At 45.6% G+C, this 144,179-nt stretch overlaps 1 protein-coding gene and 2 long non-coding RNA genes across 5 annotated transcripts; 2 read left to right on the forward strand and 1 right to left on the reverse strand.

Moving 5' to 3' along the window:
- Positions 1-19,837: 19,837 nt before the first annotated feature.
- Positions 19,838-93,837, forward strand: LOC141171615 (uncharacterized). Of its 3 annotated transcripts, XM_073655286.1 has the most exons (13): positions 19,838-20,034; positions 22,209-22,255; positions 24,085-24,141; positions 27,015-27,149; positions 31,745-31,825; positions 36,345-36,429; positions 39,188-39,322; positions 41,370-41,437; positions 42,185-42,383; positions 44,534-44,677; positions 54,317-54,437; positions 56,229-56,341; positions 93,332-93,837. In XM_073655286.1, the coding sequence occupies exons 3-13, from the start codon at positions 24,095-24,097 to the stop codon at positions 93,422-93,424; spliced, it is 1,221 nt and encodes a 406-aa protein (XP_073511387.1). In that variant the 5' UTR covers positions 19,838-20,034; positions 22,209-22,255; positions 24,085-24,094; the 3' UTR covers positions 93,425-93,837. The 3 variants fall into 3 exon arrangements, with proteins under 3 accessions (XP_073511387.1, XP_073511386.1, XP_073511388.1); XM_073655285.1 differs by lacking the exon at positions 22,209-22,255 and having other exon boundaries at positions 19,839-20,034; XM_073655287.1 differs by lacking the exons at positions 19,838-20,034; positions 22,209-22,255 and adding an exon at positions 20,264-20,335.
- Positions 93,838-98,629: 4,792 nt separating this feature from the next.
- On the reverse strand, positions 98,630-99,615 carry LOC141171616 (uncharacterized). Its single transcript, XR_012252361.1, has 5 exons — positions 99,562-99,615; positions 99,256-99,392; positions 99,075-99,184; positions 98,896-98,998; positions 98,630-98,818 (listed from the first exon to the last, which is right to left on the reverse strand). It is a non-coding gene; the product is annotated as an uncharacterized lncRNA (long non-coding RNA).
- Positions 99,616-104,589: 4,974 nt separating this feature from the next.
- Positions 104,590-105,720, forward strand: LOC141171617 (uncharacterized). Its single transcript, XR_012252362.1, has 5 exons — positions 104,590-104,794; positions 104,960-105,096; positions 105,168-105,277; positions 105,354-105,456; positions 105,534-105,720. It is a non-coding gene; the product is annotated as an uncharacterized lncRNA (long non-coding RNA).
- The last annotated feature ends 38,459 nt before the right edge of the window (positions 105,721-144,179 follow it).

Raw genomic sequence — 144,179 nt, forward strand, 5'->3', positions numbered from 1 at the left:
TCTATCCTTCAATGCTAAAGCATGATGTTCTTTCCACAATTAATTTTATGTGACTAACAACATGGAGCAAGGTATCTTGGATCTAGATTAATGAACACATTTCTCAGCTTTCTCCTCTTAAAGATACAGGTCTAACGTGTTATTTTTGAATTCCTAATATTTTTTATAGTAATAATATTTTAAATGTATCATTACATTACTAAATAATTGAAGAAATTGCCAAACTGAAACATTGTATCTCGCAGATACTGTAAATCCATTTTGGTAAAGAGGTGGCCTCTGAAAAGCTGCAAGAATATGCAATCTAATTGAATCATTATTACATGGTGCCTCAAGCACATTTTAACAAATAGATTAGGTTGCATTGTAGTCTTCGGCAGAGCTTCATACTAGTTTGCGCGGCTTTGAATTACAATTATATACAGAGAGAGAATCTTCTTTATTTAGAGACAAAATCCCCCTTCTGCTTTGATGCCAGGCAGACTTCAAAGCCAGGAAGAAGGTCTTAGATCTTAATTCAGGAGCGCCCTCTGCAGGTAAGGTTGGGGTTATGGTACCATCAAAATTTTTCAATTTTTTTTGTTGATTTTTCTTGGACTTGGTCCACGAGAAAATAAATAAAAAAAATACTTTCATGAGAAAAATAAAGTTTAAAGCATTTCTGTCCAATGAGTCACACTGTGACAATGCTTCCATAATAAAGTCTTGTAAACTTGTATTCCAACAATTGATAGCATTTTCCAAAAATGTTCCAAAATAGTAAATACAGTACACTTTCATCAAAATAATGTAAGTATTATTCAGTTCCTTTGAACTAAGCATAAAGGTGCACAGGAACCCTGGTTAAGTATCTCCGAAGTTAAAGATGAAAACGTTAAAAAAAAAAGATTAAATTCTTTAAAATCTGCTACAATTATATCAAAATGATGTGAAAAATATAAGATTTAGTGGCAAAATAAGTTGAAGTCAAAATCACTGGTTGTAAAATCTGATGATCCTTCCATATGATATCTCGAGGTGATACGTTTCATACTTGACTAAGATCTGATGGTACCTGACAATAATATCTACAATACAAGAGTAAAATCTGATGGAACGTCCAGATAATATCTACAATCACTGATTAAACTCTCAAGATGATGGCTACAACTACTTATTGAGGTCTGGTGGAGCTTTCAGTTGATTTCAACAATCGCTGATGATCCTATAATATTAGTTAATATATAGAATCACTGATTATAGGGAATGCATCATCAGAAAATGATTTTTTGCTTAAATAAGGTTTATGTGATAAATGTATTTTTTTTTATTAAATAGTAATGTTTTATTCTGATCTGAATAAAAAAAAGAATAAGATATTTTGCAGTTTTCACACTGGCCATAGGGGCTACTTTCGGCTCAGGATCACAGGATCCATCATTCATAATAGGTGATGTCACAGCTCACCTCCTCCTCCTGTACAATGATTAATAACACCTCTATATGCAATAGATAACACAGGATCCACCATTCACAATAGGTGACGTCACAGCTCACCTCCTCCTCCTGTAAAATGACTAACACCTCTATATACAGCAGATAACACAGGATCCACCATTCACAATAGGTGATGTCACAGCTCCCCTCCTCCTCCTGGATACTGACTGATAACATCTCTATATACAGTAGATTACACAGGATCCATCATTCACAATAGGTGATGTCACAGCTCACCTCCTCCTCCTGTACAATGACTGATAACACCTCTATATACAGTAGATAACACTGAAGCCACCATTCACAATAGGTGGTGTCACAGCTCAGCTCCTCCTCCTCCTGGACAATGACTGAAAACACCCCTATATACAGTAGATAACACAGGATCCACCATTCACAATAGATGATGTCACAGCTCACCTCCTCCTCCTCCTGGATAATGATTGATAACACCTCTATATACAATAGATAACACAGGATCCACCATTCACAATAGGTGATGTCACAGCTCACCTCCTCCTCCTGTACAATGACTGATAACACCTCGATATACAGTAGGTAACACAGGATCCACCATTCACAATAGGTGATGCCAGAGCTCACCTCCTCCTCCTGCTGTACAATGACTGATAACACCTTTATATACAGTAGATAACACAGGATCCACCATTCACAATAGGTGATGTCACAACTCACCTCCTCCTACTGTACAATGACTGATAACACCTCTATATACAGTAAATAACACAGGATCCACCACTCACAATAGGTGATGTCACAGCTCACCTCCTCCTCCTGTACAATGACTGATAACACCTCTATATACAGTAGATAGCACAGGATCCACCATTCCCAGGAGGTGATGTCACAACTCACCTCCTCCTCGTTCTGTACAATGACTGATAACACCTCTATCTACAGTAGATAACACCCAATCCACCATTCACAATAGGTGGTGTCACAGCTCACCTCCTTCTCCTCCTGGACAATGACTGAAAACACCCCTATATACAGTAGATAACACAGGATCCACCACTCACAAAAGGTGATGTCAGAGCTCACCTCCTCCTCCTGGAAAATGACTGATAACACCTCTATATACAGTAGATAACACAGAATCCACCATTCTCAATAGATGATGTCACAGCTCACCTCTTCCTCCTCCTGGATAATGACTGATAACACCTCTATATACAGTAGATAACACAGGATCCACCATTCTCAATAGATGATGTCACAGCTCACCTCTTCCTCCTCCTGTACAATGACTGATAACACCTCGATATACAATAGATAACACAGGATCCACCATTCACAATAGGTGATGCCAGAGCTCACCTCCTCCTCCTCCTGTACTATGACTGATAACACCTCTATATACAGTAGATAACACAGGATCCACCATTCACAATAGGTGATGTCACAGCTCACCTCCTCCTCCTGTACAATGACTGATAACACCTCTATATACAGTAAATAACACAGGATCCACCATTCACAATAGGTGATGTCACAGCTCACCTCCTCCTCCTGTACAATGACTGATAACACCTCTATATACAGTAGATAACACAGGACCCACCATTCACAATAGGTGATGTCACAGCTCACCTCCTCCTCCTCCTGTACAATGACTGATAGCACCTCTATATACAGTAGGTAACACCGAATCCACCATTCACAATAGGTAATGTCACAGCTCACCTCCTCCTCCTCTTGGACAATGACTGATAACACCTCTATATACAGTAGATGACACCGAATCCACCATTCAAAATAGGTGATGTCACAGCTCACCTCCTCCTGTACAATGACTGATAACTCCTCTATATACAATAGATAACACCGAATCCACCATTCACAATAGGTGATGTCACAGCTCACCTCCTCCTCCTGTACAATGACTGATAACACTTCTTTATACAGTAGATAACACAGGATCCACCATTCACAATAGGTGATGTCATAGCTCACCTCCTTCTCCTCCTATAAAATGACTGGTAACACCTCTATATACAGTAGATAACACAGGATCTACCACTCACAACAGGTGATATCATAGCTCACCTCCTCCTCCTGTACAATGACTGATAACACCTCTATATCCAGTAGATAACACAGGATTCACCATCCACAAAAGGTGATGTCACAGCTCACCTCCTCCTGTACAATGACTGATGACACCGCTATATACAGTAGATAACACAGGATCCACGATTCACAATAGGTGATGTCACAGCTTACCTACTCCTCCTCCTGTACAATGACTGATTACACCTCTATATACAAGACCCTCAATGTACTGACAGCAACCTATAAGACCTGTCGTACACCGGTAACACCCCACAAGACAGTCCATATACTGGCGACAACCCATAAGTCCTGCCGTATTCTGGGAACACTCCTCAAGACCCTCCGTATACCGTGAACAACCCTTAAGACCTGCCATATACCGGGACACCCGACAAGACCTGCCGTATACCGGGAACACCCCACAATACCTGCCGTATACTGGGAACACTCTACAAGACCTGCCATATACCGGAAACACCCCACAAGACCTGCAGTATATCGAGAACACTCTACAAGATCTGCTTTATACCGGGAACACCACACAAGACCTGCCGTATACCGAGAACACTCTACAAGATCTGCTTTATACAGGGAACACCCCACAAGACCTGCCGTATACCGGATACACCCGACAAGACCTGCCGTATACCGGGAACACCCTACAAGATCCGATGTATACCGGGAACACCCCACAATACCTGCCGTATACTGGGAACACTCTACAAGTGCTGTATACCGGGAACACCCCACAAGACCTGCCGTATACCGAGAACACTCTACGAGATCTGCTGTACACCCGGAGCACCCCACAAGACCGGCCGTATACCGGGAACACCCCACAAGATCTGCCGCACACTGGGAACACCCCACAAGACCTGCTATATACCAGGTACACCACAAAAGACCTGCCGTATACCGGGAACACCCCACAAGACCTGCCGTATACCGGGAACACCCCACAATACCTGCCGTATACTGGGAACACTCTACAAGTGCTGTATACCGGGAACACCCCACAAGACCTGCCGTATACCGAGAACACTCTACGAGATCTGCTGTACACCGGGAGCACCCCACAAGACCGGCCGTATACCGGGAACACCCCACAAGATCTGCCGTACACTGGGAACACCCCACAAGACCTGCTATATACCAGGTACACCTGCCGTATACCAAAAAACACTCTACAAGACCCGCTGTATACAGGGAACACCTTACAAAACTTACTGTAAGAGGGTGTATAGAGATATGTATGTTGGTGATGACTGTGAGTGGAGGCCACACCTGTAACGATGACATCTGATCACTAGATGTCAGTGACACTCACTGTTAATCTAAATTTTATTAAGTGTTAGCAAAACAATACTTGAATAATTTTATGAATGCTGCGATGCAAATAATAGACGAACTGTGCAGTGAAAATGCAATTTTGCAGCTTGAGTTATAAAATACTTTCATTGCATCATTGCTCTGCCACTCAAGCTGAGGATGGATAAAGTTTGTTTGGTGGAGAGGGGTTGGGTTGCCAGGGAGACGAAGCTGGGACATGACACATGTGGTCTAAGAGCTCCTGGTGGATGAGAAAAAAAGGAAGGTCCGGAGTAGGCGAACCTGGTTCCCCCTTGGAGTGCAGCGGTTTCGTGCTCCTGTGATTGGTGACGTCTGGGACAATAATCCTTTATTTCTGTTCGGTGAAGAGCGCGGGGAAGTGCAACAGTGGGATAACATTGAAAAGAGCCGGCCATCTTGTGAAGTGTGACACGGCGCCCGTGGAGGGTAAAGCACCCTATGTTTTAAACAAGGATGAGGTACCTCATGTTCTTCTTCTTATTTTAAATTCTCCCTGACCGGTCCAATGAGTTAGTTAGGGTCAGCTAGGTCTTGAGATCAATCTAAATGACTAGTCTATATGGGACGGTGTCAGTGAGGCACGAACTGTGTTCATCTTGTCAACCACGGTTGATAGCACGGTGCGAAGTTCAGAAAGGCCACAGTCCGTGGTGAAGCTCCCAAGGCACCCACCTGTCTGGATTGAATTTCCCGCAGAGCATGTGTGGCACCCCAGGGGTCCGGTTGCCAAAGTGGCATGGCCTCCCTCACAAGAGGTGATGCCATGCCTGGAAGCAAGCAGGGGTCCCCTAATCAGGTTTTACTAAGCATGCATCACAGTCCTGGCTCCAGACCAGCAAGGGGAGTCCCTCCCCTTGGCAACTGGTATCTGGGGGCGGGGTTAGTTAGTCTTAATGTGAGGAGTTGAAGTGAGGACATCAACGAGAGAGGAGCTGGGGACTGGAGCTGCGCGGCAGCTCACCCCAGAAGGAACCAACACAGAAGAACAGGACATCGGAGTCGGAGGCTGTGGGGCACTGAAGGCCCAGCCGCAGAAACCGGAGGGTAGGAGACAGCAGGTCTCCTGGCCCCATCAGACGCCCGGAGGCTCAGCAGCACCGCAGGGTACAGCACCGCCACGAGGGAGTGACGCACAAAAAGGCCCGAGCTGCCTGCCATACGGGTGAGCACAGAAACGCCGCACTCAGGGACGAGGGCCACTGCACAGCTACAAGCAGCAGGGCCAAAGAGTTTAGTGGAAAGAGAAGGCCTCCAACTTCACCTGGCAAGGAGGATTCTTTACTTGCTTCCAGGCTGCCCGGATTTCCACTTCTAGCCAGTACCCTAGTCCCGGCTTGTCTAATCACCACCAGTAAAGATAAGAGGAAACCGCCATTAAGTTGTGGACTGATTATTGCTGCGCCATCACCCCCTGCACTACAATGCCCAGCATAACCCATAACATCTACACTGCCCTGGAGCTAAGCTCTACCTGTGGAGAGCCACACCATCCCTGCTGCAGTAACACCAGCTCCAGAGGACCTGCTCCGCAGCGGTGGCTCCCTGTAGCCGCATATCACAGGTGGCGTCACGAACTGTATACAAACACTATAAATCCACTATAAATAACCCATTTTTATTGACCGCCCTAGGTCACCGCCACTGTGACATCCCCCAGCATCTACCGGCCCCGCACCGGGTACCCCACAACCCAGGGGGCGCGTCGCATGCTAATCAAATGAATTTGCTATCATCTGTGTTCTTGTAAATGGGAATTGAATATGGTTGTTTATTGTATATGTTATTCTTGTTAGGTGAACTTGGGCTGTAATCTGCCTAGCTGTACAGCTGAGTTTGGTCATATTGGGATCCCAGAAAGTTTATTGATTGGGAATAGTATTAAGATTGTGAACCAGGAGAAAAGACACATATTACGGCTTACACCCCATAGGAACTAGTCCTGTTTAAGTCCGCACACATTTAGGGGAGAGGGGTGGCATTATTGGCCCAAGGGAAGACATCCCCTTACTGTGACCAGGGATATGTGGCTGTTCTCCTGGTAAGAAAAATAAAACACAATTCTTTTGTACGAGTTGTTGCATTAAAAATGTTACTGTTTATTTTATTCACTTTTCTTCCCCATACAAACAGGGGCGAGTTTTGTTACAATAAATCTTGCTATTGTTTTACCACCGTTTTTCTTTTGAAGCTCATCTGTCCTGTCAGTGGCATCACTGTATCAAAATGCTGTTAGTAGTCGGGGCCCTTTACACTACCGTATACGGGAAACACCCTACAAAACCCGCTGTATACCGGAAACACCCTACAAGACCCGCTGTATACCGGGAACACCCTACAAGATCCGATGTATACCGGGAAAACCTTACAAGACCTGCCGTATACCGAGAACACTCTGCAAGACCCGCTGTATACCGAGAACACCCCACAAGACCTGCCATATACCAGGGACACCCACAAGACCTGCTGTATGCCAGGAACACTCCACGAGACCCACTGTATACAGGGAACACCCCACAAGACCAACTGTAAACCGGGAACACACCGCAATACCTGCCGTATACCGGGAACACTCTACAAGATCTGCTGTATACCAGGAACACCCTACAAGACCCACTGTATACCGGGAACACCCCATAAGACTTGCCGTATACCGAGAACACTCTACAATATTTGTCGTATACCGGAAATGTGGCGCCCTGCTGAGCATGGTGCCACAGAACCCTGAAGGGTGCATAGATGGATTTCTCCACAAGAGGCCCTCACTACATGCAAACACCTCCACCGTCCACCTCATACCAGCAGAGGGAGCCCTGATAGGGATATATAAAGGGAAGGTGGAGCCAGGCAGCTCAGTCAGTCTACAGAGAGTTTAGAGTGTGCTCAGAATGTAGCAGCACGCTGGCTGCTGTGTGAGGCAAGCTAGGCCTCCAGCAGCCCTGAAGCCTAGTGAGGGCCCTGAGCGTGGCCGACGGCGAGAAGAGAAGGAGAGTGGAACCAAGGGGGCAGAGGAGCATAGGATGCTCGCCCCGTTATATTTAACGGACACCGGGTCCGCGCCTACAGGGATTCATTATACCCAGTAGGAACAACCGGAACCCCTGGAGAACTACAGGTCCCAGGTCGACCAGGCTGAACTCATATACAGGACTAGGAATCACGAAGGCCCCAGCGTCAAGGGAGAGTGATTGCCAAGAGAAAGTCCTACTACCAAGTCAGCAGGCCCAAGAGGAAGAGGCAGTAGTCAAGCCAGGCCTAGCTTCAGGCAGGTCAGAGCTTAGCAAGTGGAGGCAGACGATCAGGAGGACCTATACCCGCTCACTGGGGAGAGGTCCAAAAGTGCGCCCTTCACATGGAGTACCCTGGACCGTGCCTGCATCATCATCAGTAAAGGTACTGAAGCGCACCCCCGTGTGAGTGTCTGTCCTTTCCTCCGGAACCGTCCTGCCGTCTCTCCTCTGCACCACCACCCAGTACATCCCCTACACTGCCCTGAGGCCCGCTCCACCTGTGGGGAGCTGTACCATCTTTAGCTGCCTCGACACCTGCCTCAGAGGACTGTTGCAGGGCTGGTGATCCTCACCAGACACCACAGGTGGCGTCACGACAATTTCCCCTATAAACATTCCCCTCTTTTCAGTTGTCCACCCTGGGCCACGGACCGGGCCAGCCACCATGATATCCCCCAAGTGTCTAAGAGGCCCATGCTGCCGAGTACCCCATGGCCCCGGGGGCGCGACAGAAACACCCCACAAGACCTGCCGTATACCGGGAACACCCCACAAGACCTGCCATATACCAGGAACATCTTCCAAGACCCGCTGTATACCGGGAACACCCCACAAGACCTGCCGTATGCCAGGCACACTCTACAAGACTCGCTGCATACCGGGAACACCCCACAAGACCTGCTGTATACCGGGAACACCCCACAAGACCTGCCATATACCGGGAACACCCCACAAGACCTGCCGTGTACCAGGAACACCCCACAAGACCTGCCGCATACCAGGAACATCACTCAGACCTGTACACCACATGTAATAATCAATATTATTCACTTCACCTGTCAGTGTCAATGGATAGATAGATAATAGATAGATAATAGATAGATAGATAATAGATAGATAGATAGATAATAGATAAAAAGATAGATAATAGATAGATAGATGATAGATAACAGATAGATAGATAATAGATAGATAGATAGATAATAGATAGAAAGATAGATAATAGATAGATAATAAATAGATAGATGATAGATAATAGATAATAGATAGATAGATAGATAATAGATAGATAATAGACAGATAATAGATAATAGATAGATAGATAGATAGATAATAGATAGATAGATAGATAATAGATAGATGATAGATAATAGATAGATAATAGATAGATAATAGATATATAATAGATAATAGATAGATAATAGATAGGTAATAGATAGATAATAAACAGATGATAGATAATAGATAGATAATATATAGATAATAGATAATAGATAGATAGATCATAGATAATAGATAGATAATTGATAGATAATAGATAGATAGATAATAGATAGATAATAAATAGATAATAGATGGATAATAGATAGATAATAGATAGATATAAATAGATGATAGATAATAGATAGATAATAAATAGATGATAGATAATAGATAGATCATAGATAGATCATAGATAGATAATAGATAGATCATAGATAGATAGATAGATAATAGATAGATAGATAGATAGATAGATAGATAGATAGATATATAGATAGATAGATAGATAGATTTAGTAAATTAAGAATAAAAAAAGTGGATAATATGTTTTATCAGAGGAGGATCCTGGTGCTAAAACCATTTGAAAGTTTCTGTTGTCTATTACTTACAGAATGTATCCCATTACATACAGTACAGACCAAAAGTTTGGACACACCTTCTCATTTAAAGATTTTTCTGTATTTTCATGACTATGAAAATTGTACATTCACACTGAAGGCATCAAAACTATGAATTAACACATGTGGAATTATAACAAAAAAGTGTGAAACAACTGAAAATAGGTCTTATATTCTAGGTTCTTCAAAGTAGCCACCTTTTGCTTTGATGACTGCTTTGCACACTCTTGGCATTCTCTTGATGAGCTTCAAGAGGTAGTCACCGAAAATGGTTTTCACTTCACAGGTGTGCCCTATCAGGTTTAATAAGTGGGATTTCTTGCCATATAAATGGGGTTGGGACCATCACTTGTGTTGTGTAGTAGTCTGGTGGGTACACAGCTGATAGTCCTACTGAGTAGACTGTTAGAATTTGTATTATGGCAAGAAAAAATCAGCTAAGTAAAGAAAAACGAGTGGCCATCATTACTTTAAGAAATGAAGGTCAGTCAGTGCGAAAAATTGGGCAAACTTTGAATGTGTCCCCAAGTGCAGTTGCAAAAACCATCAAGCGCTACAAAGAAACTGGCTCACATGCGGACCACCCCAGGAAAGGAAGACCAAGAGTCACCTCTGCTTCTGAGGTATAAGTTTATCTGAATCACCAGCCTCAGAAATCGCAGGTTAACAGCAGCTCAGATTAGAGATCAGGTCAATGCCACACAGAGTTCTAGCAGCAGACACATCTCTTCAACAACTGTTAAGAGGAGACTTTGTGCAGGAGGCCTTCATGGTAAAATAGCTTCTAGGAAACCACTGCTAAGGACAGGCAACAAGCAGAAGAGACTTGTTTGGGCTAAAGAACACAAGGGATGGACATTAGACCAGTGGAAATCTGCGCTTTGGTCTGATGAGTCCAAATTTGAGATCTTTGGTTCCAACCACCGTGTCTTTGTGCGACGCAGAAAAGGGGAACGGATGGACTCTACGTGCCTGGTTCCCACCGTGAAGCATGGAGGAGGAGGTGTGATGGTGTGGGGGTGCTTTGCTGGTGACACTGTTGGGGATTTATTCAAAATTGAAGGCATACAGAACCAGCATGGCTACCACAGCATCTTGCAGCGGCATGCTATTCCATCCTGTTTGCGTATTGTTGGACCATCATTTATTTTTCAACAGGACAATGACCCCAAACACACCTCCAGGCTGTGTAAGGGCTATTTGACCAAGAAGGAGAGTGATGGGGTGCTACGCCAGATGACCTGGCCTCCACAGTCACCAGACCTGAACCCAATTGAGATGGTTTGGGGTGAGCTGGACCGCAGAGTGAAGGCAAAAGGGCCAAAAAGTGCTAAGCATGTCTGGGAACTCCTTCAAGATTGTTGGAAGACCATTTCTGGTGACTACCTCTTGAAGCTCATCAAGAAAATGCCAAGAGTGTGCAAAGCAGTCATCAAAGCAAAAGGTGGCTACTTTGAAGAACCTAGAATATAAGACATATTTTCAGTTGTTTCACACTTTTTTGTTAAGTATATAACTCCACGTGTGTTAATTCATAGTTTTGATGCCTTCAGTGTGAATGTACAATTTTCATAGTCATGAAAATACAGAAAAATCTTTAAATGAGAAGGTGTGTCCAAACTTTTGGTCTATACTGTACATGAAACATTTGGAAGCCTCTGGAAGTATTTACTTGCTGTGCTGAGATGAAGTGATCCGTCTGAGTGACCTCACATAATACTCTCTGTCTGGGTGAACTTTTCCACTCAGTAGATCTGTGATCTTCTCATATATTTCTCAGCAACAAAAATTGAGATTGGTTTACAATGAAAGCAACCAAATCTGTCCGGTTTGGGGATGCAAATGGGAAATGGAACAGTGACATATTTATTCATGAGTATGGAAAACAATTCACATCTTACATCATAAAATCATATTCAATCTTAGATATTTCTAAGTGTTCTCATAACAAGAAATATCCTCACTGCTTGTAACACTTCTAGAATGTGATATGATAGGAGGATATTTCTTGTTTTCACTACAATCCACGATTTTTACAATATTTCATATATAAAATGACAAGAATACATAACCCATGGTTCGTGATGAAGTCATGGATGTTTTCCTGGTCTCATTTTCAAAAAACTTTATGGAAAAATCAAAATTGTGATCTCACAAAAACCCACTCCATATACAGAATATATATAAATATACTGTATATATACACTGTATATATTTTGTAGTTTTAAAGAGAATGTCACTTGTTTATTTGCTAGTGCGTGTATGTATACCTGTATACGGTAATAATATAAACAGACCATAAGAATTTGATCTTTCTACAGTCCACCCAATGGTTAAATCCTCATCAAGCCTGGTGGGCACCCCCTTCTCTCGTTATGACTTTGAGTTGCACTTCCGTCCTGCTTAGAAGAATGTCAAAGTGGATGCCCTGTCTCGATCCTCTGATGTGACTGCTTCCGTGGAGGAGTCACAACACATCATTGACTCGGCCAGGATTATTGAAGTGGCCCTTGTCCTCCTGAAACACTTTCCTCTGGGTAAGACCTTTGATCCTACTGCTAGGAGGAGAATTCTGTCCTTGAAACACAAATCCAAGCTAGTTGGCCATGTGGACATATGCAAATCTACCGAGCTGATTGCTTGTCGCTTCTGGTGACCGCCGCTGGCCAAGGATGTTTGGGACTTTGTACCCACTTGTTCATAGCGCATCAGAAACAAGTCCCCTAGGAAGAAGCCTGTTGGTCTTCTTCAGCCTCTGCCGGTTCCTTCCACTCGCTGGCAACATATCGCTAGGACTTCATCATGGACCTGCCCATCTCTGAGGGTTACGACATCATCTGGATCGTGGTGAATTGGTTCTCTAAGATGGCTCACTTCATTCCTCTGGCCAGTCTTCCCTCCGCACTCAAGCTCGCCACACAGTGTTACCAGCATGTGTTTCATTTCCATAGTCTTCCTCTCCACATTGTCTCTGATCGTGAAGTCCAGTTCACTTCGAAATTTTGGAGAGGTGTTTGCAAGCTGCTGAATGTCCAGTTGGATTTTTCCTCCACATACCATCCGCAGATTAATGGTCAAGTAGAACGGGTCAATCAAATTCTCGAGAACTACCTTCGGTACTTTTTCTCTGACAGTCAGGATGATTGGGTACAACTACTCCCCTCGGTGGAGCTTTACTACAACATCCCCGTTGGGGAGTTTTCCAGAGCATCTCCATTTTTCGTTGTATACTTTTAACATCCTCAAGTGCCATCTCCCATGTCTGCTTCCTCTGGGAACTGCAGCTGATTCCTCTTATTCCTCTTATAACAACTTCCTCCAGATCTGGCAGCAAACTAGCAAACTCAGGCCTCCCTTCTTAAGGCCGTGTCTCGAATGAAGACTTATGCAGACAAGAAGAGAGGTTCGCCGCCTCAGTATCACCCTGGAGATAAAGTCTGGCTGTCTTCTGGAACGTTCGCCTAAAGGTGTCATACTGCAAGTTCGCCCCCTGGTACCTCGGACCACAGAAAATCCTCAGGCAACTCAATCAAGTGACCTGCCGTCTTCAGCTTCAGGCAAATCTTTGGATTCCAAATTCCTTTCATGTCACGCTCGTGAAGCTGGTGGACCTGAATCGCTTCTCAAAACCCCACTCTTCTACCACTACTGCTGTGCCCGAGGGTCCCTTGGATGTCTTTGAGATTAAGGACATCCTCGATTCTAATAAGGTTTGGGGGAGCACCTTTTATCTGGTGGCTTGGGAGGGCTTTGGTCCTGAAGAGAGTTCCTGGGAGCCTGCGGAGCACATCTGATCCCCTATCATCTCGGAAATACATAGTAACATAGTTTTTAAGGTTGAAGGAAGACTAAGTTCATCTAGTTCAACCCATAGCCTAACATGTTGATCCAGAGGAAGGCAAAAATAAAACATGTGGCAAACACTAAGCTCCGCATTGGGGAAAAAATTCCTTCCCGACTCCATACAACAATCAGACTAGTTCCCTGGATCAACGCCCTATCAAGGAATCTAGTATATATAACCTGTAATATTATACTTTTCAAGAAAGGCATCCATGCCCTTCTTAAATTTTAATAGTGAATCACTCATTACAACATCATGCGGCAGAGAGTTCCATAGTAATAAGATCACCCCTAAGCCTTCTTTTTTCCACAGTAAATAACCCCAAGTGTAATAACCTGTCTTGGTTTTGCAGATCTCCCAGTCCTCTAATAACCTTGGTCGCTTTTCTCTGTACCCGCTCTAGTTCAGCTATGTCATTCTTATACTCCGGAGACCAGAACTGTACACAGTATTCTAAGTGTACAGTTTATCTCTATACAAGCACTAGTGACTTGTATAGAGATAAAATGATGTTCTCCTTATGAGCATCTATGCCTCTTTTAATGCATCCCATTATTTTATTTGCCTTTGCAGCAGCTGCCTGACACTGGCCACTAAACGTGATCTTGTCGTCCACCAATACACCCAGGTCTTTTTCAGTCACAGTTTTGCCCAGTGCTTTACAATTAAGCATATAATTATACATTTTATTTCCTCTGCCCAAGTGCATTACCTTACATTTATCCCCATTAAAGCTCATCTGCCATTTATCAGCCCAAGCTTCTAGTTTACATAAATCCTCCTGTAATATAAAATTGTCCTCCTCTGTATTGATTAAACTGCAGAGTTTAGTGTCATCTGCAAATATTGAAATATTACTCTGTATGCCCCCTACAAGGTCATTAATAAATATGTTAAAAAGAAGGGGGCCCAATACTGACCCCTGTGGTACCCCACTGTTAACCGAGACACAGTCTGAGTGTTTTCCATTAATAACCACCCTTTGTTTCCTATCACAGAGCCAATTCTTAACCCACATACATATATTTTCCCCTATCCCCATTGTTCTCATTTTATGTATCAATCTTTTGTGTGGAACCGTATCAAAAGCTTTTGAAAAGTCCATATACACAACATCCACTGCATTTCCTTGGTCCAGTCCAGAACTTGCCTCCTCATAAAAACTGATCAGATTAGTTTGACAGGAAAGGTCCCTCGTAAACCCATGTTGATATTGGGTCATGAGGTTATTCTTTTTCAGATACTTTATTATAGCATCTCTTAGGAAACCCTCCAGGATTTTACCCACAGTAGAGGTTAAGCTTACTGGCCTATAATTTCCAAGTTCGGTTTTTGTCCCCTTTTTGAATATTGGCACCACATTTGCTATACGCCAGTCCTGTGGTACAGACCCTGTTATTATGGAATCTTTAAAGATTAAAAATAATGGTCTATCTATGACGTTACTTAATTCCTGCAGTACTCGCGGGTGTATCCCATCCGGGCCGGGGATTTGTCAACTTTAGTGATTTTTAGACGCCGCCGTACTTCCTGCTTGGTTAAGTAAGTGACATTTAATGGAGAATTTTTGTTATCACTAATCATGTTTTCTGTCATGCGATTTTCTTGTGTAAATACTGTTGAAAAAAAATCATTTAGCATATTGGCTTTTTCCTCATCCTCATCCACCATTTCACCCAGACTATTTTAAGGGGGCCAACACTATCATTTTTTAGTTTCTTACTATTTATGTAGTTAAAGAATATTTTGGGGTTATTTTTACTTTCTCTGGCAATGATTCTCTCTGCCTCAATCTTTGCTGCCTTGATTTGGTTTTTACAGAATTTATTTAATTTTCTGTATTTATTTAATGCCTCATCACTACCTACTTGCTTTAGCTCTCTAAATGCTTTCTTTTTGTCACTTATTGCGCCCCTTACAGCTCTATTTAGCCATAGTGGTTTCCTCCTATTTCTAGCATGTTTATTCCCAAAGGGTATATATTGTGCACAGGTCCTATTCAGGATGCTAATAAATATCTCCCATTTGCTTTGTGTAGCTTTATGTCTCAGGATATCATCCCAGTTTATTGCACTAAGATCCTCTCTCAACCGTTGGAAATTTGCCTTCCTGAAGTTTAGTGTCCTTGTAACCCCTCTACTACACACCTTATTAAAGGTTACATGAAAACCTATTATTTTGTGATCACTATTACCCAAGTGACCCCCAACTCGTATATTTGATATGCGGTCTGGCCTATTGGTTAATATTAGGTCTAGCAGTGCCCCCCTTCTTGTTGGGTCCGGAACCAGTTGTGAAAGGTAATTGTCTCTCATAATTGTCAAAAACCTATTACCTTTGCTTGAACTACAGGTTTCTGTCCCCCAATGTATTTCATGGTAGTTGAAGTCCCCCATAATAATGACTTCTCCTTGAGTCCCTGCTTTATCTATTTGCTTTATGAGGATATTCTCCACTGCTTCTATTATTTTTGGAGACTAATAACAAACCCCTATCAGTAATTTATTATTTTTCCCCCTCCCCTTATCTCCACCCACAGGGACTCTACATTTTCATTAGATTCACATATATCCTCCCGCAAGACAGGTTTTAAGGATGATTTTACATATACACACCCCCCCCCCTCGCTTGTTTGTACGGTCATTTCTGAACAGACTATAGCCCTGTAAATTAACTGCCCAGTCATGGCTCTCGTCCAGCCACGTCTCAGATATCCCTACCATGTCATAATTATTTTCCAACAAAATTAATTCTAATTCCTCCATTTTGTTGGTGAGGCTTCTGGCCTGATGGATGTTTCTCCATCAGTCTGGCCAAGAAAAGGATGGGCATAAAGGGGGGCACTGTCACGGCGGTAACTCACACACATTCTTTGCACCATGCTACTCATTGCATTCACAGCTCTGCCCCTCTCTGTGTCAGGCTGCCTCACTGAGTTACCTCATGCTGTTCTCACAGCTCTGCTGCATCTTCCTGCTGTCTCCACCTGGCTATAGGTAGACACAGCAAGAACCTACAGGAATTTAACCCTGCTGTGTCCTACAGGGTTTTGCTTCCCTAGCCTATCCCCTGCTAGCAGAGGATATATTAGGCAGTGCCTACCCTTATTCCTTCACTGAACTTAGGTTCCTGTTTTCTGTCTGTCTCCAGTAATCAGTTTAAGTGCAATTTTATCTTGTCACTCCTGTTACCTCTCCGCTCCTGATCTCGGCTTAGTATTGTGAACCCGTTCTGCCTGCCCTGACTTCGGGGCTTCGGGCCATCTGACAACGCCTCTGTTTTCGCCCTCCTGTGCTGTGAACTCCTGCTTTGATCCTTGGGTCAGCTGCTGCATGTCTGGGCACTGCCCTGGAGTGGCACCTGGTAACTACCTGCAGCCCAAGCCTATCCTCACCATCAGAGGCTCTAGTGAAAACCAAGTAGCCACTCAGTCACACCCCTCCAGGGTAAGCCCGGCCCGTAGCACAGTGGGTCCACACCCACCGTCATCACAAAGTGTTTGTGTGTTTTTTTATGTGAGCGTATATGAATACCTGCATAGTATGTAAGTGTATGTATATATACCTGTACATGCGTGAGTGTTTTGTTTGAATGTGTACATATGTATACCTGTGTATGTACATGTGTATGTAAACATGTACTGTATAAGTATGTGTGAGTTTGTGTGTTTTTTTGTGCGTGTGAGTGTATACCTGCACATGTAAGAGTGTGTGTGTTTTTATGTGTAGGTATGTGTATATGTATACCTGCATAATGGGTATGTGTATGTATATATATGAGTGTGTGTTTTTATGTGTATGTATGTGACGCACCCCCTGGGACATATTCCTTTTTGAGGGGAATACCCGGCACCGGATCAGATGGGGGGTTGTAGTCTCCGAGCGGCTGTGACCCGGCCCGTGCCCAGGGCGTCAAACTCAGTGTTATGTGGCAGTCCTACAGATGTTATTAAGAGTTCTTTTGTGTCGACTACGCCACCCGTTGTGATGCGGTCACTGTGGCCGCCGCTGCAGCAGGATCCGCTGAGGCTGATGGTGGGTGCGCAGCTTGATGGGATAACCCCCAACGGGAGGGGTATAGCCTCAGGGGGGACAGGTGCAGAGGATGGGGGTTGTGGTGGTGCAGTGCAGACGGCAGTGAAGACAGAGTCGGGTTGTGCAGTTAAGGGTGTTTACTTACTGCAGATGTTGTACTGGTCACTCCAGCTTCGAGTGACCACCCGAGCCGTGCTGCGTCCACCAGGTCCTGGATCCAGCCAACCCCCAAACAAGTCCGGAGCGTGGCCCTGAGCTCTCCTTCTGTCCCGTTCTCTGGCCGTCCCCACCAGTGATCCACCTAGGTCCAGCTCCCTCGGGCCTTCTGTTGGGACACCCTTGGCCTTGGGTTCCCTGACCCTTCATGTGGTGTGCCTTCGGGGTGGATGTGGTGGGTGACCGTGGCAAACGCTGCCCACGGTCTCCGGTCTCTGGCTGGGGAATGTTTTTACCCCCACCAGCTTGGGTTCCGGTACCCTGATGCCGACTCTTCACCCGGGGTTTTAATTTGGGATCTTAGAGTCCTTTTCTTCTGTGCCTCTGAGTCTCTCTCTTCTCCTCTCTCACTCTGGGTCTTTCCTTCTCCTCTGCTCGCTGACTTGTTCTCTGCATCTGACCCTGTTCTTAGTTGGTGCCCACCTTATATACACCCTCTATGTGTGAGCTCAGGTGACCAGCACCCAATGAGCTCCTAACTTTACCCAGGCTGCTCCCCCTATCTGCCCCTACACTACTTGGGATGTACCACCCCCCTCCCACTCCAGCCAGGAACAGACTCGGTCGTACCTGCACATTTCTAAGTGGGAGTACCGTCGGTCTGCTCCTCGGAAATGGGATGTGTGTAGTGCATGCAGCCTACCGAGCTCAGTTCCACGCTCCATCCTTACCCGGGAGTGGAATATCACACCTCTGGGTTGAGGTGCAATACCCCTGTAGCAGCCGAATCCTCAGGGTGCTACATATGTATATATGTGTATACAGTATGTACTTTTATGCGTTTGTGTGTTTTTATGCGTTTGTGTGTATGTATGCCTGCATAGTGTGTATGTACTGTATATGTATGTTTGTGAGTTTTGTGTGTGTATACCTTTATGGTGTGTATGTGTATGCATACCTGTATATGTATTTTTATGCGTTTGTGTGTGTTTTTATGTGTGTATGTATATGTATACCTGCATAGTGTGTATGTATATGTATACTTGTATGTGTACGTGTATGAGTATGTGTGTTTTTATGTGTCTGTACGTATATATGTATGTTTATGTGTTTGTGTGTATTTTTATGTGTGTAAGCATATGTATAACTGTATATGTACTGTATGTTTATGCTTTTGTTTGTTTGTGTGTGTATGTGTATATGTATACCTGCACAGTGTGTATGTGTATGTATATGTGTGTTTTTATGGATGTGTGTATATATATGTGTGTGTTTTTGTGTATGTATGTGTGTGTCTGTATGTGTGTGTGTTTTTGTATATGTGTATGTATGTTTTTGTATATGTGTGTGTTTGTTTTTATGTATGTGTATGTTTTTATGTATGTGTGTGTTTTTGTGTATGTGTATATGTATGTGTGTGTCTTTATGTATGTATGCCTGTATCTGTGTGTGTTTTTATGTATGTGTATGCGTGTGTTTTTGTGTATGTGTATGTATGTGTGTGTTTTTGTGTATGTATGTGTGTGCCTTTATGAATGTGTATATGTATGTGTGTGTCTTTATGAATGTGTATATGTATGTGTGTGCCTTTATGAATGTGTATATGTATGTGTGTGTCTTTATGAATGTGTATATGTATGTGTGTGCCTTTATGAATGTGTATATGTATGTGTGTGCCTTTATGAATGTGTATATGTATGTGTGTGTCTTTATGAATGTGTATATGTATGTGTGTGCCTTTATGAATGTGTATATGTATGTGTGTGTCTTTATGTACGTATGCCTGTATCGGTGTGTGTTTTCATGTGTGTGTTTTTGTGTATGTGTATGTATGTGTGTGCCTTTATGAATGTTTATATGTGTGTTTTTATGTATGTGCATGTGTGTATTTTGTATATGTGTATGTATGTGTGTATTTTTGTATATGTGTATGTATGTATGTGTGTGTCTTTATGTATGTGTGTGTGTGCCTGTATCTGCTGGTCTCCATGTGTCTATACACCACTCCTCCCCTTGGCATTTGCTGCTGGTGTCACTCATGTGAAGCGCTGACTGTACGTTTGTGTAGGGTGGGGTGTTACCAAGCAGCACTGCCTGTGTCTCTTATATCTATTGGATTCTTCTCTCCTATTCCCTGCATTAAATAACTACTACTCCTATGGTCTTCACCCAGTGAACACGGAGAGCTATTCCAGCCCCTGATACGACAAATGGTGTGTAAACGCATTTTAATGATTTGTGCCGCCGTCGGTTCTTGCATGCTTCTGTGCGTGGCATTGTGCCCCAGTGCTGCAGTGTGTGGGCTGTGGGAGCTGCCAGCAATCATTATCCCGTCTCATCATTTCTGCAGCTTTACTGTAGGATCACGAGTCACTGTACGTTGCATTTACAGATATTGTCAGTGTTGCATCACATGGAGCATTCATCAGTACAGTGACCCCCCCCCCCATTACATGATCCTGCAGCAGATTCCTCCTAACATGAGCTGGGCACAGACCCCACTCCCAGCTCCAGGTAATTGTTCTAAGGAGGTGCTCAGGGTGGAGAACGCCTGCTTTAGGAAGCTCCTGGGGGGAAAAGGTTTTCAATTTTGGATCTAATTTCCGTGTAATATTTTGGTTATTGATTGATTTTTATAGATTTTTCTATATATTATTATACACTGGTATACGGCTTTCATGCTTCACTTGTGGTCTTTTTACATAGTGACGTTTCGCCCTGGTGAAGATTTCACAAGGTTTATGTAAATTTGAAACATCAATGAAGCTGCCTTAGATCTTAAATCGGGGTGTCTACTATGTAAATGGGGGACACTGACAAGTAATGTGCCTCCTGGAGAATAGTAAGGATGGGGCGCATGAGTAATTTTTCATTTATAGTAAATGCTGGTTTTATGGTTTTGTGCTCTTGCAGCCGCTATGGTCTTTTTCATGGTGACGTTTCACCCTGAGGGAGACTACACAGGGTTATGTAAACATGAAAAATCCAGCTCCCCACCCTTGAAGTTGCCTTAGATCTTATATCAGGGTGTCTACTATGTAAATGGGGGACACTGACAAGTAATGTGCCTCCTGGAGAATAGTAAGGATGGGGCGCATGAGTAATTTTTCATTTATAGTAAATGCTGGTTTTATGGTTTTGTGCTCTTGCAGCCGCTGTGGTCTTTTTCATGGTGACGTTTCACCCTGAGGGAGACTACACAGGGTTATGTAAACATGAAACATCCTGCTCCCCACCCTTGAAGTTGCCTTAGATCTTATATCGGGGTGTCTACTATGTAATTGGGGGACACTGACAAGTAATGTGCTACCGGAGAAATGTAAGCATGGGGCGCATGAGCAATTTTTGTTTATGGTAAATGTTAGTTTTATGGTTTTCTGCTCTTGCAGCCACTGCGGGACAAATGCACAAACACCCATAAATTTGAAGGGATATTCCCAACGGTTAGTATAGTGGTGGATGGGTGATAACTTGTGGATCAGTGGGGGTCTGACGGCTGTGACCACCACCACTGATCCCAAGAAGGTGGCTCTTAAATCGCCATCAGGCTGCTCCATTCATTGTCTACTGAACTGCCGGATTACATTGAGCGCTCTACTCTATTATCTCCATCAGTCCCGTACACGGCCAGCGCTCTAATGTTGTTTTTGGGATTGGAATGGGACCCAGCAATTAGACCCCCACCATCCCTAAGTTATGACCTATCCTGCAGACCTTTTAAAAATGGATCAACAGTAAAGTCGGCCATGTTCTTTCCCATACATATGCATGCACAATCGTAGCAAGTGTGCATGCATGGGTTCTCCATGGGCATAGAGGAGTAAGCCGCGTCTTGAAACCTCTGATGTTGGCACATCTCTCTTGAAATAAATGGAAGGCAATATAACCCTTCTTTCCGCTGACATCCTCTATTAGGAGAGCGATAGGAGACCCCTCCATCAGCTGGTCTTGCCAATATTGATGGGTTCGTCTGACTTTTCTCCTATGTGTATATGTACATTAGATGCTCAAATACAGAATTTGTGACTATGATCTGACAGATTTGGGGATGCCTGATCCTGTACAATTTAGCTAGGGGGACCACCAATGTGTTCATTTGACCTCCATTTCTCCACAGTATTTTATTTGGTTATCCCGGCGTCATTGACTTCTTAAGTGAAATTTTCTTGCCCACAATATACAGAAAGTTTGCAGAAAATCTGATAATAAGAGAATGGAGAATAATTTTGCAGACAATTTCCTGTAAATGCTGCTAAAATACCATCGCTATTTTATTTTCTGTCACCCATAGACAGAGCAGTCAGCAAGCAAAAATGAGAAATGTAACTTTTCCTGATATTTATAACAGTTTCGGTGGTTACATTGTGTACTGTTTTCCCTCTGACAGATGCTGATGGAAGCCGCTGTTTTTCTGATGGCTATGTGACAGAAGTGGTAATGCTGATTTCATGTCGCATAGACCGCCGGGCTAGGGCTTGTCTGTCTCTTTTTGCTTTTTAAGTAATGACCAATAGTAAAGTAATAGAAAAGCATTTTGATCTGTGAAGGTTATAAGATGAATTAATACAATAAACTAATATTTATAGTCACAGCAATAACACACAACAATTACAGTGGATGAAGTACCAGACTTGGACTGGTTGCACACCAGGTGTGTTTCTGTGACGGCAACAAATCCACGGATTCATGTGATGCTTTTGGGGCAGTTTAGGATTTTCTTCTATATGGGTGAAAAAAAATAGCATCTGGATTGTGCTTGAGAACGGCGTGCATCATGCAGTTTGGGATGGCACAGAATAAGGATAACCGAATCTGCAAAAATGTGAATTTGCAGATTTTGCTTGAATTTGTCCAGGAAATTTGATTCTGATAAAAAGCATTTCATACTAAAAGAAGAATATACAAAGGGTAAAAAAACAAATGATCAAGTAATCCTAGGAATTAACCCTTCGTTCATGTCTATGAGCTCTTTCCGTGCCGCAGTCCAGTCTTCAGTCACAATAGTTTTTCAGTTTGCTTCACAAGTCCCATCCAGCACAGACTAGGCCTTCCATCATCAGGAGGTCCATCGCCCTGCAAGAAATAGCACTGGAGGTGCTGAAGAACAGATGGGACCTGTGAAGAAGACCGAAGACCTGTTGTGACTGAAGATCGGACTAGAACCGTGAGGACCGGGCGGAAAGCTGCATAAAGAAGGTGAAAGGGACTGGGCAGAAGTGAGCAGAATTCCTTTTTTTTTCAAAATAGTTAATTGTAAGAGAATCAGTACCGGCAAATACCTGGAGATATTAGCCCTGTACACTTCAGGGGTTCAGGGGTGCTTAGCGATAGTATAAGAAAAGTCCAGCGACCAAGTGTAAGTGTAAGATAAATTGTGGTACTTACGGTTTATAAAGTACACATAAAAAAGTACACAAAAACATAAAAATACAGCATGGAAGCATGTGGAATACGGAGAGCATGGACAACAGCAGTTTCGTCCTTGATCTGCGCTTCTTCCTGGTCCCAATGAAAAGCACGAATCATAAATAATTTTAGCATTTTACCACTGATAGTGAGAATAAACGGGTAACATCAATTCATCTTCTAATTTTTCCTTGCACAACTGCTCTCCCACTGTGGATTTACTTTGATGGGGCCGTCACAAAGAGTCATCAAGGAGCCAATGTGCAGGAAAAAAAGAGTGTGCAACGCCAGTGCTCTGGCTTCTTTATATTCAGCATCAGTAGTGGACCCGCTCCGATCATAAAGTGATGACAACCAGTGATATGCCGTCACTCTATAAAATGTGATAACTTCTCTAAGATTATATTCACATGTCCAGTAATCATCCATTAGAAAGGATCCAGCAGCAATCAGTTGTGTAGACACAAATTTTTGTCTGTTTTTAAAAAACTGATTTCAGCTGGATCCATTTTTTTAACATTGAAGTCTATGGAAAACGGATCTGTTAATTTGCCATTCGTTTTTCATTCGTTTGAAAAGGATCTGTTTTTTGATGAATGGATCAGTTTCAAATGGAAGAAAACATATGGCTAATTAACGGATCCTTTATCCATTGTCTTCGATGGTAAAAAAGATTTAATCAGTTTTTTTAAAAATGGACAATTAATTTGTAACTGCACAACTTTTTTGCCAACGAATCCGTTCTAGTGGATGATTACTGGACATGAACGTAGCCTAAAGAGAAACATACTTTATATTGTTGTTTTCTCTTTGATTTTTTATAGAAAATAATGGTGCCAATGTTCTTATTATTGCAGAAATTAGACGATGGCATCAATAAAATCCGGCAGAACTTGGGCGGACATCCAGGAAAGGTAACGGATTATATCATGTAGATATCATACTGATATGTACATACGATTTACGCCATTCTTTCTTTTTTTTCTACCTGGTGAAAGTAAGAAAATTGCAGTATCATCATTTCTCAGTGCATTGATGTTTATACTCCATCCTTCATCCAATTTCTGACTACAAGGAGGTCATGGATCAGAAACTTTTCATAAGATATCATCAATTACTATATCATGAATTATGCCTGGTGGTTTTATAACCAAGTAAAATCTACAAGTTGTAGAAATCCATAATAATGACATCCATGGAAGTCTTTTGGGTCCGACTGGAGCTCTTTTTTGCCTCTGGATATATGGAATTATTTCTGTAGGATACATATGAAACACAAATTGAGCTTTATTCCATGGGATTCTGTAATATGGAGATATTGTCCCTTGTTTCTAGAAAGAATACGTCAATATTACGCCACCATATGGAAACACCATATGGCAGAACACGGAGGACTTATGTCTCAATAGTATGAAACCATAGTGACTCCGTGTGCTGCCAATCAGGCTGTGCTGTGTGCATGAGGCATCATCTTTTCTCCAGTGCATAAATTATTAGCATGCAATATTAATGGACGACGAAGCTACACGAAGAGCATAAGTGCTACACCAATGCTCGTTAGTGCAGAAGAAACTTCCCTACATCTGTATATACTGGAAATGTTTTTTTTTTTTAGGAGTCTTTTTGGAGTAGATTCTCTCCAATATACAGTACTCTTCAAAAACTGCTTCAAAAACTCTTCCAATTCATTTCTATGGGAAATCCACTTTTAGGTTCATATAAGGTGTTTTTTGAGCTTTATTTTCCTGACGAGATTTTTGTGAATATCACATGAATAAAATGAATAAAAGCTCCTCCAAAACATCCACAAAACAGCAGTTTGATGAAATTTTGGATGAGAGAGATAAGAGAGAGGAGAGAGAGAGGAGAGATGAGAGAGGAGAGATGAGAGAGAGAGATGAGAGAGAGAGATGAGAGAGGAGAGAGAAAGGAGAGAGAGAAAGAAGAGAGAGAGGAGAGAGAAGGAAGAGAGAGATGAGAGAGAGGTGATTGAGAGGAGAGAGAGAGGAACCGAAGAGAGGAGAAAGAGAAGAGAGAGAGGAGAAAGAGGAGAGAGATAAGAGAGAGGAGAGAGAGAGGAGAGAAAGGAGAGAGAGGAGAGGAGAGAGGAACAAAAGAGAAAGAGGAGAGAGAGGAGAGGAGAGAGGAACAAAAGAGAAAGAGGAGAGAGAGGAGAGGAGAGAGGAACAAAAGAGAAAGAGGAGAGAGAGGAACAGAAGAGAAGAGAGAGGAGAGAAAAGATAAAGCGTCCGGAGGAAAAACATTAACAAATAACAGAAACTAATGATATACCAGAACCTACAGAGGGAATACAAACTGGCCCCATATCTAGAGAAACTCGCAAACTCCAAAGTGCGACAGATCCTGAGCCGGTACAGACTGAGCGCCCACAGCCTACTCATCGAATCCGGACGGTACCGATAGAACTACATGCCCCGAGAGCGCAAACTCTGCCAGCAGCGCCCCCAGGAGGCCGTGGAGGATGAGGCCCACTTCTTGCTGAGGTGCCCCAAATACTCCACAGTGAGGGATACTCACTTCATGAGACTGTCCGATCTCTCCCCAGACTTCACCTCCATGGAGGAGGAAGACAAACTGCCTATACTACTGTGGGAAGAGAAAAGTGCAGCGGTCATAGCAGCGCAATATGTCAGTGCCTGCCACAGACTTAGAGGGGCCTGATATGTCATGGACCCCGATACCCCACCCTGGATGTGTCCGTATCCCCATCCCCCCATTATTTTACCACTTGCTTTGGCAATGCTAACATGTACTTAATCCTGTCAATAAAGCCCATTTGATATGATTTCATTTGATAAAGAGAAGAGAGAGAGGAGAGAGAAGAGAGAGAGGAGAAAGACCAGAGAGGAGAAAGATAGGAGAGAAAATAGAGAAAGGAGAGAGAGGAGAGAGAGAGGAGAGAGAGGAACAGAAGAGAAGAGAGGAGAGAGGAACAAAAGAGAGAGAGAGGAGAGAGAGGAAGAGAAGAGAGATGAGAGAGAAGATGAAGAGAGAGAGGAGAGATAAGAGAGAGGAGAAAGACAAGAGAGAGGAGAAAGAGAGGAGAGATAGAGGAGAGAGGAACAGAAGAGAGAGAGAGGAGAGAGAGGAGAAAGACGAGAGAGTGGAGAAAGAGAAGAGAAAGAGAGGAGAGATAGAGGAGAGAGAGGAACAGAGGAGGAGAGAGAGTTTTTTCCCTTTCCTACCAGTTTGGGTCTCCATTATTTTCAATAGAGTTTGGCTTCTGGTCGAAGTTCGGCTACTGTTCTGGTACCCGAACCAAACTTTCTCAAAAGGTACCAGAACCTGGTACCTGGTTTGTTTTTTAATATGTGCACATTCTCCTTATAAAGTTAAGTTTTTATTACTTCCCTTTAGGGCTGGAGAACATCGATTGCAAAATATATGTCAACCGGGCTCAGTAGATGATGTTAAGAAAAATTCAGTAAATAAGAGAAAATAAAGAGAAAAGGAGTCATTTACGTCCCCCGTAGCAGGGACTCATTTGTGTCCTTCCAACAGACTCACCAACAATAGGGGGTTCTGCATTCACACGTTACATTGTCAGCTTCTCGTGATGCGGTGGAATGGTATATGATGATGATGATTATTATTATTGTTACTATTACTAATGATAAATATTACTATTATTATTATTATTATTGATTGTTTTTAAACAACTTTTCTACTTCCATCATTTCGGGATGCCCATTTCCCAGGATGGCCTCTTACTCTTATCTTACCTTGAAGTAATGAATACACATAACGGCCTTTTTGTGTTTCGCAGCTTAAGCCGCGTTCGACAACAATACGGCCTTTTACCGCGAGCAGAATGGGATGACCTCATCGCCGTGACCTCGTATGAAAAAGCCATGTCGGCAAAACAGAAAAACAAGAGTCTGCCAAGACCGTTCCTGCCGAGGTAGGGCTAAATTACTAATATACATCCTTCATTGGGATTACAGCTCTGTTCACACAGATCAATGATTCACCAAGGAAAAAACAATTGCAAAAAAAAGCATCTTATTTGTGTAAACATTTTGTATTTTACTCGAGGAACAGCTCAGTCTTATTAACACTTAGAGGGTGCCTGTCCTTTCACTTTCACACAACACCTATAGACCCTGATAGTCTTGCGTCTTCACCCGCATGACAACTTAAGTTAAAACTGCTTTTAGTACACTTACCAGTCTAAGGTGGCCAGCATCTTTTCCTTTCTTTAGTGGGAAGTTTTTCTTCATTAGCTTTCTCTCAGCACTATAGGTGCTGGAACTTCCTATCGCTTTTTGTTTCCACTCCCCAGCATGCATAGCTTCTTCTGTTGTCCAATCGCTTGCCTCCCTTGAACTGAAAGTCGCCTCTTTGTTATGCCTCTATAGAGTTACAGGCATGGGATTAGGAACTGAGAGACAGATTTATAGACCACTGGGGGTCCGAACAAAAGCAAAAGGGGCAGTTTTATCCCATTAGAATTAGCAGCAATGCGCATGTATGACCTTTGCTCCATTTATACTCTATGTCACTGCCGGAAAAAAGCCAACCGCAGCCTTTGGCAATTCAAAAGGGAATGAATGGAGTGGCGATTGGAAATGTGTATGGCCACTTCATTCTAAATGGAGATAAAGGAGATAAGACTTCCCCCTTTTGCAGATCGGTGGAAGTCCCAGTGGTCGGACCATCACCGGTCTACAAGTTTTTAAATATTTCGTGGATAGGTAATAACTTATCTTCACTGGAGAACCCCTTTATCTTCAGTTTTCAATGTAGTTAATACATGTACTAGAATGATAAACTCTGAATTAGTAAAGTTTATTTGTGTTGCGTCAATAACAAGGTATTTCTTGGAATGACTATAATTGCAAAGAGCAACCACTCCATAACTCTGCATGTAGTGAGGCCAAGCAGCATAATTAACACATGCACAGGAGCACACTATTAAAAGGAAATTAAATCTGAGAGCAGCATAATATAGGGGCAGGGACCCTGATTCCAGTGATGTATCAGTTACTAGGCTGCTTGGTGCAGTTTTGATAGAATCCCTGTTTTCTCTGCCGTAGATGTAGAAGTGCTCGGAATGCTGAGCTCTGTATAACTCCACCCACACCTCTGATTGGTAGCTATCTGTGTACACTTTACATTGTCAGCCAATCAGTGGTGGGGGTGGGGTTTTACAGATTAGCTGGGCTGGCCTGCACTAATCCTTTAGTGATAATTTCCTGCTAAAACACTGATTGTATTGAAACTACAGCACACAGCATAATAAGTGATACATCCCTAGAATGAAGTTCTCTACCCCTACTTTATGTTACTCTAGCTGTTGACAGATTCCTTTTAAAGTGATGTTGTGTGCCATCTGTATCTGAGTCTAAGGTGGCCATACACGTTTAAAGGGTTATTCCAAACATTGAAAGTTATTAGCTCTCCACTGTGACCCCCGCAGATCCTGCCAGTGGGGGCTCTGAAATTCCCCATCGGAATGGATCTTTTGGCATACAGTAATTTTCTATGGGACTTCTAGAAATAGTCAAGCAAAGTGTTTGGCATTTTTCTGCACTCACTGAGAGAATGAATGGAGCAGTGGAAGCATGCACAGATCTGATCTTCACCAATCTAAAAAGCTATAACTTTCAATGTAGGGAATAGCCCTTTAAACGCTGCTGGGCAAATGCTCTTCAGGCTGATGGTTATTTGTCCCCACTTGCCCATACACGTGCATGCTTCTGTCATGCGTCTGGGTTCGAAACCTTGAGCCTGTGCTTTATGATTGGTTTCTCTGTCCACTGAGCCACAACAGATACACATTTTCTCCAGGTGTTTAGTTTCTGTTATCCTTGCTTCAGTCTTTTTTAGGGTAACAGGCGTTTTAATTTACTCATTTGTCTGCCCTATCACCTTTTGGGTGTGGTTTTATAAACTTTCTCCCTGCTGGTATTTCCTGCTGGCGATGTCCAAGCCATACTGCTGTAATTGAAGCCAGTCAGTGAAAGACCAGCTAGGGTTTATCTCTTTGATGTATGTTCCTTACTCTGCACCTATCTTCTGCTTGTTGTTTAGGAAGTAGGTGGCATATTCTCTAACAGTACTTAACTTATCTTTTGATTTTGTATTTCGTGGCTTGTCTTCTTAACTCACTCTGGGATCTTTCTATTTCAGCACATTTTCCCTTCTGTAGGTAATTTACATTCTGCTCTGCTCTCCGGTTCCTTAGGAGGAACGTGAAGTGCTTGACGGCCTTTTAGGCAGCGTAGGTCTGAGTTGCCATAGTTTCGTCTGTTAATAGGGCTGTTCCAGCTCATGTAGGATCACCTACCATGCTGGTTCAGAATGTCTAGTCTGTACAGGAACCGGCAGGGGTCAGTTGCATTTTTTTTAGTGTTTTACCTATTTTTCCCGTGTGAGTTGTTACAGTATCATAACAGCTTCATTTGGCTAAGCGAGCATGTATCTTCAAGGAGAAGAGAGGAATCAGTTGTAGCAGCTTATCTCCCTTGAAAAAAAATGATCAAAACTATTTTTTGACCCATATTTTCCAAATAAACATCAGCCAAACACCCTACATATAGTGGATAGTCTGCGGGTTACACCAAAGTCGGTGGTTTTTACTGACACAAGTCACTGTTTGACAACCTACAGCGACAGTATAATCAAAAGCACAAAAAAGAAATACAGTATAATTACATGCAACCAAAGATATGTACCCAAAGCAAAATCTCTCCATGTTTCGGAAGCTGAGCAAGATCTTACATCTTCGAATGGCACATTTAGCTTTGACTGGAAGGTGGTGCAGTCGGCTTCCTATATCCTATGCAAAAATAAAGAAATATAAGCAACTGAAGAGTTAAATCCCAGCGGACTGTTATACTTCACTATATCCTAATATTCAGTTTTGCTCATATTTTGATGTCAAACCCTTTAAACATTTATCACAGAGTCGGGATGGTGAGCACACGGTGGTCTAAGGCTGAATCTATCCTTTAAATCTGTATCTGGGTTTGATATTTTGCAAAGTTTCCTCCTGCTGTTTTTTATATGCCGTAGTGAACTTTGAAGAGAAAATGTATTTTATTTGTATTGCTAAGCCGTCTGAGTACGTCTTGTCTGCACACTGACATCTGCGGAGAGGCACACTCCCTCCTTTGTCTGACATTTTCATTATAGGGTCTTTCATATTGTGTAATTCTTTTACACAGCAACTTGTTGTTCTGCCTTTGTTAACTTCTCGGGAAACTGTATTTATTTTGCTGAAATTATATATCACAAGACAAAAAGCATGAAAGAAGCGTACAATAAATCAAGTGCACTTGCATAGTAACTATATCAGCAGGGTAATAATAACAGCAATATTGGCAGACTGATCACTCTCATGTGTGCGCATGTACAATGAATCCTTCCTGCAAGCTCTTGTTACAAATTACTTGTTTCCAGAAGTATTACTGGCTAGACACGAGTCAGGCAGATTTTGCTCATTTACAATTATTCTCTAAATGAAGAAGTTTGCAAAAACCGTGAAAGTTGAGGGGAATGAGTCTACCGAAATACAAAGTAATTTTCACCCTAAATCCTTATCTATCTATTTTCTAATATACTTTTATTAAAAATTCCCTATCCTTCCCTAGCTACACTATCCTTTTTGATGACGCTTTGTTTAAGAATCCCAGTGCATGCTGGGATACTCAAACAAAGCGTCATCAGGGGCACTGACGCAGCCTCTGCCCCCTCTCTGAAACAAAGTGTCATCAGTGACCTTCATTTCAGGTGATGGGCTAGTCCCTGTGTGATGTGCACTGTGCAATATGCACAATGACAGTGCGCTCTTTTGCTGACTCAGTCAGCAACAGAGCACACTGTCAATTAAACTAAACTGTATTCTAATATACTTGCATTAAAAATTCTTTATCCTTCCCTAACTGCTTTTCTTTTTTTTTTTTCCACTTCCTTTTTGATGACATTTTGTTTGAGAATCCCAGTGCATACTGGGTTACTCAAACAAAGCACCATCAGGGGGTAGAGGCTCCGGTCACTTCTACAGACTGTGCCCCCTCCCTGAAATGAAGAGTAATCAGTGACCGTCATATCAGGGAATGGGCTAGTCCCTGCGTGATGTGCAATGAGCCGGTAACAGAGTGCACCGTCAGTGGACCTTGTAACATGAATATCTGGCAAAGACTTACAGGGGCGACTCTGATCTCTGCACTCCAGGTATACTGACAACAAACACTGACAGAGGGCTTTGTTGTACACTGACAAAGGGCTTTGTCGTTGGCTCATTACTCCTAATCTGAACTGGCGAGAGAGTGCACTGTCATTGTGCACATCGCACAGTGACAGAGCAGGGACTAGCCCAGCCAAAGGTCACTGATGACGTTTTGTTTCAGGGAGTAGGCAGGGGCTATTCCCACTATTCTAACTTCTGTTCAAAGTTAGGATAGTTGGATTATGTCTATTGTAACATTGCAAAATTGTTTCACATCACATATGAATTTGTGGATTATCACATTTCGTGATTTTACGTTCCAGCCTCACATCCAAATCTAATTGGGATCTCGGAAACGTAGACTTGGACTATGCTGACACAAAACGACAAAAGCAGCACGAGGGGTAAGTCCTGGCAAAAATGTTATAAGCGGGTTAGTATTTAGATGGTATGAATGGCTATGCACCATCTCAGGTGTTTAGGATATACAGAAAATGAGTTTGATCCAATGGATCTGTCAGTGATGGGAGAAGACACCTTGTATCGTAATCTGTGACACTGGGGCATGGAGAATTAGTTTATCGCTCACAATTAGAGCCGAGTCTGATCCTGAGCTCTCGCCTCCTCGTATTCAGTGCGGCAGCCTCGCAGCAGCTGTTGTACCTTTTCTGTATTACTTTTCTGCAATATGTACTGTAATAGAAGCACATCTCATGCCTCTTGAACTGATTACAGGCATTGCAATTTCAGAAAATGGAGTCAACCCAGGGCACCATCTCCAAATACAATGTAACATCTTTTGTTTAGAGCGCGGAGCCAAAAGCATACATAATACTGCATAATTCTGAGATCGGGATAAGCCGCTACAACATCTGCTCAGACAAGATGCCGGAAAGCCTAGTGGAGCAGCAAAGAACCATTAGCTGCGATATAGTGCTGCATGGGAAGGATGAAGCGGGGGCTTGCAGTATTTCTGCAGAGGAACACATAATGTGGTCTCTTGTGTAAAGAGCTTTGATGTAACGGAAACTGCTAATGTAAAAAAATGCAATGTATAAGTTGTAGGGATTCACACTAAGCAGTAGGCAGCGTTCACACAGGCACTGGATTCTTGTGTCAAAACAATGTGACGTTTATTTCACAGGTTGCACAGCACCGAAAAATAAAACCATGAACACAAAATCCCTAGCCTTGTAGAGGCTCTAACGAAACAAAATAGACTCTGGCTACTCACACAAGGCTGAGCTAGTCCCAGGTCGTTCAAACAAAACGGCTATTGTCCATAGCAACCAGTGATACCTACAGTTTGGTGCATACGGTCCTATGCAGACTCCTTTCAGAGACTCTGGCTTGTCTCTCAATAGCTCCAATACAACCCACACTTCTCAGCTTCCCCAGCTGACTGAGAGAAAGAAAGGTGAACACATGTCCTGGTTCTTAGTCAAAGCTAGCCAGGTGCATCTAACCAAAACCTGCAGTGCTAGGATTTAACCTAATCCTGCCTGGTTTTCTTACAAGTTTATATATTTATAATATATATATTTATCCCTTTGGGGTAACACTGAAAAATTAAGGTAAAGAGTCCAACGGGTCTGAGATACCTACTGCACACTTTGCCTTAAAGAGTTTTTCTCTAAATGCAATTTATCACTTTCTGATTGTTAGTGGTCCAAGTAGGACCCTGAGCAATCCCAGAAGCTGGGACTAAAATGAAAGTTGACACGCTCACCATCTGTTCCATTGACTGTCAGAAATGGCAGAACAATGAGATTAACTATTTCCAACAGTTCCATAGATGATGGACGGAGCAGAGGCCGAGCATGCGCATCTCCACTCCATTACTCGTTCTCAGAATCACTTGGGTCCCATAGCGAACAGCATGTTTTGGGGAAAACACCTTTGTTGGATTGTTTCCACCATTAAAATGTAAGCAGCAGTTAATGGATAGATTCCAGATAGATGTGGATTTCGCTACTGGGATCTGTTTCTATCTTGAGAGCAGGGTCCTATAACATATGGTCTGGAATGAAGAAGTGGCTGCGCACAATGACGGACACAGACAGGAGAGGGCCCCCCTGTGGAAGAACAATACTGTATATGGTCCCTTTGTAGTTCTGCTTTGGATCTTGTGCCAAACATAGCTCTGTCACATCACTGGCTAACTGCGCTGTGCATATGGCATTGGACTCTGTGACAAACATAGCTCTGCTATATCGCAGAGGCAACTCTGACATACTGCTGTCAGTTTTGCATTGGACTCCGTGAGAAACTCAGCTCTGTGGTAGTGCCAAGTCAACCCTTCTGTAATGCTGCCAGCTCTGCATTTGACTCTGTGACAAACACGGCTCTGAAATATCACAGTCTACTTTGCCATATCGTCGTGCAATTCAGCTCTGCTCTACTGGTGCCTCATCGTAAATTATCCTCAACGGATTACAACTCTATTTTGCCCTTTCCTTTTCTCAGTGGTGAACACAGTACATGGGCCCTTAGCAGTCCAATATCTCCTCATAATATACAATTCCACCTGCTTTGGAGGTGGTAGTGGCCCCCTGACCTTTTGGGCCCTTGTGCGGCTTCACCGGCTGCACCAATGATATGTCTGCCCCTGGCTGCACATGGAGAGTTCCCTTCATTTATTTGCATGGGAATTTAAAAAATAATGAGAGACATGCACGTCGTGCACAGATGCTTCTCAATTCCAAACCACTCACAGAGGGGCCCCATTATCAAGAGAGCTGCGAATTCAGCACCTATCTTGAAAACGGGTCCTGACGCACGCTCTCCACAAAGGAGGGGTGGGTGCAGAAGAGAGAAGTGCATTCTAAGATAGAAGAGCATGTGCGGCCACCTCTCCATTCTAAACCGTGCACCACACGACCCTGATCTTAAGACAGATGCAGATCCCAGAGGTGGGACTAACATCTACGAGAGATTGATAGCCTATCCTTGGAGTTGGAGATGGATATGCTTTGACCGCTCACATTAGGAAGACACTGCAGCCACTTTGGGCAATAATTTCACTATTAAAAGAATGGGATTCGATCAAAGGTACAATAATGCTTACACTGTGTTCCAAATTATTATGCAAATAATATTTTCTCAGATTTTCCCAAATTACCTATATGAATTACAGTCATTGTCATTTTCCAGTCAAATAACTATTAGAGTACAATTGAAAGGTTTTTGTACAAACTGCCTATGATAACAGTATATTTTTTTAAAAATAAAAAACTCAAACTGCACTCAAAATGCATGTTCCAAATTATTATGCACAGCAGAGTTTTCAACCTTTTCATTTTAATAAAGAACAAAAAAATGGTCATTTTTGAAATTATAAGCATTAGCAGGTTATTACAAACTGAAATCAAACAGTTTTCAACTCAAAACTTTATTCTAGGTGATGTTACATTTTCACATAGGACCCCTTGTTCGAAAGGAGCTTCTGAACTCCCTCGTCCATTGAATTTGTCAGGTTTTGGATGGTTTCTGCTTCAATTGTTTTGCATGAGGACAGAATACCCTCCCAGAGCTGTTGCTTAGATGTGAACTGCCTCCCGCCATCATAGACACTCCTTTTGATGATGCTCCAGAGGTTCTCAATGGGGTTGAGGTCAGGGGAGCATGGGGGTCACACCATAAGTTTGTCCCCTTTTATGCCCATAGCAGCCAGAGATGCAGATGTGTTATGTGCAGCATGAGACGGGGCATTATCATGCATGAAATGATCTCGATGGTCCAGATGGATGGAGTGGAGGATGGCTGGTTGATGGACACCCCATGTAAACACGGCTACGGCGCTAACAAGGAGGAGGTGGAGTAATGTTTTGGGCTGGAATCATGGGGAGAGAGATTGTTGGCCCTTTTAGGATCCCTGAAGGGGTAAAGATGAACTCCATAATGTATGTTGAGTTTCTCAAACAGCACTTCCTTCCATGGTTCAAGAAGAAGAGCCGTGCATTCCGCAGCAAGATCATTTTCATGCATGATAATGCCCCGTCTCATGCTGCACATAACACATCTGCATCTCTGGCTGCTATGGGGATAAAAGGGGACAAACTTATGGTGTGGCACCCATGCTCCCCTGACCTCTACCCCATTCAGAACCTCTGGAGCATCATCAAAAGGAGTGTCTATGATGGCGGGAGGCAGTTCACATCTAAGCAACAGCTCTGGGAGGGTATTCTGTCCTCATGCAAAACAATTGAAGCAGAAACCATCCAAAACCTGACAAATTCAATGGACGAGAGAGTTCAGAAGCTCCTTTCGAACAAGCGGTCCTATGTGCAAATGTAACATCACCTAGAATAAAGTTTTGAGTTGAAAACTGTTTGATTTCAGTTTGTAATAACCTGCTAATGCTTATAATTTCAAAAATGACCATTTTTTGTTCTTTATTAAAATGAAAAGGTTGAAAACTCTGCTGTGCATAATAATTTGGAACATGCATTTTGAGTGCAGTTGGAGTTTTTTATTTTTTTTTTAAAATATACTGTTATCATAGGCAGTTTGTACAAAAACCTTTCCATTGTACTCTAATAGTTATTTGACTGGAAAATGACAATGACTGCAATTTATATAGGTAATTTGGGAAAATCTGAGAAAATATTATTTGCATAATAATTTGGAACACAGTGTATATTAAAAAATTAAAGTCGAGTAACATAAGATCAGATAATCGGAAATAGAAATTGGAGATTGGGCAGCTTCACCTCCTTCCTCCTCTACCGGCACAGTAAGTACTGTACATGCCACAGAGCATGCCCACAACACTCTCTCATAGAAGCTTTAAATTTGCTGTCGAGGCTGTACAAGCAAAATGCTGCCCCATAGTCATATTCAGCGAATTAAAAAATATACAATCACTAAGTTTTTATATGACTTTACCTGTAGTTTCCAATTTCTGCACATTTTCCATTCTAGGAGGAGAAGTGGTAAATATGATCCGTTCTTCCCTAAACCCATATTAGTGAGGAACACTGAGCGCGGCCAAGGGAAGCCGACTACAGTAAGTAAATGTCATAGTCCCATCATCCGCAGTTATATCACTGCTCAGAAAGGAAACCTATCTGCAGACATGCAATCTATTCCCATGGTAGAAATTCGGGACTGACCCTTGTACTGCCCCCGATTAGGAGTAGCCACATTATCATACAATTGTGTTTAATTCCCCAGAACAGCATGCAAGGCGTTTAAGTCTCCTCATACTGGTTTGCCAGACCTGGCATGTCATTCTCCACAAAGAGAAACCTTACTCCTTAGATCCCAGTTTTAGCCTCTCACCTAGCCAAATCAGATCTCATACTTTACACTGATGAGGGGCAAAACCCCGAAACATCGTGTCTACAAATTGAGATTCTGATTTGGCTTGTATCCTAAGTCATATTTCAATGCTCATTAAAGAGTTGATAATGACTTATAGGATTGCTACTTTCAATAGGTGGCGCTATAGAGTTCTAGTCCTCTTCCTCTCTGAAGAGACAATTTGCACATACAATTGTGCTAATCATCTGCTTTTCCGTGCAGAATCTGTGGAAATAATAAGCATGGTACTACGCTAGGGCCATGGCTCAATCCATGTGAATGGATTTGGCTAAGTTCCCTCAAGTATATAAAAAATCATCCATTTTTCAGCCAGAAAAAAATGGCCATTTTTACATCTGTTTTTATACATCAGTGGTTATTAAGATTGATAAGACCAGATACAGTTTCCTATGTTAAAGAATTGCAATATATCGGATGCTACGCGAATGTTCCGTATGGGATATTATTTTTTTGCACACCCATAGACTTCTATGGGACATATAGAAGAGACTAATACATGCAGCAATTTTTTTTTTAAATGGGGACATTCAGTCATCTATTGAATAACATTGGTCCGAGTGCTGTCAGTTTTTTTACAGACCGAATATACGTTTGTGTAAACATAGCCTTTTGGTGAGGAATCCACATGAACATTGTAACCGTATGACCATTATCAATGTAACTGAATTTGATACCCAGCAAGACAGATACCCAGGACTCCGGGTGACACTTTTGGGAACCCCCATTTTCTTATGACATTATAGCTTTGGTAATTAGTTGGCTTCAAGGGCCAAAATTAGGTAATAGCAGAAAAACAAGTTAAAAGTGCTGTTCACACCTATTAAAAGGGTTGAGACTGGTATAAATAGGAAGTGATACTCACCCTCACCCACCCCGTTGCCCGCTCTCACCAGTCTCTGCTTCTTAGCCCTTTGTGTTGAGAAAGGAATAGACAGAGATGCCCTCTACTGGCCACAACGATGACACATTTTTGCCAGTGATTGGATGTTCTGGCACGTGTGGCCACTTTCATTGGTCAAGACAAGACCAGGAATAAGAGACTGGTAGAAACAGATATCAGAACAGGACCTGTCGGGATCAGTGAGGTTGAGTACTGATTCTTTCCTTATTTTGAGATCTAAGGGGTAAAGTTTCTCCTTGTGGAGAATGACATGCCAGTATAAGGAGGCTTGTAAACTATGCAATGCTCCTCTGGGAAATTAAATATGCAAATTGCCTCTTCAGAGAGGAAGAAGACTAGAACTTTAGTGCCACCTACTGGACGTAGGAATTCTAAAAGTCAATATCGACCCTTTAACGAGCCTTGAAATATGACTTAGGGTAAAAGCGAAACTAGAATCTCAGTTTGTAGACACTGTGTTTCAAGGTGCTGTACGTCATCAGTGCAAAGCATGAGATCTGATTTGGCTAGGTGAGAGGCTTAAGACTGTGATCTAAGGGGTAACTTTTCTCCTTGTGGAGAGTGACAAGCCAGGCCTGGAGAAACGTTGCCTGTTAGATACCAGTCTTAAGCTCTCAGAAGTTTGCTTTTTTTCTCCTCCTAGACTGATATTTCACTCTCAAAAATAATTTGTAGACACATGTTTTGGGGTGTTGCCCCTCCTCAGTGCAAAGCATGAGATGTGATTTGACTAGATGAGAGGCTTAAAACTGGGATCTAAGGGGTAACGTTTCTCTTTGTGGAGAGTGACAAGCCAGACCTGCAGTAATGTTAGCCATTAGATCCCAGGCTTAAGCTCCCAGAAATTAGCTTTTTTCTCCTCCTAGACTGATATTTTACTCTCAAAAATCCTCAATTGATGGAGATAATCTATATTTGGTGAACACAGACCTTCCCATTACTGAAATAAGAGATGACAGTTGGTGCTCATAAAGTTCTATGGAGAAATGTAACTGTCGTTACACGAGAACTTGCAACAGATGTCTTTAACTGTTTCTAGCTCCTCCCCCTCCATAGAATGTTTAAAGCACCAGCTGTCATCTCCTATCTCAGTAATGATGAAGTCCATCTTCTCTGAATACAGATTTTACCCATGAATTGAGAATTTTGCGAATGAATGATGAGTCCAGGAGGAGAAATAAGCGGATTTCTCTGATAAGAACTATTACAAAGTTTCTTATTTTCACGTGTACTATTGATTTATGAAATAAAATGAAATCAATGATTGTTTTTTAACTTGCAACATAATAATGTACCCGGCTGGATGACAGAATTTCTGATTAGTCTTTCTTAAAAGATCACTGTTATAAAGTATTAAAGAGCGACGGGACCTACTAAGCCGCAGCATTTACAAGATCACGTCCTCACACGCCGGCGACCTTTCCAGATCAATGAGCATGAAATATTAAAACTTAGGAAATGGCTCAATTAATAAATAATGTCGGGTCTTATCGCTGCATTGTAAATTCTCCTCGTTTTCACCTATCTTCCCCTTTTCTAGGAGCACAATTCACATAGATACTTCACAGAAAATAAGCATTTTGCCCAGGACTTTGTTGACTCCTTTATATCTGAGATTTTGCTTGATGAGATTGTGCCAGATGTTCTTATAGAGACGTTAACAAATAGCTCACAGGTAAGCGCTGTGGTTTTGTTTTTGGCATTATCATCAGGTTTCAAGCAGAAGCAGACAGAGATTCTTCTGTCTCAGTGATAATATGGGTCCTGGGCCCCTTACCAAAAATAATACAGGTTTTTTTTCTTCACCATTCACCCCAGAAATCAGCAGTATACAGTGTACGAAGCCAAAACATCATATACTCTGTAGTGGCCATTCTCAGGCACTGCAACTCAGTTCCTAAGTGAATGTGATCTGAGCTGTAGTACCAAGAATGGCCACTACATAGTGTTTGGCGCTGTGATGTTCCAGCTTTGTACCCTGTGTATTCGCTGCCGACTAGCTGATCAGTGGGGTTCTCAGGTATTAGACCCCAACTGATCTGATATTGATTACCTAATAGCTATCCTAAGGATAGGCCATTAATATCTAAGTCCTCAACAACACATTTAAATCAGGTTGTTTTTTTGTGGTTCTGTTATATTTCCAATACAGAGATCCTAGTATTCTGCTTTCTCCCATAGATTTAAAGGGTTTATCCAGTTCTTGATGGCCCATCCTTGGGATCAGTAATCAATATTAGATCAGTAGGGGTCCAACTCTTGGCACTAGATAGCTGCATTAAGGGGCCACAGCACTCAAGTGTTGCAAGTTCCTTCACCTATAATTGCTCTCTGCTTTTCCCCAATCTATTAGCGCGGTAGCATCTTATTTCTCCCAGCTTATTGCTCAGAATAAGCCACACATTTTCAGAGACTGGATAACCCCTTTAAATAATAAAATTCTGGCTACAAGGGGGGGCCTAATTCATAAGGATTAGTGATGAGTGAGTATGTTCTGTTAACCCTTTAGGCGAGCATGCTCGGGTGCTCGCCGAGTATCTTCAGTGTGTTCAGGTGTTATGTTTTAGTCCCGCTGAGTGCATGATTTGCGACTGTTTGACAGCTTAATACATGTGAGGAGTGCCTAAGAAACAAGCATTCCTCCCATGTATAAAAGATGTCAAACAATCTCAAATCATGAGCACGGAGTGACTAAAACATAACACCTGGGCACGCTGAAGATACTCGGCGAGCACCCGAGCATGCTCGTAAATCTCAAGTAACGAGCATGCTCGCTCATCACTAATAAGAATTCATGTAGCTTCCATTGAGTTCAATGCAAACTTTATACATTTGCATGCAGCGTCTCCCTGGTGGCTGTCTGGACTCAGTCCCCAATTCATTAAGACTGACGTTTCATCACCCCAGTCTTAATGAGAATAAAATGTGCCGAGTTCATTAAGAGGCGCCCTCCACATCTGCAGGAAAATAGCATTTTGCAAGCTAACTGGTTCCCTATAAATGGCCAATCTCCTCCTCATAAATGGATATTGTCAATAGCTCTTGTAAATACGAGCAATTTTGCAATTTACTGCTTATTAAAATTTTCAGCCATTCTTCAGATATCAACACTTTTGTTTACAGCTTGTTGCCTTGGAGACCGACCACCGCTGCTAGACAACAGAACATGTTCAGTGCTCACAAGCTCTTTTCTATTGTGCTTGTAAGCACTGTTTTGAAGGTAGCCAGGATCGCTATCACTTCATAATACCACCTAGCTTCAGTACAGTCTGTTCAAGCTTGACAGCAGCGGCGGTCGGTCTCCAAGGCAACAAACTGTAAACAAAATAAAAGTGTTATTATGTCAAGAACGGTTGCAAATTTTAATAAGCAGTAAATTGCAAAAGTGCTTGTTTTTACAAGAACTATCTGATGACTATCCATGTATGAAGAAGGGAATTAACCCTTTAATTCCATTAGAAAAATAGTGTGCGATTTCTCAATAGTGGGCTTAGTGTACCCTTAATGATTTGGGCTTTTGGACAGTAAGAAAGGGAATCAATTTTAAAGGGTTTCTCTCTGTTTTCTGATCTATGTGGCAAAGTGTTGGACCTCGGGGGATATATATCATATGCATAGGATTTGGGCATTAGAACTCAAAACCTGAGAATTTCATCATTTCATTGACTTCCAAATAAGACTGAGATTTACAATTATTTTTTTCCATTTTTTTTAACCCACAGATGCCAAAGAAGAGACACTATGGAAAGAAAACTTCAAGAAATTGGAAATCAGAGCACAAATATAACAAGTAATGTTTCTTCTAATAAATCAGGCGGAATCTTAGGTTTATTGAGCACCAGGTCATGGGTGGCAGAACCTGTTCAGTCTGCTGGTGTAGCCTAAATATGGCTGCAAGGGTCCAATAAAAGTGTCAGGCGGACACTTCATACACATGACATTCATGCCAGACACTAGTTTTTATAAAAATGCAAATACACCAGAAATTGGAGTTTCAGCAGATCTTTTCAATTTTCAGTAATGTCTCATCAGAAAATGTCCTAATAAAGTTTTTGTGTTAAATGCATCATTAATAAAAAAAATTGGCAATTTTTTTTTCCCCATAGTATAATCTTTGTTAAAAATACAAATGATAAATCTTGCAATTCTCACACCAGCCACCGGGGCTTTTTTAGTCTCTAACTTCCTGTTGTTTCAGGAAATGCACATGAACATTCGTAGCATTGAATAGATCTTTTGTGTTGAAGCATCTAATAAGCGTGTGCAAAGGTCATTGTGAAGGGAACGGGAAGTGCAGGAGCTATATGTAAATGCAGCAAAATAAAACCTTGCAAAAAATATTTTAAAAAGCAGTATAATACATATATACATATTTATATATATATATATATAATTTATTTATCACACATATATAATGTATTAATAAATTGTTATGATGCATCTCACAATATTTTCTGAATTTTTTAGCAGTAATTGCAGGAAACTCAAACCCAGCAAATAGTATGTTGCCCGTGTCCATTTTTTTCACCCCCATTAGTAATCACAGAGGATCGGCCGGGTCGCACTCACTGACTCTTCTCGATGAACTGATAATTGAGATCTTGAGTGATCTGTCCGCTCATGTGCTCCGGAGGATGGTAAGAGATTTTGTGGACGACCATCTAATACAGACGGCGCTGCACGACTGTATAGATGAAATTCTCACCAGCATCATCCAAACAGAACTATCGTCAATGGTGAGTAAGTCAAAGGAGCGTACAAGGCTGCAGGGATTTTATGGAGTATGAGGGATGTTAGGGGGTTAATCCTCAGGAGAGATTATAAATGTATGATCCTGGGGGTCCGACCACTGGGAAATTGGAATGGAGGTCCCATGCCCCTTGTGTGAAAGGAGCAGTAGAGCGACCATTGAATTTACTTACATGGTTTATAGCATGACCAATACTGCCATGAACGGTGATTAGAGTAGTAGTCCTCATTTTCAACCTCCTCTCCATTCACTTTTATGGGACCAGTTTTCAATATCAGATTGGTAGGAGTCCAACACACAGCATCCCCACCAATCAACTGCTGCTGGAAGTGTATAGAGCTAGAGCACCATAGCGCCACTCACTGCGTAGTGGCCGTTCTCAGTACTGTAGCTCAGCTCTCATTGAAATGAATGTGATCTGAGTTGCAGTACCGAGAGCGGCCATTACACAGCGTATGGAGCTGTGCTGCCCTGTGCATTGAAGGTTGATGGAGGGGTCAAGTGTCAGACCCCCTTCCGATCTGATACCAAACTCCTGGGCAGCCCACTTAACAAAAACAGTACAATACAATGAAAAAAAACACTATGAAATTATGTAAAAAAGAGCTGCGGATCGGATATTATTTTTTAATCCATTATTAATGAGGAGATAGAAACGAGCACAAAGGAAACTGTAGAAGGTCGGAGATCGTGAATCAAAACTAAAGTTTATGGATGTAATTCATGGAAATAAATGATCGATCTATAACACAAAATGTTACAGAGGTGAAATGAAACAACAAAATAAAGCGTAAAACTGGAAGTTATTAATGCTGAATAAGACGAAGGTTTATGTGATATAATAACTGCAATTATTACTAAGCAACGGTCGGGGAGGAGCGGGAATAAAGGCAAGAAAAATGGCTTCTTCCTATAATGAGATCTAAGGATTAAGTTTTCTCCTTATGGAGAGTGACATGCCAGGTCTGGCATGCCAGTATGAGGAGGCTTAAATGCCTTGCATGCTCCTCTGGGAAATTAAATATTCAAATTGTCTCTTCAGAGAGGAAGAGGGCTTGAACTCTAGTATCACCTACTGGAATTAGCAATCCTACAAGTCAATATCGACCCTTTAACAAGCCTTGTAATATGACTTAGGATAAAAGCCAAATCAGAATCTCAATTTGCAGACACGGTGTTTCTGGGTATTGCCCCTCGTCAGTGCAAAGTATGAGATCTGATTTCCCAAAGGAGCATACAAGACATTTAAACCTCCTCATACTGACGTGCCAGACCTGGCATGTCACTCTCCATAAGGAGAAAACTTACCCTTTAGATCCCAGTCTTAGCCTCTCACTCAGCAAAATCAAATCTCATACTTTGCACTGAGGAGGAGAAACACCCCGAAACACTGTATCTGCAAATTGAGATTCTGATTTGGCTTTTATCCTAAGTCATATTACAAGGCTTGTTAAAGGGTCGATATTGACTTATAGGATTGCTGCTTCCAATAGGTGGCGCTAGAGTTCAAGTCCTCTTCCTGTCTGTAGAGACAATTTGCAAATCCTATAATGAGTCAATTCTACATGATTTCTTCTTAATAATTAAAGAATGCCAAGCAGCCATTTTCAGGGCCCCATAGAAGTAAATGCAGTGGACGCCAAGAGGTGCCCACCAGGATGCATGCACGGACAGAAAGCATGTGTGCTATTCTAATGAGCAGGACATGTACTCAATACCTGCTGACCGTACTCTTATCCTGGCAGGCAGCTACTGACACAATGTCGTCAGCACTTTTCATGAAACAGGCAGATCATGCTGCAGCTTTGCAGCTTTCTAGTAAGTGTTTTATTGCACCTCAGAGCTGGAATCACATCTACACTGCTCAATACATTTGTATAATGTCCTCCATGCTGCTGCTTTGGAACATGTTCTACATAGAGACAGGAGAGCAGGAATCCCTCATGTCTGTGTGTGCTGTGTATGGGAGACATCATATCAGCTAGTCTCTACGCACCAGCTCAGAGACAACTGAAAATTAGAGATAGAAGCCAAAAAGGAAAAAACTGGTGACAAATGCAGGATATAAGTCATATAATGGTCAGAAATAGTGTACACACCTGACAGTGAACAATCACCTGCTACGCTTTTTTACAGGTAGATGAATTAAATGCAGAAACTGAACACGACAGATTTCTGGATAATCTCATCCAGGGGGTAATTAATAAAGAAGTGAAAGACACCGTCATCTCTGTGCTCGCTGAATGTGACGATGAACTCTCTGAACTGCACAAAAATCAGGTAATAATTATTTATGATGAAGTTTTTGCTGCAAACATTGCATCATTCATTATACCTTTATATGGGAAGTTAAAGGGATAGTCACATCTTATTTAGTGATGGAATATCTTTAGAATATGCGTTCAGTAATGAACACTGGAGGGTATAATACCTGAGATCCCATCGATCCTATAAATGAGGGGCTTCTTCCACAGTGTTTCCCTGAGCTCCAGCCAGCTATGTAACTTGAAGCTCATGGCCCCAATACAAAAGCTCCAATGGGGCCCCCAATTATTGCAAATATTTAATAGTATTGGTCTTTTCATATCGACCAAAGGGACTATTTGGGACTCTTAGGTTCCAGGACCCGTGTACTATTGTAACCCCTGCACCTATTTTAGTTATGCCCCTGGCTTCAGCCATCTGACTGGGCAAGAAAATGCAGCCAGCCTCATTCTCTTGGGTAGAGCCACACTGCACAGGGTGGCCAAGAACAGTCCTATGCAAAGGAAAAATGGTGAAGGGGTCGCCACTGCGCTGCAGCCTCTTTATTTTCAGTAAAAAAAAAACTATTTAAGTAATAATATAGAGTACAAAAAGGATGTCACTAACTGGAAAAGGAATACCCCTTTAAGTGCATGGTTTTTGGACCATCATTTTGAAGTTTATACAAAAGATTTTCTCATACAGTATATGCAGTAACTTTGTTACAGCCTATGATCTTAAAGGGATTGTACAATGTTAGAAAAACAAGGATGCCCTTTTCCAAAAAACAGTGCCACACCCGTCCACAGGTTGTATGTGGTATTGCAGCTCAGCTACATTTACTACAATAAAGCTTACATAGACTGGGAATGGGGGGAGGTTGAATTGCAAAGCCAGCCCCCCTTCTCTGATTATGAATCATCTTGACAATTAATGGGACTGTTGTAGACATTAAATTGATTTGGTGAAATTTTGTCTGTTTGATTCAGTTTTGACAATGAAAGTGGATGGTTTAGGAATAGTGTTAAGCGAGCATGCTCGACACTGCTCGGTACTCGCCCGAGCATCTCACTACTCGGGATGTTCGGCGAGCACCGAGCATTTCCGGGTTACTCGGGCGGGAGCTCGGGTTTCCGCCCTGCATGTTTGGCACTCTTTACAGAGCCAATGAACATGCAGGGATTGCCACCCAGTCACTGTAATGCCACAGCCATGTTGGTTGTGGGCATTACAGTGATTGGCTGGCCGCACAGCGTCACCTCGAGTATTTAAAACCAGGCGCCGCCATCTTGGACACAGTCGCTCCGGATCACACAGTGTAGGGAGAGTGCTGCTGAGCTAGGGAGAGATTTATACTGCGAAATAGGTAGTGTAGGGTCTCTAAATCCTGCAAAATCAAACAAACAGTCCTTCTAAGGTCTAATATCCATCCCAGATATCAGGCAGGCAGGCAGGCTGTATAGGAGAAGCAGTGGTTATACCAACAAACACTGCATTACAGTCCTGTGTGCTGCCGCTGCTTAAATTGCTAGACTTAGCCCCACGTCTCAGGGGCCAGGAAAAATCCTTTTTTTTTCATCTAAATCCTCTTTTTTTTTTTTTCCTCAGTCAGACTGTACAAATACCCGTCTTATTAACCTTTTGGTATTTCCCCCCCCCCAAAAAAAAAATTGAGTGTGTCTGAGTGTTCAGACACATATATAACTGTTTAAAAGAGTCTGGTTTCGGCCAGAAAACTAGAACTGTGGTTTTGCAGTTTCACAATTCAAATCTCTGTATTATCTACTTTTTTGCCTTTTTTCCATAAAAAAAAACAGTTTGAGTGTCTCGCTGACTGTTCAGACACAAATATATCTATTTAAAAAAGTCTGGTATATGTCAGGAAATTAGAACTGTGGTTTTCCTCTTCCACAGTTCAAATCTGGGTGTTATCCACCTTTTTGCCTTTTTTACATAAAAAAAAACAGTTTGAGTGTCTCGCTGACAGTTCAGACACAAATATATCTGTTTAAAAGATTCTGGTGTAGGCCAGAGAACTAGAACTGTGGTTTTCCTCTTCCACGGTTCAAATCTGGGTGTAATCCACCTTTTTGCATAAAAAAAAATAGTTTGAGTGTCTCGCTGACTGTTCAGACACAAATATATCTGTTTAAAAGATTCTGGTGTAGGCCAGAGAAATAGAGCTGTGGTTTTCCTCATCCACGGTTCAAATCTGTGTGTAATCCACCTTTTTGCCTTTTTTACATAAAAAAAACAGTTTGAGTGTCTCGCTGACTGTTCAGACAGAAATATATCAGTTTAAAAGATTCTGGTGTAGGCCAGAGAAATAGAACTGTGGATTTCCTCTTCCACGGTTCAAATCTGGGAGTAATCCACCTTTTTGCATAAAAAAAAAACAGTTTGAGTGTCTCGCTGACTGTTCAGACACAAATATATCTGTTTAAGAGATTCTGGTGTAGGGAAGAGAACTAGAACTGTGATTTTCCTCTTCCACGGTCCAAATCTCCTTTTTTTAACCTTTTGCCATTGATAGTGCGAGTGTAAGCTATTTTACTTCATTTACAATGGACAAGGCGCGTGGCAAGGGAAATGGAACTGGATGTTCTGGTGATGGTGTGTGCAGAGGACGGGGCCGTGGCCAAGGTGAAAATGTGCCACAACCAACAGCCACATCTTCTCGCTCCCAGTTCTTGACCGAATTACTATGGAAGCACACAACACCACTATTGCGAACTGATCAGTGTGAACAGGTTATTAATTGGATAGCAGATAATACTTCCAGTCACCTGGGCACCACCACCTCCGGTCTGTCTTCTACACGGTCAAGTCTTAGTAGCCGTGAGTCTCGACCTCATACTCCTCCTCACCCTGATGCGCCTTCCTCCCACCATGCCGAGTGTCGTCAGACAGCAACTGATCCCACAGTTGGACACTCTGAAGAGCTGTTCACTGGTCCATTTCCATATTTGGGCCCCTCGCCTGCTCCGCTTGAAGTGATGGAAGAGGAGATTTCATGTAGCGATGGCCAAATATTTGAACAGCCACGGCCACAGGAAGGCGACGCTGGCAATTTGTCACAAGAGGTGGACGATGACAAGACACAATTGCCACGAAGTGAGGAGGAGGATCGTGGTGCGCAAGTGGAAGAGGAGGAGGTGGTGGATGATCCAGTAACTGACCCAACGTGGCAGGAGGACACGCAGAGCAAGGCCAGTAGCACACAGGGGGAGGGAGGCAGAGTACCCCAACAGGCAGGAAGAAGCAGTGTGGTGGCCGCAGACAGAAGGCGGGCAACCATTCCCCGTAACACCAACACGAGGGACGTTGCCAGTACAACCGGTAGGTCTTCCAGAGTCTGGAATGTTTTTAAAGACTCTGCTGATAACCCCAAAAAGGCCATTTGTACCACCTGCCATGCCAGCATCAGCAGGGGTGACAAAACTACCAGACTGACCACCACCAGCAAGATCAGGCACACGTCAGCAAAGCACCCGACTTTGTGGGGTGAACCCCAGGGTCCACGACCAGTGTCAGCGGGTGTCACCACATCTTCTTCCGCTGTTGTGCATGTAAGAGAACCCCCTGTTCTGCGTGCAAGGCAATCCCCTGTCCATACTGCATGTAAAGATGCCCCCTCCTCTCAGTCTTCACTTGTTATGGCAGTTTCTCAAGATACAGCATCAACGTCCACGTCCACGTCCCATCGCAGCATTCAGTTGTCCATATCCCAGACCTTTGAACGAAAGCGCAAATTCGCAAACAATGCCCAACAGGCCACAGTCCTAAATTCGCACATTTCACAACTGCTTGCGTTGGAAATGCTGCCTTTTAGGCTGGTGGAGATGGAATCCTTTCGCAACCTTATGGCGGTGGCCGTCCCTCGGTACTCTGTCCCCAGCCAACACTATTTTGCCCGGTATGCCATCCCCGCACTACACAGACACATGTCCCAAAACATCTGCCGTGCCCTCAACAACGCAGTTACTGGGGCCTTTGTCAGTCCGGGCCCTATGTCAGTCAGAGTTGCCCCCACAGAGTACAGCTCCTGCGCATCATCCTCCTCCTCCTCCTCATGTTCAGCCTCCATCTCAGATATCACCACATCAGTTACAAGCTGGAAGCACTGCAGTACTGCCTCAGCCAAGCAGCAACAGGCTGTGCTGAAACTCATAAGCTTAGGTGATAAACCTCACACTGCTTGTGAGTTATGGACAGCTGTGAAATAGCAGGCAGATCTGTGGCTGAGACCGCTGAACCTACATCCAGGCATGGTCGTGTGTGACAATGGCCATAACCTGGTGGCGGCTCTGAGGCGAGGCGAGATCACACACGTACCATGCCTGGCTCATGTGCTTAACCTCGTGGTTCAGCGGTTTCTTAAATCGTACCCCGAGTTGCCAGATCTGCTCGTCAAAGTACACCGCCAGTCAGCTCATTTTCGGAAGTCGGCTACAGCTTCCGCCGCCCTTGCTGTGTTGCAGCAGCGTTTGCAGCTTCCGGCACACCGACTGGTGTGTGATGTCCCCACACGTTGGAACTCTACCCTCCACATGTTGCAAAGGATTTGTGAGCAGAAGAGAGCAGTTGTGGAGTACAAGCTGCAACAAGGCCGTCGATATTCAGGTCAGACTCCACACATAAGACCTCAGGAGTGGACCTGGATGTCTGACATATGTACCATCTTGACAAACTTTGAGGAGTCCACCAAGATGGTGAGTGGCGATGACGCCAATATTAGCATCAGCATCCCACTTGTCTGTCTTTTGCAACGCTCTCTGCAGAGAATTAAAGAGGAGGCATTGCAGCCAGAGTATGATGAGATGGATCAAGAAGCTGTAGCAGGCGATTATACACAGCCCAGCCTCATCTCATCCCAACGTGCATTGGGGGACAATGAGGGAGAGGAGGAGGAGGAGGAGGAAGAACAGGAGCTGGTATCATGCGCTGTAAACTGTAGTACCTGTACAACTGTCATACCATCGGTTCAGTGTGGGTGGCCTGAGGACAGGGGGGAGGAGGAGGAGGAGGAGGAGAGCATGGTCAGTCGTCATGTTGGTGAGGACACGGAAGTCTTGCCCGTTACCAGTCTGGCACGCATGGCTGACTTTATGTTACGCTGCCTTAACCGTGACCCTCGCGTTGTCAAAATGTTGGGTGACAGTCATTACTGGTTGGTGACACTTTTAGACCCCCGATACAAGGAGAACTTTCACTCTCTTATTCCTGAGGTGGAGAGGTCTACAAAAATGGGGCAGTACCATAAGGCCCTTGCTGCAGAACTGTTAAAAAAATTCCCATCTGAACACGCTATCGGCAGAGGTCACAGTTCGTTGCCCAACCAAGGTGTACAGGCGAGAGAGACGCAACTCCAATCCAGCAGAGGCAGGGGAACACTGTCAACGTTCTGGGACAGTTTTCGGAGACCCGCCCAGCTTACAGGCCCTGAGGCGCGGGGTACTCTCACAAGGAGTGGAAAGTTTCAAAAGATGGTGAGGGAGTACCTTGCCGACCGTACCAGCGTCCTCCGTGATTCCTCTGTGCCTTTTCATTATTGGGTATCCAAGCTGGACACTTGGAATGAACTCACTCTGTACGCCTTGGAGGTCCTGGCCTGCCCTGCCGCTAGCGTGTTATCGGAGCGTGTTTTTAGTGCAGCTGGGGGAATTATAACTGATAAGCGCACTCGCCTGACAACTGACAATGCTGACGAGCTGACCCTTATCAAAATGAACAAGGGCTGGATTGGGCCAGACTTCTCATCACTACCAAATGACAGCAAAGTAACATAAAGTCAAATCCACTGTGTTATTTCGGGTGGTGTTTTCCCATGCACCGCTTCACACCCACACATGGGTATACGCTTCCTCATTTCAGCTATTTTTTGCTCTTCTCCTTATCCTCAGCCTCCACCACCACTTTACAACCAGGGTGACCGTGGTCTGTGTTGCCAGCATTGCAAGTTCCTCCGTCCTAATTTTTGGCAGCTTTTGCTTGGAAGGCATAGGCAAAGACTATGGGAGACCCACTCCCCAATAATGGGAATAATGTTTTTAATATGCTGTATTGCATGGCTCTTGTAAGGGGCATTGCAAGTTCCTCCGTCCTCATTTTTGGCAGCTTTTTCTTGGAAGGCATAGGCAAAGACTATGGGAGACCCACTCCCCAATAATGGGAATAATGTTTTTAATATGCTGTACTGCATGGCTCTTGTAAGGGGCATTGCAAGTTCCTCCGTCCTAATTTTTGGCAGCTTTTGCTTGGAAGGCATAGGCAAAGACTATGCGAGACCCACTCCCCAATAATGGGAATAATGTTTTTAATATGCTGTACTGCATGGCTCTTGTAAGGGGCATTAAAATCGTCTTGTTAAGCTACTGTGACCTCCACATCTCTTCCAAGGGTCATTGATATTGTCTTTTTATTCCACTGGGACCTCCACGTTTCTTCCAAGGGGCATTGATATTGTCTTTTTATTCCACTGTGACCTCCAAGTCTCTTCCAAGGGGCATTAAAACCGTCTTGTTAAGCTACTGTGACCACCACGTCTCTTCCAAGGGGCATTAAAACCGTCTTGTTAAGCTACTGTGACCTCCACATCTCTTCCAAGGAGCATTAAAGCCGTCTTGTTAAACCACTCTGAACTCAACGTCTCTTCCAAGGGCAATTAAAACCGTCTTGTTAAGCTACTGTGACCTCCACGTCTCTTCCAAGGGGCATTAAAACCGTCTTGTTAAACCACTCTGAACTCCACAGCTCTTCCAAGGGGCATTGAAATGTTGTTTTTAATTACCTCTAACCTCCACGACTCTTCCAACGGGCATTGCATTTCCTCCTAATTTTAGTCAACTTTTGCTTTTCAATGCATAGTCGAACACTAAGGGAGACCCACTCCCCAATAATGGGTAGAAGGTTTTTAGTACACTGTAATCCACGTCTGTTTCAAGGGGCATTGCTGTTCCTCATAATTTTTGGAAAGCCTTCCATTCACTGCTTAGGCCAACAGTGTACAGGAGACCCAGTTGCTATAAATGGAAAAAACTGTTTAGTTAAGGCCCTCTGATCTCCATGTCACTTCCAAGGGGCATTGGAGTGCCTCGAAATTTTTGGTAGGCATTGCACTCACTGTATGCCCTATAACTGTGTAGCCGAACCGCTCCTTTTGGTACAGAAACATATCCTACAAGACATGTGTGGTTGACTGGCCTGATATTGATGTGAATGGTCCCTGTTCCTCCTGCTCTTTCTCCTTTGCCACCACCTCATCCATCATTCATCACCTGAAGCTTTGTTTTAATGGGAGTCATAGAACTGGGATAGTAGCAGGAAAACATCCAGCAATCCTCGGAGGAGGTAGGATATGCGCCAAAACGCTGACCACCTCAGGCCTAGCCGCTACTACATACACGCGCTTGCATTCCAAGGAACAGAAAGCTAAGGAAATGGATGGCCTCATGAATAATTAACTCGTTGTGTAGGAGGCCCACCACTGCTGCTGTCTACCTTCTGAACTTTGTGTTGAAGCCTGATTGACCCAGGACCCGCAATCCTCTATGTCTGGAGGACGCGTTGCATCCCAGTGTCCAACTGTGTCCCGACTTCCACAATATTAACCCAGTGTGAAGGCGTCAGTGAGATGGACCATCCCAGTCCACATTCACTTGTCCACGTGTTTGTGGTTAGGCTGTCCTTCCCACTAAATGCACTGGGGAGGGCACAGGTAATGTTTTGGCATGCGCGCTTGTGTATAAGGCGCACCGGGACAAATAGGGGCGGCTGGGGACCTAGTATGGACACCCGGCCACCCCCTGGCAGCTGGGGACCAAGCGTGGACACCCGGCCGCCGGGCGGCTGGGGACTGAGTATGGATACCAGGCCGCCGATGCAGCCATGACGTGGTGGCCAGATTCCGCCTCCACATGCCTAAAAGGCCCAATTTCAAGTGCAAGCAAGCAAGCAGTATGGTATTGCAGCCTGGGGGTGGGTGGGTGGCAGGCTGCATACTTGCGCTTGCATTGCAAGGAATGGGGTAGGTACAATTGAACACTGCCCTGAGACAAGGCTATTGAATGGGGATAGTTGCAAGCCTGAATCTTCTGATGCGGCAAAGATCACTTCTGATGGGCACACTTTTAGGCAGTGACCTGGGTGTCAGAGATGCTTCCAGGGGACTTCCCCATGCTGTTCCCATGTCTTTTCAGCACTGTATGCATGTGTCACACAGCACATGGCCAGATAAGGCTGTACAATGTTAAAATGACATTCCCGGTGAATGCATTTGTCACGGTTGAAAGCAATACAAAAGTGCAAAAACGTATAAAAAATGCTACTTGTGAACATAGCCCAAGGTGTGGAGGAGTATTTTTTTTTGGGGTTATTTATTTTACCTTATACACAAGTCTTTACCCTGGAAATGATGTTCCTTAACATATTTCACAGGAAAGCGGTTTCAGTTTAGTTTTTGAACGTTTTATTGTGAGCCCGTAAAAGTGACTTAATACCTCTGACCACATTGTTGACAGCAGTGACCTGGGGGTCAGAAATGCTTCCTGGGGCGATCCCCATGCTGTCCCCATGTCTTTTGAGCACTGTCACTATCTTTTTGGGCTCTTTTTAGGCTTTCTACAGACTGCCGGGGGTGCTGCCGCAAAAATGCTCGGGTCTCCCATAGACCAACATTGGGCTCGTTGCTCGGGTCGAGCACCCGAGTATCACGGCGAGCTTGGCCCGAGCTTCGAGCACCCGAGCATTTTAGTGCTCGCTCAACACGATTTAGGAATTAAAATCAGCCAATCAGCCAGCCCCCTTTTTTTTCGTCAATGAATCAGCTTTAAAGCGGTTTTCCGGGACTTTAATATTGATGGTCTATCCTTAGGATAGGTCATCAATGTCTGATCAATGGGGTTGCGACACTTGGAACCTCCGCTGATCAGGTGCTCTCAATGTCGCCCGGAACTGCTCAGTTGCGGAGCTGCACAACACAGCTCCGTCAATGGAATAGTGGATGCGGCCGGTACTGCACGTGCCCCCTATTCGAATAAATAGAGGGCAGATGTGCAGTACCCGGCCGTGGCAACTATTCCATCAATGGAGCTGTGCTGTGCAGCTCCGCAACTGAGCAGTTCCAGTCGCCGCCAACACCAGGAACAGCTGATAGGCCGAGGTGCCGGGTGTCGCACCCCCACCGATCAGATATTGATTACTTATCCTAAGGATAGGCCATTAATTTTAAAGTTCTGGACAACTCATTTAACAGCAAAAGGGACTTGCTTAGGTATTAAAATTAGCCAGTCGGCCAGCCCCCTTCTCTATGATTCAGCTTAGACAAAGTAGGGAAATGTCTAAAGCGTTAAAATGATCCAATCACTCAGCTCCTAAGAGTCATCTAAGACAGTGAAGGGGGCGGCTAAGACATCAAAATGAGCTGGTCTTCCAGCCCCCTTAAACCGAAGGACAGGGTTAAAATCTTTCTTCTGTGATTAAGCAAATGGAGAAGTAGAATATAATATCGTTTCAAACTTTCACGCATCTAAAGCACTTGTTATTCTGACGGACGACCCCTTTAAAGTGTAATTATTGAATAAAACACAATTCTTGGAATTCTTATTAATGTGTTAAATATTTGAACGTTCTACAATAAAATGTTATTATTATAAATAAACACTGCATTATTGTCAGATTACAGTGACGGCGAACAAACATGTTGTAGACCTGTTTCTTCTGGAGCATCTACTGGGAATGATCGGGACGTACGAGCCCCTGATGTTCGGGATGGATCCAATGCAGAGTCTGCTGGACAGTAAGCGCTCCGAGGCACAACCCTATGGAATGATGACGGACATATACTTTATCTTTATCTCTCAGCTGTTTTGTTTTTTTTTTGCCCCAAACTGATGTATATATTTGTAATTGGCTTTTTTTATATTGTTTTTTTTTTTTTTTGCTGTTACTGTTAAAGGGATTTTCTGGGACTTTTATATTGATGACTTATTCTTAGGAAAGCAACAAATTACATATGTCACTCTGTATAGGGTTCCAATCCGTAAATACAGTAATATGAAAGACTCGGTACTTGAGAATATGCAGATGAAATAGGAGAGAGTTTTATTTGTGCAATCCAAAAATATGCAAAGTAATATTGACATTTCGGACCAACATCTGGACCTTCATCAGAATGTTGCGGATTTCTAGAAAAGAGAAGGGTAAAAGTAAGTGTGGCTCACCTAGGGCATGTGATTGCCGTTGCTAGTGGCAGTCTGATGAAGGTCCGGATGTTGGACCGAAACGTCAATATTGCTTTGCATATTTTTGGATTCCACAAATAAAATTCTCTCCTATTTCATCAGCATATCCTCAAGTACCGAGTATTTCATAATAGTATCCTTAGTAAAGGTCATCAATATCAGATAGGTGGTGGTCTAACTCCTGGTGCCCCCACTGATCAGCTGATTGACGATTTGGCGCAATGGAAGTGGCACAGCTCCATACATTGTGTAGTGGCCATAAATGGTACTGCATGCCGTCTCCCATAAAAGTTCATTGGTAAGAGCATGCCGTACCAATCATGGCCACTACACAATGTATGGCGCTTATTCACAATCTGTACACTGTGACCTCTTCAATCAGTCTATCAATAAGTCGTTAATAAAAAAAATCCATAAAAATCCTTTATTTTGCCTCATACCCTCAAGTACTGAGACTTTCATAATAGTATCCTTAGGAAAGGTCAGCAATATCAGATACGTGGTGGTCTAACTCCTGGTGCCCCCACTGATCAGCTGATTGACGATTTGGCGCAATGGAAGTGGCACAGCTCCATACATTGTGTAGTGGCCATGAATGGTATTGCATGCCGTCTCCCATAAAAGTGAATTGGTAAGAGTGTGCAGTACCATTCATGGCCACTACACAATGTATGGCGCTGTTCCACAATCTGTACTCTGTGACCTCTTCAATCAGTCGATCAATAAGTCGTCAATAAAAAATAAATCCAGAAAAATCCTTTATTTTGACTTCATACCCTCAAGTACTGAGACTTTCATAATAGTATCCTTAGGAAAAGTCATCAATATCAGGTAGGTAGTGGTCTAACTCCTGATGCCACCACTGATCAACTGATTGATGGTTTGGCGCAATGAAAGTGGCACAGCTCCATGCATTGTGTAGTGGCCATGAATGGTACTGCATGCCATCTCGGGAAGACCGAAAAAAATATTCAGAGTGGGGTCCCAAACGAGATCAAACCTACAGAAAGAATAACCCCTAAAATATAACTTTGATTCAAAATAGTTAAAAACGCTCATAAACAAGAGGTGTATATGATAAAATACTGCATGCCATCTCCCATAAAATTGAATTGGTAAGAGCATGCAGTACCATTCATGGCCACTACACAATGTATGGCGCTGTTCCACTTCCTGTACTCTGTGACCTCTTCAATCAGTCGATCAATAAAAAAAATTCTCATAAAAGTTCTTTGGTCTACTGAGATGCTTCTTAGAGGCTCCGGTCTGTGACATCTGAGAGTACTGCATGTTAAAATTCAGCTCACTGTGCAGATAAAAGGTGTTTACAGTGTCTTCCCTTACAGGTCTGGTGCTTGATGTACTTCTCAGGGAGCAAGTCAATATTCACCAAGTGCAACAAGACACCTTTGAAAACTATCCAGCTATGCTTTCCCACCAGGATACGGTTAGCAAAGTGGTATGTTCTCTTTAATTTTTCCAATTTGAGCTTGGAAAGTTTATTTTGCCAACAATTTTGTCTAAATTTACATGTTACATTTTGCTGGAAATTTAAAAAAAAAATAAAAATAAAAATAAAAAAACAAACGCTGAAAAACAAATTTGGACAATTCATTAAAGGGTTTTGTTTAATTGGTAAAATTAATTTTTATAGGCCTTAGGGTGTTTGTTTGTTTTTTTATAACTAGTTTGAGCCATTTAAAAAACTCATTCTAATGCATTTCCAGTGCCTTGAAAAAGCATTCACACCCTAATGAACTTTCCCCATTTTTCACATTACACCCACAAACTTAAATCTATTTTATTGGAAATTTATGTGTTACCAACACAAAGTAGCAAGTTTTTGTGAAGTGTTAAGGAAATGATACATGGTTTTCTAAATACATTTAAGTTTATGGTTGTAATGTGAAATGTGGAAAAGTTCACAGGGTATGAATAGTTTTTCAAGGCACTCTAATGTGATTTCTGGATTTGATGACAAGTCAACCACAGCTTTACATGTGGCTGCAGGATCACTCTGTTACAGTGGGTACGGAAAGTATTCAGACCCCTTTACATTTTTCACTCTTTGTTTCATTGCAGCCATTTGGTAAATTCTAAAAAGTTCATTTTTTTTCTCATTAAAGTACACTCTGCACCCCATCTTGACTGAAAAAAAAACAGAAATGTAGAAATTTTTGCAAATTTATTAAAAAAGAAAAACTGAAATATCACCTGGTCATAAGTATTCAGACCCTTTGCTCAGACACTCATATTTAAGTCACATGCTGTCCATTTCCTTGTGATCCTCCTTGAGATGGTTCTACTCCTTCATTGGAGTCCAGCTGTGTTTAATTAAACTGATAGGACTTGATTTGGAAAGGCACACACCTGTTTATATAAGATCTCACAGCTTACAGTGCATGTCAGACCAAATGAGAATCATGATCTCAAAGGAACTGCCCAAGGAGCTCAGAGACAGAATTGTGGCAAGGTACAGATCTGGCCAAGGTTACAAAAGAATTTCTGCATAAGGCTATGTGCCCATGATGCAGAAATGCTCCGGATTTTTCATGAGCGTTTCTGCATCTCCCTTGCAGAAAAAACGCATGCGGATTGTACATGTGGATTGTACATGTGGATTGTACATGCGTTTTTCCTGCCAGGGACATGCGGAAGTGAAGCGTTCTTCACATGCATTTCCGCATGCGGGTTATGAAGCGCTTTTCCAAGCGATTTTAGCATCACTTGGAAAGTGCTTGTCAACTTGGTCACACTATATAAATCCATGCAAACGGCATGGATTTATATAGTGTGACCCGAGAGAATGTAAAAAAATAAAAAATAAATCTATACTTACCATCCGATGGCCCCCGGAGTCTTGCTTCGCTCGGTGCTGATTGCCGGCCGATCGCAGTACACTGCACTGAAGGACCTGCCGACGTCAGCGTCACGTGACCCGTCACATGACTATGACGTCAGCGCAGGTCCTTCAGTCCATCGCGATTTGCCGGCAAGGGAGGAGGAGCGCACCGCGGGCCGGCAGAAGGTAAGTATCATATTTATTTTTTATTTTATTCTTTTTTTTACAGTTTCTATGGTACCCGGGTCAGGAGGAGAGTCTCCTCTCCTCTAGACCTGGGTACCATCCGCACATTGGAACGCATGGAATGCGCATCTACATATGCAGTGATGCGTAATCCATGCGGTCTAATGCAAGTCAATGGCGGCGAAAACGCAGCACTTCCGCTAAATAATTGGTAGTGCTGTGTTTTTTTCCGCAATGGTAATCTGCAGCGGAAATTTCCGCAGCATGTGCACAGCACATGCGGATTATCATTGGGGAACATGGCAGACCTTCTACCATGCGTTTTTTAAGCGTTTCTGCAGCATTTTTGCCGCTGCGGAAACGCTTAAAAAACGCATCGTGGGCACACAGCCTTACTCAAGGTTCCTAAAAGCACAGTGGCCTCCATAATCCTTAAATGGAAGAAGTTTGGGACCACCAGAAGTATTCCTAGACCTGGCCATCCAGCCAAACTGAGCAATCGTGGGAGAAGGGCCTTGGTGAGAGAGGTAAAGAAGAACCCCAAGATCACTGTGGCTGAGCTCCAGAGATGCAGTAGGGAGATGGGAGAAAGTTCCACAAACTCAACTATCACTGCAGCCCTCCAGTGTGTGTATATACATGTGTATGTGCAGTGTGTGTGTGTGTATATACATGTGAATATGCAGTGTATGTGTGTATATACATGTGAATGTGCAGTGTGTGTATATACATGTGTATGTGTAGAGTGTGTGTGTATATACATGTGAATGTGCAGTGTTTGTGTGTATATACATGTGTATGTGCAGTGTGTGTATGTGTGTATATACATGTGAATGTGCAGTGTGTGTGTGTATACATGTGTATGTGCAGTGTTTGTGTGTATACATGTGTATGTGCAGTGTGTGTATACATGTGTAAGTACAGTGTGTATATACATGTGTATGTGCAGTGTGTGTGTATATACATGTGAATGTGCAGTGTGTGTGTATATACATGTGAATGTGCAGTGTGTGTGTATATACATGTGTATGTGCAGTGTGTGTGTATATACATGTGTATGTGCAGTGTGTGTATATACATGTGTATGTGTAGAGTGTGTGTATACATGTGTATGTGTAGAGTGTGTATATACATGTGAATGTGTAGAGTGTGTGTATACATGTGTATGTGCAGTGTGTGTGTATATACATGTGCAGTGTGTGTGTGTATATATGACTCGCCCCCTGGGCAGTGGGGCTGGGGGTGGTGACGTCCCCGTTACCTGCCTCGGTCGTTGCAGTCTCCTCTGCGGCGTCGTCCCCGGACTCCGATCCTCCTTCACCGTCCTCGGAGGCAGGCGTGCTGCTGGGCGGTGGTAGCGCCTCCTGCGGTCGGGCCACGGCTTGCCGGGCCAACTCCTCCTTCCACCCGACGATCACATCCCGCTGCGCCCGGACCATCATCCGGTCCAATTCTTCTAGCGCAGCTTGCGCACGCTCCGGGTCCTTGGGGAGCTGTGCTAGCAGCTCCGCGAAGCTGCAGGGTGGCTCGGCCTGCAGCAGGCCACGCGCCAGGGTACTGGTGCTGCTCTCTCCTTCCATTCCCGGGTGCGGTCCGTACAGACTGATCCAGACCGCACCCTGCCCCACAGTTTTCTTCTTTCCGCCCCCATTGGGGGTGGTCTTGGGGCAATCTGCTGACAATCACTTGCAGGGGCAGCCCCCCCACCTTGATGGACATCTCCACAGCCGCGCTCATGGCTGTTGGGGGTGGGCTCCTTCTTTGGCGCCATTCTGGGACCTGGCCCACGATGGGAGGTGGCTTCCTGTGGTCTTTTGGCGCGCACATTATGGCGCTCGTTCTTCTGGGGTGGGCGCCATCTTTAGTAGAATGAAACAGTCTCTTTTCAGGCGCGCAATACCCGTTTGTGGCGGGTTGGTAACGATCCTGCCGACTACGCCAAAGCTGACTCGCCCCCTGGCCGTGGGGCACTCAGAGCCGGGCAACAGGGAAACGATGGGGGTAGTGGTGGCGACCCGGTTCCGTGGCTCAGGGTGGTCAGACCAGCGGTAGTCTGCTATGTGCTGTAGGTAATGTCCGACTACGCCACCCGTGGATTGCGGCTATTATGAACCGCCGCTGCAAGGCAGACCGCTGAGGCTGATGTTGTATGCAGCTGAGGTAGGGTAACTCCCCACAGGAAGAGTGCAGCCCCAGGTCAGTGTAGTGGATGGTGGGGGTGATGGTGCAGGGAGTCCCAGTACCGTTAGTGCTGGCGAAGCAAAAAGCACAAAGACAACGTGTTGCAGTCCAGGGTCTTTTACTCACAGTTCGTATATTCCCAGTCACTTCTGTCAGCAATGACCGCCCGAGCCGTGCTGCGTCCACCAGATGAGGGGCTCGGTCAACCCCCAGGCAGTTCAGGAATATGGCAGAGGACCCCCTTCTATCCTTTCTCTGGCCTGCCCCACCAGTGACCAACTTTTGTCCAGCTACCGCGGATCTGCGCGGGTAAACGTGGGCCCCGTTCCCCGCTGTCCTATATGGTGCCTTCCTAGCAGGTTTGGTGAGGTGTCGCACCAATAAATGATCACGACCTCCAGTCTTTGGCTGAGGGTAGTTTCTCCTCCACCAACTTGGGATCCGGTACCCTTAATCTGCCTGACCCATCACCCGGTATTCTCATGGGCTCTTAGGGTCCCTTCTGCCTTCTTGTTTCTGAGCCCTTCTACACTTTGGGTACTTCTCTTTTCTTTGCTGTTCCTTTCTGTTCCTCTCTCTTTCTGTTCTTTTCTTCTGGCTCCGGCCTTCACTCTAGGCCTGCCTCGTGGAGCTGGGCCCAGACTGAGACACAGCTCCCTGTCAGCACTCTCTGGCTGAACTCCTTCTCTCACTGAACTCAACAACCCAGAACTAAGATGGTGCCCACCTTATATACCCTTCCCTAGTGTGTGAGCTCAGGTGACCAGCAACCAATGAACTCCTATCTATGCTCAGAAACCGTCCCCCTTCTGCTCCTACATCACTGGGTTTTCCTCCCCCTCCCCCCTCCCCACTCCAGCCAGGGACATGGACTGTCGTGCCTGCATTACTGTACTAATGGGAGCACCGTTGAGCTGTCCCCCGGAAATGGGGTGTGTGTGATGCATGCAGCTAACTGAGCCCTGGTGCATACTCCATCCTTACCCGGGAGTTGAATACCACACCTCTGGCAGAGGTGCAATACCCCTGTAGCGGCCGAACCCTCGGGGCGCTACATATACATGTGAATGTGCAGTGTTTGTGTGTATATACATGTGTATGTGCAGTGTGTGTATATACATGTGAATGTGTAGAGTGTGTGTGTATATACATGTGTATGTGCAGTGTGTGTGTGTATATACATGTGAATGTGCAGTGTGTGTATACATGTGCATGTGTAGAGTGTGTATATACATGTGAATGTGCAGTGTTTATGTGTATATATGACGCGCCCCCTGGGCCATATTCTTTAGAGGGAATATCCGGAGCCGGATCAGATGGGGGTTGTAGTCTTCCGAGTGGCTGTGACCCGGTCCGTGCCCAGGGTGTCAAACTCAGTTGTATGTGGCAGTCCTACAGATGTTAATAAGTTCTTAATGTCGACTACGCCACCCGTTGTATTGCGGTCACTATGGCCGCCGCTGCAGCAGGGTCCGCTGAGGCTGATGGTGTTGGTGCAGCTATTGATAGTATAACCCCCAACGGGTGGGGTATAGCCTCAGGGGGTCAGGTGCAGAGGATGGGGGTTGTGGTGGTGCAGCATAGATGTTAAAGGAAGACAGAGTCGGGTTATGCAGTTAAGGGTATTTACTCACTGCTGATGTTCCGGTCACTCTAGCTTCACGTGACCTCCCGAGCCGTGCTGCATCCACCAGGTCCTGGATCCAGCCAACCCCCAAGCGAGTCCGGAGCGTGACCCTGAGCTCTCCTTCTGTCCTTTCACTGGCCGTCCCCACTATTGATCCACCCAGGTCCAGCTCCCTCGGGCCTTCTGTTGGGAGACCCTTGGCCTTGGGTTCCCTGACCCTCCACGTGGTATGCCTTCGTGGTGGATGTGGTGGGTGGCCGTGGCAGACGCTGCCCACGGCCTCCGGTCTCTGGCTGGGGTGTGTTTTTGCCCCCACCAGCTTGGGTTCCGGTACCCTGATGCCAACTCTTCACCCGCTGATGGACTTTGGGTTCTCAGAGTTCCTTTTCTGTTTCCACCTCTGGGTCTTTCTTTCTTTCTCCTCTCTCTCTCTCTCTGGGGCTTCTCTGCTCCTCTTACTTCTCTCTGCAAAGACTCACAGCCTGACTGACTGTGGCTGACTGACCCTGTTCTTTGATGGTGCCCACCTTATATACACCCTCTATGTGTGAGCTCAGGTGACCAGCACCCAATGAGCTCCTATCTTTACCCAGGCTGCTCCCCCTATCTGCCCCTATACTACTTGGGATGTACCACCCCCCTCCCACTCCAGCCAGGAACAGACTCGGTCGTACCTGCACATTTCTAAGTGGGAGTACCGTCGGCCTGTTCCTCGGAAATGGGATGTATGTAGTGCATGCAGCCTACCGAGCTCAGTTCCACACTCCATCCTTACCCGGGAGTGGAATATCACACCTCTGGGTTGAGGTGCAATACCCCTGTAGCAGCCGAATCCTCAGGGTGCTACATTCCCCCCTGGTAAATCACAGCACGTCCTCGGGCTGTAAGACATAAACACCAAAAACATACAAATTTTTTTTTTTCATAAACATATAAAACATATAAAACATTATATATATATAAAACTTTTCAGATAAAACATTCTCGTCGCCTCTGGCTCCTCCTCCGGTCACTGTGCAACGTGTGACCGGGTAAAGTGCGACAGTCTCTCTAGAAAACTGGTTTTCCTATAAAACCGGTAGGGGGCGCTTTAGGACGCGCAACTATATACAAGGATATGGCCGCTCTCAGTCCTCGGCCAGGTATTAGGGAGGAATGACCGCTCTCAGTCCTCGGTCAGTGGGATTTAGGGAAATACGGGTAACAGTTCACACATGCTGGTCCCAACGGGGAGTATATTAGCAACAACAGTTTCAGTTTCAGTTTACGGTTTCAGTTTACTGTGCCCCGACGGGCAACTATATACAGCTTCTGCTTCGCTGTCCCTTAGCGACGGCGTCCTCCTGCTCTTGCTTTTTGGTTACCTTTGGCTCTAGTTTCAGACCCGTCCGGGTCCTCTTGTTCTTCCTCCTCACACCGCAGCTCTTCCTCCGTCAGGCGATGCACATGGAGGGCGTAAGGACCTTTGGCACACTTGTGCCGGGTGAAGGTGACCTCGTCCCCGATGTAAAGGTCACGACCTCGGTGTCCCTCCAGCAGGTGGGACTCAACGTCTCTTCTGGTCACAAAGACGTCGCCTAGGGTGTGGTGGTCTCGGATGAAGCCCCACCCATGCTGCAGGTTAAACTTTATCACAGTCCCGGTGGTGCGGGGACTATGCGCTGCACGGGGGTCTCTCCTGGCCCGGCTCTTCTGCTCCGCGCTCTTTACTTGAGCTAGCTGTTCCCGGACCCGCCTCTCTCTCCGCTCCCTCTCGAAGTCCTCGAGCTGTTGGCGGCAGCACTCAGCACGCTCCGCTGCAGCTGCCCGAGTCTCTTGAGTGAACCCCATGAGATCTTCTCCGGTGGGGTCCCACTCAAACTGTGCTTCCGCTAGCGGGGGCGAGATCCTCTTTACGGGCTTTGGAGCCGGGATCAGGGGTTCATCCAGGGGTCTCTCTCTCCGGAGTCGGGGATGGTGGAACTCCGGTGGCCATATAAATGGCTGCCCATCCGGGCACGTATGCTGGGCGTACAGGTCCTCTCCCAGATGCGGCACTCTTGGTCTTATGGGCGCGGTGGTGGTGGCGCCCGGGTTGCCCGGGCCTTGCGGCCAGGCCTGGGGTATCTGGAAGGTGAAGGGCACCGTAAGGACGGCGGCGCCCTGGGCTACTTGGCCCTGCGACCAGGCCGGGGGCTCCGCGGAGGTAGGGGGCGCTGTTGGTATTGCGGCGCCCGGGGGTACTAGGCCTTGCGACCAGGCTGGTGGTACTTCCTGCTTGGTCACGCTCGGGGTCGAGGCGTGTGACGTCACAGGGGTCGCGGCTCCCGTTTGAGGCCTAGTCTGCGGCGGTGACGTTGCAGCGACGGGCACGGCAGGATAGACTTCGGGCTCTGCGACGGGGAGCTGGGGCAGGCACGCGGTTTCCCGGTTTGGGGTATAGACGTCCCCTTTACCTGCCTCCACTCGTTCGGCTCCCTTCTCGGCGCCGTCTCCGGCCTTCAGTCCTCCCGCGCCATCCTCAGAGGCGGTCTGTCTCCTCGTCTCGGGTGGCGTGCTCCGCTGACAGGTCTCGGTCTGCTGGGCCATCTCACGGCTCCACTCCGCCAACGTCTCTCGCTGCACCCGGGCCATCCTCCTTGCGAGGCCCTCCAGAGCGGTCTGTGCACACTCCCGGTCTCGGGGGAGCTGTGCTAGGACCTCCACTAGTCCTAGTGGGGTCGTTGTTTCCAGCAGGCTCCTGACCAACGGGTCGGTGCTGCTCTGCTCTCCTACAGTCGTCTCCAGCAGGCTCCTGGCCAGCGGGCCGGTGCTGCTCTGCTCTCCCTCCTCGGTTTCTAGCAGGCTCCTGGCCAACGGGCCGGTGCTGCTCTGCTTTCTCGCCATCTCCGGGTAAGCTCCTCCGATATTCTTCTCCAGGCTTCTTGCCTCCGGGTGCGCTCGCTCTAGACTGCTCCAGGCGGCACCCATCTTTGTTCTCTCCTTTCGTCTCCTCCCACCTCGAGGGCGGTCCCGGGGCCACTTGGTGACTGTCAGCTCCAGGGGCAGTTCTTTCACGCTGACAGACACCTCTAGCATCACAGTCTCTGTTGGTGGGGGCGGTTTCCACTTTTGGCGCCATTTTCGGTCCTGGCCCACGATGGGAGGTGGCCTCTCGCCACCCTCTGGCACGCCCATAATGGCGTCCGCTCTTCCAAGGCGGGAAACCTTTGGAAATGGCGGGAATCGCTTCCCAGTGGCGGGAAACTCTGCAGATGGCGGGAAAACGCGGTTAATGGCGGACAACCGGCTGGAATCGACTGGTGATGGGGTCCGATGGCGGGGACCCTCCGGAACCGGCAGGAGACTTCTTTTTGAGGTAAACTCGTTCTTTTCTTCAGGCACGCAGTACCCGGTTGTTGTGGGCACGTAATCCTGCCGACTACGCCAAAGTTGACGCGCCCCCTGGGCCATATTCTTTAGAGGGAATATCCGGAGCCGGATCAGATGGGGGTTGTAGTCTTCCGAGTGGCTGTGACCCGGTCCGTGCCCAGGGTGTCAAACTCAGTTGTATGTGGCAGTCCTACAGATGTTAATAAGTTCTTAATGTCGACTACGCCACCCGTTGTATTGCGGTCACTATGGCCGCCGCTGCAGCAGGGTCCGCTGAGGCTGATGGTGTTGGTGCAGCTATTGATAGTATAACCCCCAACGGGTGGGGTATAGCCTCAGGGGGTCAGGTGCAGAGGATGGGGGTTGTGGTGGTGCAGCATAGATGTTAAAGGAAGACAGAGTCGGGTTATGCAGTTAAGGGTATTTACTCACTGCTGATGTTCCGGTCACTCTAGCTTCACGTGACCTCCCGAGCCGTGCTGCATCCACCAGGTCCTGGATCCAGCCAACCCCCAAGCGAGTCCGGAGCGTGACCCTGAGCTCTCCTTCTGTCCTTTCACTGGCCGTCCCCACTATTGATCCACCCAGGTCCAGCTCCCTCGGGCCTTCTGTTGGGAGACCCTTGGCCTTGGGTTCCCTGACCCTCCACGTGGTATGCCTTCGTGGTGGATGTGGTGGGTGGCCGTGGCAGACGCTGCCCACGGCCTCCGGTCTCTGGCTGGGGTGTGTTTTTGCCCCCACCAGCTTGGGTTCCGGTACCCTGATGCCAACTCTTCACCCGCTGATGGACTTTGGGTTCTCAGAGTTCCTTTTCTGTTTCCCCCTCTGGGTCTTTCTTTCTTTCTCCTCTCTCTCTCTCTCTGGGGCTTCTCTGCTCCTCTTACTTCTCTCTGCAAAGACTCACAGCCTGACTGACTGTGGCTGACTGACCCTGTTCTTTGATGGTGCCCACCTTATATACACCCTCTATGTGTGAGCTCAGGTGACCAGCACCCAATGAGCTCCTATCTTTACCCAGGCTGCTCCCCCTATCTGCCCCTACACTACTTGGGATGTACCACCCCCCTCCCACTCCAGCCAGGAACAGACTCGGTCATACCTGCACATTTCTAAGTGGGAGTACCGTCGGCCTGTTCCTCGGAAATGGGATGTATGTAGTGCATGCAGCCTACCGAGCTCAGTTCCACACTCCATCCTTACCCGGGAGTGGAATATCACACCTCTGGGTTGAGGTGCAATACCCCTGTAGCAGCCGAATCCTCAGGGTGCTACATATACATGTGTATGTGTAGAGTGTGTATATATATGTGAATGTGTAGAGTGTGTGTATGCATGTGTATGTGCAGTGTGTGTGTATATACATGTGTATGTGCAGTGTGTGTGTGTATATACATGTGAATATTCAGTGTGTGTGTATATACATGTGAATGTGCAGTGTGTGTATATACATGTGTGTGTGTATATACATGTGAATGTGCAGTGTTTGTGTGTATATACATGTGTATGTGCAGTGTGTGTATGTGTGTATATACATGTGAATGTGCAGTGTGTGTGTGTGTATACATGTGTATGTGCAGTGTTTGTGTGTATACATGTGTATGTACAGTGTGTGTATACATGTGTATGTACAGTGTGTATATACATGTGTATGTGCTGTGTGTGTGTATATACATGTGAATGTGCAGTGTGTGTGTATATACATGTGAATGTGCAGTGTGTGTGTATATACATGTGTAAGTGCAGTGTGTGTATACATGTGAATGTGCAGTGTGTGTATATACATGTGTATGTGCAGTGTGTGTGTATATACATGTGTATGTGCAGTGTGTGTGTGTATATACATGTGAATGTGCAGTGTGTGTATATACATGTGTATGCGTAGAGTGTGTGTGTATATACATGAGAATGTGCAGTGTGTGTGTATATACATGTGAATGTGCAGTGTGTGTATATACATGTGTATGTGCAGTGTGTGTATACATGTGAATGTGCAGTGTGTGTATATACATGTGTATGTGCAGTGTTTGTGTGTATACATGGGTATGTGCAGTGTGTGTATACATGTGTATGTACAGTGTGTATATACAGTACAGACCAAAAGTTTGGACACACCTTCTCATTTAAAGATTTTTTGGTATTTTCATAACTATGAAAATTGTACATTCACACTGAAGGCATCAAAACTATGAATTAACACATGTGGAATTATATACTTAACAAAAAAGTGTGAAACAGCTGAAAATATGTCTTATATTCTAGGTTCTTCAAAGTAGCCACCTTTTGCTTTGATGACTGCTTTGCACACTCCTTGGCATTCTCTTGATGTGCTTCAAGAGGTAGTCACCAGAAGCGGTCTTCCAACAATCTTGAAGGAGTTCCCAAAGATGCTTAGCACTTGTTGGCCCTTTTGCCTTCACTCTGTGGTCCAGCTCACCCCAAACCATCTCGATTGGGTTCAGGTCTGGTGACTGTGGAGGCCAGGTCATCTGGCGTAGCACCCCATCACTCTCCTTCTTGGTCAAATAGCCCTTACACAGTCTGGAGGTATGTTTGGGGTCATTGTCCTGTTGAAAAATAAATGATGGTCCAACTAAATGCAAACCGGATGGAACCTAATGCCGCTGCAAGATGTTGTGGTAGCCATGCTGGTTCAGTATGCCTTCAATTTTGAATAAATCCCCAACAATGTCACCAGCAAAGCACCCCCACACCATCATACCTCCTCCTCCATGCTTCACGGTGGGAATCAGGCATGTAGAGTCCATCTGTTCACCTTTTCTGCGTCTGCACAAAGGTTGGAACCAAAGATCTCAAATTTCGACTCATCAGACCAAAGCACAAATTTCCACTGATCTAATGTCCATTCCTTGTGTTCTTTAGCCCAAACAAGTCCCTTCTGCTTGTTGCCTGTCCTTAGCAGTGGTTTCCTAACAGCTATTTTACCATGAAGGCCTGCTGCACAAAGTCTCCTCTTAACAGTTGTTGTAGAGATGTGTCTGCTGCTAGAACTCTGTGTGGCATTGACCTGGTCTCTAATCTGAGCTGCTGTTAACCTGCGATTTCTGAGGCTGATGACTCGGATAAACTTATCCTCAGAAGCAGAGGTGACTCTTGGTCTTCCTTTCCTGGGGCGGTCCTTATGTAAACCAGTTTCTTTGTAGCTCTTGATGGTTTTGCAACTGCACTTGGGGACACTTTCAAAGTTTTCCCAATTTTTCGAACTGACTGACCTTCATTTCTTAAAGTAATGATGGCCACTCGTTTTTCTTTACTTAGCTGCTTTTTTCTTGCCATAATACAAATTCTAACAGTCTATTCAGTAGGACTATCAGCTGTGTATCCACCAGACTTCTGCACAACACAACTGATGGTCCCAACCCCATTTATAAGGCAAGAAATCCCACTTATTAAACCTGACAGGGCACACCTGTTAAGTGAAAACCATTTCCGGTGACTACCTCTTGAAGCTCATCAAGAGAATACCAAGAGTGTGCAAAGCAGTCATCAAAGCAAAAGGTGGCTACTTTGAAGAACCTAGAATATAAGACATATTTTCAGTTGTTTCACACTTTTTTGTAAAGTATATAATTCCACATGTGTTAATTCATAGTTTTGATGCCTTCAGTGTGAATGTGCAATTTTCATAGTCATGAAAATACAGAAAAATCTTTAAATGAGAAGGTGTGTCCAAACTTTTGGTCTGTACTGTACATGTGTATGTGCAGTGTGTGTGTATACATGTATGTGCAGTGTGTGTATACATGTGTATGTGCAGTGTGTATGTACATGTGTATGTGCAGTTTGTGTGTATATACATGTGTATGTGTAGAGTGTGTGTGTATATACATGTGAATGTGCAGTGTGTGTGTATATACATGTGAATGTGCAGTGTGTGTATATACATGTGTATGTGCAGTGTGTGTATACATGTGTATGTGCAGTGTGTGTATACATGTGTATGTACAGTGTGCATATACATGTGTATGTGCAGTGTGTGTATATACATGTGAATGTGTACAGTGTGTGTATACATGTGTATGTGCAGTGTGTGTGTATATACATGTGAATGTGCAGTGTGTGTGTATATACATGTGTATGTGCAGTGTGTATATACATGTGAATGTGCAGTGTGTGTATATACATGTGTATGTGCAGTGTGTGTGTATATACATGTGTATGTGTAGAGTGTGTGTGTATATACATGTGTATGTGTAGAGTGTGTGTGTATATACATGTGAATTGTGTGTATATACATGTGTATGTGCAGTGTTTGTGTGTATACATGTGTATGTGCAGTGTGTGTGTATATACATGTGTATGTGCAGTGTGTGTGTATATACATGTTTATGTACTTAGCAGTGGTTTCCTAGCAGCTATTTTACCATGAAGACCTGCTGCACAAAGTCTCCTCTTAACAGTTGTTGAAGAGATGTGTCTGCTGCTAGAACTCTTTGTGGCATTGACCTGGTCTCTAATCTGAGCTGCTGTTAACCTGCGATTTCTGAGGCTGGTGACTCGGATAAACTTATCCTCAGAAGCAGAGGTGACTCTTGGTCTTCCTTTCCTGGGGCGGTCCTCATGTGAGCAAGTTTCTTTGTAGCGCTTGATGGTTTTTGCAACTGCACTTGGGGACACTTTCAAAGTTTTCCCAATTTTTCCGACTGACTGACCTTCAGTTCTTAAAGTAATGATGGCCACTCGTTTTTCTTTACTTAGCTGCTTTTTTCTTGCCATAATACAAATTCTAACAGTCTATTCAGTAGGACTATCAGCTGTGTATCCTCCTGACTTCTGCACAACACAACTGATGGTCCCAACCCCATTTATAAGGCAAGAAATCCCACTTATTAAACATGACAGGGCACACCTGTGACGTGAAAACTATTTCCGGTGACTACCTCTTGAAGCTCATCAAGAGAATGCCAAGAATGTGCAAAGCAGTCTTCAAAGCAAAAGGTGGCTACTTTGAAGAACCTCGAATATAAGACATATTTTCAGTTATTTCAACTTTTTTGTTAAGTATATAATTCCACATGTGTTAATTCATAGTTTTGATGCCTTCAGTGTGAATGTACAATTTTCATAGTCATGAAAATACAGAAAAATCTTTAAATGAGAAGGTGTGTCCAAACTTTTGGTCTGTACTGTATATACATGTGAATGTGTAGAGTGTGTGTATACATGTGTATGTGTAGAGTGTGTATATACATGTGAATGTGTAGAGTGTGTGTATACATGTGTATGTGCAGTGTGTGTATATATACATGTGTATGTGCAGTGTGTGTGTGTATACATGTGTATGTGTAGAGTGTGTGTATATACATGTGAATGCAGTGTGTGTGTTAAAACTCTCCTGTTAGGTTTTTTCTATCTTGCTGGTCACATGACCTTTTTTGCCTATTTAATCCTGCTCCGCCCTCCTGGCCTTGCTGGACTTCATTGTAATTTCTACTCTTAAGTTAGCCTGGTGCTTAGTTTCCTTTCTCAGTCAGTTTAGCTAGGTCTTCGGACCTTTATGTTCTATGTTGTGTGTTTGTCTTTTACTGCTACAATTTCTGCTAGGAGGTGTCCAACTTTATCCCAGTCCCTAGTTCTTGTAGGGATCCCTCCCTTGCATCTATAGGTCTTCGTACAGACTAGCCGAGGACTTTAACGGGTCTGATCGCAGGATCAGGTTCCCCGTTACATCGTAGGGATCTTGCTTAGTTCTATTGTAGGGACAGATCTCCTTTCTTTCCTTAGTGCTTGTAGCAGATCATAACAGTAAGTCCAGCCCAAAAATATCTCTAAGGAAAGACTTCCAGTTTCCATCATGGTGTTGGTTCAGGATTTGGCTCAACGCCTGCAGGGACTCTCTCTGGAGGTGGCCGAGCTCCAACAACACATGAGTAGCTGTTCTGGAGCACATTTTGTGGAGCCAAAGGTACGTTTGCCTGATTTATTTTTTGGTGATCAAGAAGAATTTTTTTCCTTTAAAAATGCTTGTTTGTTGTATTTTCGTTTGAGACCCAGATCCTCTGGGGATGAATCACAGCGCATAGGGTTCATAATGTCACTTTTGCGCAAAGAACCTCAGGGATGGGCCTTTTCTCTCCAACCTAGTGATCCATGCTTTAGATCAGTGGATAGTTTTTTTTCTGCTTTGGGTTTGTTGTATGATGATCCTGATCGTGTCTCATCAGCTGAGACTGAATTGAGACGTTTGAGGCAGGGATCCGGTAATGTGGAAAAATATTGTTCTCACTTCCGTCGGTGGTCTGCCCAGGTGGGGTGGAACGATTCAGCTTTGAAAAGCTTGTTTCTTGTGGGGCTAGGTGAAAGGGTTAAGGATTTGCTGATTGCTTATCCCACACCTGGAAACTTGCAGGAGGCAATGCAATTAGCTATACGGGTGGACAGGAGACTGCGTGCAAGGGTTAATGAGAGTAAATCCTCTGACATGTCAGCTCCGAGTCTTGAGAGGGTCTGTACTGACTTTGGAGAGCCGATGGAGATTGGGGCGATGGCACCCCGCTCTCAGGAAAAAGACCGCAGATCTTCTGAAGGTTTGTGCTTTTATTGCGGGAAATCTGACCATTTTATTAAGAACTGTGTGCTTCGTATGAACAAAGAAAAAAAAAGGTCAGTTACGCCCGTATTGCCTGTTTAAATTCTAACGGGGTATTTCTTTCTGCTACTACTGCTGCTCATGAAGAATTAATTGAATTTCGGATATTTGTGGATTGTGGTTCTACTCTGAATGTGATTGATGGGGGATTCTTGGAAAAACTTAAATTAAAACCCAAACCTTTGTTATCCCCTATTGCTGTGGTTTCTGTCGATGGCTCCCCCTTGAAGAGTGTTACTCACAAGGTCTGCGAATTTCCCCTCACTATTAATGGTATTCACCAAGAAAATTTGGATTTGGTGGTATTAAATAATTTGCCTTCTCCAGTAATTTTGGGGTTACCCTGGTTAAAATTGCACAATCCTGTACTGGATTGGTCTACCAATGAAATTAAGTCCTGGAGCCCTAAGTGTTATGACAAGTGTTGTAACGGACGTATTGCTGCGGTGGAAAAAGGGGAATTACCTGTACCTATTCAGGATTTTTGGAGAGTTTTTTCTGAGGAGGAGTCACAAATTTTGCCTCCCCATAGAGACTATGATTGTACCGTTGAATTTGTCCCTGGAGCGACTCTTCCTAAAAGTCGTTTATTTAATCTTACTATTCCTGAGAGAAAGGCTTTGGAGGAATACATACAGACAAGCTTGGCCGCCGGTCACATTAGGCCTTCCAAGTCTCCTGTGGCTGTTGGATTTTTTTTTTGTTAAAAAAAAGGACGGCGGTTTACGTCCTTGTCTGGATTTTCGTGAGATTAATAAAATTACTGTACGCAATCCTTACCCACTGCCATTGATTCCTGATTTGTTTAACCAGTTAGTGGGGGCCAAGTGGTTCTCTAAAATTGATCTCTGGGGGGCATACAATTTGTTGCGCATGAAGGAGGGTGATGAATGGAAGACTGCTTTTAACACTCCTGTGGGTCATTTTGAGAACCTGGTTATGCCTTTTGGTCTTACCAATGCTCCAGCATTTTTTCAGAATCTTATTAATGACATCCTTAGACCTTTGATCGGCAAAAATGTGGTTTTGTATTTGGATGACATTTTGATTTATTCACCGGATCTGGAGTCTCATTGGCGGAGCGTACGTGAGGTATTGCAGCTATTGATTGACAATTCGCTTTTTGCTGAGCTGGAGAAATGTGAGTTCGCTGTACAGAGAATTAGTTTTTTTGGGCTACATTATCTCCAGCGAGGGCTTTGAGATGGACCCTGTGAAGGTTCAGGCGGTTCAGGAATGGCCTAGGCCTATTGGTTTGAAATCGATACAGAGGTTTTTGGGTTTCGCCAATTATTACAGAAAATTCATTAAAAATGTTTCTATTATTGTCAAACCACTGACCGATCTCACCAGGAAAGGTGCTAATGCGGTTCAGTGGACTACTGAGGCCATTGAAGCTTTTGTGTTTCTAAAGGAGAGGTTCAGCTCTGCTCCCATCCTTATGCAGCCTGATGTGACTAAGCCGTTTTTGGTTGAGGTTGATGCTTCTTCGGTGGGGGTCGGTGCGGTGTTGTCTCAGAAAAACAAGGATGGAGTACATCCCTGTGCTTTTTTTTCAAAAAAATTTTCTGAGACTGAACTTAATTACGATATTGGTAATCGGGAGTTGCTGGCGATTAAACTCGCATTTGAACATTGGCGTCATCTCTTGGAAGGTGCTGAATTTCCCATTCAGGTTTTCACTGATCATAAAAATCTGATCTATCTTGATGCTGCCAAGCGCTTGAATGCCCGTCAGGCTAGGTGGGCACTTTTTTTCTCGCGGTTTAATTTTTCCGTTACTTACATCCCGGGTACCAAGAATGTTAAAGCTGATGCTTTGTCTCGCAGCTTTTCTCCCATGGTCGGTGCTGAGGAGGAGGGGAGCATTTTACAAGAAGGTGTTGTGATTGCTGCTTTGGACTCTGTTTTGGAAGATGAAATTCTTAAAGCACAGGAGAATGCCCCATCTAACACTCCCCATGGGAGGTTGTTTGTGCCTAGGACCTTTAGGAGAGATTTGTTTGTTGAGTGTCATGAGTCTCGGTTGGCAGGTCATCCAGGAATTTCTGAGACCAAGAGACTTGTGGGTCGCAGTTTTTGGTGGCCTGGATGGCAGAAGGAAGTCATTAAGTGGGTGCGACAATGTACGGTGTGTGCTAGATCTAAGTCTTCACATACTCTTGCAGCGGGGTTGCTTTGCCCTCTGGAGGTTCCTAGTGTACCTTGGACACATCTGGCTATGGACTTTATTACTGACCTTCCCCCCTCTGAGGGTTTCACAGTCATCTGGGTGGTCGTGGACCGTTTTAGCAAGATGTGTCACTTGGTTCCTTTCATCAAACTGCCCTGCGCTAAGACACTCGCTAAGGCCTTTGTCAAGGAAATTGTCAGACTACATGGCGTTCCTACTGACATTGTTTCGGATAGGGGACCTCAGTTCGTGGCTCGTTTTTGGCGTGCTTTTTGTGACAGGTTGGGAGTTCATTTGTCGTTTTCATCCGGATATCATCCTGAGTCTAATGGCCAGACAGAAAGGAAGAATCAGGATGTTGAGCAGTTCTTGCGTTGTTTTGTGGCAGACAATCAGGAGGGGTGGTCTGAGCTTCTGCCACTTGCTGAGTTTGCTCTTAACAACCATACATCCTCTTCTGCTGGTTGTTCGCCTTTTTTTTGTTGTTCTGGGAGACATCCGTCTTTTGGGTCATTCTCCAAATTGGTATCGGCTGTGCCTGAGGAGGAGAGTTTTTCCGGTGATTTGGAGAGACTTTGGACGGATGTGCGTGGTAATCTTCAGGAGGCTAACAAAAAATCTAAGAGGTACTTTGATAGGAAACGGCAAGAGGTTTTGTTTGCTATTGGTGACATGGTTTGGTTGTCCTCTAAGAATCTGCGGTTGAGGATTCCTTCTAAAAAATTGGGTCCCAAGTTTGTAGGGCCCTTTAAGGTGCTTCAGGTAGTTAACCAATCTGCTGTTAGGTTGGAGGTTCCTACCTCCTGGAAGATTAATCCAGTGTTTCATGTTTCTCTGTTGAAAAGAGCTTATGTGTCGGATGGAGACGCCTCTGCCACTGTTCCTCCGGTAGTGGAGGACGGGGAATACGAAATTTCCCGCATCCGAAATTCTAGACGGTATAGAGGGAGTTTGCAATATCTCGTCGCTTGGAAGGGTTTCGGACCCGAGGATAACTCATGGGTGAGGGCGGATGATGTTTCTGCTTCCAGACTTGTCAGAGCGTTTCACAAGAGGTTTCCTGATAAGCCTGGGCCTAGGGGATCCGGAGGATCCTCATAGAAGAGGGGGTACTGTTAGAACTCTCCTGTTAGGTTTTTTCTATCTTGCTGGTCACATGACCTTTTTTGCCTATTTAATCCTGCTCCGCCCTCCTGGCCTTGCTGGACTTCATTGTAATTTCTACTCTTAAGTTACCTGGTGCTTAGTTTCCTTTCTCAGTCAGTTTAGCTAGGTCTTCGGACCTTTATGTTCTATGTTGTGTGTTTGTCTTTTACTGCTACAATTTCTGCTAGGAGGTGTCCAACTTTATCCCAGTCCCTAGTTCTTGTAGGGATCCCTCCCTTGCATCTATAGGTCTTCGTACAGACTAGCCGAGGACTTTAGCGGGTCTGATCGCAGGATCAGGTTCCCCGTTACATCGTAGGGATCTTGCTTAGTTCTATTGTAGGGACAGATCTCCTTTCTTTCCTTAGTGCTTGTAGCAGATCATAACAGTGTGTGTATATACATATGTATGTGCAGTGTGTGTGTATATACATGTGAATGTGCAGTGTGTGTGTATATACATGTGAATGCAGTGTGTGTCTATATACATGTGTATGTGCAGTGTTTGTGTATATACATGTGTATGTGTAGAGTGTGTGTATATACATGTGAATGTGCAGTGTGTGTATATACATGTGTATGTGTAGAGTGTGTGTATACATGTGTATGTGTAGAGTGTGTATATACATGTGAATGTGTAGAGTGTGTATATACATGTGAATGTGTAGAGTGTGTGTATACATGTGTATGTGTAGTGTGTGTGTATATACATGTGAATATGCAGTGTGTGTGTGTATATACATGTGAATGTGCAGTGTGTATATACATGTGAATGTGCAGTGTGTGTGTGTATATACATGTGAATGTGCAGTGTGTGTGTGTGTATATACAGTACAGACCAAAAGTTTGGATACACCTTCTCATTTAAAGATTTTTCTGTATTTTCATGACTATGAAAATTGTACATTCACACTGAAGGCATCAAAACTATGAATTAACACATGTGGAATTATATACTTAACAAAAAAGTGTGAAACAACTGAAAATATGTCTTATATTCTAGGTTCTTCAAAGTAGCCACCTTTTGCTTTGATTACTGCTTTGCACACTCTTGGCATTCTCTTGATGAGCTTTAAGAGGTAGTCACCGGAAATGGTTTTCACTTCACAGGTGTGCCCTGTGAGGTGTAATAAGTGGGATTTCTTGCCTTATAAATGGGGTTGGAACCATCAGTTGTGTTGTGCAGAAGTCAAGTGGATACACAGCTGATAGTCCTACTGAATAGACTGTTAGAATTTGTATTATGGCAAGAAAAAAGCAGCTAAGTAAAGAAAAATGAGTTGCCATCATTACTTTAAGAAATGAAGGTCAGTCAGTCCGAAAAATTGGGAAAACTTTGAAAGAGTCCCCAAGTGCAGTTGCAAAAACCAACAAGCGCTACAAAGAAACTGGCTCAGATGAGGACCACCCCAGAAAAAGAAGACCAAGAGTCACCTCTGCTTCTGAGGATAAGTTTATCCGAGTCACCAGCCTCAGAAATCGCAGGTTAACAGCAGCTCAGATTAGAGACCAGGTCAATGCCACACAGAGTTATAGCAGCAGACACATCTCTTCAACAACTGTTAAGAGGAGACTTTGTGCAGCAGGCCTTCATGGTAAAATAGCTGCTAGGAAACCACTGCTAAAGACAGGCAACAAGCAGAAGAGACTTGTTTGGGCTAAAGAACATAAGGAATGGACATTAGACCAGTGGAAATCTGTGCTTTAGTCTGATGAGTCCAAATTTGAGATCTTTGGTTCCAACCACCGTGTCTTTGTGCGACGCAGAAAAGGTGAACGGATGGACTCTACATGCCTGGTTCCCACCGTGAAGCATGGAAGAGGAGATGTGATGGTGTGGGGGTGCTTTGCTGGTGACACTGTTGGGGATTTATTCAAAATTGAAGGCATACTGAACCAGCATGGCTACCACAGCATCTTACAGCGGCATGCTATTCCATCCGGTTTGCGTTTAGTTGGACCATCATTTATTTTTCAACAGGACAATGACCCAAACACACCTCCAGGCTGTGTAAGGGCTATTTGACCAAGTAGGAAAGTGATGGGGTGCTACGCCAGATGACCTGGCCTCCACAGTCACCAGACCTGAACCCAATCGAGATGGTTTGGGGTGAGCTGGACCGCAGAGTGAAGGCAAAAGGGCCAACTACTGCTAAGCATCTCTGGGAACTCCTTCAAGATTGTTGGAAGACCATTTCCGGTGACTACCTCTTGAAGCTCATAAAGAGAATGTCAAGATTATGCAAAGCAGTCATCAAAGCAAAAGGTGGCTACTTTGAAGAACCTAGAATATAAGACATATTTTCAGTTGTTTCACACTTTTTGTTAAGTATATAATACCACATGTGTTAATTCATAGTTTTGGTGCCTGCAGTGTGAATGTACAATTTTTATAGTCATGAAAATACAGAAAAATCTTTAAATGAGAAGGTGTGTCCAAACTTTTGGTCTGTACTGTACATGTGAATGTGTAGAGTGTGTGTGTATATACATGTGAATGTGCAGTGTTTGTGTGTATATATGTGTGTGTGCAGTGTGTGTATATACATGTGTATGTGCAGTGTGTGTGTATATACATGTGAATGTGTAGAGTGTGTGTATACATGTGTATGTGCCGTGTGTGTATATACACACGTGTGTGTGCAGTGTGTGTATATACACGTGTATGTGCAGTGTGTGTGTATATACATGTGAATGTGCAGTGTGTGTATATACATGTGATTGTGCAGTGTGTGACTATACATGTGAATGTGTAGAGTGTGTATATACATGTGTATGTGCCGTGTGTGTATATACACATGTGTATGTGCAGTGTGTGTGTGTATATACATGTGAATGTGCAGTGTGTGTATATACATGTGAATGTGCAGTGTGTGTATATACATGTGTATGTGTAGAGTGTGTGTGTATATACATGTGAATGTGCAGTGCTTGTGTGTATATACATGTGTATGTGCAGTGTGTGTGTATATACATGTGTATGTGCAGTGTGTGTATGTGTGTATATACATGTGTATGTGCAGTGTGTGTGTGTGTATATACATGTGTATGTGCAGTGTGTGTGTGTGTATATACATGTGTAAGTGCAGTGTGTGTATATACATGTGAATGTGTAGAGTGTGTGTATACATGTGTATGTGCAGTGTGTGTGACGCGCCCCTGGGCCTGTGTCGCGCTGCGTTGCGCACGCGGGAGCTTACCCGGAGCCGGATCTCTTGAGGGTTGTAGTCTCGTGGCGGTGACCCGGTCCGTGCCCAGGGAGTCAAACTGAGCGGCGATGTAACAGCGGTAGATGTAGGACGACTACGCCACCCGTTGAATGCAGCTATGGAGCTGCCGCTGCAGGACAGTCCGCTGAGGCCGGTGGATGGATGGTGCAGCGTAGATGGTATAACCCCCAATGGGAGGGGTATGGCCTCAGGGCAGCAGATGTGGATGATGGGGGTAGCAGGAACCACTCAGAGACGGTGCGGTGTAATTCAGGGTCTTTACTGGTAACAACGATAGACCCTCCCGGAGTACTTGCTAGTGAACGGGGCCTGGTCAGTCCTTGAGCAGATGGGATCTCCCCTGGCCAGGCGGAGTTGTAGGCCTCCCAAACTGACTGTACTCTTCTGGCTACCTTGCTAGAAGCGGATATAAGTAGCCCACGTCCCTGAGTGTACCGTGTGGTGCTCACCCGTATGGCCGGTGACTCGGGGCCTTCTAATGGCTTCCGCTCCACGATGGCGGTGCTGGTCCCACGCGTGTGACCGTGCCTTCGGGTTTCTGGGCCTGAGGACCTGAAATCCCCTGCCGGTCGGCTTCTGCTGCTGGGTAAGAGTTAGTCCCCACAGCCTCGGACGCCGGGTCCGGTAAGAAAGCTTCTCAGTCAGGGCGAGCTCTGCAGCTGCCAGCCCCTGACTCGTAGTAGTATTGCTTCTGCTGTTTCTTGTCTCTACTCTCCTTGACTGCTAACCCTGCTTCAGCCCCGGGTTTATATAGGGGAAGTTCTTCCCCTCCCAAGACTGGGCAGGAGGTGTGGCATGCACAGGATCCCTGACCAAAGGACCTCCCACCTGCTCTCAGACATAACATTACATTACTGTGGAAACCAGACCCCTGGGGTTCCACATTCCCCCCTAGTGAAATTTAGTACTCCGGGACTAAACATACTTTTAGAAAAACATAACAAGGTATAAACAATAATAATACAATAAGAAAAACACATAAAGATGGTTACGGCGTGTCCGTAACCGGGTGCAGTCTTTGAAGAAAAGCAAGGTGTCCATTTCACCAAAACAGGGAGACGTAACCAGGTAGGGGTCTGTCCTACCCCGAGTCCTTAACAGTCTCTAGTCCATCCTGGGTTACGCTCCAACTATGTACAAGGATTCCCGGTAAATCCACCAAGGATTCCTAAAAATAACTGGAAACACAAAATTATACACAAGCAACAATACACAGATAAACATAAATAAAACAATTTATACACTTCAAATCCTCCAGCGTGCGGGTAACTGGCCTCTAGTGGCCCTAGTGGACCTACGGAGCTGACTGTCTGGCCCTGAACTACAGGGTGTAGGAGCTGTCAAGGGTAAACTGGGCAGCTGTCTACCGGCTCTTTGTCTCACTAGGGGTACGGCAGGCTCACTATAAGCAGAGGGTTGATCCTCCTGTTCTGCTTGTGTGGAGTCTTCTGCCTCCTGGACCGGCTGTTCTTCCAGTTCTACCTGTTGCTCCGTAGGTGCTTGGGATGCTGGTTGGAGGAAGGTGAGTACGGGTACCACAACTGCACCATTGACTTGAGTCCAAGACCGAGGGAAGTCCCCGAGCACAGTACTAACCATATCTTCCCTTTCCTCTACGGGTCGATGGTCTTCTTGTTCCTCTTCAGGGTTCCTCAGTTGTTCGGGACACTTCTTCAGGTGGTCCCGGGATACAATGGCTGTGGTTTCCCCTCCGTCTTTACTGATGGTACAAACCTTCGGGTTCTCGTGGCTTGAGGGCAGTACGGTGTACGGGTCCTTCTCCCACTGGTCATCCAACTTGTGGAGCCGTCTCTTCCTCTTCAAGACCTGCTCTCCGGGTACCAGGGGAACAGCGGGAGCATACTGGTTGTAAGTTTTCTCTTGTCTTTCCCTAGCCTGACAGAGACTTCGCTCCACGCTCTCCTGTACTCTCCGGTACTGCTGCTGCCTCTCTGTGTCCCAGTCTGTTTCTGGTGAAGTGTCCTCGGGTGTCAGGACTCCCATTTCCAGGTCAACAGGTAACTTACCAGGTCTTGCCCTCATTAGGTAAGCCGGGGTACAGTTGGTGGAACCTACCGGGATGTGGTTGTATAGGTCCACCAGATCGGGCAACTTCTCAGGCCACAGACTGCGTTCTTCCAGGGGCAACGTTTTTAGAAGATCCATTACCACCTGGTTCATTTTCTCACAAAGTCCATTAGTTTGCGGATGGTAGGGTGTCGTCCTTATCTTCCGGCAGCCATACAGATTGCAGAATTCCTGGAAGACCTCCGCTTCAAAGGCAGGTCCCTGGTCCGTCAGCACTTGGTCCGGGTACCCGTGTGGACGGCAAAAGTGCTGCTGGAAGGCTCTAGCTGCTGTTTGAGCCGTTAAGTCCTTGACGGGGACGACAACCAGAAACCGGGAGTAATGATCCACGATGGTTAACGCGTAGACGTAGCCACTTCTGCTTGGGGTCAGTTTTACATGATCCAAGGCTACCAGTTCCAACGGTTGCCGGGTGACGATGGACTGCAGGGGAGTCTTCTGGCTGGCACGGTCCTTCCTTCTCAGGTTGCACGGGCCACAGTCTTTGCACCACTTCTCGATGGTTCCCCTCATGCCTACCCAGTGGAACCGCTCGCGCAGCAGGAACTCCAGCTTCTTCCACCCGAAGTGTCCAGCTCCGTCGTGGTATGCCTCCATTACCATGGCTGCGTCTCTTCGTGGCACCACTACTTGCCAGAGTAATTCATGCGTCCGGGAGTTAACCATTCTGCGGCACAACTTCCCTTTGTAAAGGAACAGTCGACTCTTCTCTGCCCATAGTTGTTTGGCTTCCTCCGGAGCGTCTGGTTCAAGGCGAGCCTCCGGCCGAGTCAGCATCTCCTTCACCAGTCGGACGGCAGGGTCGCTGTCTTGCGTTTCCGCCCAGTTGTAGTGGGGTAAGGGGTTCAACGTAGCAGCCTGCTTACTCCTTACCCGGTGGGAATACTGGATAGTCCCATGACGGTGGAACGCAGGGAGTTCAACTTCTTCCAGTCCCTCCGGATCTTCTCCTCCGTCCGGCAGGTTGGGCATCCTGGACAGGGCGTCCGCGTTGGTATTGGAGCGTCCTGCCCGGTATTTGATTGTGAACTCGTAGTTGGACAGACGGGCCATCCACCTCTGCTCCAGGGCACCGAGTCTTGCCGTGTCCAGGTGTGTCAACGGGTTGTTATCCGTGTACACGGTGAACCGGGAAGAAGCGAGGTAATGCTTAAAGCGCTCGGTGACTGCCCATACTACGGCCAGGAACTCTAACTTAAATGAGCTGTAATTCTCGGGGTTCCTTTCGGTGGGTCGCAGTTTTCGGCTGGCGTAGGCAATTACTCGTTCCTTCCCCTGCTGGATCTGGGACAGTACGGCTCCTAGCCCGATGTTACTGGCGTCGGTGTAGAGGATAAAGGGCTGGCTATAATCCGGGTACGCCAGGATTTCATCCCCCGTGAGGGCCATCTTCAGCTGGCGGAAGGACTCTTCTTCCAACTTCTCCCATCTGAAGGGCGGCTTCTGGTTCTTGGCCTTCCGGGACTGGCCTATCAGGAGGTCCTGCATAGGAGCTGCCTTTTTGGTGAAACCGGGGATGAACCTGCGGTAGTAGCCTACCAACCCGAGGAACTGCCGCACTTCCTTTACACTGGAGGGACTTGGCCATTCCTTAATTGCGGTGATCTTATCAGGGTCGGGAGCCACTCCGTCAGCGCTCACCACGTGTCCCAGGTACTGCACCTTTGGTTTCAGGAGGTGACACTTGGAGGGTTTCACCTTTAGGCCGTAGCTTGCCAGAGCTTCGAACACTTCCGCCAGGTGTTTCAGGTGGTCCTCATAAGTCTTAGAATATACGATGACATCGTCCAGGTACAACAGGACCGTCTCGAAGTTTCTGTGGCCCAGACAGCACTCCATTAATCGTTGGAAGGTTCCTGGTGCGTTGCAGAGTCCGAACGGCATACAGGTAAACTCGCTAAGTCCCATCGGGGTGGTGAATGCGGTCTTCTCCCGGTCCGCCTCTGCTACAGGAACCTGCCAGTACCCACTAGTGAGATCCAAGGTAGAGAAGAAGTTAGCAGATCTTAAAGCAGCCAAAGACTCCTCTATCCTTGGTAAGGGGTACGCATCCTTGTGTGTGATACGGTTGATTTTCCGGTAATCTACACACATCCTCATGGTGTTGTCTTTCTTTTTGACTAAGACTAGTGGAGCTGCCCAGGGGCTACAGCTATCCCTGATCACTCCAGCCTCCTTCATGTCTCTAAGCATCCCCTTGGCGTGTTGGTAGTGTGCAGGGGGTACGGGTCGATACCTCTCTTTTATGGGAGGATGGTCTCCCGTGGGGATGTGGTGTTCTACCCCCTTGACTCGCCCGAAGTCTAACGGGTGTTTACTAAACACTCTCTCGTACTCTTGAACCACCCGATAGACTCCTTGTTTCTGGTGTGCGGGAGTGGAGTCAGTACCCAGATGTAGTTGCTGACACCAGTCCTCCATGTTTTTCTTAGAGCCGTTACCTTCCTCCGGGTGAGATGGAGGCAAGGGTTCCACAGATTGTATAGAATTTTGGTTAATGGTATATAATTTGGCTAGCGTGGCATACCGGGGCAGGTACACTTCCCTCTCCCCGATATTTATTATGCGAACGGGCACCCTCCCATGGCGTACATCAACGACCCCCCGTGCTGTCAAAATGGTGGGCCTACTGTCCGAGTAAACTGGTTCTACCATTGCCTGGTAATCTCTACCTCTCAGACCAATAGCTGCCCGGCACCAAATCATCATTTCACTTTTTGGGGGCATGGCAATAGGAAAAGGGTCACACATTCTTACGCTACCAATCTCACCGCCGGAGAGTTCCACCTGTTGCCGTCGCATCAGTGCCCGGATCTCTTTCTGGAGCACCCGCTGCTCGCCGGAGCTGGCGTTCTTGGCAACCTGCTGTAAAAGGAAAATCACCTCTGCAAGACAATTTTCAATTACATTAGTTCCTAGAGTTATTTTTGGGTGACTCTCGTGTTTGTCAATATCTACAATGATCAGTCCCTGTGCTGCCAGTTCGACTCTGATTTTGATGGTCACCTCTTTAAATCCGATCTGTGGCACGGGCTGGCCATTGCTGGCGATGATACTCAAGTCGTCGTCAGGGTAGCGGGTAATATCCGAGTCATTCCAGTACTGCTTAAAGAGCACGTACGGGATGGTGGTGACCTGTGACCCGGTGTCCAGTAGGGCACTCATGGGAATGCCATCCAGTACCACAGGCAAGACTGGACGTCCTCCCACATATCTGTCGCGCCAGTTCGATGGGCCTGGTGATCTTTTTCCTGGGGGTTGGCCCTCTACCCCAGGTTGTGCCCGTTTAAAGAACAGTACCTTGCCATATGTCCAGGTTGATTGCAGCGGCGGCAGATGGGTCGTCCGTCCTCGCTGTATCGGTCACTGGGTCTTCCTCTGGCCGGTGGGGTCCTCCTTGGTCGACGCCACGGGATGTCCTCCGGTCCGGATGCCAGCTGGATCTTCCCTGGGGTGGAAACCTGTAAAGACTGCACAGTTCGGGTTAGCGCAGCAACGCTCTTAGCTAGCTCTTGGACCTGATGGTGTAGGTCTGGAGCCGGGTCATTGTCCAAAGCCTGCGCATCAGCTCCCACAGGCCCTGCCGACAAGGGCGCCGCCTCCTGGTGGTAAGTGATAGCTGGGCGCCTGTGGGTCACAACGCCACCCGGTGCCGGTTCTCGGAGCACCCGGATGGCTCTGTCCTTGAACTGTGCAAAGCCCAGATGGGGATCCTGTAAGGCCATCGCCCGCAACTGGGTTCGGTGGGCATTACAATATAGTCCCTCTATAAATTGTTCGGTCAACAGCCTGTCCTCGTTTCCCACTCCATCAGGGTCGGTCTGCTTAATGGCCCTCAGGGCCTCTTGTAGGTTTAGTGCATAGTCCCTTATACTCTCATGCGCTCGCTGCTTGCACCCGTAGAATCTAAGCTTAATCTCGGCTGAGGTGCGGGTATCAAAGGTGTCCTTCAGCCGGGTTAGTATCCCTGCGACAGTCTTCCTCCCAGGTGGCCAGGATTTTACTTCCCTTTTGGCTGCCCCGGTTAGTTGGGCCACCAGGATGCTCACTTTTTGCTCTTCTGTGAGGGGGTACACCTGGAAGAGGCTATCCAGCTTTTCTCTAAAGTCATGCAGGGTATGTGACTACCCTGAGTACTGGGGTAGCCAAGCTGCTCCCGGGATATAGGGCATGGTGAAGGGCATAACTGCAGCAGCGGTAGCGCTGGCGGGGGTTGAGGCAGTGAAGCTCTCCTCCGTATCCGACATCTTCCTCCCCCCTAGTGGACCGTGGCCTACCTTGCGATGATCCTGTTCCGTAGGCCGCGGCTCCGCAGTGGATCGTCAGGGTTGAGGACCTTCCGTCGCGCTCCTGTGACGTCGGCGTCTGCTGGGCTCCTTCCAGGACCTTACGCAACGTCCGGACGTGAGGCGGGGCTTCGGTTCTCGCGCGCTTTCGGAGTCCACGCCCCTCTTCTTCTCGTGCGGCGTCCTCAAGATGGCGTCCAATGGCGGGAAAACTCCACGGATGGCGGGAAGAAGGCAGAAGATGGCGCCGGATGGCGGGAAACTTCACCGATGGCGGGAAGAAGGCTGAAGATGGCGCCGGATGGCGGGAATCTTCACCACAGGTAAGTTTGAAAAGTCTCTTTTTCAGGCACGCAGTACCCGGTGGTTGCGGGCACGAAATCCTGCCGACTACGCCAAAGTTGACGCGCCCCTGGGCCTGTGTCGCGCTGCGTTGCGCACGCGGGAGCTTTCCCGGAGCCGGATCTCTTGAGGGTTGTAGTCTCGTGGCGGTGACCCGGTCCGTGCCCAGGGAGTCAAACTGAGCGGCGATGTAACAGCGGTAGATGTAGGACGACTACGCCACCCGTTGAATGCAGCTATGGAGCTGCCGCTGCAGGACAGTCCGCTGAGGCCGGTGGATGGATGGTGCAGCGTAGATGGTATAACCCCCAACGGGAGGGGTATGGCCTCAGGGCAGCAGATGTGGATGATGGGGGTAGCAGGAACCACTCAGAGACGGTGCGGTGTAATTCAGGGTCTTTACTGGTAACAACGATAGACCCTCCCGGAGTACTTGCTAGTGAACGGGGCCTGGTCAGTCCTTGAGCAGATGGGATCTCCCCTGGCCAGGCGGAGTTGTAGGCCTCCCAAACTGACTGTACTCTTCTGGCTACCTTGCTAGAAGCGGATATAAGTAGCCCACGTCCCTGAGTGTACCGTGTGGTGCTCACCCGTATGGCCGGTGACTCGGGGCCTTCTAATGGCTTCCGCTCCACGATGGCGGTGCTGGTCCCACGCGTGTGACCGTGCCTTCGGGTTTCTGGGCCTGAGGACCTGAAATCCCCTGCCGGTCGGCTTCTGCTGCTGGGTAAGAGTTAGTCCCCACAGCCTCGGACGCCGGGTCCGGTAAGAAAGCTTCTCAGTCAGGGCGAGCTCTGCAGCTGCCAGCCCCTGACTCGTAGTAGTATTGCTTCTGCTGTTTCTTGTCTCTACTCTCCTTGACTGCTAACCCTGCTTCAGCCCCGGGTTTATATAGGGGAAGTTCTTCCCCTCCCAAGACTGGGCAGGAGGTGTGGCATGCACAGGATCCCTGACCAAAGGACCTCCCACCTGCTCTCAGACATAACATTACATTACTGTGGAAACCAGACCCCTGGGGCTCCACATGTGTGTATACACACGTGTATGTGCAGTGTGTGTGTATATACACGTGTATGTGCAGTGTGTGTGTATATACACGTGTATGTGCAGTGTGTGTGTATATACATGTGAATGTGCAGTGTGTGTATATACATGTGTATGTGCAGTGTGTATATACATGTGAATGTGTAGAGTGTGTGTATACATGTGTATGTGCAGTGTGTGTGTATACACACGTGTATGTGCAGTGTGTGTGTATATACACGTGTATGTGCAGTGTGTGTGTATATACATGTGAATGTGCAGTGTGTGTATATACATGTGAATGTGCAGTGTGTGTATATATATGTGAATGTGTAGAGTGTGTGTGTATATACATGTGAATGTGCAGTGTGTGTATATACATGTGAATGTGCAGTGTGTGTATATATATGTGAATGTGTAGAGTGTGTGTGTATATACATGTGAATGTGCAGTGTTTGTGTGTATATACATGTGTATGTGCAGTGTGTGTATATACATGCGAATGTGCAGTGTGTGTGTATATGACGCGCCCCCTGGGCCTGTGCTGTGCAGGGGAATACCCGGAGCCGGATCGCTGGGGGTTGTAGTCTCCGTGTGGCGGTGACCCGGTCCGTGCCCAGGGCGGTCAAACCAGTGGCAGTCTATTTGTGTTGTAATAAGTGTCCGACTACACCACCCGTGGATTGCGGTCAGTGGGGACCGCCGCTGCGCTGCAGACCGCAGAGGCTGATGTTATATGCGCAGCCAAGAATGGGATAACTCCCCACGGGAGAAGTATTGCCTCAGGGCAGCTAGAGTAGATGATGGTAGTGATGGTGTGAGCGTCCCAGTACTAATGGTGCTGGTGCGGCGATGAAACACAGAGACGTGTGGTTGCAGTTTCCAATGCTTTACTCATAGTTCTTTACTGGTCCTAGTCGCCTCGGTACTGGCGGTGACTGCCCAAGCCGTGCTGCGTCCACCAGGCAAGGGGCTCGACCAACTCCCAGGCAATTCCAGAGCGTGGCACAGGACTCCCTTCCTTTCCTTTCTCTGGCCGTCCCCACCAGTTACCCACCTTTGTCCAGCTTCCTCGGGCCTTCTGTCGGCGAATCCTCTCTCCGGTTTCCCTGACCCTATGTGGTATGCTTTCCTGGTGGATGTAGTGAGGGGTCGCACCAAGATGTGGTCACAACCTCCGGTTTTGGCTGAGGATTAGTCGCCTCCACCAATTTGGGTTCCGGTACCCTGCTCTGCCAACCCTTCACCCGTTATCTCGTGGGTTCTTAGGGTTCCTTCTTCACTCGTGTCTCTGGGCCTTTCTCTGTGTTCCTTTCTTCCTTTCTTACTGTCCTTTCTGTTCATTCTCCTTTCTCTCTCTCTCAGGCTCCAGCCTCCTGACAAGGCCTGCCTGCAGAGCAGAGCCCATGCAGGGGCTCTGCTTCTTATCTTCTCCTCTCACTCTTAGCTTCTTCTCTGCACTGCACTGACTGCTGTCCTAAGATGGTGCCCACCTTATATACCTCCTTCTAACACTCGAGCCCAGGTGACTAGCAACCAATGGGCTCCTACCTATGCCCAGAGACCCACCCCTATCTGCTCCTACACCACTGGGTTTTCCTCCCCCTCCCCACTCCAGCCAGGAACAGATGCTGTCGTGCCTGCACTTCTGTCTAGTGGGAGCACCGTTGAGCTGTCCCCCGGAAATGGGGTGTGTGTGATGCATGCAGCCTACCGAGCCCTGGTCCACACACCATCCATACCCGGGAGTGGAATATCACACCTCTGGTTTGAGGTGCAATACCCCTGTAGCAGCCGAGCCCTCGGGGTGCTACATATATACATGTGAATGTGCAGTGTGTGTATATACATGTGTATGTGCAGTGTGTGTGTATATACATGTGAATGTGTAGAGTGTGTGTATACATGTGTATGTGCCGTGTGTGTATATACACACGTGTATGTGCAGTGTGTGTGTATATACACGTGTATGTGCAGTGTATGTGTATATACATGTGAATGTGCAGTGTGTGTATATACATGTGTATGTGCAGTGTGTGTGTGTATATACATTTGTATGTGTAGAGTGTGTGTGTATATACATGTGAATGTGCAGTGTGTGTGTATATACATGTGAATGTGCAGTGTTTGTGTATATACATGTGAATGTGCAGTGTTTGTGTGTATATACATGTGTATGTGCAGTGTTTGTGTGTATACATGTGTATGTGCAGTGTGTGTATACATGTGTATGTACAGTGTGTATATACATGTGTATGTGCAGTGTGTGTGTATACATGTGTATATACATGTGTATGTGCAGTGTGTGTGTACATGTGTATGCGCAGTGTGTGTGTACATGTGTATGCGCAGTGTGTGTGTACATGTGTATGCGCAGTGTGTGTGTACATGTGTATGCGCAGTGTGTGTGTACATGTGTATGTGCAGTGTGTGTGTATGTACATGTGAATGTGTAGAGTGTGTGTATACATGTGTATGTGCAGTGTGTGTGTATATACATGTGAATGTGTAGAGTGTGTACATACATGTGAATGTGTAGAGTGTGTGTATACACGAGTATGTGCAGTGTGTGTATACATGTGTATGTGTAGAGTGTGTATATACATGTGAATGTGTAGAGTGTGTGTGTACATGTGTATGTGCAGTGTGTGTGTATATACATGTGAATGTGTAGAGTGTGTATACATGTGTATGTGCAGTGTGTATGTACATGTGTATGTGCAGTGTGTGTATGTGCAGTGTGTATGTATATACATGTGTATGTGCAGAGTGTGTGTATATACATGTGTATGTGCAGTGTGTATGTACATGTGTATGTGCAGTGTGTGTATGTGCAGTGTGTATGTATATACATGTGTATGTGCAGAGTGTGTGTATATACATGTGATTGTGCAGTGTGTATATACATGTGAATGTGCAGTGTGTGTATATACATGTGTATGTGCAGTGTGTGTGTATATACATGTGTATGTGCAGTGTGTATGTATATACATGTGTATGTGCAGAGTGTGTGTATATATACATGAGAATATGCAGTGTGTGTATATACATGTGTATGTGCAGTGTTTGTGTGTATACATGTGTATGTGCAGTGTTTGTGTGTATACATGTGTATGTGCAGTGTGTGTGTATATACATGTGAATGTGTAGAGTGTGTGTATACATGTGTATGTGCAGTGTGTGTGTGTATACATGTGAATGTGCAGTGTTTGTGTGTATACATGTGTATGTGCAGTGTGTGTGTATACATGTGAATGTGCAGTGTTTGTGTGTATACATGTGAATTGTGTGTATATACATGTCTATGTGCAGTGTTTGTGTGTATACATGTGAATGTGCAGTGTGTGTATATACATGTGTATGTGCAGTGTTTGTGTGTATACATGTGTATGTGCAGTGTGTATATACATGTGTATGTGCAGTGTTTGTGTGTATACATGTGTATGTACAGTGTGTATATACATGTGTATGTGCAGTGTGTGTGTATATACATCTGAATGTGCAGTGTGTGTGTATATACATATGTATGTGCAGTGTGTGTATATATATGTGTATGTGCAGTGTGTATATACATATGTATGTGCAGTGTGTGTATATACATGTATATGTGCAGTGTGTGTGTATATACATGTGTATGTGCAGTGTGTATATACATGTGTATGTGCAGTGTGTGTGTATATACATGTGAATGTGCAGTGTGTGTGTATATACATGTATGTGCAGTATGTATATACATATGTATGTGCAGTGTGTGTATATACATGTGAATGTGCAGTGTGTGTGTATATACATATGTATGTGCAGTGTGTGTATATACATGTGTATGTGCAGTGTGTATATACATATGTATGTGCAGTGTGTGTATATACATGTGTATGTGCAGTGTGTGTGTATATACATGTGTATGTGCAGTGTGTATATACATGTGTATGTGCAGTGTGTGTATATACATGTGTATGTGCAGTGTGTGTATACATGTGTATGTGCAGTGTGTGTATACATGTGTATGTGCAGTGTGTGTATACATGTGTATGTGCAGTGTGTATATACATGTGTATGTGCAGTGTGTGTATATACATGTGAATGTGCAGTGTGTGTATACATGTGTATGTGCAGTGTGTGTGTATACATGTGTATGTGCAGTGTGTGTGTATACATGTGTATGTGCAGTGTGTGTGTATACATGTGTATGTGCAGTGTTTGTGTGTATACATGTGAATGTGCAGTGTGTGTATATACATGTGTATGTGCAGTGTTTGTGTATATACATGTGTATGTGCAGTGTGTATATACATGTGTATGTGCAGTGTTTGTGTGTATACATGTGTATGTGCAGTGTGTATATACATGTGTATGTGCAGTGTGTGTATATACATGTGTATGTGCAGTGTGTGTGTATATACATGTGAATGTGCAGTGTGTGTGTATATACATATGTATGTGCAGTGTGTGTATATACATGTGTATGTGCAGTGTGTATATACATATGTATGTGCAGTGTGTGTATATACATGTGTATGTGCAGTGTGTGTGTATATACATATGTATGTGCAGTGTGTGTATATACATATGTATGTGCAGTGTGTGTATATACATGTGTATGTGCAGTGTGTATATACATATGTATGTGCAGTGTGTGTATATACATGTGTATGTGCAGTGTGTATATACATGTGTATGTGCAGTGTGTGTATATACATGTGTATGTGCAGTGTGTGTATATACGTGTATGTGCAGTGTGTGTATACATGTGTATGTGCAGTGTGTATATACATGTGTATGTGCAGTGTGTGTATATACATGTGTATGTGCAGTGTGTGTATACATGTGTATGTGCAGTGTGTATATACATGTGTATGTGCAGTGTGTGTATATGCATGTGTATGTGCAGTGTGTGTATACATGTGTATGTGCAGTGTGTGTATACATGTGTATGTGCAGTGTGTGTATATACATGTGTATGTGCAGTGTGTGTATACATGTGTATGTGCAGTGTGTGTATACATGTGTATGTGCAGTGTGTGTATATACATGTGTATGTGCAGTGTGTGTATATACATGTGTATGTGCAGTGTGTGTATATACATGTGTATGTGCAGTGTGTGTATACATGTGTATGTGCAGTGTGTGTATACATGTGTATGTGCAGTGTGTGTATACATGTGTATGTGTAGTGTGTGTATACATGTGTATGTGCAGTGTGTATATACATGTGTATGTGCAGTGTGTATATACATGTGTATGTGCAGTGTGTGTATATACATGTGTATGTGCAGTGTGTGTATACATGTGTATGTGCAGTGTGTATATACATGTGTATGTGCAGTGTGTGTATATACATGTGAATGTGTATGTGCAGTTTGTGTGTATACATGTGTATGTGCAGTGTGTGTGTATACATGTGAATGTGCAGTGTTTGTGTGTATACATGTGAATTGTTTGTATATACATGTGTATGTGCAGTGTTTGTGTGTATACATGTGTATGTGCAGTGTGTGTATATACATGTGTATGTGCAGTGTGTGTGTATATACATGTGAATGTGCAGTGTGTGTGTATATACATATGTATGTGCAGTGTGTGTATATACATGTGTATGTGCAGTGTGTATATACATATGTATGTGCAGTGTGTGTATATACATGTGTATGTGCAGTGTGTGTGTATATACATGTGTATGTGCAGTGTGTATATACATGTGTATGTGCAGTGTGTGTGTATATACATGTGAATGTGCAGTGTGTGTGTATATACATATGTATGTGCAGTGTGTGTATATACATGTGTATGTGCAGTGTGTATATACATATGTATGTGCAGTGTGTGTATATACATGTGTATGTGCAGTGTGTGTGTATATACATGTGTATGTGCAGTGTGTGTGTATATACATGTGTATGTGCAGTGTGTATATACATGTGTATGTGCAGTGTGTGTATATACATGTGTATGTGCAGTGTGTGTATATACATGTGTATGTGCAGTGTGTGTATACATGTGTATGTGCAGTGTGTGTATACATGTGTATGTGCAGTGTGTATATACATGTGTATGTGCAGTGTGTGTATACATGTGTATGTGCAGTGTGTGTATACATGTGTATGTGCAGTGTGTGTATATACATGTGAATGTGTAGTGTGTGTGTATACATGTGTATGTGCAGTGTGTGTATACATGTGTATGTGCAGTGTGTATATACATGTGTATGTGCAGTGTGTGTATATACATGTGTATGTGCAGTGTGTGTATATACATGTGAATGTGTAGTGTGTGTATACATGTGAATGTGTAGTGTGTGTGTATACATGTGTATGTGCAGTGTGTGTATACATGTGTATGTGCAGTGTGTGTATACATGTGTATGTGCAGTGTGTGTATATACATGTGAATGTGTAGTGTGTGTGTATACATGTGTATGTGCAGTGTGTGTATACATGTGTATGTGCAGTGTGTATATACATGTGTATGTGCAGTGTGTGTATATACATGTGTATGTGCAGTGTGTGTATATACATGTGAATGTGTAGTGTGTGTATACATGTGTATGTGTAGTGTGTGTATACATGTGAATGTGCAGTGTGTGTGTATATACATGTGTATGTGCAGTGTGTGTATATACATGTGTATGTGCAGTGTGTGTATACATGTGTATGTGCAGTGTGTGTGTATACATGTATGTGTAGTGTGTGTATATACATGTGTATGTGCAGTGTGTGTATATACATGTGTATGTGCAGTGTGTGTATATACATGTGTATGTGCAGTGTGTGCATACATGTGTATGTGCAGTGTGTGTATACATGTGTATGTGTAGTGTGTATATACATGTGTATGTGCAGTGTGTGTATATACATGTGAATGTGTAGAGTGTGTGTATATATATATATACTGTATGTGTGTGATGTCATGATTATATTTGAATGTTGATTTTTTTGTTCCAAGAATATATGTGGATTGTTGTTCATGGAAAAAAAATAAGCCATCTCCTGAAAATAATCCCTAACCCGTCTTTCGGAGCAAAGAAATTATATAAGACCCTGTCTTGTTTTTGGGGAAACACGGTAGTTTGTTGTCCCTTCTTCCCTTTCAATACTAATCAGAAAAGCAGAGGAATAAACACATTGGATGACAATCACTAATCCCAGAGCAAACTGCAAATCCTAGGCGCGTTCTGGGCGAAAACCAGCCTCAAATTTCTGCTGCGGAAAATGCACATTAGTGTCAGACTGAGCTGATAATGTTACAATATCCTGACCGTGGCTGGAAAATCCTTGTATCTGGTGTTTGCTTTCACACCCACACTCTTGGACGCCTCCCAAATTCTATTTCCCTCATTCTGTGTGCCATTTGTCATGTATTTTTTTTAGGCTCTAGAAGTTATTCTATCGGAATTACATATGATACTGGTGGAGGATATGGAAGACATCTACGAATACGAAAGAGAGGTAGAACTTGGGTGACATTGCCCATTGTCTCCGGGTCTTATCAAATGCCCAAAGCAAAAAAGAACTTCATTGCAATTCACCCAAGTGTATATATGTGGTCTCCCGCCTGTGCCTGTCCAGCTGCTCAGCCATCAGGGCATGCTGGGAGTTGTAGTTTCCTAACAGCTGGAGAACCGTTGCTTGCTGACACTGCCCCAAGAAATGATCGTCTTATCTGGTGAAAAGTGTAAGAAATAAATAATGAATGTAACAAATAGTGAACAGAATAAATAATGAATGTAACAAATAGTGAACGGAATAAATATTGAATGTAACAAATAGTGAACAGAATAAACAAATATTGAATGTAACAAATAGTGAACGGATTAAATAAATATTGAATGTAACAAATAGTGAACGGAATAAATAAATATTGAATGTAACAAACAGGAAAACAATTGTTTCTGGTCTGCATTTCTTTGTTGCATTTCTTTTATCATGTAATTTCTTTTATCCAGACTCATTACTTGGTGTGAATGCTATAGAGAAACTGACTGTGGATTCATGCAGCCTGAGCGTCGGTCAGAATGAATGAAGACCCCGGCTCCATTATTGCAGCCTATTATGCTGTGTTTCAGAAAAAACATATTTAACCCTTTAAGGCCCCAGAGGTTTTTCATTTTTGCACTTTGGGTTTTTTTTTTCATTTCTCCTTTTTTCCAAGAGCAATATTTTTTATTATTTTTTGCATCAACGATTGCAGCATCTAATTTGTTAAACTGCAGCGAATGGAGCTCGGTCCGCCAGCTGATGTTACAGGCCGATCTCAGCTATGTAACACCGCCAGCATGAAGAAGGATGGGCTCCTGAACCCCCTCCATACACCCCATGAAAAAGTAAGCCATAAATGGGTTAAAAGATGACTGGGGACAAAGCAACTTGGATGCCTAATCCAAGAGGTTTTCTCCTACCTTTCTCCCCTAGACTGATGGGTTTCATTCTTTATGTGTGTATAGAGGTGGGGAGAAGCCGCTGGGGACCTGCCTCTTGGACGAGTCATCCCCAGACGGCTTTTAAAAGGTCCCCGGTTTCCTGCTTCTCACCCCCACAGGAGCATCTGTCACCATATAGGCCATGTTACCCATTTTTCTTGTTACAGGTAACTCATCAGGTAGAAAAATCTTTTTTTTTCTTGGAGATCGTGGCACTTCTTTGATGAGAAGGACATTGGCTTTTGGCTTCTCAGATCTCTTTTTCCTCAGACGTAAACTGTATTTTCCTTTTTACTTACCAACAATCCTACTTCTTATATTTTCCACGGAGAGGACACTTACACCGAGGTTCACCGATCCATCCAGTCTTACTTAGCAGCAATTAAGTCATTATTAATGGCAGATGTCTCATTAAGATTTGCAGCAGTGAACTAAAATGTAAAGAAGGAGCAAATTGCTCACCTGTCCGGGTGCACGACAAAATTCTCCAGTAATAGCAACAATCCAAACGATAGCCGGCACTCACAGCTTCTTAAAATAATTTCTTTATTGATCCAGTAGTGTAAAAAGCAGAAAAATGGTTGAACACAACAGTACAAAAATTTAAAAGGCAGAATAGAAATATCCACTGCGCTCCCAGGCAACATTCTTCACACCAGCATGGTCCTTTGTCAAGCCTGACTAAACACAGGACAAAGGACAATGCAGGTCTGAAATATGTTGCCTGGGAGCGCAGCGGATATTCCTTTTCTGCCATTTTAATTTTTGTGCTGTTGTGTTCAATCATTTTTGTGCCTTTTATACTACTGGATCAATAAAGCAATTCTATTAAGAAGATGTGAGTGAACTGTAATGGGCTGGTGGACTGGAGCACGGCTGCGCTGGTGGACAGGGGCAGGGCTGCACAGGTGCACTCGAGCACAGCTGTGCTGGTGGACAGGAGCACGGCTCCGCAGGTGGACAGGAGCACAGCTGCGCAGGTGTACAGGAGCAGGGCTGCGCAGGTGGACAGGAGCCCGGCTGCATGGGTGGACTGGAGCACGGCTGCATGGCTGGACTGGAGCACGGCGTCGTTAGTGGACTGGAGCACAGCTGCACAGGTGGACAGGATCAAGCTGCCCAGTTAAGGCCCATGGAGCCTGTGGGCATTATATATTAATTTATTTATATATAATTTATAAAATTTGTGTCATAATTCCACCCCTCAGTGTGTCTGGGATGCAGTTACTGACAGCTCGGTCGTCCAATCTGGTGCAGGGGCATGCTGAGCTGTTGATGTTTTGATTGACAGCTCGGCCGTCCAATCTGAGTCTGGGAGGTGCTGGGCTGCCTTCAGGTATTCCCTGTCCCAGGTGATTGACCAGCTACTTAGCTGGGCTGTCAATCCTAGATCTCTGCCAGACATAGATTCAGCTCTGTGTGGTTTGCCTCTCTCGGCCTTGTGCTTTGCTTATGGATCTTTTTGCTGCCTGACCTTGGACCTTGTTCTGACCATCCATTTGCATAGCCCCTTTGCTCTGATCCGCTATTCTCCTGGTATCCTGACCTTGGATGGTAACCTTTGTCTCTTCCCTCTGTTTATGACTTACCCTCCTGGCCCTTGACCTCGAACTCCTTGACTGCCCTGACTTACGTCTTGTCCATGAGAAGCGACTCAGCGTCACAATGTGCTTACATTATACGGAGCTAATTAATAGAGATGAGCAAATATTTGCAGTACCCTAATCCAATGACCATGTCAGTAGCCCATGGCCGCCAGATGAGAACCCTACCTGCTGACATCCCCGGTGTCTCTTCTGATTTGGAGACCTGACGCAACGTTATTGTTGCAGCACAACAAATGCACAACTTTGCCGAGATCTTGCTAATCAAAAGAGGTGCCAGGGATTCCAGCAGGTGGGGGTTCGACGGGCTACTGATGTGGCCGCCGGACCAGGGTCCTGCGAATGGATTTGCTCATCTCTATTATTTTGCACCATTAGCTTATGTAATGTCCAGGTCTGTAAATATAGCACTAATATTATCAAGAATGAGACTTTCAAGACTGCATTTTGCTTTTCAAGGAATTGCTGAATTACGAGTCTGTAAACAATAAACTCGTCTTTTATTTGAATATTGGACTTTATCTAAAATCCATCTTCAGTGTAAATCATCTCCGATGAGATGCTCAATGCCGTGTGTAAAACGCTCCCCTGCATTCCAGGAATTTATCATTGCCTCCTGGCGTTACTAAACAATTTTTTTTTATCGATCGTTCTGTTATTTTGGCAAGTAAAAATAAAAGCTAAAAAAAAGTAAAATCTAAAAAGTGCAGAAACAGCAAATGATGCAAAACATGAGCGGTAATTCTACTGGGTCGTCCAGAAAGTGCGCAGTTCTTGCAGTTTAATTGCAGATTCTGCATTTATTATTCATATTTCATTATATTGTAGATAATATTAAAATGTCCTACATAGGGAAGAGAGAAAACGAGGGAAATCTTTGCTAAAGTTAAAAAGAAAACTTAAAAAAAAAACTACTCACAATTATTGCCTACAGATAAAAGAAGAGAAAATAGCCACGGAAAGAAAGATTACTTCAATCGGGTAATGAACTAGAAAATTCTTAAAAGGGGTTGTCTCGACTTCTTAAGGGGGCAAAATTGCAAAATTTTTGTAAAAATAAAAAAAGCAGTTTTGAAAGTTAGTTTTTATTAAAAAAAAAATAAAAATTCTCCCCTTCTCAAGAATGGAGAGTCTGCAGTTTTTTTATAGGTAGCTAATATCTTAGACAAATAGATTGCTTTTTTCAATACAGCTTGTAAGCGCTGCTCTGAAGCTGGCCAGATCTCTGGATCTGGTAAGGTTCAATGACCCTGCGCTCCTCCGATGCGCTGGATCTGGTAAGGTTCAATGACCCTGCGCTCCTCCTCCGTCTATATGCAATAATGACCCCTGTGTCACCTCTACCGTCGTCACCACCAGGACATGATGAACACAGGAGCCGGTATCCCTACATCCCATTGTGATTGTATGGACAAGTGATCGCTGCAGAATCCTGGAGAGAAAGGGAGTCAGAGCAGCATTACCGGATGAGCGCCAGTGAATGGTGATACATATTTAGCATTTTTCTTAGATGCTTTTTTTATTTATGGAGTACAGACCTGAATCTGGAGTAATGGAGGCAGTAACTCTAAGGACAGGTGCAGACGACCATATCTTCGGTCTGAGTGCGATCCGGCAAAACATCTGATCAACATTATTCTATGGGGCTGTGCACAAGTCCGATTCTTTTCTTCGAACTTAGTCTGTCCAAGGAAAAATGAAAATTGCAGCATTCACAATTTGCATTCGTAAATCAGATCTTACTCGTCCATGCAAGTCAATGGGTTCGTCAAAAAAAAATCAGACTGCACTCGGATGACATCCGAGTGTGATCCAATTTTCACAGACTGACAGAATGGAGAGAGTGCAGGAGGGCTGAGTGCAGGAGCTTTCACGCTGACAGCATAGCGATTTTGTATCAGGTAAATACAACTTAGGCTCTATTGATGTTTTTTATATTTAAGTAAGTCTCTTAACCCTGAGATACTAGTGCTGATAGGTCTTAATAAATACTGTGGGTATATCCTTCAGGTCTGGAGATATGTAGCTTGACCTTTATATATATGGTTTCATGCACCTGTGAGCCTAAATGAGGTGACTCCCCATTGAGGCTCTGTGGTTACAAAATGGAGATCTTGGGGAGTATTTTCCTTTTTTTTGAGGCCAAAGGGTAACATGCAATAAAAAGTTTGGGATAAAAGTATATTTGTAATTGCACTAGCACCTTTTAAGTACGAAATCTAACCTCCTAGACTTAATTTATGGCCTTAGAACCTAAAATAGTACTTTTTTGTATTTGGAGGGTTGGCAATAAAACAGCATTTCAACATTATTCAGGGCACTGTATATTATTAGCTTAAACTAAGGGGCAATGTGCAAATGAAAATTTTGATAAATATACATTTTTTTTTTTTTTTAAATAAAGTAAATTCGCGCTTCCCTTTAGACCAAAATGTGATGGGGTACTACGTTAACTTGTAGCAAATTAGGTGGATAAGGTGATATGCAGGTATAGATACGAAGATAAATGGATAAATAGATAAATATATATAAATAGATGACTAAAGATATAAAAAGGTATATATAAAAAAATATATATAAAAAATAGACCAGCTGTGATTAAATTAGTATAAAAACCCAAAAGGGAGTAAATGGACACTGTCAAGTCTCAATGAAAATAATTTTATTAAGTATCTTATAAAAGAAGCGGGGGGTAAATTGATAAAATCAAGAGGGGTCTTGGGCACAGTTAAAATAAGGTTAAAATTAAATTTAAACAATGGGAGGACTCCAAAGAAAAATCCTGGTGGAGTCCGCTGTATGGATTAGTCAGGGTGCATCAGGTAGGGGTTCTTCTGCAAAAGTAGAGAAGGAGAGGAATGAGTGTCTATGTGGGATACTAATGGTGTGAACTAGGACTAGTAATAGTTACCTGTTGGTAGAGTGGAGTGGAGTGGATTCTCAGGTGGCGAAGGCGTCCCTGGAGTCACAGTGGAATCCGCTGTTTGAATGGCTTTAGCAAAAAGGTGGTTGTTCTGTGGGGAATAGAGGGAGGGGTGAGTGAATACTATAATGGAAGTGGTGGTAGGAGTAAAGAATGACAGCAGTTACCTGATTTCAGATATGATCTGGAATGGGCTCCTAGGTGGCGGGTGGTACACATTTACAGCAGCAGGAGGCTGATGGAGACCAGTGGATGTGTGTAGAAACTGTATGAAGTCCTAAATGAAAGGGTTAATGGTATAGTGGATGGTCAGAGCAGGTCGATGGAGAAGAAATAGCTAGAAGGTACCTGAGTCCAGGAGCAGTATCTATGGGTCCCAAGGTGTGGTAATTCCAGTTAGCCAAGGGGTGATGAAAGAGGTCTGTGCATCTGCAGGTGTGAGTAGGTCTGTACTGTCAATAGGTAGAGACTAATCGATAAACCTACTGGAGGAAAGAGGGCATAAAATTAGAAGGTGCAGTAGAGGTTTAATAGAGGTGAGTTCCTTCTGAATACATACAGCTCTGCACAGCGTGGCTGGAAAGTGTATGGAGCTGTAACTGATGCTTTCTAATAGCTGGTCACTGCTGATACATGGGGAGGTGTAGAGCTTACCTCCGTTCTAAAGTCCGATGATCCGTGTGGTAGAGAGGGCTCTCTTACCTTCTTGTACAGTACAGACCAAAAGTTTGGACACACCTTCTCATTTAAAGATTTTTCTGTATTTTCATGGCTTTGAAAATTGTACATTCACACTAAAGGCATCAAAACTATGAATTAACACATGTGGAATTATATACATAACAAAAAAATGTGAAACAACTGAAAATATGTCTTATATTCTAGGTTCTTCAAAGTAGCCACCTTTTGCTTTGATGACTGCTTTGCACACTCTTGGCATTCTCTTGATGAGTTTCAAGAGGTAATCACCGGAAATGGTTTTCACTTCACAGGTGTGCCCTGTCAGGATTAATAACTGGGATTTCTTGCCTTATAAATGGGGTTGGGACCATCACAACTTGGTTGTGCAGAAATCAGGTGGATACACAACTGATAGTCCTACTGAATAGACTGTTAGAATTTGTATTATGGCAAGAAAAAAGCAGCTAAGTAAAGAAAAACGAGTGGCCATCATTACTTTAAGAAATGAAGGTCAGTCAGTCCGAAAAATTGGGCAAACTTTGAAAGTGTCCCCAAGTGCAGCTGCAAAAACTATCAAGCGCTACAAAGAAACTGGCTCACATGAGGACCGCCCCAGGAAAGGAAGACCAAGAGTCACCTCTGCTTCTGAGGATAAGTTTATCCGAGTCACCAGCCTCAGAAATCGCAGGTTAACAGCAGCTCAGATTAGAGACCAGGTCAATGCCACACAGAGTTCTAGCAGCAGACACATCTCTACAACAACTGTTAAGAGGAGACTTTGTGCAGCAGGCCTTCATGGTAAAATAGCTGCTAGGAAACCACTGCTAAGGACAGACAACAAGCAGATGAGACTTGTTTGGGCTAAAGAACACAAGGAATGGACATTAGACCAGTGGAAATCTGTGCTTTGGTCTGATGAGTCCAAATTTGAGATCTTTGGTTCCAACCACCGTGTCTTTGTGCGACGCAGAAAAGGTGAAGGGATGGACTCTACATGCCTGGTTCCCACCGTGAAGCATGGAGGAGGAAGTGTGATGGTATGGGGGTGCTTTGCTGGTGACACTGTTGGGGATTTATTCAAAATTGAAGGCATACTGAACCAGCATGGCTACCACAGCATCTTGCAGCGGCATGCTATTCTATCCGGTTTGCGTTTAGTTGGACCATCATTTATTTTTCAACAGGACAATGACCCCAAACACACCTCCAGGCTGTGCAAGGGCTATTTGACCAAGAAGGAGAGTGATGGGGTGCTACGCCAGATGACCTGGCCTCCACAATCACCAGACCTGAACCCAATCGAGATGGTTTGGGATGAGCTGGACCGCAGAGTGAAGGCAAAAGGGCCAAAAAGTGCTAAGCATCTCTGGGAACTCCTTCAGGATTGTTGGAAGACCATTTCCGGTGACTACCTCTTGAAGCTCATCAAGAGAATGCCAAGAGTGTGCAAAGCAGTCATCAAAGCAAAAGGTGGCTACTTTGAAGAACCCAGAATACAAGACATATTTTCAGTTGTTTGACACTTTTTTGTTAACTATATAATTCCACATTTGTTAATTCATAGTTTTGATGCCTTCAGTGTGAATGTACAATTTTCAAAGTCATGAAAATACAGAAAAATCTTTAAATGAGAAGGTGTGTCCAAACTTTTGGTCTGTACTGTATATCTACCGTATATGCAGGAGGTATCCTTAGGCTGGAGAGTGCAGAAGTGCGGGAGGGCGCGCTGAGGCAGGGGAGTGGAGTCCCGGCCGGTGACTCTGACTCTGCAATACCTGTAGTAGCGGTGCAGGGCCTTACAGGACCTGGCGTGACGTCACGGTCACGTGTGAGGCACGTGATTAGGCTTGTACGGTGTGGCAGAAGGACCAGTTCCTACGCGTTTCGAAAGGCTACGGCTTTCTTCATCAGGGATGGTCCTTTTCTGCCAATGGTCCCTTTTGTAGTTGCAGACTTTGAAGTTTGATTGTTTGATTAGTCCATATTGATTAGATAGAGCGCGAGGTTATCCTTCATAGGTCATTAAAGGCAAAGAGTTCTATTTCGGTGTTGAGTCCCTTTGGTTTCAGGGTATCCATTTCAAAAATCCAGAAACTTTCTCTTCTGGACATCTTTTTTATAAAGTTGCCCCTTCTCCAACTTTTTGGTACAGTTTGTATTCCTGTTATCTTGGTGCCTGTAATTTTTCCCCCATGTTTTTCTGCATAATGTGCAGAAAGGGGGTGTCCGGGAAATTGGTTCTTGATGTTTCTTAAATGTTCATTAATGCGTTTGGACATAGGGCGTATAGTGCGCCCTATGTATAACTTTTCACATGGGCATTTCAGGCAATAAATGACACCCGATGTGGAACATGTAAGAAAGTCTTTGATGGGGTATTCTTTTTGTGGTGTTGTAATTGTGCATTGTTTTGATGTTAATGCCTGTTTGCAGGCTTTACACTTCTTGCATGGAAAAAAACCTTTCAGGTTTTTTGTGAATATGTTAGAGGAATTGTGAGTTTTTGGTGGATTTCTCACTGATGGGGCAATTAGATTACCCAAATTCTGGGCCTTTCTGAACACAAATCTAGGGTTTCGTGCTAGTTTGTCCCCTATGGTCTTATCATCCTTTAGTATATCCCAATGTTTTTTCACAATTTTTCGAATTAGATGGATGTTTGAGTTGTATTGCAGGATGATGGGGACATCTATGGTGGTGTCATTCCATGTATGGTTGGGTTTTAATTTTTTGTCTGTCAGTAGCCTATTCCTGGGAGTTTTACAGACTTTATTTTTTGCTGATTCCAGGAATAAGGCTTGGTAACCTTTCTCTAGAAATTTGTGTGTGAGAGTATTTGCTTCTGTTTCGAAGTGTTGCGTGAGAGAACAGTTGCGGTGGAGTCTAGTATATTGGCTGCAAGGTATGTTTAGTAGCCATTGGGGTAGATGACAGCTGTCAAGTGGAATGAAACTGTTTGCGTCCGTTGGTTTGGAGTAAGTGCAGGTTTGTAAATGTCCCTCCTCAATGTATATGTCCAAGTCAAGAAAATTAATTTGGTTGATACTGGTGTGATATGTGAATTCCAGGACTACAATCTGGCTATATAAATAAAAAAGAGTTCGACTATATCAATATTCCCCACCCCAGAACTGCTGTCTTTTACTATTTACCCAAGATTCACAAATCACTCTCTAACCCCCCAGGTAGACCCATTATATCAGGCATACAATGCCTCACTTCTAATTTATCCAGATTCGTGGATCTTCACCTTCAAAACCTGGTTCCAAAACTCCCCTCCTACCTCAAGGACAGCAAACACATACTACAGTTACTTCAGAACATAGTATGGAAAGACAATTACATCCTGGGCACCTTGGATATCACAGCACTTTACACAGTCATACTACATGATAAAGGTTGTGAAGCAGCAGCACATTTCCTAGATCACTTCAATTTGACACCACCGGAACAAACTTCTTTTTTAAAGGACTGTATGAGGTTCATTTTGACCCACAACTTCTTTCTACATGAGGGGCACTACTATACCCAGCAATGGGGTACGGCCATGGGGACCAGGTTCGCCCCCAGTTACGCAAACCTTTACGTAGGCAGATGGGAACAGACCACCATCTACCCTGGGGGTACCCTACACACGAACCTGGTCCTCTGGCAAAGATACATAGACGATATTATTTTCATATGGTCAGGTGACCAAATCTCACTTAACCAATTTTTGCTAGACATAAATAAGAACGACTATCACCTGGAATTCACATATCACACCAGTATCAACCAAATTAATTTTCTTGACTTGGACATATACATTGAGGAGGGACATTTACAAACCCGCACTTACTCCAAACCAACGGACGCAAACAGTTTCATTCCACTTGACAGCTGTCATCTACCCCAATGGCTACTAAACATACCTTGCAGCCAATATACTAGACTCCACCGCAACTGTTCTCTCACGCAAGACTTCGAAACAGAAGCAAATACTCTCACACACAAATTTCTAGAGAAAGATAACCAAGCCTTATTCCTGGAATCAGCAAAAAATAAAGTCTGTAAAACTCCCAGGAATAGGCTACTGACAGACAAAAAATTAAAACCCAACCATACATGGAATGACACCACCATAGATGTCCCCATCATCCTGCAATACAACTCAAACATCCATCTAATTCGAAAAATTGTGAAAAAACATTGGGATATACTAAAGGATGATAAGACCATAGGGGACAAACTAGCACGAAACCCTAGATTTGTGTTCAGAAAGGCCCAGAATTTGGGTAATCTAATTGCCCCATCAGTGAGAAATCCACCAAAAACTCACAATTCCTCTAACATATTCACAAAAAACCTGAAAGGTTTTTTTCCATGCAAGAAGTGTAAAGCCTGCAAACAGGCATTAACATCAAAACAATGCACAATTACAACACCACAAAAAGAATACCCCATCAAAGACTTTCTTACATGTTCCACATCGGGTGTCATTTATTGCCTGAAATGCCCATGTGAAAAGTTATACATAGGGCGCACTATACGCCCTATGTCCAAACGCATTAATGAACATTTAAGAAACATCAAGAACCAATTTCCCGGACACCCCCTTTCTGCACATTATGCAGAAAAACATGGGGGAAAAATTACAGGCACCAAGATAACAGGAATACAAACTGTACCAAAAAGTTGGAGAAGGGGCAACTTTATAAAAAAGATGTCCAGAAGAGAAAGTTTCTGGATTTTTGAAATGGATACCCTGAAACCAAAGGGACTCAACACCGAAATAGAACTCTTTGCCTTTAATGACCTATGAAGGATAACCTCGCGCTCTATCTAATCAATATGGACTAATCAAACAATCAAACTTCAAAGTCTGCAACTACAAAAGGGACCATTGGCAGAAAAGGACCATCCCTGATGAAGAAAGCCGTAGCCTTTCGAAACGCGTAGGAACTGGTCCTTCTGCCACACCGTACAAGCCTAATCACGTGCCTCACACGTGACCGTGACGTCACGCCAGGTCCTGTAAGGCCCTGCACCGCTACTACAGGTATTGCAGAGTCAGAGTCACCGGCCGGGACTCCACTCCCCTGCCTCAGCGCGCCCTCCCGCACTTCTGCACTCTCCAGCCTAAGGATACCTCCTGCATATATGGTAGATATACAAGAAGGTAAGAGAGCCCTCTCTACCACACGGATCATCGGACTTTAGAACGGAGGTAAGCTCTACACCTCCCCATGTATCAGCAGTGACCAGCTATTAGAAAGCATCAGTTACAGCTCCATACACTTTCCAGCCACGCTGTGCAGAGCTGTATTCAGAAGGAACTCACCTCTATTAAACCTCTACTGCACCTTCTAATTTTATGCCCTCTTTCCTCCAGTAGGTTTATCGATTAGTCTCTACCTATTGACAGTACAGACCTACTCACACCTGCAGATGCACAGACCTCTTTCATCACCCCTTGGCTAACTGGAATTACCACACCTTGGGACCCATAGATACTGCTCCTGGACTCAGGTACCTTCTAGCTATTTCTTCTCCATCGACCTGCTCTGACCATCCACTATACCATTAACCCTTTCATTTAGGACTTTATACAGTTTCTACACACATCCACTGGTCTCCATCAGCCTCCTGCTGCTGTAAATGTGTACCACCCGCCACCTAGGAGCCCATTCCAGATCATATCTGAAATCAGGTAACTGCTGTCATTCTTTACTCCTACCACCACTTCCATTATAGTATTCACTCACCCCTCCCTCTATTCCCCACAGAACAACCACCTTTTTGCTAAAGCCATTCAAACAGCGGATTCCACTGTGACTCCAGGGACGTCTTCGCCAGCTGAGAATCCACTCCACTCCACTCTACCAACAGGTAACTATTACTAGTCCTAGTTCACACCATTAGTATCCCACATAGACACTCATTCCTCTCCTTCTCTACTTTTGCAGAAGAACCCTTACCTGATGCACCCTGACTAATCCATACAGCGGACTCCACCAGGATTTTTCTTTGGAGTCCTCCCATTGTTTAAATTTAATTTTAACCTTATTTTAACTGTGCCCAAGACCCCTCTTGATTTTATCAATTTACCCCCCGCTTCTTTTATAAGATACTTAATAAAATTATTTTCATTGAGACTTGACAGTGTCCATTTACTCCCTTTTGGGTTTTTATACTAATTTAATCACAGCTGGTCTATTTTTTTATATATATTTTTTTATATATACCTTTTTATATCTTTAGTCATCTATTTATATATATTTATCTATTTATCCATTTATCTTCGTATCTATACCTGCATATCACCTTATCCACCTAATTTGCTACAAGTTAACGTAGTACCCCATCACATTTTGGTCTAAAGGGAAGCGCGAATTTACTTTATTTTAAACACTTTCCGGTACCAGTTTCTGATACTTTGGACAAGTAGTGGCTCTTGTTCCAGATTTGCTGCAAGCCCAACTGACCACCTACCAGCGCCACTGCTTCTTTTATTATTTAAATATACATTTTTGAATATGATTTGGAACTATAATTGAGGTTGTATTTACAATTTATCCCTTTTACTTTCCGTGAATAATAACTCCTGTACCTTTTTTCCTGCACCTTTTTCTGTTCTTTTTAATATAATATTTTTTTTTAAATATTTTCAAATAAAAAAAATATTTTTAAACTAATCTGTGTGACTTCTAATTACCACCAGGAGCAAATAGAACGTCTGGTGGGAACTTTGATTATATCTATGCATTTGAGAAGTGCCAATTCAGTATTGCCAGGTATTGTGGAAAAAATAAGGACAGTTTTTGATTGGAAGATGGAGAATGCAGAATGTTTTTTTCCATCTTCTTCACATCCAAGAAAATTGGACCAGACTGGACCACATACTGTGATCATAAGATCACAGTATGATTTGCATAATTGTCTTGATTTTCTCAGAGGTGTGGCCCGAGCCATTTTTCTTGAATGCGGAGAAGATGGAAAAAAAATTCTCCATCTTCTCCATTCTGTCAGTCTGTGAAAATCGGACTGAACTCAGATGTCATCCGAGTGCAGTCTGATTTTTTTTTTTGTTTTATGGGGTCCATTGACTTGCATGAATGACTGTGACCTGATTTGCAGATGCAGATTGTGCAGGCTGTGATTTTTTGTTCTCTAACAGACTAGGTCCAAAGAAAAAAAATTGGACATGTGTACGGCCCCATAGAGTACTATTGATTAGAGTGCGATCTGATGTTTTGTCCGATCACTCTCTGACCGAAACGACGGTCTTCTGCACCTGCCTTTGTTGAGAGTCACAGTCTGCACTGCTGTCTATAGCCACGGCCCCACTATCAGTATTCGGTCAGTATTTTTTCTCAGGAGTGGGAGCCAAAACCAGGAGTGGGTGATAAATGCAGAATTGGTGACTTGTTTCTATTCTACCTTTTCTCTGATTGTTCCTCATCTGGTTTTGGCTCCCACTCCTGAGAAAAATACTGACCGAATACTGACCAAATACTGATAGTGGGGCCGTGGCCTTTGAGTGATTTTTTTTTCTCCCTACAAACCTCAATAAAGCTAAATGCACTGATATCTACTAATATCTCTCTGTGACAGGACATTATAAGTGGAAAAATGTATCAAAAATAAAGACTACTCTTGTATATAAAGTTGCAAAACATAATTGTGCAAAACCATTTGCAATATAATAAAATCTTTGCAAAGTATTTTATTACATAAGGAACGCAACACATAAACACCACAGACCTATCTGACATCATATCTTCGCTTCATGTACAGCACAGTCAACATGTATTAATAATGATAATTAAAAACTTGTGTAAAAAATGTTGGCCCAGTCGCTCTTCTTTTCTTCTGCATTTATTTATTTATTTCGAAAATTAAATACTTCTTTATGGGAATGAACAAATGGCAGCAAAAAAAATAAAGTATCTTGTCTTGTGAAAAAAACACGCATCATAGAGGGATGATGAAAAAAAAGTTCTGACCGTTCTGACTGTAAACGAGGGGAAGGCAAAACAAAAAGAGCTCTTACTATAGGAACAAGCGCAGCAACCACACATCACAGCAGTGCAAGGGTTAAATAGCAAACTTGCTGTTTCGACTTCTTAAAGTTTTGTGGCTCTTTTTCAAAACTTTTTTTTTGCTAAATATTCTTATGCCACCTATAGTCAAAAGCCACAAAAAAATGTAGCAAAAAAAGGGTCAAAAACCCGGCAGCGATATTGCAACATACAGTGGTCGACTGAGAAGGTGCGAGAAGCTTGTGTGAACTGTTACATGTTCGTCCAAGGTCCTGCATAACCCTGCTGCTAGCCTTGATTAAAGGGATATTATGGCTTTAGCAGGTAAAGGTTATATATATATATGTATATACACTGCTCAAAAAAATAAAGGGAACACTTTAAACAACAGAATATAACTCCAAGTAAATCAAACTTCTGTGAAATCAAACTGTCCACTTAGGAAACAACACTGATTGACAATCAATTTCACATGCTGTTGTGCAAATGGAATAGACAATAGATGGAAATTATTGGCAATTATCAAGACAGCCTCAATAAAGGAGTGGTTCTGCAGGTGGGGACCACAGACCACATCTCAGTACCAATGCTTTCTGGCTGATGTCTTGGTCACTTTTGAATGTTGGTTGTGCTTTCACACTCGTGGTAGCAGGAGACGGACTCTACAACCCACAGAAGTTGCTCAGGTAGTGCAGCTCATCCAGGATGGCACATCAATGCGAGCTGTGGCAAGAAGGTTTGCTGTGTCTGTCAGCGTAGTGTCCAGAGGCTGGAGGCGCTACCAGGAGACAGGCCAGTACACCAGAAGACATGGAGGGGGCCGTAGGAGGACAACAATCCAGCAGCAGGACCGCTACCTCCGCCTTTGTGCAAGGAGGAACAGGAGGAGCACCGCCAGAGCCCTGCAAAATGATCTCCAGCAGGCCACAAATGTGCATGTGTCTGCACAAACGGTTAGAAACCGACTCCATGAGGGTGGTATGAGGGCCCGACGTCCACAGATGGGGGTTGTGCTCACAGCCCAATACCATGCAGGACACTTGGCATTTGCCACAGAACACTAGGATTGGCAAAGTGGCCACTGGCGCCCTGTGCTCTTCACAGATGAAAGCAGGTTCACACTGAGCACATGTGACAGACGTGACAGAGTCTGGAGACGCCGTGGAGAGTGATCTGCTGCCTGCAACATCCTTCAGCATGACCGGTTTGGCAGTGGGTCAGTAATGGTGTGGGGTTGCATTTCTTTGGAGGGCCGCACAGCCCTCCATGTGCTCGCCAGAGGTAGCCTGACTGTCATTAGGTACCGAGATTAGATCCTCGGACCCCTTGTGAGACCATATGCTGGTGCGGTTGGCCCTGGGTTCCTCCTATTGCAGGACAATGCCAGACCTCATGTGGCTGGAGTGTGTCAGCAGTTCCTGCAAGATGAAGGCATTGAAGCTATGGACTGGCCCGCCCGTTCCCCAGACCTGAATCCGATTGAACACATCTGGGACATCATGTCTCGCTCCATCCACCAGCGTCACGTTGCACCACAGACTGTCCAGGAGTTGGCGGATGCTTTAGTCCAGGTCTGGGAGGAGATCCCACAGGAGACCATCCGCAACCTCATCAGGAGCATGCCCAGGCGTTGTAGGGAGGTCATACAGGCACGTGGGGGCCACACACAATACTGAGCCTTATTTTGACTTATTTTAAGGACATTACATCCAAGTTGGATCAGCCTGTAGTGTGTTTTTCCACTTTAATTTTGGGGGTGACTCCAAATCCAGGCCTCCATTGGTTAATAAATTTGATTTCCATTGATGATTTTTGTGTGATTTTGTTGTCAGCACATTTAACTTTGTACAGAACAAAGTATTCAATGAGAATATTTCATTCATTCAGATCTAGGATGTGTTATTTGAGTGTTCCCTTTATTTTTTTGAGCAGTGTATATATATATATATATATATATATATATATATATATATATATATATATATATATATAAATATATATATATACATATATGTGTTAGAATATCATATAAAAGTCCTAAAATCATATTTTATTATATAAAGAATAAACTTTATTCCCTGAAACCATAAAACCCCCGGAAATTACTGCTGCAATTACTAATTGTAGCACTAGAGGGCGCTCCTACACTGCACTAAGTTTAATCCTTCTTCGAACAAAGTGAAGTAGGACTAAAGTATACTATAACTATAGACAAATATCAAAAAATAAGAATGTAACAATTTAATAAATAATAAATAAGATACAATGCTGTGTGGTCTATACCATGCATTTCGTTTTTCTATGTTCGGCTAATTCATAGGGCAATAGTAGAAAGCGACCCTGCAGTGATACAATTGGGTGGATCATTCCCACAAGGAGAGAAGATGCAAAACTGAAGCTTCTGCAATAATGAAGAAACCCCAAATGCAAGATCTTGTGGGGGTCCTGGTGCTATAAACACAATTCATTGGATTCACTTAATTTTATTGCTTATTTATTTGCAAAAATGGGAACATTTTTTCCATTTTTTTTTCTTCCTTTTTTAATTCAAGTTAACTAATGTAAAGTAGATTATAATATCTGAAATCTCTTGAGGAGTCTGTAGGATGCACCCTAAGTATTCATATATGAAGACTTTGCTTCCCAAAATCTGCAGGGCGTATTGCTTGTTTGGAATCATTATTGCCTGTCATGTTCCTGCCATGTGGCTGTCAGGGTGATGCCAGGAGAGAGGTTTTTTTGGCTTTCAGGTCATCAAAGTGCACAGTATAATGAGGACCCTTGTGTCCTGCAAGCTTACTTATTGTACCATATGGAGGTTTTTTACATGAGTTAATTGGCTATTTTTTACCAGTATACACTATAGTGACTGAATATTGCCACCATACTGATCATTAACAAAAACTGCTATACTGAGACCAATATTACCCCCATACAGTGACCATATAGTGGTAGATACCAGTTACACACATACATACATAGATGTCTACAGAACAGACAAATCCAGTGACTCACAGGGGAAATTCTCTCTAATTTGAGTCGTTCATTTTCCCTTTTCATCTCCATTATGCCCAGACCACCATGACCATTTCTTCCATCTATGACTTTTCTCTGCAGAATTTAACATTCAGACATCTTTGGCCGATCACTTTTTTTAGAACCCACTTCTCCCCATCTTTACACAAAGTCCATATGTTATTAACATCTATTGTGTCTTAAATACAGTAGTAACAATGTCCCTTCTGTGCCTCCACATAGTAATAGCACCACCTCTGTACCTCCATATAGTAATAATGCCACCTCTGTGCCTCCACATAGTAATAGTGCCCCTCTGTGCCTCCTCATATTAATAATGCCACCTCTGTGCCTCCACATAGTAATAGTGCCCCCTCTGTGCTTCCACATAGTAATAGTGCCCCCTCTGTGCCTCCACATAGTAATGGTGCCACCTCTGTGCCTCCTCATAGTAATAGTGTCCCCTCTGTGCCTCCACATAGTAATAGTGTCACCTCTGTGCCTCCACATATTAATAGTGCCACTACTGTGCCTCCACATAGTAATAGTGCCACCTCTGTGCCTCCACATAGTAATGGTGCCACCTCTGTGCCTCCTCATAGTAATAGTGTCCCCTCTGTGCCTCCACATAGTAATAGTGTCACCTCTGTGCCTCCACATATTAATAGTGCCACTATTGTGCCTCCACATAGTAATAGTGCCCCCTCTGTGCCTCCACATAGTAATGGTGCCACCTCTGTGCCTCCTCATAGTAATAGTGTCCCCTCTGTGCCTCCACATAGTAATAGTGTCACCTCTGTGCCTCCACATATTAATAGTGCCACTACTGTGCCTCCTCATAGTAATAATGCCACCTCTGTGCCTCCTCATAGTAATAGTGTCCCCTCTGTGCCTCCACATAGTAATAGTGTCACCTCTGTGCCTCCACATATTAATAGTGCCACTACTGTGCCTCCACATAGTAATAGTGCCGCCGCTGTACCTCCACATAGTAATAGTGCCACCTCTGTGCCTCCTCATAGTAGTAGTGCCACCGCTGTGCCTCCACATAGTAATAGTGCCGCCTCTGTGCCTCCTCATAGTAATAGTGCCACCGCTATGTCTCCACATAGTAATAGTGTGTCACGGGTGTGTCAGAGGTGACAGACAGCCGCCCTGCAGTGGTTTGAAGGAGATCTCCACGTTTGGCAGTGCGGACGGCTGCCTGGATGGGGGCTGTGTTTGGGACCCAGCGACTACCTCCCTTTAGTCTGGGTGTATATAGACCTGGTCTCTCTAGGTGGGCATCGCCAGTTATATTAATTTCTACTTGGAACTTTGCTGAAGCAGCATCATGTCCTCTCTGGAGTCTTGGGCCGTGTGCCCTGTTGGTTCTTCTAAAGCTGAGTTGTTGTTCCCCTGTGTTGTCTTCCCCTTTGTCTTTAGAGTGCTAACGGAGGTTGACTAGTGCTCATCTCCTTCCACCCCCAGCTATAGCCTTACGCCAGATATAGTAGGGCGAGGCATGTGATCGGTGACAGCTGTGGAGGCTGTATAGGGACGTTAGGGGGAGACAGGGTGCAGCTAGTCCAGATTAGGAGGTCACCTCTTCCCCCTTTTCCTAGTGACTGGGCTCTCTTTCCCCTCTGCGTTCCACTCACACCTGGCATGACTCTCTGTGTTGCACTCACACCTGGCATGACATAGTGCCACTCCTGTGTCTCCACATAGTAATAATGCCACCGCTGTGCCTCCATACAGTAATAGAGTCACCTCTGTGCCTCAACATAGACATAGTGCCACCTTTGTGACTCCACATAGTAATAGTGCCACCTCTGTGCCTCCACAAAGTAATAGCACCACCTCTGTGCCTCCACATAGGAATAGTACCACCGCTGTGCCTCCACATAGTAATAGTGCCATCTCTGTGCCTCCTCATAGTAATAATGCCACCTCTGTGCCTCCACATAGTAATAGTGCCCCCTCTGTGCCTCCACATAGTAATAGTGCCCCCTCTGTGCCTCCACATAGTAATGGTGCCACCTCTGTGCCTCCTCATAGTAATAGTGCCACCTTTGTGATTCCACACAGTAATAGTGCCCCCTCTGTGCCACCACATAGTAATAGTGCCACAACTGTGCCTCCACATAGTAATAGTGTCACCTCTGTGCCTCCACATATTAATAGTGCCACTACTGTGCCTCCACATAGTAATAGTGCCACCGCTGTACCTCCACATAGTAATAGTGCCACCTCTGTGCCTCTGACTGGGCCGTGGGGCACCCGGAACCTGGCTTCAGTGTAATGTTGGGGGTAGTGGTAGTGGTGGCAATCCGATCCCGTGGCTCAGGGTGGTCAGACCAAATGCTGTGACAGTCTATTTGTATAGTTATTAATGTGCGACTACGCCACCCGTGGATTGCGGTCAGGGCGAACCGCCGCTGCGGGGCAGACCGCTGAGGCTGGTGTTGTGGGTGCAGCAGAGAATAGTATAACTCCCCACGGGAGGAGTGTAGACTCAGGGCAGTGAGTGTAGATGGTGGGGGTTGTGGTGCAGGGCGTCCCAGTACCGTTAGTTCTGGCGCGGTAAGAAACACAGAGTCAATGTGTTGCAGTCCAGTGTCTTTTACTCACAGTTGTTATCTGAGTCACTTCTGCCGGCAATGACTGCCCAAGCCGTGCTGCGTCCACCAGGTGCGGGACTCGGTCAACCCCCAGGCAATTCAGGAGTATAGCCCAGAACTCCCTTCTATCCTTTCTCTGGCCGTGCCCCACCAGTGACCAAACTTCTGTCCAGCTGCCTCGGGCCTTCTCTGGGAGAACTTGGCGCCAGCCTCCCTGACCCTATGTGGTGCCTTCCTAGTAGGTTTAGCGGTGGGTCGCACCAATAGATGATCACGACCTTCGGTTCTTGGCTGGGGGATGATTTACTTCCACCAATTTGGGATCCGGTACCCTTCTCTTGCCTGACCCGTCACCCAATATCACGCTGGTCCTTAGGGTCCCTTCTGCCTTCGTGTCTCTGAGCCTTTCTACTTCTTGGTTCCTTCACTTTCTGTTCTGTTCCTTTCTCTTTCTGTTCCGCTCCTTCTCCTCTTCTCCACTCTGGCCCTGGCCTCTTCTCTAGGCCTGCCTCGTGGAGCTGAACTCAGACTGAGCCTCAGCTCCCTGTCAGCTCTCCTCTCAACTTCTCCTTCTTGTTCTCCACCCTGAACTAAGATGGTGCCCGCCTTATATACCTCCTCCTCTGTGTGTGAGCTCAGGTGACCAGCACCCAATGAGCTCCTACCTATGCTCATAACCCAACCCCTATCTGCTCCTACACCACTGGGTTTTCCTCCCCCCCCCCTCCAGCCAGGGACATAGTCAGTTGTGCCTACATATATATATATATAAATGGGAGCACCGTCGAGCTGTCTCCCAGAAATGGGGTGTGTGTGCGGTATGCAGCTAACTGAGCCCTGGTTCATACTCCATCCTTACCCGGGAGTGGAATATCACACCTCTGGTTGAGGTGCAATTCCCCTGTACCAGCCGAACCATCGGGGCGCTACATTCCTCCCTGGTAAACCACAGCACGTCCTCGGGCTGGAAAAGAGCAAAAACATTTGATTTACAAGACATGCAAAACTTTTTCAATAACTTTTTACATTTTTCTTAAAGGTGCAAAAGTCTAGCAAACTTCTCCTGAGGTAGACGCTGCAGTCCTTTTTTTTTTTTTTTTTATAAAACCAATAGGGGGCGCTTTAGGAAGCGCAACTATTTACAGGGACGGCCGTTCTCAGTCCTCGGCCAGTTTGGGAAGGGGATAGCTGCTCTCAGTTCTCAGTCAGGTTAGGGAAAAGGGATAACTTTGCACAGTTCAATATCAGTCCCGACGGGGACCACACTTAAATTTGAAACAGTCCCATAACAGTCCTTTGTACCCTGACGGGTAACTATATACACTGACGCTTTTCCGTTTTACTGTAAGCGATGTCCTCCATATGCGCCTTGCTCACGATAATCTTCAGGCCTGTCCGGGCCGGCTTGATCACCAGGTACTGAATAGCGCTGCTCTTCTTCTATTACTCTGTGGACGTGGGGGGCGTACCTCCCCTATACGCCTTGGTGTCTGGTGTAAGTCACTACGTCTCCTGGGTACAGATCCCGCCCGCGATGACCTTCCGGCAGGTGGCTCTCGACATCCCTCCGGGTTACGAACACATCGCTTATTGTGTTCGGGTCCCTGATGAAACCCCAGCCGTGCTCCATTTGGAATTTTACAACAGTCCCGGTGGCTCGGGGACCGCGGGTAGCTTGGGGGTCTCGCCGGGTTCTCATCTTCTGCTCCGCTCTTTGAGCTTGCAACTGCTCCTGCCTTACGCGCCGCTCCCGTTGCTCTCTTTCGAACAGCGCCAACTGCTGGCGGCTAGACTCCCGTCAGCGGGCTGCGCCTGCCCGCGTTTCCTGGGTAAACCCCATCAGATCTTCTCCGGTCGGGTCCCACTCGTACTGGGCGTCCTCCATCGGGGGCTGGGAAACTCCCATGGGCTCCGGAGCAGGTATGAGGGGCTCAGACGGGGCTCCAGCCTCCGCGTACGGGCCTCCCCGGAGACGGGGGTTAACCCATCCGGGGGGCCAGATGAAAAGCTGTCCATCTGGACTTGTGTGTTGGGCGAACAGGTCCGCGCCCAGAGGTGATATGGTAGAGGTAGGGGGCGCTGGCGGGATAGCGGCGCCCAGAGGCACTAGGCCTTGCGACCAGGCCTGCCGTGGACGTCTTCCGATCGCGCCCAGGGTCAGAGGGCACGGCGCGGGGCGGGGCTCGCCGGCGGTGTCGGCGGCCTGGGGACCGGTTGGTAGCGGTGGAGGCGCGGTGACAGTGACGGTTCCCGGGGCTTCGGGCTCCGCAACAGGATGCAGGGGCAGGTTTACGGCCCCAGGACTCGGGGTAAGGACGCCCCCGTTACCTGCCTCCGCTGCTGCGGCCTCCTCCGTGGCGTCATCCTCGGCCTCCGGTCCACTCTCACCGCCCTCAGAGGCAGGCGTGCTGCTGGATGGTTGCAGCGTCCCCTGCGGCTGGGTCACGGCGTAGTAATAGCACCACCTACGTGCCTCCACATAGTAATAGTGCCCCCTCTGTGCCTCCACATGGCAATAGTGCCACCTATGTGCCTCCACATAGCAATAGTGCCACCTCTGTGCCTCCACATAGTAATAGTGCCACCTCTGTGCCTCCACATAGTAATAGCGCCACCTCTGTGCCTCCACATAGTAATAGTGCCCCCTCTGTGCCTCTGACGCACCCCCTGGGCCGTGTGTGGGGGAATACCCGGAGCCGGGTCTCTGTGTAATGCTGGGGGTTTGTAGTCTCCGTGGCGGCGACCCAGTCCCGTGGCTCAGGGTGGTCAAACCAGTGGTGGATCTGTTTATTTGGTTTTTAATGTTTAAATGTCCGACTACGCCACCTGTGGATTGCGGTCACTGAGAACCTTCGCTGCGGGGCAGACCGCTAAGGCTGATGTTGGGTGCGCAGCAAAGGGTAGTATAACTCCCCACGGGAGGAGTATAGCCTCAGGGCAGCGTGTGTAGATGGTGAGGGTTGTGGTGCATGGGCGCAGCAGAAATGACTCAGAGTCCGTGCAGTGCAGTTCAGTGTCTTTACTGTTGGTAATGAAGAAGGCCCTGCCGGGACAACTGGCTAACATTAGAGGCCTGGTCAGTCTGTGAACGAACAAGAGTGTTAGAACCTTGTTCTTAGGTTTTTTTTTCCTTTGCTGGTCACATGACCTTTTTGGCCTATTTAATCCTGCTCCGCCCTTCTGGCTTTGCTGGACTTCATTGTATATCTACTTTCTAGCTAGCCTGTGCTCTGTGTCTTGCTCTGTTAGTTTGCTTGGTCTTCTGACCTCTATGTTCTATATATTTTGTTTGTTCGTCTGTCTGCTACTATTTCTGTTAGGAGGTGTCCCATATTCCTCCCAGTCCTTAGTACTTGTAGGGATTCCTTCCCCACATCTATAGGTCTCCGTACAGACTAGCTTAGGACTTTAGCAGGTCTGATCGCAGGATCAGGTCCCCTGTTACATCGTAGGGATTAAGCTGAGTTCTATCGTAGGGACAGATCTCCTCTCTTTCCTTAGCTCTGGTAGCAGAACATAACAGTAAGTCCAGCCAGCAAATTCTCTAAGGAAAGATTTTTCTGTTCCATCATGGTGTCGGTTCAGGATTTGGTTCATCGCCTGCAGGGACTCTCTCTGGAGGTGGCCGAGCTCCGTCAGCACGTGAGTAACTGTCCTGGAGCACATTTCTTGGAGCCTAAGGTATGTTTGCCGGATTTATTTTTTGGTGAACACCGAGAATTTTTTTCATTCAAAAATGCTTGCTTATTGTATTTTCGTTTGAGACCTAAGTCCTCTGGGGATGAATCCCAGCGCGTAGGGTTCATAATGTCACTTTTGCGCAAAGAGCCTCAGGAGTGGGCCTTTTCTTTGCAACCTAGTGATACATGCTTCAGATCAGTGGATAGTTTTTTTTCTGCTTTGGGACTATTATATGATGATCCTGACCGTGTCGCATCAGCTGAGACTGAGTTGAGACGTTTAAAACAGGGATCAGGTAATGTGGAAAAATATTGTACTCATTTCCGTCGTTGGTCTACTCAAACAGGGTGGAACGATTCTGCTCTGAAAAGTCTATTTCTTGCTGGGCTCAGTGAAAGGGTTAAAGACCTGCTAATTGCTTATCCTACACCTGAAGATTTGCAACAGGCTATGCAATTAGCTATACCGGTGGATAGGAGACTGCGTGCTAGGGTTAATGAGAGCAAATCCTCTGCTATGTCAGTTTCTGGTTATGAGAATGTGTGTACTAACAGTGGTGAACCGATGGAGATTGGATCGGTGGCACCTCGCTCTCAAGAAAAAGACCGTCGATTTTCTGAAGGCTTGTGTTTCTATTGCGGAAAATCTGGTCATTTGATTAAAGGCTGTGAGCTTCGTATGAAGAAAGAAAAAAAAAATGGTCAGTCACGCCCGTATTGCCTGTTTAAATTCCAAGGGTATATTTTTAGCTGCTTCCACGATTGCTCAGAAAAAATTAATGGAATATCGGGTGTTTGTTGATTGAGGGTCTACTCTGAATGTAATTGATGGGGGATTCGTGGAAAGACTCAGTTTAAAACCCGAACCTTTATCATCCCCCATTGCTGTGGTTTCGGTGGATGGTTCCCCTTTGAAGAATATTACTCTCAAGGTCTGTGAATTTCCTCTCACTATTAATGGTGTTCACCATGAGAAATTGGATTTGGTAGTTTTGAATAACTTGCCTTCTCCAGTAATATTGGGATTGCCCTGGTTAAAATTTCACAATCCTGTACTGGATTGGTCTACCAGTGAAATTAAATCCTGGAGCCATAAATGTTATGACAAGTGTTGTAACGGGCGTATTGCAGCTTTGGATAGGGGAGAATTGCCTGTTCCTATTCAGGATTTTTGGAGAGTTTTTTCTGAGAAGGAATCGCAGGTTTTGCCTCCCCATAGAGACTATGATTGTTCTATTGAATTTGTCCCTGGAGCGACTCTTCCTAAAAGTCGTTTATTTAACCTTACTATTCCTGAGAGGAAGGCTTTGGAGGAATACATACAGACAAGTTTGGCCGCCGGTCACATTAGGCCCTCTAAGTCTCCTGTGGCGGTTGGATTTTTTTTTGTAAAAAAAAAGGACGGCGGTTTACGTCCTTGTCTGGATTTTCGTGAGATTAACAAAATTACTGTACGCAATCCTTACCCACTGCCATTGATTCCTGATCTGTTTAACCAGTTAATGGGGGCCAAGTGGTTCTCTAAAATTGACCTTAAGGGGGCATACAATCTGTTGCGCATGAAGGAGGGTGATGAATGGAAGACTGCTTTTAATACTCCTGTGGGTCATTTTGAGAATCTGGTTATGCCTTTTGGTCTTACTAATGCTCCTGCATTTTTTCAGAATCTGATTAATGACATCCTTAGACCTTTGATCGGCAAAAATGTGGTTGTGTATTTGGATGACATTTTGATTTATTCGCCGGATCTGGAGTCTCATTGGCGGAGCGTGCGTGAGGTATTACAGTTATTAATGGACAATTCGCTTTTTGCTAAGCTGGAGAAATGTGAGTTCGCTGTACAGAGAATTAGTTTTTTGGGCTACATTATCTCCAGCAAAGGTTTTGAGATGGATCCGGTTAAGGTTCAGGCTGTGCAGGAATGGCCTAGGCCTATTGGTTTGAAATCGATACAGAGGTTTTTGGGTTTCGCCAATTACTACAGAAAATTCATAAAAAATTTTTCTAGTATTGTCAAACCTCTGACTGATCTCACCAGGAAAGGTGCTGATGCGGTTCAGTGGTCTTCTGAGGCCATTGAAGCTTTTGTGTATCTCAAGGAGAGGTTCACCTCTGCTCCCATCCTTATGCAGCCTGATGTGACTAGGCCGTTTTTGGTTGAGGTTGATGCTTCCTCTGTGGGGGTTGGCGCAGTATTGTCTCAGGATAACGGGGATGGATTACATCCCTGTGCCTTTTTTTCAAAAAAATTTTCGGAGACTGAACTGAATTACGATATTGGTAATCGGGAATTATTGGCTATTAAACTCGCATTTGAACACTGGCGCCACTTCTTGGAAGGTGCGGAATTTCCCGTTCAGGTTCTTACGGATCATAAAAATCTGATATATCTTGATGCTGCCAAGCGCCTGAATGCCCGTCAGGCTAGGTGGGCACTGTTTTTCTCGCGGTTTAATTTCTCCGTTACTTACATCCCTGGTACTAAGAATGTTAAGGCGGATGCCTTGTCTCGCAGTTTTTCTCCCATAGTCGGTGCTGAGAAAGAGGAGAACATTTTACAAGAAGGTGTTGTGATAGCTGCTTTGGACTCCGTTTTGGAAAATGAGATTCTTAAAGCACAGGAGAATGCCCCTTCTAACACTCCTCATGGGAGGTTGTTTGTGCCTGGGACCTTTAGGAGAGATTTGTTTGTTGAGTGTCACGAATCTCGGTTGGCAGGTCATCCCGGAATCTCTGAGACCAAGAGACTGGTGGGTCGCAGTTTTTGGTGGCCTGGATGGCAGAAGGAAGTCATTAAGTGGGTGCGTCAATGTACTATATGTGCTAGATCTAAGTCCTCACATACTCCTGCTGCGGGGTTGCTTTGTCCTCTGGAGGTTCCCAGTGCTCCTTGGACACATTTGGCTATGGACTTTATAACTGACCTTCCCCCCTCTGAGGGTTTTACTGTCATCTGGGTGGTCGTGGACCGTTTTAGCAAGATGTGTCACTTGGTTCCTTTTGTCAAACTGCCCTGCGCTAAAACTCTCGCTAAGGCCTTTGTCAAGGAAATTGTCAGACTTCATGGCGTTCCTACTGACATTGTTTCTGATAGGGGTCCTCAGTTCGTGGCTCGTTTTTGGCGTGCCTTTTGTGATAGGTTGGGAGTTCATTTGTCGTTCTCGTCCGGATATCATCCTGAATCTAATGGCCAGACAGAAAGGAAAAACCAGGATGTTGAGCAGTTCTTGCGTTGTTTTGTGGCAGACAATCAAGAGGGGTGGTCTGAGTTTCTGCCACTTGCTGAATTTGCTCTGAACAATCATACATCTTCTTCTGCTGGTTGTTCGCCTTTTTTTTGTTGTTCTGGGAGACATCCGTCGTTTGGGTCGTTCTCCAAGTTGGGATCTGCCGTGCCTGAGGAGGAGAATTTTTCCGGTGATTTGGAGAGAGTTTGGACGGATGTGCGTGGTAATCTTCAGGAGGCCAACAGAAAATCTAAAGACTACTTTGATAGGAAACAACAGGAGGTTTTGTTCACTGTTGGTGACATGGTTTGATTGTCCTCTAGGAATCTGCGGTTGAGGATTCCTTCAAAGAAATTGGGTCCCAAGTTTGTAGGGCCCTTTAAGGTGCTTCAGGTTGTCAACCAATCTGCTGTTAGGTTGGAGGTTCCTACTTCCTGGAGAATTAATCCGGTATTTCATGTCTCTCTGTTGAAAAAAGCTGTTGTATCGGATTGTGATGCCTCTGCCTCTGTTCCTCCGGTGGTGGAGGACGGGGAATATGAAATTTCTCGCATCCTTAACTCTAGATGGTATAGAGGTAGTTTGCAGTATCTTGTGGCCTGGAAAGGTTTCGGTCCCGAGGATAACTCTTGGGTGAGGTCAGATGATGTTTCCGCGTCCAGACTTATCAGAGCGTTTCACAGGAGATTTCCTGATAAGCCTGGTCCTAGGGGATCCGGAGGATCCTTTAGAAGGGGGGGTACTGTCAGAACCTTGTTCTTAGGTTTTTTTTTTCCTTTGCTGGTCACATGACCTTTTTGGCCTATTTAATCCTGCTCCGCCCTTCTGGCTTTGCTGGACTTCATTGTATATCTACTTTCTAGCTAGCCTGTGCTCTGTGTCTTGCTCTGTTAGTTTGCTTGGTCTTCTGACCTCTAAGTTCTATATATTTTGTTTGTTCGTCTGTCTGCTACTATTTCTGTTAGGAGGTGTCCCATATTCCTCCCAGTCCTTAGTACTTGTAGGGATTCCTTCCCCACATCTATAGGTCTCCGTACAGACTAGCTTAGGACTTTAGCAGGTCTGATCGCAGGATCAGGTCCCCTGTTACATCGTAGGGATTAAGCTGAGTTCTATCGTAGGGACAGATCTCCTCTCTTTCCTTAGCTCTGGTAGCAGAACATAACAAAGAGTCCCCCTGGCCAGGTGGAGGTGCAGGCCTTCCCGTCTGACTGCACTCTTCCTGGCTACCTTGCTGTAGTTGTGTAGTAGCCCACGTCCCTGAGTGTACCCTGTGGTGCTCACCCGTATGGCTGGTGACTTGGGGCCTTTGGTACCTTCCGCTCCTCGATGACGGTGCCGGTCCCTTGCATGTGACTGAGCCTCCGGGCTTTCTATGGCCAGAGGACCTGAAATCTCCTGCCAGGTGGTTTCTGCTGCTGGATGTGGATATCCTCACAGCCTCGGTCTCCGGTGTCCGGTTCTCTGCGTCTTCTGCCAGGATGAGCTCTATCAGCTCCAATCCCTGGCTCTCTGCTCCTGACTCCTACAGAGCTCCTTGCTGCTCCTCTGTCTCTTCCTCTGGAACTAACTAACTAACCCCGCCCCAGATCCAGTTTATAAAGGGCAGGTTCCTCCCCTCCCTGGACTGGGGCAGGAGGCGTTGCATGCAGTAGTGCTTCTGGCTAGGAAAACCCATGCTCGCTCTCAGACATGGCATTTCTACCACTGTGGCAACCAGACCCCTGGGGTGCCACACCTCCACATAGTAATAGTGCCACCTCTGTGCCTCCACATAGTAATAGTTTCACCTCTGTGGCTCCACATAGTAATAATGCCACCTCTGTGCCTCCACATAGTAATAGCACCACCTATGTGCTTCCACATGGCAATAGTGCCACCTATGTGCCTCCACATAGTAATAGTGACACCTCTGTGCCTCCACATAGTAATAGTGCCTCCTCTGTGCCTCCACATAGTAATAGTGCCCCCTCTGTGCCTCCACATGGCAATAGTGCCACCTCTGTGCCTCCACATAGTAATAGTGACACCACTGTGCCTCCACATAGTAATAGTGCCACCTCTGTGCCTCCACATAGTAATAGTGCCACCTATGTGCCTCCACATAGTAATAGTGCCCCCTCTGTGCCTCCACATAGTAATAGTGCCCCCTCTGTGCCTCCACATAGTAATAGCACCACCTCTGTGCCTCCACGTAGTAATAGTGGCCCCTCTATGCCTCCACATAGTAATAGTGCCACCTCTGTGCCTCCACATAGTAATAGTGTCACCTCTGTGCCTCCACATAGTAATAGTTTCACCTCTGTGCCTCCTCATAGTAATAGTGCCCCCTCTGTGCCTCCACATAGTAATAGTTTCACCTCTGTGCCTCCTCATAGTAATTGTGCCACCATTGCGCCTCTACATAGTAATAGTGCCACCTCTGTACCTCCTCATAGTAATAGTGCCACCTCTGTACCTCCTCATAGTAATAGTGCCACCTCTGTACTTCCTCATAGTAATAGTGTCACCTCTGTGCCTTTCCACAGTAATATTGATCCCTTTATGACTCTACACAATAATACCTTCCCGCTTTGTGACCCCACACAGTAATAGCATTACCTCTTCGCCTTCACACAGTGGTAGTGCCTAGTCTGTGCCTTCACATAGTAATATTGTCCCCTTTTTTGACCCCATGCAGTAATCTTGACCCCCCCTTTATGATTTCACCATTGAGCCTCTATACAGTTTTTAAACACAACCCCCAACCAGGGGCAAACAGAGAAAGAAGAGGGACATTTCATCGCTATTTTATTTGGGACATTTTACCGAATGCAATAAACCTAATCATTTGATTTTACTGTGTCTATAGTGCTCTAAATATGCTGTATAGGAATCTGCTATACTTTATGCCTCTATATTTTATATATCGCAATAAAGTATTTGATTCCATGGAGACAATATATAACTCTTTTGTTTGGGGCTTGTAATTTATGCCCTTTTGTGTGCAATTTAAAGGGGTCAATAAAGCAGCTTTTTCTCTTTTGCTCTGCTCTTTTTAGGGGGCACAACTGCCAATGTCATGCTGATTGACAGCCAGCTCCCTGCTACCTTACTGCGGGGAGTCAGCAGTCAATCAGCATGAAGTCAGCAGTGACTGGTGCATTAGCTTGATAAATTTCCCATATTGTTTTAATTTATATCTTTTTAGTTATTTTTTTTAGTAGTGTTTTATCACTTCTAAAGTCAAAAAAGCAATAAAAAAGTCACCAAAAATGCATTACACATTAAGATGTGCATTTTTTAGCAAATAAATAAAAAAGATACTGGAGTATGGGAGAAAAAAAGCCTCACAGGGGTTTAAAGCGCAGTATTCATAGAATGTGTTGCAATTTTGAAAAAATAAAAAGCAAGAACAGAAAAAAATGCTAGTAATTGGAAAAAAAGGCTCTAAAAATGTCTGTTTTGCAATTAATTTATCCTTTGACTCCCAGAAAACATCTGGCCACAACAACTATCCGACTCTGACAACCTGATGTGCAGTGGTGACCTCTGTGCTAGCTAGTGACCTTGAGAAACACATTACTGTACACCAGATCATCGCTTTAGGTGGTGCAGAAATATCAGTTGTACATGTTGGATCAGTTTTTCATCTGTTTTTTGTCCATGTTTTTAAAGTCCGAGTGTCATCCATTTTTTTTGCATGCGAAAGAAATGGATGGAAGTTTCCAAAGCTTCTCCGAGCGACCAGTCAATAAAATCCAGACATCACATTGATCCAACACAGATAGCATACACGTGCTTTATGGAGTTTTTTTTTTGCTTTGTTTTTTGTTTTTTTCACTCACAAACCCATACACTTGAATGGAATAAGTTTCACCAATGATCTACCCCCCCAAAAAATGAATATGTGAAAAGATTCATAGGCTAAGACAAGTCTGTTGACAATAGAAACTGACATGTGAATGAGGCCTTAAAGCATACTTGTCAAACTCTGGCCTGCTGGCCAAATCTGGCCCTCAGGGTGATAATATTTGGCCTGTGACGCCGGCACCAACCTCCTATTATATTGTATGGAAGACTATGTGGGACCCATTATTCTGTATGGAGGACTATGTGGGGCCCATTAAACTGTATGGAGGACTATGTGGAGCCATTATACTGTATGAAGGACTATGTGGAGCCATTATACTGTATGGAGGACTATGTGGGGCCCATTGTACTGTATGGAGGACTATGTGGGACCATTATACTGTATGGAGCACTATGTGGGGCATTATACTGTATGGAGGATTATGTGGGGACCATTATACTGTATGGAGGACTATGTGGGACCATTATACTGTATGGAGCACTATGTGAGGCATCATACTATAAGGAGCACTATGTGGAGCATTATACTGTATGGAGGACTATGTGGGGCCCCTTATACTGTATGGAGGACTTTGTGGGACGCATTATTCTGTATTGAGGACTATGTGGGGCCCATTTTACTGTATGGAGGACTGTATGGGGACATTAGTCTGTATGGAGGACTGTGGGGCCATTATTCTGTATGGAGGACTATGTGGGGCCCATTATACTGTATGGAGGACTATGTGGGACCATAATACTGTATGGAGCACTATGTGGGGCATTATACTGTATGGAGGACTATGTGGGGCCCATTATACTGTATGGAGGACTATGTGGGGCCCATTATACTGTATGGAGGACTATGTGGTGCCCATTTTACTGTATGGAGGACTATGTGGGGCCCATTTTACTGTATGGAGGACTGTATAGGGACATTAGTCTGTATGGAGGACTGTGGGGCCATTATTCTGTATGGAGGACTATGTGGGGCCCATTATACTGTATTGAGGACTATGTGAGGCCCATTATACTGCATGAAGCACTATGTGGGGCCCATTATACTGTAAGGAGGACTATGTGGGGCCCATTATACTGTATGGAGGACTATGTGTGGCCCATTATTCTGTATGGAGGACTATGTGGGGCTCATTATACTGTATGGAGGACTATGTGGGGCCCATTTTACAGTATGGAGGACTGTATAGGGACATTAGTCTGTATGGAGGACTGTGGGGCCATTATTCTGTATGGAGGACTATGTGGGGCCCATTATACTGTATGGAGGACTATGTGGGACCATTATACTGTATGGAGCACTATGAGGGGCATTATACTGTATGGAGGACTATGTGGGGCCCATTATACTGTATGGAGGACTATGTGGGGCCCATTATACTGTATGGAGGACTATGTGGGGCCCATTTTACTGTATGGAGGGCTATGTGGGGCCCATTATACTGTATGAAAGTATATGTGAGGCCCATTATACTGTATGAAGCACTATGTGGGGCCCATTATACTGTATGGAGGACTATGTGGGGCCCATTATACTGTATGGAGGACTATGTGGGGCCCATTATACTGTATGGAGGACTATGTGGAGCCCATTATATTTTATGGAAGACTCAGTAGGGCCCATTATACTGTATGAAGCACTATGTGGGGCCCATTATACTGTATGGAGGACTATGTGAGGCCCATTATACTGTATGGACGACTATGTGGGGCCATTATACTTTTAGAGGACTATGTGGGGCCCTTTATTCTGTATGGAGGACTATGTGGGGCCCATTATACTGTATGGAGGACTATGTGAGGCCCATTATACTGTATGAAGCACTATGTGGGGCCCATTATACTGTATGGAGGACTATGTGGTCACATTATTCTTAATGGAGGACTATGTGGGGCCCATTATTCTGTATGGAGGACTATGTCGGGCCCATTATACTGTATGGAGGACTATGTGGGGCCCATTATTCTGTATGGAGGACTATGTGGGGCCACTATTCTGCATAGAAGACTATGTGGGGCCCATTATACTGTATGGAGCACTATGTGGGGCCCATTATACTGTATGGAGGACTATGTGTGGCCCATTATACTGTATGAAGCACTATGTGGGGCCCTTTATACTGTATGGAGGACTATGTGGGGCCCATTATACTGTATGGAGCACTATGTGGGGCCCATTATACTGTATAGAGGACTGTGTGGGGCCATTATACTGTATGAAGGACTATGTGGGGCCCATTATTCTGTATGGGGCACTATGTGGGGCCCATTATGCTGTATGGAGGACTATGTGGGGTCCATTATACTGTATGGAGGACTATGTGAGGCCCATTATACTGTATGGAGGACTATGTGGGGCATTATACTTTTGGAGGACTATGTGAGGCTCATTATACTGCATGGAGGACTATGTGGGGCCATTGTACTGTATGGAGCATGATGTGGGCCCATTATACTGTATGGAGGACTATGTGGGGCCCATTATACTGTATGGAGCACTATGTGGGGCCCATTATACTGTATGGAGGACTATGTGGGGCCCATTATACTGTATGGAGGACTATGTTGGGCCCATTTTACTGTATAGAGGACTATGTGGGGCCCATTATACTGTATGGAGGACTATGTGGGGCCCATTATACTGTATGGAGGACTATATTGGGCCCATTATACTGTATGGAGGACAATGTGGGGCCCATTATACTGCATGGAGGACTATGTGGGGCCATTGTACTGTATGGAGGATGATGTGGGCCCATTATTCTGTATGGAGGACTATGTGGGGCCCATTATACTGTATGGAGGACTATGTTGGGCCCTTTATACCGAATGGAGGACTATGTGGGGCCCATTATACTGTATGGAGGACATTGTGGGGCCCATTATACTGTATGGAGGACTATGTGGGGCCCATTATACTGTATGGAGGACTATGTGAGGCTCATTATACTGTATGGAGGACTATGTGGGGCCATTGTACTGTATGGAGGATGATGTGGCCCCTTTATACTGTATGGAGGACTATGTGGGGCCCATTATACTGTATGGAGCACAATGTGGGGTCCATTATACTGTATGGAGGACTATGTGGGGCCCATTATACTGTATGGAGGACTATGTTGGGCCCATTTTACTGTATGGAGGACTATGTGGGGCCCATTATACTGTATGGAGGACTATGTGGGGCCCATTATACTGTATGGAGGACTATGTGGGGTCCATTATACTGTATGGAGGACTATGTGAGGCTCATTATACTGTATGGAGGACTATGTGGGCCATTATACTGTATGAAGGACTATGTGGGGCCCATTATTCTGTATGGAGCACTATGTGGGGCCTATTATGCTGTATGGAGAACTATGTGGGGTCCATTATACTGTATGGAGGACTATGTGAGGCCCATTATACTGTATGGAGGACTATGTGGGGCATTATACTTTTGGAGGACTATGTGGGGCCCATTATTCTGCATGGAGGACTATGTGGGGCCCATTATTCTGCATGGAGGACTATGTTGGCCCATTATATTGTATTGAGGACTATGTGGGGCCCAGTATTCTGTATGGAGGACTATGTGGGGCCCATTATACTGTATGGAGGACTATATTGGACCCATTATACTGTATGGAGGACTATGTGGGGCCCATTATACTGTATGGAGGACTATGTGGGGCCATTGTACTGTATGGAGGATGATGTGGGCCCATTATACTGTATGGAAGACTATGTAGGGCCCATTATACTGTATGGAGCACTATGTGTGGCCCATTATACTGTATGGAGGACTATGTGGGGCCCATTATACTGCATGGAGGACTATGTTGGGCCCATTTTACTGTATGGAGGACTATGTGGGGCCCATTATACTGTATGGAGGACTATGTGGGGCCCATTATACTGTATGGAGGACTATGTGGGGCCCATTATACTGTATGGAGGACTATGTGAGGCTCATTATACTGTATGGAGGACTATGTGGGCCATTATACTGTATGAAGGACTATGTGGGGCCCATTATTCTGTATGGAGCACTATGTGGGGCCTATTATGCTGTATGGAGGACTATGTGGGGTCCATTATACTGTATGGAGGACTATGTGAGGCCCATTATACTGTATGGAGGACTATGTGGGGCATTATACTTTTGGAGGACTATGTGGGGCCCATTATTCTGCATGGAGGACTTTGTGGGGCCCATTATTCTGCATGGAGGACTATGTTGGCCCATTATATTATATGGAGGACTATGTGGGGCCCAGTATTCTGTATGGAGGACTATGTGGGGCCCATTATACTGTATGGAGGACTATATTGGACCCATTATACTGTATGGAGGACTATGTGGGGCCCATTATACTGTATGGAGGACTATGTGGGGCCATTGTACTGTATGGAGGATGATGTGGGCCCATTATACTGTATGGAAGACTATGTAGGGCCCATTATACTGTATGGAGCACTATGTGGGGCCCATTATACTGTATGGAGGACTATGTTGGGCCCATTATACTGTATGGAGGACTATATGGGGCCCATTATACTCTATGGAGGACTATGTGGGGCCCATTATACTGTATGGAGTACTATGTGGGGCCCATTATACTGTATGAAGCACTTTGTGGGGCCCATTATTCTGTACCGAGGACTATGTGAGCCCATTATACTGTATGGACGACTATGTGTGACCCATTATACTGTATGGAGGACTATGTGGGGCCCATTATTCTGTATGGAGCACCATGTGGGGTCCATTATTCTGCAAGGAGGACTATGTGGGACCCAATATAATGTATGGAGGACTATGTGGGGCCCATTATTCTGCATGGAGGATTATGTGGGGCCCATTATTCTGCATGGAGGACTATGTGGGGCCCATTATTCTGTGTGAAGGATTATGTGTGGGTGGCACATTATTGTCACATAAGGTTTGGGAAAGATTAAGTGCAGAATGAAGGGAAGAGGGGGAGGAACTAGAAACACTAGGGAAAGGCGGAGTGGAGACCTCTAGGCAGATCTAATATCACCCTGCATACCCTACCGTCCCTATATAGGTTCCACACCTATCACCGAGCAGGACCCTAAGCCCTGGAAGTCCTTAGAACTTGGCCCTAGAAAGGGAGGAGGAGGGGTGAGCACTAGTTAGGCCCCACTACAAACTAAAGACAACAAGGTAGACAAACAAATAGAATAAACTTAGCTTGAGCAGACACCAGAGGAGATACGCCAACTGTCCTCCAAGGGCACAAGAGAAGAAGCTAGCCGACTGTTAGTGCTCGAAAACTGCGCAAAGGCAGAAAGAAGTATCACCACTGATTCCCTAGAGCAAACTGAGTGCTTTTAACTCCCAGGCAAGGGTATGTCAGTCAGCAGCAAGAGGGAGGTCGCTGCTGGGTCCAAAAGGAAGAAGGATTAAGAAATCGTCTGTAATGCCAAGTGCAGTGACCTTCTGCAGCCAGATGCAGAGTGACTGTCTGTTGCATCTGACACACCCATGACAGTACCCCCCTTCTACGAGTTGCCTCAGGACCAGGTTTCTCAGGATAAGAGGTGTGGAATGCATGAACCAACCTAGGGGCATTCACCTCTGATGCTGAAACCCACATCCTCTCCTCTATAACTATAACCCTTCCAGTGCACCAAGTATTGTAGGGAACGACGCTGAAGATGAGAATCTACAATCATTGAAATCTGAAACTCCAAATTACCATCAACCATGATTGTGGGTGGCTTTAGGGGAGAGGACTCAAGAGGGTCTACATATTTCTTGAGCAGAAACCTGTGAAAGACATTGTGGATCTTAAGGGCCTGAGGTAGCTCAAGACGAAACGCTGCTGGGTTAATGACGGTGATTATTTTATAGGGACCAATAAATCTAGATCCCAGCTTCCAGGAAGAAGCCTTCAACTTGATATTCCTGGTAGACAACCATACAAAGTCATTCCCACTCAGGTACGGTCCTGGCAAGCGTTTCCTGTCAGCCATACGTTTATACCTGTCTCCCATGATCTTCAAATTTCTCAGAATCCCCCACCACACCGAGGAGAGCGACGAAGCAAAACATTCCTCCTCAGGAACTCCCGAAGACCCTCCCCCACTAAAATTACCAAACTGTGAATGGAAACCGTATGCACCAAAGAATGGTGACCTGCTGTCAGATTCTTGGCGATGATTATTAATAGCAAATTCTGCTAACAGTAAGTAGGATGCCCAATTCTCCTGGCTTTCGGAGACAAAACAACTGAGGTTAACCTCCAGATTGTAGCGTCGGCGTCCCTGCCTCCTGCTAGGCAGGGACGCTGTTCCCCTCACCTCTCCGCTCCGCGCCCGGCGTCTTCCTCCCGCCCTGCTGGCAGCGCGCGCTGCTTCCCGGCCACGGTGCTTAGGGCGCGCGCCGTCCTAAGGAGTCCCCGGCCAATGGCCGGAGGACTTCACCATATATAAGGCACCTCCTCCAAAATGGAGGTGCCCGAGCAATGTTGTTGCAAAGCCTTCACTCTGCTTCAGCCCTCAGGTCCCGTTACCAGTTACCTGCCAGTCACCTGCCAGATTCCTGTCTGTAACCTGCCAGTCACCTGCCAGATTCCTGCTTGATACCTGCCTGATATCCGCTTACCTGCTTGCAAGCCTGCGGTCCGACGGTCTGCCTTCCGACACCTGTCAGTCTGTCTATGGACCAGCCTGCCCGCTCACCTGGGAGCGCTCACCTGCTACCTGCCTGCTAGCCTACCTGGAGGCTCTGCCGTCACTTGCCGTGACCACCTGCCAGTCCAGAGACTCTTGCCCGCTCACCTGGGAGCGCTCACCTGCTACCTGCCTGCTAGCCTACCTGGAGGCTCTGCCGTCACTTGCCGTGACCACCTGCCAGTCCAGAGACTCTTGCCCGCTCACCTGGGAGCGCTCACCTGCTACCTGCCTGCTAGCCTACCTGGAGGCTCTGCCGTCACTTGCCGTGACCACCTGCCAGTCCAGAGACTCTTGCCCGCTCACCTGGGAGCGCTCACCTGCTACCTGCCTGCTAGCCTACCTGGAGGCTCTGCCGTCACTTGCCGTGACCACCTGCCAGTCCAGAGACTCTTGCCCGCTCACCTGGGAGCGCTCACCTGCTACCTGCCTGCTAGCCTACCTGGAGGCTCTGCCGTCACTTGCCGTGACCACCTGCCAGTCCAGAGACTCTTGCCCGCTCACCTGGGAGCGCTCATCTGCTACCTGCCTGCTAGCCTACCTGGAGGCTCTGCCGTCACTTGCTGTGACCACCTGCCCGTCCAGAGACTCTTGCCCGCTCACCTGGGAGCGTCCACCTGCTACCTGTCTGTTAGTCTACCCAAAGACTGTCCCTGTCACTTGCTGTGACTACCTGCCCTTCTACCCAGTGACTGTCCCTGTCACTTGCCGTGACTGCCTGCCCTTATACCCAGAAACTGTCCCTGTCACTTGCCGTGACTACCTGCCTGTCTTCCCTGGGAGCCACCCGCTTCCTTACAAGGACCGCCCCCTTGTAGAGTTGCTCAGAGGTTCCGCCTCCCAGACCCGTTACAGTTTGCTCGGGCCATGGAACCCGGTGGCACCCAAGCTCCCTCGCTCTCGGACCTATGTCATGAACTGTCCCGTCAGAGGTCCCAACAGGAATCCATCCTGAGTCATCTGCGGAATGTCAACTCTCGCCTGGACACTCTGACTGCTCCACCAGCAACCACCGCTAGTGTCATGACTCGCAGCCCGGCAGCGCCGCTGCCCACCAATACCATGGCATCCTGCCCCGGACCCCGGCTTTCTGCACCTCCTCGCTTCGGAGGCGACCCCGCTCAAGCTCGGGGCTTCATAAACCAGTGCACCCTGCACTTTGAACTCCTGTCCCACCAGTTTATCTCGGACCGGGCCAAAGTAGCCTTCATCATGTCCCATCTAACGGGGGAGGCACTGGCTTGGCTAAATCCTCTATGGGAGAGAGGAGACCCCCTGGTGTCCAACCTGCCAGCCTTTCTCACGGCTTTCCGGAAAGTCTTCGACGAACCCGGACGGAAGACCTCATCCGCATCATCTCAGCTACGCCTCCATCAAGGAAATCTCACCGTGGGCCAATATGCCATACGGTTCCGTACCCTTGCTTCGGAGCTGGCCTGGGATAACGACGCCCTGGTGTCTGTCTTTTGGGAGGGTCTGTCCGGCCGTATTAAAGATGAACTCGCCGGTCGGGACATACCTACCACTCTCGACGACTTAATAACTCTTGCCACCCGGATTGACATCCGGTTCCAGGAACGCGCCAAAGAGGTCACCCGTGAGAGGAGGTTTCCACATCTAGCCCCTACCTTTCAGAAACCTGTCACTTCTCCCGCTACTCCCCAGGCGCACTCACCCGAGCCTATGCAGGTCGGCCAGACCAAGATGGTCAAAACCCGTCAAGAGTTACGCCGTGCCGAGGGGAGCTGCTTCTACTGTGGCAGTAAGGAGCACCGGATCCGTTCCTGCCCGGAGAGGTCTGGAAACGCCTTTGTCTAGGATCGCTCAGAGAGGTCGTCCTAGACAAGAGTAAACCCTCTCCATCTCTGTTGCTGTCGGTCTCTATCATCTGCGGGGAGAACCGTTATTTTGAACTAGCCCAACTTGACTCTGGAGCTGCCGGAAATCTCATTTCTCAGTCTCTGGTAGAGAAATACCGCATTCCCACCAAACCTCTAGCTGTACCCTTATCTGTCGCTGCCGTGGATGGGGGCCTCTTACCACATCCCATCTAACTCATCACCGAATCCATAACCCTGCAGGTGGGAATGCTGCACTCTGAGAGCATCTTCTTTCATGTTCTGCCTGGACTCTCTCACGCCCTCTTACTAGGCCTACCTTGGCTTCAGAGACATGCACCCGTGCTTGATTGGCAGACCGGAGAAGTCCTTCGCTGGGGACAGGACTGCCATAAGACTTGTTTAGTTCCCGTCCATCCTGTCCGTCCTTCTCCTACTCCAGCCAATCTACCTGGTCTTCCGGCTCCTTATTGGTCGTATGCGGACGTCTTTAATAAAAAGGAGGCAGAGACATTACCCCCTCATAGACCATACGACTGCCCAATCGACCTGATGCCCGGCGCTACTCCTCCCCGTGGGCGCATTTACCCTTTGTCCGCTGCTGAGACCCGATCCATGTCAGAATATATTGAGGAGAATCTGGCCCGGGGATTCATCCGGAAATCTACTTCCCCGGCGGGAGCAGGCTTCTTCTTCGTCAAAAAGAAGGACGGCTCACTCCGTCCCTGTATAGACTATAGAGGCCTTAACCAGATCACGGTGAAGAATAAATACCCCCTTCCGCTCATTCCGGAATTATTTGACCGTCTGAGGGGGGCTAGAATCTTCACCAAGCTGGACCTCCGTGGGGCGTATAACCTGGTCCGTATCCGTCAGGGGGATGAATGGAAGACGGCATTCAACACCCGGGACGGCCACTATGAATACCTGGTAATGCCCTTCGGTCTCTGTAACGCTCCCGCCGTCTTTCAAGAGTTGGTCAATGACATCTTCCGGGACCTTCTCTACTCCTGCGTAGTGGTGTACCTGGACGACATCTTGGTCTTCTCTCCGGATCTCCCCACACACCGGAGGGATGTTCGTCAGGTTCTGCTCAGGCTCAGGCAGAACCACCTCTACGCTAAATATGAGAAGTGCCTCTTTGAGCAGACCTCGCTTCCGTTTTTGGGCTACATAATTTCTCAGACCGGCCTACGAATGGATCCTGAGAAACTGTCTGCCATCGAGAAGTGGCCTCGACCAGAGGGGTTGAAGGCTATTCAGCGGTTCCTGGGCTTCGCCAACTACTACCGCCTCTTCATTCCGCACTGCCCCTATCTCTGCGCTCACCCGTAAGGGCACTAATCCTAGAGAATGGCCGCCCGAAGCAGAGGAAGCCTTTCTTTCCTTAAAACAGGCTTTCTCTTCCGCCCCGGTGCTGCATCGCCCGGACGGCAACAAGCAATTCTTCCTGGAAGTTGACGCCTCCTCCTCTGGAGCCGGAGCGGTACTTACCCAAAAATCGTCTTCCGGGAGAATGGTAACTTGCGGCTTCTTCTCCAAACTCTTCTCCTCTTCCGAGCGCAACTATTCTATAGGAGACCGAGAGTTATTGGCCATTAAGCTGGCATTGGAGGAGTGGCGTTACCTGCTCGAGGGGGCTCTTCACCCGGTAATAATTTACACGGACCACAAGAACTTGGCTTACCTCCAGAGTGCCCAGAGACTTAACCCGCGCCAAGCCCGGTGGTACTTGTTTTTTGCCCGCTTTGATTTTGTTCTTCATTTTCGCCCGGCAGACAAAACCATCAAAGCTGACGCCTTGTCCCGATCCTTCCTGGTATCTGATCTAGAGGATGAACCTAAGCACATCATTGATCCCGCCAGAGTAATGCAAGTGGCCCCCGTGAATCTAAATCGTCTCCCTCCCGGTAAGACGTTCGTAACTGTACCTGATCGGAGGAGGGTCCTACACTGGGGTCACTCGTCTAAGCTAGCTGGCCACGCCGGTCAGAAAAAGACCCTCCAGCTCATTACCCGGCATTACTGGTGGCCTACCCTGCACAAGGATGTAATAGACTTTGTTTCTGCCTGTGTGTCTTGTGCCCGCAACAGAGTTCCGAGACACCTGCCAGCCGGTCGCCTCCTTCCTCTTCCAGTACCTGCTTCCCCGTGGCAGCATATAGCTATGGACTTTATAACAGATCTCCCTGTCTCTGCCGGTTGTACGGGTGGTCGCTGATCGCTTTTCCAAGATGGCGCACTTCATTCCCCTGCCGGGTCTCCCGTCTGCACCCGAACTGGCTAAAGACTTTATCCGCCACATCTTCCATCTCCATGGCCTGCCCCTCCACATCGTGTCAGATCGTGGGGTTCAGTTCACCTCACGCTTCTGGAGAGCCACATGTAAGTTGCTTGACGTCACTCTGGACTTATCCTCCGCTTACCATCCACAGTCCAATGGTCAAGTGGAGCGGATCAATCAGAACCTGACCGGTTACCTCCGGCACTTCGTTAATGCCCACCATTCGGACTGGGTGGATCTCCTACCATGGGCCGAGTTCTCTTACAATAATCACGAGAGCGAATCTTCCTCCAAATCCCCATTTTTTGTAGTCTTCGGTCAGCATCCTCGGATCCCGTTTCCCGTCTCCACCTCGGTGGACAATCCGGCTGCGGAATCTCTCGTTAGCGAATTCTCCTCCATTTGGGAGAGTACCCGATCCGCACTCCTTCAGTCGTCCGAGCGGATGAAAAAACACACTGACAAAAAACGCCTGGATCCTCCACAATTCCGTCCTGAAGATAAAGTCTGGCTCTCGTCCAAGTATGTCCGGCTCAAGGTTCCTTCCTACAAGTTAGGGCCTTGGTTCATCGGCCCACTGGAAGCTATCAAACAGATCAATCCGGTGGCCTATAAATTGAAACTCCCGGCCAACCTACGGATTCCTAACTCCTTCCATGTATCTTTCCTCAAACCCGTGGTACTTAACTCTTTTTCCAAGTCTACAGGTACGCCTCCTGCTCCGGTTTCCGCTGAAAACGAGTTTGAGGTAGAGAACATTCTGGCCACCAAAAGGGTAAGAGGAAAAACCTTTTTTCTGGTAGATTGGAAGGGGTTTGGTCCTGAGGAGAGAACGTGGGAGCCTCGGGAGAACATCCATGCCCCTCTCATCCTTGATAAATTTCTCTCTGGCCTAAAAAAGGGGGGGCCTAAAGGGGGGGGTACTGTAGCGTCGGAGTCCCTGCCTCCTGCTAGGCAGGGACGCTGTTCCCCTCACCTCTCCGCTCCATGCCCGGCATCTTCCTCCCGCCCTGCTGGCAGCGCGCGCTGCTTCCCGGCCACGGTGTTTAGGGCGCGCGCCGTCCTAAGGAGTCCCCGGCCAATGGCCGTGGGACTTCACCATATATAAGGCACCTCCTCCAAAATGGAGGTGCCCGAGCAATGTTGTTGCAAAGCCTTCACTCTGCTTCAGCCCTCAGGTCCCGTTACCAGTTACCTGCCAGTCACCTGCCAGATTCCTGCCTGTAACCTGCCAGTCACCTGCCAGATTCCTGCTTGATACCTGCCTGATATCCGCTTACCTGCTTGCAAGCCTGCGGTCCGACGGTCTGCCTTCCGACACCTGTCAGTCTGTCTATGGACCAGCCTGCCCGCTCACCTGGGAGCGCTCACCTGCTACCTGCCTGCTAGCCTACCTGGAGGCTCTGCCGTCACTTGCCGTGACCACCTGCCAGTCCAGAGACTCTTGCCCGCTCACCTGGGAGCGCTCACCTGCTACCTGCCTGCTAGCCTACCTGGAGGCTCTGCCGTCACTTGCCGTGACCACCTGCCAGTCCAGAGACTCTTGCCCGCTCACCTGGGAGCGCTCACCTGCTACCTGCCTGCTAGCCTACCTGGAGGCTCTGCCGTCACTTGCCGTGAACACCTGCCAGTCCAGAGACTCTTGCCCGCTCACCTGGGAGCGCTCACCTGCTACCTGCCTGCTAGCCTACCTGGAGGCTCTGCCGTCACTTGCTGTGACCACCTGCCAGTCCAGAGACTCTTGCCCGCTCACCTGGGAGCGCTCACCTGCTACCTGCCTGCTAGCCTACCTGGAGGCTCTGCCGTCACTTGCTGTGACCACCTGCCCGTCCAGAGACTCTTGCCCGCTCACCTGGGAGCGTCCACCTGCTACCTGTCTCTTAGTCTACCCAGAGACTGTCCCTGTCACTTGCTGTGACTACCTGCCCTTCTACCCAGTGACTGTCCCTGTCACTTGCCGTGACTGCCTGCCCTTTTACCCAGAGACTGTCCCTGTCACTTGCCGTGACTACCTGCCCGTCTTCCCTGGGAGCCACCCGCTTCCTTACAAGGACCGCCCCCTTGTATAGTTGCTCAGAGGTTCCGCCTCCCAGACCCGTTACACAGATTCTGGTTAATGCGCTCGGTCTGCCCATTCGACTGAGAATGGAAGGCAGAGGAAAAGGACAGCTGCACCCCCAGTCGAGAACAGAATGCCTTCCAGAACTTGGAAACAAACTGGGTTCCCCATTCTGACACCACATCAGAGGAAACCCTGTGAAGCTTCACGATCTCACTTATAAACACCTGAGCAAGAGTCTTGGCATTCGGAAGTGTCGGTAATGCAACAAAGTGAACCATCTTACTGAACCTATCTACAACCACCAAAACCACAGTATTGACTTCAGATACCGGTAGTCAAGTAATAACATCAATGTACAAGTGTGTCCATGGCCTGGTATGAATACGAAGCGGAAGAAGAGTACCAGATGGACGGGTATGCGATACTTTAGTAATTTAAAATGCACGCAAATACTACAAGCAGACACGTGTTCAATCACATCCCTTTGTAACTCTGACCACCAAAACACAATGAGAAAGAAGGTCCGCAGTTGCTTTACCACCTAGATGACCAGCAAGCACAGAGTTGTGATGTTTCCTAATTACTTTGCGGCGCAGATTAGATGGTACAAATAACCTTCCTGGAGGGTAGGAGGCAGAGGCGTCCCCCTGAGCCTCCAATATCTCACCTTCCAGTTCAGGGTACAATGCCGAAATGACTACCCCTTCTGAAAAATAGGGGCAGGGTTCTCATGGTCACCAACACCAAGCAAGCTCCGGGACAAAGCATCAGCCTTGACATTTTTGAACCCTGGACGGAAAGTGACAACAAAATTGAACCTAGTAAAAAACAGGGATCATCTGGCTTGCCTAGGGTTGAGACGTTTAGCTGATTGAAGATATGATAGGTTCTTACGATCTGTGATAACAGTAATAGGATGGATAGGCCCCTCCAACCAATGTCGCCATTCTTCGAACGCCAATTTAATCACCAAAAGTTCCCTATTACCCACGTCATAATTTCTCTCATTCAAAGATAATTTCTAGTGATGAGCGAGCATGCTCGCTACTACTCGGTGCTCGCCCGAGCATCTCACTACTCGAGATGCTCGGCGCTCGCCGAGTATTTCCGGTGTTGCTCGGCGGGAGCTCGGGTCCCCTCCCTGCATGTTTGGCGCTCTTTAGAGTACCAATCAACATGCAGGGATTGCCTGCCACTCACTGTAATGCCGTAGCCATTTTGGTTGTGGCATTACAGTGAATGGCTGGCCGCATAGCGTCATCAGGTGTATATCAGACCTGGCACCGCCATGCTCGTCACAGTCACTCCGGAATCAGACAGTGTAGGGAGAGGTGCTGCTGCTGTGTCAGAGAGAGATTTGCATATATATTAGATAGTGTAGGGAGAAAAACCATACATTACACATATCCATCATAACAAACAGTCCTATTGAGGACTAACTAATCCATCTGCAGAGATATCAGGCAGGCAGTGTATATAGGCAGGCAGGGTGTATAGCAGACTGCAATTGTAGCACCCTGAGGACTCGGCTGCTACAGGGGTATTACACCTCAAGCCAGAGGTGTGGTATTCCACTCCCGGGTAAGGATGGAGTGTGGGACTGAGCTCAGATAGCTGCATACACTATATACATCTCATTTCCGGGGGACAGACCGACGGTACTCCCACCAGTATATGTGCAGGTACGACAGTGTCTGTCCCTGGCTGGAGTGGGAGGGGGGTGGAACATCCCAGTAGTGTAGGGGCAGATAGGGGGAGCAGTCTGGGTAAGGCTAGTAGCTCATTGGGTGCTGGTCACCTGAGCTCACACATAGAGGGAGTATATAAGGTGGGCACCATCTTAGATCAGGGTCAGTCTTCTGTAGAGGGTCAGTCAGTCCTGAGAGAGGTCCAGGAGCGCCTGCAGAGAGAAGAGAGAGAGGAGAAGAGAAGGACCCAGAGGGGGAGAAGAAGGAACCCCAAGAACCCAGTATACAACCAGAAGGGTGAAGGGTTGGCACGCAAGGGAACCGGATCCCAAATTAGTGGAGGAGAGAAACTACCCTCAACTAAGAACCGGAGGCTGCGACATTACATGTGGAGCAGCCCCTCACCAAGTCCACTAAGAAGGCACACCGAGCATAGGGTCAGGGAAGCCAAAGAAGGTTCACCCAACAGGAGACCCGAGGGAGCCGGACATAAGTGGACCCCTGGTGGGAACGGCCAGTAGAGAGGACAGTCAGAAAGGGAGCTCAGGACCACGCTCCAGAATTGCTTGGGGGTTGGCCGAGTCCAGGACCTGGTGGACGCAGCACGGCTCGGGCGGTCACTCAAGGCCAGAGTGACCAACAGAACAGCAGTAAGTAAAAACCCTGAACTGCACAGCCCGACTCTGAGTCTTCTTACCATCCACACTGCACCACCACTACCACCATCCTCTACACCTGACCCCCTGAGGCTATACCCCTCCCGTTGGGGGTTATACTACCACAGCTGCACATATACCACCAGCCTCAGCGGACCCTGCTGCAGCGGCGGCCTTTTGACCGCAAATCAACGGGTGGCGTAGTCGACACTAAGAACAACTAATAACATCTGTAAATACTGCCACACACTGAGTTTGACACCCTGGGCACGGACCGGGTCGCCGCCACTCGGAGACTACAACCCCCATCTGATCCGGCTCCGGGTAATCCCCAAACAGCACTGGCCCAGGGGGCGCGTCACAATGCATATAGCACAAGAGGCTCCATTCCATTTCTGCCTTCTGCTGCTGCTGTTAGATATTTCTATACAAAGGCCGAGGTCTCAGGGGCCAGGAATACTTTTCTTTGGATCTTAATCCTCATTATTTGCTTCAAAAGCAATCCAGAGAACACCGTTTTTCTGCGCCATTTGCTTGTTTGCACTGCAGAATACAGCCAGGTCTTTTCCATATTACAGCGCTAGAAATGCAGCTATTTAAAACTGTGTTTTCTCCATCAAACGGATCACATATACGTTGTCAGAAAATACTGCCATTTCATGGTCGTGTGTGACAATGGCCGGAACCTGGTGGCGGCTCTGAGGCAGGGCGAGCTCACACACGTACCATGCCTGGCCCATGTGCTTAACCTCGTGGTTCAGCAGTTTCTCAAATCCTACCCGGAGCTGCCGGATCTGCTTGTTAAAGTACGCCGCCTATGTGCCCATTTTAGAAAGTCACCTACAGCTTCCACCCCCCCTTGCAGTGTTTCAGCAGCGTTTGAAGCTTCCAGCTCACAGACTGGTGTGTGATGTCCCCACGAGTTGGAACTCTACACTGCAGATGTTGGGAAGGATTTGTGAGCAGAAGAGGGCAGTTGTTGAGTACCAGCATCAACAAGACCGTCAGTATTCAGTTCAGACTCCACACATAAGACCTCAGGAGTGGACATGGATGTCAGACATACTGTATGTACCATCCTCCAAAACTTTGAGGACTCCACCAAGATGGTGAGCGGCAATGACGCCATAATTAGCGTCACCATCCCGCTTCTCTGTCTTCTGAAACTCTCTCTGCTCACAATCAAAGAGGATGCATTGCAGGCGTAGCATGATGAGATGGAGCAAGAAACCATACAGGGTGATTACACACAGCCAAGCCTCATCTCATCCCAACGTGGATTGGGTCACAATGAGGAACAGGAGGAGGAGGAGGAGGAAGGACAGGAGCTAGTTTCATGCACTATAGACGGTACTACCTGCACAGCTGTCATACCGTCTGTTCAGCATGGATGACCAGAGGACAGAGAGGAGGAGGAGGAGGAGAGCATGGTCAGTTATCCTCTTGGTGAGGATACGGAAGTCTTGCCTGTTAGTAGTCTGGCACGCATGGTGAGTTTATGTTATGCTGCCTTTCCCATGACCCTCGCGTTCTCAAAATTTTGGGTGACAGTCATTACTGGTTGGTGACACTTCTAGACCCACGCTACAAGGAGAACTTTATATCTCTTATTCCTGAAGCGGACAGGTCTACAAAAATGGGGCAGTACCGGAAGGCCCTTGTTGCGGAACTATTAAAAAAATTCCCATCTGAAAACGCTGGCGGCAGAGGGAACACTTCGTTGGACAACCAAGGAGTACAGGCGAGAGAGACACAACTTCAATCCAGCAGAGCCAGGGGAACACTGTCAAAGTTCTGGGAGAGTTTTCTCAGACCCTCCCATCGCACAGGCCCTGAGGCACGGGGTACTCTCACAAGGAGTGCAAAGTTTGGGAAGATGCTGAGGGAGTACCTTGCCGACCGTACCAACGTCCTCCGTGATTCCGCTGTGCCTTATAATTATTGGGTATCCAAGCTGGATACGTGGAATAAACTGGCTCTCTGTGCCTTGGAGGTCCTGGCCTGCCCTGCAGCCAGCGTTTTATCAGAGCGGGTTTTTAGTGCCGCTGGTGGAATTATAACTGATAAGCGCATCCACCTGTCAACTGAAAATGCTGACAGGCTGACTCATATAAAAATGAACAAGGGCTGGATTGAGCCAGACTTCTCAACACCACCGAATGATAGCAGAGTACCATAAACTCCAATCCAGTGTCTTTTCTTGGGAGGTGTATTCCCATGCACCTTTTCACAGCCCACACATGGGTATACGCTTCCTGATTTTGGCTATTTGCTCTTGTCCTCCTCCTTCTCCTCATCCACCACCACCATATCACCAGGGTGACCGTGGTCCGTGATGCAACACCCACCTAATTTTTTTAAAGGGTGTTATGATGCCCGTAAAAAAAAAAATTATACAGTGTGTTCATGTATACCCCCCAGGGGTAAATGTTTGTCAGCCCATACACTTAGTGCATGGGCATTACAAGTATAGGAGGCCCGCTCCTTTCTAATGGGAACATTTTTTATTAGGCCCTCCTCCTCATCTCTTCCAAGGGGCAATGAAGTGGCCCCGCTCTGTGTGTCTTTAAATTCTTAGTGGGGTTTTTCCTAAAACTGGTCAGCCGTTGGACTCACTGCATACCCTATAACTGTATAGCAGACCCTCTCCTTTCTAATGGGAACATGTCGTACTTGTTACTGTGGCCCTGCTCAATGTGTCTTTAAATTCTTAGTGGGGTTTTTCCTAAAATTGGTCAGCCTTTGGACTCACTGCATACCCTATAACTGTATAGCAGACTCTCTCCTTTCTAATGGGAATTTGTCGTTACTGTGGCCCTGCTCTATGTGTCTTTAAATTCTTAGTGGGGTTTTTCCTAAAATTGGTCAGCCGTTGGACTCACTGCATACCCTATAACTGTATAGCAGACCCTCTCCTTTCTAATGGGAACATGTCGTACTTGTTACTGTGGTCCTGCTCTGTGTGTCTTTTAATTCTTAGTTGGGTTTTTCCTAAAATTGGTAAGCCTTTGGACTCACTGTATACCCTATAACTGTATAGCAGACTCTCTCCTTTCTAATGGGAATTTGTCGTTACTGTGGCCCTGCTCTATGTGTCTTTAAATTCTTAGTGGGTTTTTTCCTAAAATTGGTCAGCCTTTGGACTCACTGCATACCCTATAACTGTATAGCAGACTCTCTCCTTTCTAATGGGAATTTGTCGTTACTGTGGCCCTGCTCTATGTGTCTTTAAATTCTTAGTGGGGTTTTTCCTAAAATTGGTCAGCCTTTGGACTCACTGCATACCCTATAACTGTATAGCAGACTCTCTCCTTTCTAATGGGAATTTGTCGTTACTGTGGCCCTGCTCTATGTGTCTTTAAATTCTTAGTGGGGTTTTTCCTAAAATTGGTCAGCCATTGGACTCACTGCATACCCTATAACTGTATAGCAGACTCTCTCCTTTCTTATGGGAATTTTTTGTTACTGTGGCCCTGCTCTATGTGTCTTTAAATTCTTAGTGGGGTTTTTCCCAAATTTTGGCAGCCCTTGAAGTCGCAGCATGGGCATTACCACTATAGGAGACCCGCTCCTTTATAATGGGAACATTTTTTTTACTGAGACCCTCCTCTATGTCTCTTCAAAGGGGTATTGGGTTGCGTCCAAATTTTTGGCACCCCTTGCAGTCACTGGATACGCAATAACAGTATAGGAGACCCACTTGTTAATAATGAGAACAACAAAGCATAGCTGGCTGATGGCTCTCTAATAATAGCGAGGGCCGACTGCTGGCCTTTTAAGAATAGTAAGGGCCGTCTGATGGCCCTATAAAAATAGGCTCTATGACTTTCAGAGTCCCTCCATCATAAATAAAATAGGATGTGTCTGATGATGTGTCACACACCACATTGCCAGATAAGGTTGTAAAATGTTAAAATGACATTTCCCGGTGAATGCATTTGTCTTAAAAAATAACGTAAAAAAAACAAAACAATAGGATCTTTCTTTAGTATAAAAAACAGCATCACCATTGTAATTACATTGTTCAGCTCCTGCACTTCCTCCTCCATCTCCGAAATGACCACATCAGTCACAAGCTGACAGCACTGCAGCACTGCCTTGGCCAAGCGGCAACAGGCTGTGCTGAAGATAACATGCTTAATGCTTAATTGACAAACCGCCCAGTGCTGCAGAGTTGTTGAAAGCTGTAACACAGCAGCCTGATCTGTGGCTCTCACCGCTGAACATACAGCCAGGCATGGTCGCGTGTGACAATGGGCGGAACCTGGTGACGGAGAAACGACACCCAGAGTAGATATGTTTTCCCTCTATGCCAGTCCTTTCACCGAGCTAAATACAACTCTCATCAAAAAAAGCTGTGGACTGGCTCCGTACCGTCCCTGGCCACATTCACCTGTCCACGTGTTTGTGGTTAAGCGGTCCTTCCCAGTAAGTGCACTGGGGAGGGCACGGGTAATGTTGTGGGACCCGTGCTTGTGGAAGGCGGAGACGATACCGGGAGAAATAGTGGCGGCTGGGGACCAAGTATGGACACCCGGCCGCCGCTGGCATGAGGTTATGAAAAGCTTCCACCTCCACGAGCCTAAAAGGCCACATTTCAAGTGAAAGCAGCTTTAGAGGACTTCCTGGGAGAAATGACAGCTGGGTAGATATGGTTTCCCAAGTCCTTTCACCAAGCTAAAGAATATGGCTGTGGTGAAATACAACTCAGCAAAAAAAGCTGTGGACTGGCTTTGTACCGTCCCTGGCCACATTTACCTGTCCACGTGTTTGTGGTTAGGCGGTCCTTCCCAGTAAGTGCACTGGGGAGGGCATGGGTAATGTTGCGGGACCCATGCTTGTGGAAGGCGGAGGCGACACCAGGAGAAACAGTGGTGGCTGGGGACCGAGTTTGGACGCCGGCATGAGGTTATGAAATGCTTCCGCCTCCACGAGCCTAAAAGGCCACATTTCAAGTGCAAGCAGCTGTCAAAAAATTGGCAGT

Source organism: Phyllobates terribilis, unplaced genomic scaffold (genome assembly GCF_046119375.1).
Source record: "Phyllobates terribilis strain yellow unplaced genomic scaffold, ASM4611937v1 Scaffold_12__6_contigs__length_324123572, whole genome shotgun sequence".
NCBI classification, from domain to species: Eukaryota; Metazoa; Chordata; class Amphibia; order Anura; family Dendrobatidae; genus Phyllobates; species Phyllobates terribilis.

What these genes read in the sequence shown, in the direction of transcription:
- LOC141171615 (XM_073655286.1), top strand. Translation starts at nt 24,095, where the DNA reads ATGGCATCAATAAAATCCGGCAGAACTTGGGCGGACATCCAGGAAAG. An exon ending in TGGGCGGACATCCAGGAAAG is followed by an intron (nt 24,142 to 27,014) that starts GTAACGGATTAT and finishes TGTGTTTCGCAG; the next exon opens with CTTAAGCCGCGTTCGACAAC. An exon ending in AAACAGAACTATCGTCAATG is followed by an intron (nt 42,384 to 44,533) that starts GTGAGTAAGTCA and finishes GCTTTTTTACAG; the next exon opens with GTAGATGAATTAAATGCAGA.